The following is a 142,607-nucleotide window of genomic DNA, read 5'->3' on the forward strand; positions in this document are numbered from 1 at the left end:
GATAGTACTTGTATCTGCCGCAAAGACCCTTGAAAGGGTTAAATAGGATTTAAACATGCAAAGTGTTCAGCAAGCTGCCAGACCACCTGTAAATTGGAGCTGCAGTGTTAAGGCAAAGTGGGAAATTGTGACTGGTGATTTATCTCAAACTCAACACAGAACAGATGTGGCCCTAAAATTACACTCTCCTGATGGAATGGGCTTCCAAACTGCTATAAACAAAATGAAGGGAGAAGTGAACCAAATGGCTTTTGGTATTACATCCCTTTCTGGACACAGCTCCAGACTTTTATTAAGGTCTTCAGTGCTAATAATTTTGGAGCAAAGGAAAATGTAGAAGAAAACAATTCTCATAAATCTTATTCAAGCATTTCCATGTGCCATTACTACACATATGACAGTAATCATATTAAAATAGCAACTGTAAACAGCATGCTTAAGAAAAGTACCAGGTGACTGCTGTCCTCACCTTGCTTATGGCTAATGCAGTTCTTCTAATATTTGATTTTTATATCAATGTTTTTTAAAGACTAGATTCCTGCCCCCTCAGTTATTAAGTAATACATATCTTACTGGATTACAGTTTATATGACTTAGAATGTACAAGTCTTTGTAATTGCCTTTGGTGCAAAATAATCACTCTCAACAGTTTGGTGTTATGTATCTCTGTAGTTTTTTTGGGAGTATGTACAATCAAATAAACAAGGATGGAATCATACTATAATGCTACCCTCAACCTTTTTTTTAAACTCAATGATGTATATCCTAAGGCATCTTTACATGACAGAACAGATAAGAGCCCCTTATTGTTTTTAATGGCTGCATATTTCATTTTATAGGTGCATCATGACTACTTATGTATCCAATACTCTATTGAAAATGTCTGAATTATTTCCAGGTGTGTGTGTATGTGTTCCAATATTCAACAATACTTCAAGCTGAGGTGCTGAATCAAAAAGAATGAACACTTAACAATATAATACATTTTTAAAAAGACAAAACAACCTCAATAACTACTAAACTGCCTTCTCTAAAAAGTCGTACCTTGTAATCATCTTCTTTTAATGTCAACGTTGCATTTTGATTAAAGCTCTATTTTTGAACCCATTATGTTATACTTCATGTATAATTTACTTCTAAATCCTTTGGAAAGTGTTCTCCCTGGTATGTTAAAAAACAAAACCCTTAACCATCATACAGCACTAAAGGGAAATGATTTAGAAGCCAGGGTTTTAACTGATTGTCTGTGCTCCCCCTGCTGGTACTGATGAAATAGGCACCACAGTGAATTGGTTTCTATCACAATGTTTCCACAATTAAAAAAAAAATAGAACATATTTGTTAGAAACAAACCTTTGATCTTGATATGAATCACTGTGGCTTGCTTTATTTTTGACACGTCTCTGAGTCTATAACAGAAGTTCCAACCCAAACACCTAGAATCTGATTTAAGAGTTTCAATTAAAAAACAAAACCCCAAAACACTCTTTTGACTTCAGGACTATTCTTTTATCTATCTATGGAGTACGTTTTCTTGGGTATGTGAAATATGGTACTTAACTTTGTCCATAAGTTAGATTTCCAGTGAACAGATGCTCAAGAGTTATAATTTAACTCAAACATTTTAATTACCTTTTAACCCATAAAAGCCAAAATGAAAATTCTCTAGTCAATCAAGTTTCACTGCAAAGCTCCAGTTTTAATACCATTTGAAATTTAGTTCTGCTCCTATATGCATTCCCTTTGCCCTTGGCAGCACAATACAAACAATCTGGGTGGCAAGATACTCAGTTAAAACTTGCCTCTTGGGCTTCCCTCGTGGTCCAGTGGCTAAGAATCTGGCTGTCAATGCAGAGGACACCAGTTTGATCCCTGGTCCAGAAGATGCCACATACCACAGGGCAACTAAACCTGTGCTCTGTAACAAGAAAAGCCACTGCAATGAGAAGCCCATGCAGCGCGAGAGTAGCCCCCACTTGCTGCAACTAGGGAAAGCCCATGCAGCAATGAAGACCCAGTGCAGGCAAAAACAAATTAAAAAAACAAAACAATCTTTCCAGGCTCCCTTGTCACTGGAGACCAAGACACAAGTGCAAGTCTGGGCAGGATTTCTGGGAAGGTAAGTAAGGTGGCACTCAGCTGCTACGCTCCTTCAGCCCTCATGCTCTCCTCTCTTCCTTCAGCCAAGCTGAGATGCGGGAGCATCGAGAGACTATGAGGATGAGAGCCACGTGCAAAGAAGAGTGGAGCAGGACAGGAAGAGCCTGGGCCCTCCACAACATCTTTAAATGGCCACCCCATCTGGGACTACTTCCAGATTTTAAAAAACAGGGACTTCCCAGTGTTTTAGCAGCTAAGACTCCGAGCTCCCAATGCAGGGGCCCTGGGTTCGATCCCTGGTCAGGAAACTAGATCCTACATGCTACAACTAAGAGTTCGCATTCCACAACCAAGAGGTTCCACATGTTGCAACTATCCCACATGCAACTAAGACCCTGTGCTGCCAAACTATTGGCAATTGGCAATAACTAAGAACAAAACCAACAGAACCCCCAAGGCACTGTAAATTGGGTTTTCTGAGCTTGTGGCCAAATACAATTCCAACATAATACCAAAACAACTGCCTCTTAAAGTAAAAATCTAACACATAAAGGTACAACAAAGGTGAGTGAAAGTCACTCAGTCGTGTAAAACTCTGTGACCCCATGAACTATACAGTCCATGGAACTCTCTAGGCCAGAACACTGGAATGGGTAGCCTTTCCCTTCTCCAGGGGATCTTCCCAACCCAGTGGCAGTGCAGTAACTTTATGGCCAAAAGTCTTGAGGCACTTTCTAAAATACCTAATTTATAACCTTAACATACCTGGAAAACACATGGTCCCGTAAGTTTTTGGAAGGACTCATGTTTACTGTCAGCCTAACAATGAAAACCTCTTAAATGCTAAAGACTGGCCAAATGTAAAAAATGAATGCCACGTAAGGACAGAAAATAGCATGTAAAAATAAATCTATACATTTATGTTCTGTTGATCTTTGATGAGGGAGCCAATACAATTCAAAGAAGAAACGATAGTCTTTTCTAATAAATGGCACTGGAACCAATGGATAGTCATATGCAAAAGAAAAAAAGTTAGACCCCTACCTCACTTCATATACAAAAGTTAATTTAAAAAATGGATCAAAGACCTAAAATTTCTTGTTACTCTAAATTTGTTACAATGTGGGGAAAAAAAGTCCTCAATATAAGAACTAAAAGTACAAAATGCTTAGGAAACACAGGTGAAAACTGATACTTTGGGACAGGTAATGGTTTTTAAGTATGAACCAAAAACATAAGTGACCAAAGGAAAAATTGACAAATGAGCTTTAACTAAAATTAAATATATCTGTGCTTCAAAAGACACAACCAAGAAAGTTAAAAAAAACAAGGACCTACTATTATAGCACAGTGAACTTAACTCTATATCTTATAATAACCTATAATGGAAAAGAATCTGAAAAAGAATATAACAGAATATTGTAAATTAACTATGAAAGTGAAAGTCACTCAGTTGTGTCCGACTGTGACCCCATGGACTATACAGTCCATGGAATTCTCCGGGCCAGAATACTGGAGTGGGTAGCCTTTCTTTACCTTCTCCAGGGGATCTTCCCAACCCAGGGATTGAACCCAGGCCTTCCACATTGCAGGCGGATTCTTTACCAGCTGAGCTACAAGGGAAGCCCAAGAATACTAGAGTGGGTAGCCTATCCCTTCTTCAGCCGATCTTCCTGACCCAGGAATTGAACCGGGTTCTTCTGCATTGCAGGGAGATTCTTTACCAACTGAGCTATTAACTATACTTCAATTAAAAAGGAACAGTTCTTCATAGAAAATAAACATTTCCTTCAAGGTAAAAAAAGAAAAAAAAACACTATAGAATGGGAGAAATTATCTGCAAATCATGTATCTGATAAGGGCCTAGTATTTAGTATATATATTAAAAAAAAAAAACCCCTACAACAAACATAAATCAAACAAAAAACGAGCAACGGATTTGAACAAACATTTTTCAAAAAAAGATAGACAAATGGTCAATATCCACATGAAAAGCTGTTCAGTATCATTAGCATAAGGGAAATATAAATCAAAATCACCAAATGAGATACTTCACACCCACCAGGGTATCTATAAACAAATAACAACTGTTGGTGAGGATGTGGGGAAATCAGAACCTTCATGCTTTGCTGGTAGGAATGTAAGACAGTACAGCTGGTGCAGCCTCTGGGGAAAAAAGTCCCGAAGTTCTTCAGAAAGCTACATATAGCTATCATATGACTCAGTAATTCCACTTCTAGGTATGTAACTGAGAGAAACGGAAACATATGTCCACACAAAAATTTGTACATGAATGTTCTCAGCAGCACTGCTTATTAACAGCCAAAAAAAAAAAAAATAGAAGCAACTCAGATGTCCATACGCTGATGAATGGACAAATAAAATGAGGTCTATCCACATAATCGAATATTACAGAGCCATTAAAGGGAATGAAGTACTGACACAGGCTACAACATACATGAACCTTAACAACTATGCTAAGAGAGGCCAGACACAAAAGGATACACATTATTTGATTTCGTATCTATGAGGTGCTAGGAAAAGGTAAATTCTGACACTGAAAGTAGATTAGAGGTGACCAGGAACTGGGAGTTACAGGTACCTGGGGTTTAATGGTTAGTGTTTCTGTTTAGGGTAACAAAAAAGTTCTGGAAGCACACAGTGGTGATGGTGGCACAACACTGTATGTACTTAATACCAGTGAATTATACACTTAAAAGTGGTTAAAACATAATAAATATTATACATTCAGTTCAGTCACTCAATTATGTTCAACTCTTTGCAACCCCAGACTGCAGCACGCCAGGCTTCCCCCTCCATCACCAACTCCCGGAGCTTGCTCAATCTCATGTCTATTGAGTCAGTGATGCCATTAAACCATCTCATCCTCTGTCGTCCCCTTCTCCTCTCACCTTCAATCTTTCCCAGCATCAGGGTCTTTTCCAACGAGTCAGTTCTTCACATCAGGTGGCCAAAGGATTGGCGTTTCAGCTTCATCATCAGTCCTTCCAATGAATATTTAGGACTGATTTCCTTCAGGATTGACTGGTTTGATCTCCCTGCAGTCCAAGGGACTCTCAAGAGTCTTCTCCAACACCACAGTTCAAAAGCATCAATTCTTCAGCTTTCTTTATAGTCCAACTCTCACATCCATACATGACTACTGGAAAAACCATAGCTTTGACTAGACGGACCTTTGTTGGCAAAGCAATGTCTCTGGCTTTTTAATATGCTGTCTAGTTTGGTCGTAGCTTTTCTTCCTAGGAGCAAGCATCTTTTAATTTCATGGCTGCAGTCACCTTTCTGCAGTGTTTTACCATAATTTTTTTTTTAAAAAAAGGAATGAGGTACTGATACACATTATAACATGGATGAACCTTGAAAACATTGTCCTAGGTCAAAGAAACAAGACAGGAAAGACCCCTGTTTTACAATTCCATTTATGTGAAATGTCCAGAAAAGGCAAATCCATAGAGACTGTGGGAGGAAGGGGTTGGAAAGTAATTTGGGGAGAATGATTGCTAAAGAGTACATCTTTTTAGGGTGGTGAAAATCTTCTGGAATTAGTGGTGATGAGAAAAACTCAGTGTATAAAAGGAAATCAACCATGAATATTCATTGGAAGGACTGATGCTGAAGCTCCAAAACTTTGGCCACCTGATTCAAAGAGCCGACTCATTGGAAAAGACCCTGAGGCTGGGAAAGATTGAGGGCAGGAGGAGAAGGGGGCGACAGAGGATGAGAAAGTTGGCTGGCATCACTGACTCAATGGATATGAATCTGAGCAAGCTTCAGGAGACAGTGAAGCCTGGCGTGCTGCAGTCCATGGGGTTGCAAAGAGATGGACATAACTTAGCGACTGAACAGCAACAACAATGTATTATCAACTGCTGAAGTGTACACTTGAAAAAGGTGAATACGGGCCCCCCAATTTTTATGTAAATGTCAAAGATAAACAATGGATTTCTTCTGACATGAAATGTTAGAAATTTCTTTATTACTATTTATTAAGCACCAGCTTAATACTGCAGACATTTCAAATCACCAGGCAACAACTCATTCTTCCCCACCCATCCCACCCCAAATTCTTGATAAAGAGCTCTTCAAGTACAGACACACGCTCTTCTCTCCTCTGTATAAAACTTTACGAAATAAAGGCAAAGAACTGTGTACATCTTGCTGCGAATGCTGCCCACGGCTGTGGAGCCAGGGTCCAGCCGAGGCTGCCTTTATTGTCCAGGTCCTGAAAGACTCTTGTTCATGAACTGTCTCTTCACAAAGCAAGTCCACCACTAACAAGGGGGGACAAAACAAGGAACAGTGGTGGTCAGATCACAGTGCAGGGTCAAGGTAAGGGCAGAATATGAATTTACTTAACAAGAAAACTAAATAGCGGTCTGGCAGCCCTTACATTATATAAGCTCTTTGAAGGTACATGTAAAATTTTCTTTTTTTCTTTCTTCCTTTCTTTCTCTTTCTTTTTTTTCCTGCAGTGACTCATAAGTCACTCAAAATTACAACAACAAAATAAATACATTAAAGCTGTCTCACACAACACCTGTTCTACGGGTTTATAACACCCCAATCTAAGAACATACAACCAAAATTTCTTATTACAGGTAATTCATTATTCTGTGTGACTCAGGGAACTCCTACCATGTATAAGGTACCAAAGTTAAGCAACACTGCAATGTGAAAACTAAATACCTTAGTGTGTTTAACAGTGGCTACAGGGTAAAAGGTGATTTATCAACTATATAGGCAATGAAAAGAGTTTTTACCTTGCTGGGTTTATCATTCTGAGGGTCAAAAACTTTCTCACAAAGTCTCAGTCCAGTCTCTTGCCTGAGTTGTTGTAAGTAGGCTCTCATCACCTCTAAAATCAAGAGCAGGTAAAATAAAAAATTATATTTGAGAAAGCATCCCAAATGTGCTAGCTGTTGATTTAGACACAGACCTTGGCAATATTCTTCAACATCTGAACAGGATAAGAAATAGAAACAGCAGTTCAAATGGTTTTAAGATTATACTCATTTTGGTCAAAAAGGTTCTCTACGTTTCATGCTTGTTGCCAAGGATCTTTTGTGACAGTGACTCTCACAAAGTAGGATAGTGCATGAGCTAACGATTCCACTCTCAATCTGTACAACAATCAAGTCAGAAAAGGAGGCAGGTAAACAGTCCAGTGGAGAAAACCACGTGCCATGCAGGAAGGGGGAGGAGACATTCTTACCATCTTCCTGTTTGTTCGCAGGTTTGGCGTAAATGGCATTAAGTGGAAAACCAGGCTCTCCAGGAATGGGAAAATTAGTGATTCCCAGTGTATACATTTCTTTCTCGCCTTGGCTTTTAGAATTGCACTTAAAAAAAAAAAAAATTATATACACAAACGTAGGGGAAAGGGATATAACATTTCAATTTGCAGTTTTTTAGTCTAAGTGGCTAGGTCTGGGGTTCTGTTTTTGTGCCCTTTTGTAATCTGGTGAAGCCTGTAGGCTTCTCCTCAAACTAACCTTTTAAATGAGTAAGATAAAACAGGACTACACAAGAATCCAATTATAATGAGATACAATAATTACAATATTTAAAAAAGCAAATGCATGACATAGCCACACATGTGCTCTTTAATGCACTAAATAACAAGACTCAGCAGTGGACCTAACACCTGAATTTTGAAGCAGTAATGAATGTAAATAAAATTTCAAAATATCTTCAATTATAAATGTAGTATGAAAATGCCGCAGAAAGTCACAGGTATTGCTAATGCTATTGTGGGCTGCTGCCTACGTTAATAATTAAAGTAAATGCTAGATTTCAGTTGGAGGTTAGTGAAAAAATGTAATCTTTTCTTCACTCAAGTTCATGCACCCCTGAATTCTATCCCCAGACCCTAGGTTAAGAACCCTTGAGCCGTGGGCTTAAAAAAGAATATTTTGGTCAAGATTTCTGTCTTGGAAAAATATATGGAAAGCATTAAAACACCATCATCCTTATCTTCTCATTAGTCAACTACTGTAAGTTTAGACATCTACATTCAGATTTTCTTCTCAGAGGAAATATTTTCTATTTCTCCTTAAAGTCTCAACAAGTCTAAACACCTATTGTGTTCCTGACAAATGATCACCCAGGCTTAGTTACCTTTTGGAGTTTCTTTAGACACTCAGAAATGTAGAGAGTTATATATATCAAGGTCCTATCGGCTTCATTCTATGGGAAGAAAACAAAACTTAAAAACAGTCCTGAGCAAAATGCAATAATTAATTATAATAAAAAAATTCAATCTTTGTCTTTTATTAACTGAAAACTGAGAGCACAGTTATCACACCATCAAAAATTCCCATTCTCCAAATGCAATCTTCTCAAGCCCTCTGTCTGCTCCTGGGGAGGCAGCCACCAGCTTCCTCCCTGAGCTGTGCAGCTGCCCCTGTTTTCCTCAGCTCCCCTTGCCCTGGGTTCCTGAGAAGTTGTACCAGTAACTTCTCCTTCTAGGAAGGAGAGCTAACAAAGCCGCCTGGAAAACCTGAGGTGAATCATACGGCTGGTTAATCTTTAAAAGCCCTTTCACTTAAGGATCTGTGCCGAGAATAGAAATATTTATGACTCTAAAGGAGGAAGCAATTATTTCACAACTGACCCATTCCTGAAGAGCTCCAAAAGTCCAACTCTTGACCTGACCCAAAGGAAAATGTGGAGAAGACAAATGGATGCAAATCAAATGTGGCACATACTTCAGGTCAAATTTTACATAGATTTATAATTTTAAATAAACAAACTACACTTTTCCCTATTTTTAAGAGTCTATGATATTCGAGAGAGAATGAAATGTGGTGGAATTTTAATACGAACACCACACTTAAGACCATGCATTAGATTAGAAACGTCCATAACATCACAGACTGTTTAGATCACAGCTTATTGTCCAAGAGTCTACAAATAAAGATTTCACACTCTGTTGGATTCCAAGAGATTAAAGTTTGGCAAGGAGTTGAAAGAAGCAAAAAGTAAAGGAGAAAAGGAAAGATATACCCATTTGAATGCAGAGTTCCAAAGAATAGCAAGGAGAGATAAGAAAGTTTTCCTCAGTGATCAGTGCAAAGAAATAGAGGAAAACAACAGAATGAGAAAGACTAGAGATCTCTTCAAGAAAATTAGAGATACTAAGGGGATATTTCCTACAAAGATGGGCTCAATAAAGGACAGAAATGGCATGGACCTAACAGAACCAGAAGATATTAAAAAGAGGTGTCAAGAATACACAGAAGAACTGTACAAAAAAGAACTTCACGACCCAGATAATCACGATGGTGTGATCACTCACCTAAAGCCAGACATCCTGGAATGTGAAGTCAAGAGGGCCTTAGGAAGCATCACTATGAACAAAGCTAGTGGAGGTGATGGAATTCCAGTTGAGCTATTTCAAATCCTAAAAGATGATACTATGAAAGTGCTACACTCAATATGCCAGCAAAATTTGGAAAAGTCAGCAGTGACCACAGGACTAGAAAAAGTCAGTTTTCATTCCAATCCCAAAGAAAGGCAATGCCAAAGAATGCTCAAACTACTGCACAATTGCACTCATCTCACACTAGTAAAGTAATGTTCAAAACTCCCCAAGCTAGGCTTCAGCAATATATGAACTGTGAACTTCCAGATGTTCAAGCTGGTTTTAGAAAAGGCAGAGGAACCAGAGATCAAATTGCCAACATCTGCTGGATCATCAAAAAAGCAAAAGAGTTCCAGAAAAACATCTATTTCTGCTTTACTGACTATGCCAAAGCCTTTGACTGTGTGGATCACAATAAACTGGAAAATTCTGAAAGAGATGGGCATACCAGACCACCTGACCTGCCTCTTGAGAAATCTGCATGCAGGTCAGGAAGCAACAGTTAGAACTGGATATGGAACAACAGACTGGTTCCAAATAGGAAGAGGAGTACATCAAGGCTGTATACTGTCACCCTGCTTATTTAACTTATATGCAGAGGATATCATGAGAAACGCTGGGCTGGATGAAGCACAAGCTGGAATCAAGATTGCAGGGAGAAATATCAATAACCTCAGATATACAGATGACACCACCCTTATGGCAGAAAGTGAAGAACTAAAGACCCTCTTGATGAAAGTGAAAGAGGAGAGTGAAAAAGTTGGCTTAAAGCTCAACATTGAGAAAACTAACATCATGGCATCCGTTCCCATCATTTCATGGCAAACAGATGGGGAAACAGCGGAAACAGTGGCAGACTTTATTTTCTCCGGCTCCAAAATCACTGCAGATGGTGACTGCAGCCATGAAATTAAAAAACGCTTACTCCTTGGAAGAAAAGTTATGACCAACCTAGACAGCATATTAAAAAGCAGAGACATTACTTTACCAACAAAAGTCCGTCTAGTCAAGGCTATGGTTTTTCCAGTAATCATATATGGATGTGAGAGTTGGACTATAAAGAAAGCTGAGCACCAAAGAATTGATGCTTTTAAACTGTGGTGTTGGAGAAGACTCCTGAGAGTCCCTTGGACTGCAGGGATATCAAACCAGTCAATCCTAAAGGAAATCAGTCCTAAATATTCATTGGAAGGACTGATGATGAAGCTGAAATGCCAATCCTTTGGCCACCTGATGCGAAGAACTGACTCATTTGAAAAGACCTTGATGCTGGCAAAGATTGAAGGCTTAAGGAGAAGATGACGACAGAGGATGAGATGGTTGAGCTGGCATCACCGACTCAATGGACATGAGTTTGGGTAAACTCTGGGAGTTGGTGATGGAGGGGGAAGCCTGGTGTGCTGCAGTCCATGGGGTCACAAAGAGTCAGACACGACTGGGCGACTTAACTGAACTGAAATTCCATAATCTAGAACATTATTAAGAAGATTTATTGACATTCTTTGTAACTTGCTCACAGAAGCATCTCAGAGAACTTCTTTCCATTTCTCCCTTTCCTTTTCTACCCACTTCCACTTCTCCCTTCCTCCTGAGATCACAAGAACTATGAGGTTGAGGGAAGGGTCTAGGACACAGAAGTATGTAAAAAACCACATGCAAATTTTGGTTTTGGACTCGTACAAAATAGGTGCTTAATACTGCTAAGTAAATAAATACAAAAAAGTGTCTATACAAGGGTAAATCTCCTCAGTACAGAACCAAAGAATATTTTAAACTCTGTGAGCCACAGCCTGTCACAACTACTCAACTCAGCTGTTGTGGCATGAAAGCACCCATAGGTGATGTGTAAACAAATGCAAATGGCTATGTTCCAGTAAAATTTACAAAAAGATGTGGTAGGCCAGATTTGGCCCTCAGACAGTGTCTGCAAAACCATGGTGAACTAAGACTAACATAGAATTCGGCACTGTTCTGGATTTTAAAAATCACACAATCTAATTTCATTGTACTTATTCCTCACATTAACTCTGACTGCCAAGTACATACTATCCCCATCAGAAAACTAAAGAGCAAAAGTTTTGTACTTTACCTTAATTTCATAGTTTTTGAAGAAGACATTGGCCTTAAAGTAATAGATAGCTTCATCCACAATATCTGTATCTTTTGCTAAGCAGGGCAGGATGGGAGAAAGGCAGAGGATGTTAGCCAAATGTAAAACATAACATTTAAAAAGCCATAAAGAAAAAAAAAAAAATTAAAGCTCAACAGTCAATGGCTTTGGAATTGAATAACATAGAATCAGGCTACTGAAACAAAGTCTTAAAAAAAATTTCTAGAAAAATAAGCACATGGTTTATTCAGACAGCTTTATTGTCTTTATAAAAATTATACATGCTCATTAGAGAAACAAATGAATCAACACAGGAAAAAAAAAGTAATTGTCACCCTAATCTCACTACCCAGAAATAACCACTCTCAGCATTTGGTGAACATCACTCCAGACGTTTCTCAATGCATTTACAAAAACAGACTGAGACACAGACTAAATTTCATAAATTGCTTTCTTAAAAATATTTGGATGGCTAAAAAGTTCATTCGGGCTTTTCCAAAAGATGTTACAGAAAACCCCAACGAACTTTTTGGCCAACCCAATACAAAGAATTCCATACAATTTTATTTGAACTTACATACTATAGCTTTAGGGGAAAAAACTCTCAGCTGTTCATTTAGGAATGTACTGGGATTCACATATACATCTTTCTTTTTACAAAAACTGTGAGTTCAAATATGTACAATCTGTTCAAGGTGGCTAGAGACTGAGAAAAACCAGAAGTATTGCTGTAACAAAGACAGATCTCATTACAAAATTTCTTTGGCTTTTTTTGGGTTTTCCTTTTTTTATTTTAAAAAGGTCACAATCCCAGGGTCTCGATATCCGGCAGCTGGTTTTAGCAATGCAGAAACGGTTATTTTCATTCTGCAACCCTGACTGCTATCCCTCTCACACAGCAGAAATGCAGAAGCTTTCGTACTCTAATCCAGTTGTCTTTATCTTTGCCCATTCCCCTGCTGGAGAATTTTAACAGAACTCTTTTCTTTCCCCTCCTTTAAAAAAATTTTTTTGGACATGTGGGATCTTAGTTCCCCATCCAAGAGTCGAACTGACACCCCCTGTAGTAGAAGTGTGCAGTCTTAACCACTGGACCACCACAGAAGTCCCCAAAAGAATTCTAACTCTAGGCTTATGTTCCCTGTGATCTAGTCTCTTATTTGCAAAAAAGAAACTTCCTTCTATGATCCCACAGTGCTTACAAAAACCAGCTAGCTCTAGTGTCATGTTGCAGAGGAAGGGAAAGAGGCTAGCTGATAGGATTCACGCCAGTTGATAGGATTCAGAACAGAGAAGAGCATTTGGTATATATAAGGTGTTCAAAAGATATCTGTTGAATGTAAATACCTAGATTAATGCTAACAGTTACTTAGTCCATAGCACAGGCTTATATTTCTCCATAATTCCAAGTCAGTCCTATTCCAGCCCTCTAGGGAAGAGTAACAAGTCACTTTTAACTATAGAAATCATGAAGTTCCAGTTTCCTGCAGTCCCATTCTTTCTCAAGGGCCCAAGAATTGCAAAGGTGGTAATTAAATTTACTTCATCCTTGGTCAATTATGTCTTCTGATATACTATATGGTATTTTGTCACAATCTGGGAAGTAATCTGGTCAAACACTGATCCTTATTCTTCCTCTGCAAAAGAATAATGTCATTCTTTTACATTATTTTTCCTGTTTTTGGTGGCTTTTTTTTTCCCATTTCAGAACAAGAGTGTGGTGACTCACCAAATTTATTAAGTTTACTGAGCGTTAAACTGGTATTGAAAACAAAACCAAATTAAGAGGAAGTCAAGTCAAATAAACTGGCCAGAAGAATGGAGACAGGGTCAGTACAAAATTAGTAATCTAAACTATGGTCTTGGAAACCACAAATGGAACTCAGTGCAGACCCTTCCTGGCTGCAGGGAAACCATGTCTAATATAACACAAATTGCACTGTTGGCAGAACATCTCAGAATGTCGTCAGAAGAGTCTCAGATAGTATCTGAAAAGAATGAGGCATTCTGAACAGAGGAAAAAAAAAAAAAAAGCTCCAAAAAAAAAAAAAAGTGAGTGCCTAGAAAGAAAGCAAAAGATACAAAATTCAGAAAAGCAAGAGAAGAAATGAATAATGTTATACAGGACACTTAAGACTGAGATACTGGTAAAAACTGGGATCCTGAAGAATGGACAAAGGAAGTAGATTTAGATAAAGAAAGAGGTTAAAACATGCTTTGTTTTTTCCAGCTTGATGACACAGAAAGGATGGGGACACGATGTTCTATAGAAGCAGCAGCATTAGATTAGTAAGAACTGACTGATGATAGGAAGAGTGTTGAGAATTAAGCACATTTCCTCTTCCCTCTCAACAAAATATCCCAGAAAAACTGGCAGCAGTAATACAGTTTCCTATTAAATGCAACATCTACCCAAGATCTGAGAAGGTGGAAAGCACAATATCCATCAAGCAAATAGAAAATACAAGAGCAATCTGAGAAAGTATTTCCCTGATGTGCTAACATCAGAGGGTTTCATACCAAAATGTGAAAATAATGGAAAGGGGTTTTGACTTACTCTCTCTAGGGGCAGGTCCTTTGAACTGACTTCTGATTGGCAATAGTGCCATGTTTCCAATGAGTTTGGTGTCAGGGTCCATGAGGGAAGAGTGGTAAGCCTGTAGGGACAAGCCAGGTAGAACACAGAAGCAGAAAGAGAGCAAATGTCACTGGGGCAAACAAGTACCTTTCCTTAAGGAAAAAAAAGAATAACTCATCCAAGATAAACTGGCTCATGAAAACTACCAAAGTTTGAGTAATTCTGAGAAAATTTGAGGCAAGCTGGTTGTTGAACACAGCCATTATTAAAAATAAAATTATGTAAATTTTCTATTAAATAAATTATATTAAAAACAAAGGTAATAAATATTTAACACTTTCATTATTTCCTATTTTAAAATTATTTTACCAATGTCTGTGATCTTAAGGTTAGTTATGTCTTTTGCACCTACGGTGGAAACACTTAATGATAAGGTGCTACTGTGCTTCCCTTCCAATTTCACATTTGGTGACAGAACATTGGTAACTGGTGGGGTACTCACACTATAGAAATAGGCAAACACTATATAAATCAAAGGTACCCAGCAACCTAGCTGTTGGTCCAAGCACTGGCTCTTCAGCTCTGCCACTTCCTGGCTTTATGCCTCTTGACTAAGACATCACTTTTCTTCTCTTAACCTATTTCCACATTTGTAAAATAAAAACATATATACTTGTTTTCAATGGGTGGATGTGAGTTAGAGGAGGGAGGAAAAAAATCACATTTATGAGAACAATTTATAGGCCAACTTCTAGTTCGGCATTTTACAAGATGTCTGGCTTTTTCTAAGACAACATGGGCCCCAGTCATTTATTCATTCATTCATCAAAAGATTACTAAGTACCTTCTGTGTGCAAGGCATGTGGAAATACTGACATGCAAGACCAGCCCTGGCTCTGTCGGGTGAATAGAGGAGACAGATAATAAGTAAGTGATCACGGGGGAAGTCAAGGGTGCTCTTTGTGCACCTGGAATGATGAGTACAAGGCATCAGGGTTCTGGCTTAAAATCTGGCTTTATCAAGATTTACTAGTGTGCTTACGTATTTAAGGGCTTCCCTGGTGGCCCAAATGGTAAAGAATCTGCCTGCAATGCAGGAGACCTGGGTTCAATCCCTGGGTTGGGAAGATCCTCTGGAGGAGGAAATGGCAACCCACTTCAGTATTCTTGCCTAGAGGAGGAGCCCAGGATTCTTGCCTAGGACAGAGGAGCCTAGTAGGACCCATGGGATCCCAAAGAGTCAGACTCAACTGAATGACTTTCACTTTATGTGAAAATCGATTTAAAATGGATAACCAACTACGACCTACTGTACAGCACATGGAACTCTGCCCATTGTAATGTGGCAGCCTGAATGGGAGGGGAGTGTGGGGAAGAATAGATAATGTATAGGTATGGCTGAGTCCCTTTGCTGTTCACCTTAAACTATCACAACATTGTTAATCTACTACACCCCAACACACACACAACACACACACACATACTGGTGTGTTGCACACACTAGTGTGCACCTTTAGGCAAGTTACTTAACTTCTCTGAGCCTCAACTTCCTCCTCTGCAACATGAAAAACCACTAACATATCTACTTCATAATCATTGAAGACTAATTAGGGAATAATTGATACAAACTCCTGACATGCATCAGGAGTCAAACGGTGGCTATGGGATTTACGAAACATATAACTATGATTTGCTCCTTTTTATTACAGATACGCTTCATCTAACGCAGCCCTATCCTCCCCTGCACTAGCTATACTGTCTTGTTACCCACTTATTACCTTCATGGCATTTGTCACTATCTGAAACAATCCCCCTTATTTTATTTACATTTACAGATTTATTATGTCTCCTCATTAGAATGTAAACTTCTTAAGAATAGGGATTTGTTGGCCTTATTCACTGCTATAATAGTGCTTTGGCATGCAGCAGATGCTAAACATCACGTTACTCAACATGCTTTTTCCTCATCTGCAAAATGGAGACCAAGATGGTGATAAATCTACCCCTGCGGCTGTCAGAAATTAACAACAACCAAACCACCATCAATTTTAACTCCTACTCTGATGCACATGAAAACAAACATTTGGAAACTAGGCGCGGACCTTGCACCTGCTCGGAGAGCCCTAAACCCAGCGGCTCAGGGGTGGCAGCCACTGCCGGGGCGACAGGAGAGGAGGAGTCAGGGAAGTGGGGTCGGACAGGCGACAGGCAGCATAAGGGACCCGCCTCCAGAGGCGAAGGAGGAAGTGGGTCTACAGGGGAAAAAAAAAGAAGCCGGGCCCTAGCTGTGATATGAGAAATTAAAAGGGCACCCCTTGCCTTCGCGGCTCTAGTGAGGCTTTGGGAACCCCGCTGGAATCGGGGGGATGGGGAAAGGCACAAAAAGCGATAAAAAGGATCAAGCTTGGACAGGAGAGAGCAGACTTGTGGCGGTCTCCTGAGCACGCCCCGGGTCTCTGGCCCACTCTGCCATGCCCTGTTCCTCCACGGCCGGCCGACATCCCCGAGCCGCCCTAATCCCACAGAGGCCGGCCCCTCTCCTCTTGCCTTTCCCCTTCTCAGGCCCCTGCTTTCTCTCTGCCCTCCTCGGCCCGCTTTTCTCAGCGCACGCAAGACTTCTCGCGACTCTCTCAAATCCCCGCCGTCTCCCGACACCCCCACTCTGGCCCATTTACCGGCATCTTGGAGGCGCCCGGGTCTCCACCCCAACGAAAAGAATCTGGTTAGAGCTCGGCGGTTCCGGTCTGGCAGCCGGGGCGGGGTAGGCGGAAGTGAGCCGGAAGGGGAGGGCGAGGGCAGGACGCCGCGCTTCCGGCCTCGCAGTATGTAGCTAGCCGCTGCAGCTGAGCGGATCCGACAGGGCACCAGGGGGCGCTCGAGCCCTAGGCAGGGGCTCTGAGAATCGCGCCTGCGTGAAGAGTGCGCGAGAATGAGGTTGATTTCGGGGTTACAGAATCCTAGATATATCACCTCTTTTGTTTTTTCTCAAAGATCACCTTTTCAGTAGCATTCCCTGGGTCATCCTAAATTCAGTCCCACTTCATTCCCCTTTCCCTCAGTTCTTATGATTCTTTTATGTTTTACTTTTGGGTTTTGTCTCCGTCCATTCGTATGAACGTCAAAAATGCAAGGATTGTCTGTTGTGTTCACTGCTTATATCCCTATACCTGTAATAGGACGGTACAAGATAAGCATCAATAATATGTGTTGAGTGAAAGAATGAACTCAATCCACTGATTTTAAAAAGGAAAAAACGATCACAGAAGGGATTTGTGTATTTGTGTATTACTCTTGTGTGATTACGTACTGCGATTCTTTGTGTAATGGTTGAGAAAAACTGGGTTTGAATTCAGCTCCAACATTTATTGGCTGTGTCACCTTGGTCAAGTTAACCTCCATGCCTCAGTTTCCTCATCTGAAAATGGAGATAAGTGATTACATCAGTTTTGTGAGGATGAAATGAATTGCATGGAATGTGCTTAGAACTTACATGCCTGGAACATACTAAAAGCTAAGGAATTCTTAACCTTTACTGGAAAGCACCTCAGGTTAAAAGCCAAGTTCTGGCCAAAGTGCACCTTTTAGGAGGAGACTTCCTTGGTGGTCCCAGATGGTAAAGATAGTCTTCTCTGGTGGCTCAGATGGTAAAGAATCTGCCTGCAATGCAGGAGACCGGGGTTCAAGGTTCTCCAGGAAGAACCCCTGGAGAAGGGCATGACAACCCACTCCAGTATTCTTGCCTGGAGAATTCCATGGACAGCGGAGCCTGGTGGGCTACAGTCCATGGAGTCACAGAGAGTTGGACACGACTGAGTGACTAATAACAAGAGGAGGCTTCTTTGATGGGAGCAAAGTAGCCCCACAATCACGCTCCTTTTCATTATTTTTTTCTTCTTCACATTCCTTATTAGAGGTTTCCTTGTTTATAATTAGTCTTAAGGGCCCAGCAGATCAGACTAAGGTCCTTTTTGGCCTCAGCGTTCCTATTCTTTCCTGTACCTGGCACCCACTCATAAATTTGTCTAAAGAATCATGTCAGGCTCTCCTATAAGGCACTGAAATCTTTCAGGACTAGAATTGTCATATTCATCTTTTAAACCCCCGTGTCCAGAGGGGAAGGAAATGGAATCTGGCCCTTCACTTTTTCCCCACAGGCACACACCAAACTCCCCATAAGGCTAAATGAGGGAGGTATAGCTCAAGCAGGATGAGGAGGGCAAATGAAAAGCTGTCTTATCTTCCTTCCTCTCTCAGGTGACAGTAACATTTCTAAAATCTAGCAACACTGAGATCAGGGTGTTTTTGCCCTTTGCATACTCGAGTGCCACAGAAAAAAGAAAAAGCAAGAGAGTTCCAAAAAAACATCTACTTCTGCTTTATTGACTATCCCAAAGCCTTTGACTGTTTGAATCACAACAAACTGTGGAAAATTCTTAAGGAGATGGGAACACCAGACCACCTGATCTGCCTCCTGAGAAATCTGTATGCAGATTACCATAACTGTAAGCAACAGTTAGAACTGGGAATGAAACAACAGACTGGTTCCAAATAGGGAAAGGAGTATGTCAAGGCTGCTTATTTATTGTCACTCTGCTTATTTAATGTATATGCAGAGTACACCATGAGAAACGCTGGGCTGGATGAAGCACAAGCTGGAATCAAGATTGCAGGGAGAAATATCAATAACCTCAGATATGCAGATGACACCACCCTTATGGCAGAAAGCAAAGAACTAAAGAACCTCTTGATGAAAGTGAAAGAGGAGAGTGAAAAAGTTGACTTAAAGCTCAACATTCAGAAAACTAACATCATGGCATCTGGTCCTATCACTTCATGGCAAATGAAAACAGTGGAAACAGTGACAGACTTTATTTTTGGGGGGTTTCAAAATCACTGGAGGTGGTGACTGCAGCCATGAAATTAAAAGATGCTTGCTCCTTGGAAGAAAAGTTATGATCAACCTAGACAGCGTATTAAAAAGCAGAGACATTACTTTGCCAACAAAGGTCCATCTAGTCAAGGCTATGGTTTTTCCAGTAGTCACATATGGATGTGAGAGTTGGACTCTAAAGAAAGCTGAGCACCGAAGAATTGATGCTTTTGAACTGTGGTGTTGGAGAAGACTCTTGAGAGTCCCTTGGACTGCAGGGAGATCCAACCAGTCCATCCTAAAGGACATCAGTCCTGAGTGTTCACTGGAAGGACTGATGGCTGAAGTTGAAACTCCAATACTTTGGCCACCTGATGCGAAAAGCTGGAAAAGACCCTGATGGTGGGAAAGACTGAAGGCAGGAGGAGCAGGGAATGACAGAGGATGAGATGGTTGGATGGCATCACCGACTCAGGGGACATGAGTTTGAGTAAACTCCAGGAGGCCTGGTGTGCTGCAGTCCATGGGGTTGCAAAGAGTCGGAGACGACTGAGCGACTGAACTGAACTGGGCCACAGAAGAAGTCCCTAAGAAGCCCAGTCTGTCCTCACGTTGTCTACTACTCATGTTCTCCTAAGTGCCCCTGTGAGAGTTAGCTCACACCAGCAGATTATGGTGCAAATACCCAACTCTTGCCCCCAGCCTGGGCCCCCAGGCACATTGCTATCAGTTACTCCTGATAGCTATGGCCCCTCACACTTTACATCTTTAATGAAAATGGATCAAATTTGACACTGTAGGTGTACTTCTGCTATCTAGGCCCAAGAATGATTAAAAATTTAACCTGAGTTGCAGGTTTTCTACAGGGACTTGATCTGCATCAGTAGGAAGATCCAACACCAATGGAACTTGGACCTGCTGTGAGGATTAAATGAAAGAGATTCTGCTTTCTGTTAGCAGGGTCTGGGTTATTAGCGGGTGCTGGAGAAGTATCTGTTGACTGATTAGCCATTCCCCAGTACCTATCACAAATGAACTTAGAAATACTGAAAATAAACCACTCAATGTGGCAAGAAGGTAAAAAGAAAAAATTATGTCTTTTGCATTTTTGTGTGCATTTGTTATTAAAGCAAAGTATCCATTTTTCAAGTGCTCAGAGACTATAAACCACATTTTAAAAAACAAAGTCACTGCCTACATTTTGACACTTGGGGAAATTTACTCATTCAAAAATTTGCCTTAGTTGAGTATTTCAAACTCTGATTGGAAAACAAAAGTGTGATGAAAAGTTAGTGCTATATTTCTTTTATTTATATATATCTTAAGACACAGTTACTTTTTTCATTTTTTAATTACACAAATAATAAATACATTTTCAGTGTAGGAAAACTAGAAGCTACTAATAAGCAATGGTCTTATCTCTATCCTTCCAGATTTTATTTCTCTGAACATATAATGTATATTTTGTTACAATAATTCCTGTCCCTCCAAAAAAACTTCAAAAATAACAAAGATCAACAGTGAAACTAAAAGTAGACTGGTCTTAACTGTACCCCAGGTCCTAATTTATATTATATATACAAATCTATGTACATTCAACTTTGACTTTTAAAATCTAAATTGATGCTGTTAAAATAATACCAAACGATGCCACGTTTAACAGAAGCACTTTCAGAATACCTAAGAACTTGATTCAGGCATGTTGATGATTGCTGATAAAGAGTCAAGTATTATTTTTTTCATTAAATAAGTAGCTTTCTCTAGCATTCCATCTTCCTAAGAGAAGAAGGTTCTGCCAGTTCAGCCATAAGCTCCTCACACATATAGTTACTTTATAAATAAACTCTTCATTCATTCTGGTGTTCTTGAAAATATTCGTCAAACATAGAAGAAGACTCATCTTCATGTTCCTGACACCAAGGAAACACAAGATACAAAATACATTTAATTCAGAACTTCCCTGATGGTCCAGTGGCTAAGAATCTGCACTCCAAATGCAGGGGGCCCAGGTTCGACCCTTGGTCAAGGAACTAGATACCACATGCTGCAATTAAGAGTTCACATGCCACAACTAAAAACGATCCTGCATGCAGCACAGCCAAATAAATAAAATTTTAAAAAAAAGAAGAAAATACATTCATTTCTCCTCAGTTAGACCTAATATGTGCTTACTATTTTTAGGCAATGCTCTGTAAAGAGCTAAGGCCCAGCACCAGCTCTGGGTGTTGTTCACAGTAATCAATAATAACAAAAGGAATGATGGATAGATGTTTCCAGATATGTGATAAATTAAAAGGCTTATGGGGAGTCCCTGGTGGCTCAGACGGTAAAGAATCCTCCTGGAATGCGGGAGACCTGGGTTCAATCCCTGGGATGGGAAGATTCCTTGGAGGAGGGCATGGCAACCCACTCTACTATTCTTGCCTGGAGACTCCCATGGACAGAGGAGCCTGGCAGGCTACAGTCCACAGGGTCGCAGAGAGTTGGACCTGACTGAGCAATTAAGCACAGCACAGCAAAAGGTTTATGTCCCATTAAAAGTAAACTCTTACTTGAGTTTACATTCATGTCAATTCTCAGCTAATGTGCTGGGAGAGGGCCCCACTGACATTTGTGAGGGCAGCCCAAGGCCAGTTGAACTTCACCTCCTCTTTGCATATATGCCCATGCTCTGAGTACAAAGAATTCAACTCAGTAATATGTATTAACTCAATGAAAGGCAGAGTAAAACTGGTATTGCTTGTTTAGCACAGGTGTCAATTTCAAAGATTACCTAGAACAGCCTAGCCTACTGCCACCATGAAGACAAAATTTAGACTTGCTGGGATTATGCAGGAGGCCAGAGTGCTGGTAAACACTCTTACATATAGGCAGTAACACCCCAAACCAGAAATTACCTTTGGTTCTTTAAATTCCAAGTCTTCTCCATACTGGATGGCAAAATCAATATGCTGTAATACAATGTTCATGCTTTCTTCATCTGACTGATCATAAGGCAAAAATCGAACCATGCTGTAGTCATCAATCTACAAGTTGAGGATTTCAGAAAAGGTCATTCTGAGGTATACAATACTTAATTTTCAAATTATATTTGAGTTTTGTAACCATTTACAACTTCTGATTAAAATCAGCTGTGTGTGTGCTGTGGAGAGGAGAGACAGAGACATAACAACAGCAAATCTATACTGATTTTTCTGACCTCTGACCAACTACAACACTTAACTAGACATTGTTTCATTGGCATTTACCTGAATTCAAAAACCACTGGAAATTTCATAAGGGCAAAGACAGTTCTGAACTCCCAAAACAGCTTAGAATAATAGGTATGTCATTTTATTTATTGGCTATTGCCAGTGATTGCTTCTAAATTCAACTGCTGACCAGCCAGTCCACAGACTCCCACCCTCCCACCTTTGCAAGGGAATAGGGTTGGCCTGTGCTTTCCAAAACAGTGGCCACTGAATGGATGCTGATAAACACCTGACAAGGCCATTAAAAACAAAACTCAACAACTTCAAAAGCTTACCAGTCCACATATAGCGTTAGTCAATTTTTTGAATTTTTTGCTTCTTAAGTCACTTGTAGAGTCATCTAATAAAGAATACATGTCTGGATCTAGAAACCTTTAAAAGTGAGAAAGAAGACAGATAAATAAAATAAGAATAAATCAGGAAACTAGTTTTATAGCTTCACATTTAAATGAAGCTTAGAGGGTTCATCTCAGCAACAGAGATGTGATGATAACGGAAATGAACTCACTTCTCAATTTCCTTTTTAGCTTTCTTACTCAGCAGATCCATTTTCGTCATGATGTTAACTTGAGGAATTTCTAGAGAGATCATAGCACTCAGAGCTGCCAAAATGCCAGAAATAAACTGAAGGAGGAAACAGAAAAGGGAAGATGAATTAACTTTGTATGAAGAAAGTTCCCTGGTCTCTTTGCACAAAAGAGAGGTTTCTGCTCCTCTCTGAGCAAAACTGGCCTAAGTAAAAGAAGGGCTAATTCTAAAGACAGGACATTTCACTAATCAGATGGTTGACTCCTGGTTTCCCAGGGTGAGGAAGAGATGGGAAAAGGTAGACATAAACAACAGTGATCACAATTCTCAATTTAGATGATATCTTTAATCATTCCTATCAAATATTCCTTCAGTTCATTTCAGTCGCTCAGTTGTGTTCGACTCTTTGTGACCCCATGAATCACAGCATGCCAGGCCTCCCTGTCCATCACCAACTCCCAGAGTTCACCCAAACTCATGTGCATCGACTCGGTGACGCCATCCAGCCATCTCATCCTCTGTCGTCCCCTTCTCCCCAGCCCCCAATCCCTCCCAGCATCAGGGTCTTTTCCAATGTGTCAGCTCTTTGCATGAGGTGGCCAAAGTATTGAAGTTTCAGCCTCAGCATCAGTCCTTCCAATGAACGCCCAGGACTGGTCTCCTTTAGGATGGACTGGTTGGATCTCCTTGCAGTCCAAGGGACTCTCAAGAGTCTTCTCCAACACCACAGTTCAAAAGCATCAATTCCTTGACACTCAGCTTTCTTCACAGTCCAACTCTCACATCCATACATGACCACTGGAAAAACCATAGCCTTGACTAGATGGACCTTTGTTGGCAAAGTAATGTCTCTGCTTTTTAATATGCTATCTAGGTTGGTCATAACTTTCCTTCCAAGGAGTAAGTGTCTTTTAATTTCATGGCTGCAATCACCATCTGCAGTGATTTGGGAGCCCCCAAAAATACAGTCTGACACTGTTTCCACTGTTTCCCCATCTATTTCCCATTAAACGATGGGACCAGAAGCCATGATCTTAGTTTTCTGAATGTTGAGCTTTAAGCCAATCTTTTCACTCTCCTCTTTCAAAAGGCTTTTTAGTTCCTCTTCACTTTCTGCTATAAGGGTGGTATCATCTGCATATCTGAGGTTATTGATATTTCTCCCTTGTTTCCAGCCTGTGCTTCTTCCAGCCCAGCATTTCTCATGATGTACTCTGCATATATGTTAAATAAGCAGGGTGACAATATACAGCCTTGATGTACTCCTTTTCCTATTTGGAACCAGTCTGTTGTTCCATGTCCAGTTCTAACTGTTGCTTCCTGACCTGTATATAGGTTTCTCAAGAGGCAGGTCAGGTGGTTTGGGATTCCTTAGGGGCTACTAATGAGAAGTAAAGTTTGTTTTAGATAGTTCATAAACTAGACAAACCATTATCAGAAAAACAGACGTATATATGCACACATCTGCCTAATTTTTCTTCATAGTAGTACTCTCAAATCTGTATAGTATAATTTACCATATAAATGTTAAAAATACATTATTATAGCAACTTCCTTGGCGGTCCAGTGGTTAAGACTCAGTGCTTCCACTTCAGGAGGCACAGTTCAAAAGATCCTGCATGCCACAAAGCATGGCCAAAAAAAATTATTATAATAATTTAATAATAAGGGATATTAAATAACTCTGGAGTATAGTTTGGGAAATATTCAGAATCAAAAAACAATTAAAGGAGATTGTCATCTGCCTGTACCCATGACTAAAGAATTGACAACAGATATATTCTCAAACCTTGAATGACTCCACCATGAACTGAGAATCAACAAGAAAAACTCCACAGACTCGAAACTCCCACTGTTCCAGCTGCTGGACCAGCTGTTTCATCACAGGCAGGTGAGTGTACAACTCAATCTGACCTACATGGAGAACATTACAAGACTGTTACAATCAGGACACAAGGTAAATTATCAAAGTACAGAAAAAAATTTTGCCATAAGACAGCTGAGAAAATGAAAAAAAAGGAAGTCAACCTCTGGTGGTAATTTGTTCAACTTTTAAGGGATCTTACAGGCTCTTAAAGCAATCACAATACCAAGAGAATCCCAAGGAAACTATTCAGTTTTATGTAGAAAGTGATGTTCTTCACACTTCTGTTTTAGCTAATCAAAAGCAAGTACTATGAAGGTGTGTTAGGTTTGGGAATATTCATCAAGTTGTACACTTATGATATCTGCACTTTTCTGTGGATGTGTGTGTTCAATCAAAAACAAAGGGGAAACCAACACAATATTGTAAAGCAATTTCCCAATTAAAATAAAGAAAAAAAAGGGAAAAATATAAGAGTCACAAATGATCAAAACTAGGTTAGGCTCAAGTCTAAAATTCATGATTTGGCTTGAGAAGTCGGTGTGATCATTTGTCCCCTACCAGTCTCACCTCAGGACACTTCCCTTTGTTTACTGGGCACCTCAAACCCACCTGGCTCCTGCCTCAAGGTCTTCAGCCCATGCTTTCTGCCTGGAGAACAGTCTCCTTTGTCTCACCCTATGGCCTGGCTCACACACTACTTGGTCAGAAACCCCCCACCTCCCTGCTGCGTGCTGGTCTGTGCTGAAGCCTGTCACGAATATTAAATAATCATTAAATAATCATTTGGGTGATTTCTGATTTATACTGCCTAACATTCCCACTTTCCTATGAGCTCCATGAGGGCAGACACCATGGCCACTTTGATCTTTAGGTATTTCCAGTGAACAAGATAAGCACTCAGCAAACTCAGTGAATGAATAAGAGACGATGAATGAGCAAATGGCACCGTACTGCGGCAGGGTTTAGAGCTACAAATGCTAACTCCACTGTCTCCACTGAGGACTGAAAGAGCGTGATCTTAAGTAAAATGACACATTCAAATTGCTGACTTACCTGGACAATCAAAAAGGATGTAGTCATCCTCTACATGGCCAAGACAGTTCTCCAGCCAGTCAAAATTATTGGCAAAGTACTCCATGCAAAATACCAATCCTCCATTGGGACCAAACTGCAGAGTACTGTCCTCCATCACGTCATCCACCTCAATCAGTTCTCGGATGTCTGAAAACAACAGACAGGCCCAGAACACAAGAGCATCATCCTCACTGGTGATAATTAACAATTATATAGCAACTCACATGTATGAAATTATTTCTGTCCGTGGCTATTCACTGTAGTAGTATCCATGGAAACAAATTAAATGCATTTTTTATAGCCAGACAATGGAATCCTGTGCAGCAACAAAAAAAGTTCTTTAAGTACTGATGTGATATGATCTCCCAGGTATACTGTTAAGTGAAAAGTGCAAAACTCTGTGTTAGAATGCCATCATTTGTGTTAAAAAAAAAAAAAAAGACAAAAATTTACTATGTATACATATATACATATACATTTTCTTTTACATGCATAGACTATGGAAAGATACCCTAGAAATTAGCAACACTGGCTGCCTCGAAAGAGGGAAGCCACCTTCCAGGACCCAGAGATAGGAGGAAGACATTTTCCTGCATACTTACTCTTTGTGCCTTTTGCAGTTTGAACAATGTGAATATACATTCAGTTCAGTTCAGTAGCTCAGTCCTGTCTGACTCTTTGCAACCCCATGAATCACAGCACCAGACCTCCCTGTCCATCACCAACTCCCGGAGTTCACTCAGACTCACGTCCATCGAGTCAGTGATGCCATCCAGCCATCTCATCTTCTGTTGTCCCCTTCTCCTCGTGTCCCCAATCCCTCCCAGCATGAGAGTCTTTTCCAATGAGTCAACTCTTCGCATGAGGTGGCGAAAGTATAGGAGTTTCAGCTTTAGCATCATTCCTTCCAAAGAAATCCCAGGGCTGATCTCCTTCAGAAAGGACTGGTTGGATCTCCTTGCAGTCCAAGGAACTCTCAAGAGTCTTCTCCAACACCACAGTTCAAAAGCATCAATTCTTCAGCGCTCAGCTTTCTTCACAGTCCAACTCTCACATCCATACATGACCACTGGAAAAACCATAGCTTTGACTAGATGGACTTTTGTTGGCAAAGTAATGTCTCTGCTTTTAAATATGCTATCTAGGTTGGTCATAATTTTCCTTCCAAGGAGTAAGCGTCTTTTAATTTCATGGCTGCAGTCACCATCTGCAGTGATTTTGAAGCCCCCCAAAATAAAGTCTGACACTGTTCCCACTGTTTCCCCATCTATTTGCCATGAAGTGATGGGACCAGAAGCCATGATCTTAGTTTTCTGAATGTTGAGCTTTAAGCCAATTTTTTCACTCTCCTCTTTCAAAAGGCTTTTTAGTTCCTCTTCACTTTTTGCCATAAGGGCGGTGTCATCTGCATATCTGAGGTTAGATATTTCTCCTGGCAATCTTGATTCCAGCTTGTGCTTCTTCCAGCCCAGCATTTCTATTCTTAAACTTATGGACAGAGGTTCGTGACATTGTATAGGAGGCAGTAATCAAGACCATCCCCAAGAAAAAGAAATGCAAAAAGGCAAAATGGTAGTCTGAGGAGGCCTTACAAATAGTTGAGAAAAGAAGAGAAGCAAAAGGCAACGAAGAAAAGGAAAGATATAAGCATCTGAATGCAGAGTTCCAAAGAATAGCAAGGAGAAATAAGAAAGGATTCCTCAGTGAACAACGCAAAGAAATACAGGAAAAAAACAGAATAGGAAAGACTAGAGATCTCTGCAAGAAAATTAGAGACATCAAGGAAACATTTCATGCAAAGATGGGCACAATAAAGGACAGCAATGGTATGGACCTAACAGAAGCAGAAGATATTAAGAAGACGTGGCAAGAATACACAGAACTATACAGAAAAGATCTTAATGACCCAGATAACCACAATGGTGCAATCACTCACCTAGAGCCAGATATCCTGGAGTGCGAAATCAAGTGGGCCTTAGGAAGCATCACTACGAACAAAGCTAGTGGAGGTGATGGAATGTGAGTTGAGCTATTTCAAATCCTGAAAGATGATGCTGTGAAAGTGCTGCACTCAGTATGCCAGCAAATTTGGAAAACTCAGCAGTGGCCACAGGACTGGAAAAGGTCAGTTGTCATTCCAATCCCAAAGAAAGGCAATGCCAAAAAATGCTCAAACTACCACACAATTGCACTCATCTCACACGCTAGTAAAGTAATGCTCAAAATTCTCCAAGCCAGGCTTCAGGAATACATGATCCATGAACTTCCAGATGTTCAAGCTGGTTTTAGAAAAGGCAGAGGAACCAGAGATCGAATTGCCAACATCCTCTGGATCATCAAAAAAGCAAGAGAGTTCCAGAAAAACATCTATCTCTGCTTTATTGACTATGCCAAAGCCTTTGTGTGAATCACAACAAACTGTGGAAAAATTCTTAAAGAGATGGGAATACCAGACCACCTTACTCGCCTCCTGAGAAATCTGTATGCAGGTCAGGAAGCAACAGTTTTAACTGATTATGGAACAAGGGACTGGTTCCAAATCGGGGAAGAAGTACGCCAAGGCTGTATATTGTCACCCTGCTTATTTAACGTATATGCAGAGTACATCATGCAAAATGCCAGGCTGGATGAAGCAAAAGCTGGAATCAAGAGTGCCTGGAGAAATATTGATAACCTCAGATATGCAGATGACACCATCCTTATGGCAGAAAGTGAAGAGGAACTAAAAACCCTCTTGATGAAAGTTAAAGAGGAGAGTGAAAAAGTTGGCTTAAAGCTCAACATTCAGAAAACTAAGATCATGGCATCTGGTCCCATCACTTCATGGCAAATAGATGGGGAAACAATGGAAACAGTGTCAGACTTTATTTTCTTGGGCTCCAAAATCACTGCAGATGGCGACTGCAGCCATGAAATTAAAAAACACTTGCTCCTTGGAAGAAAAGCTATGACAAACCTCAGTCAGTTCAGTTTGTCACTCAGTCGTGTCCAACTCTTTGCAACCCCATGAATCGCAGCATGCCAGGCCTCCCTGTCCATCACCAACTCCCAGAGTTTACTCAAACTCATGTCCATACAGTCAGTGATGTCATCCAGCTATCTCATCCTCTGTCGTCCCCTTCTCCTCCTGCCCTTAATCCCTCCCAGCATCAGGGTCTTTTCCAATAAGACAACTCTTCGCGTGAGGTGGCCAAAGTGATTGGAGCTTCAGCATCAGTCCTTCCAATGAACACCCAGGACTGGTCTCCTTTAGGATGGACTGGCTGGATCTCCTTGCAGTCCAAGGGACTCTCAGGAGTCTTCTCCAACACCACAGTTCGAAAGTATCAATTCTTCAGCGCTCAGCTTTCTTTAAGTCCAACTCTCACATCCATACATGACCACTGGAAAAACCATAGCCTTGACTAGACAGACCTTTGTTGGCAAAGTTGTATCTCTGCTTTTCAATATGCTATCTGGGTTGGTCATAACTTTCCTTCTAAGGAGTAAACGTCTTTTAATTTCATGGCTGCAATCACCATCTACTGTGATTTTGCAGCCCCAAAAAACAAAATATGACACTGTTTCCACTCTTTCCCCATCTATTTCCCATGAAGTGATGGGACCGGATGCCATCATCTTAGTTTTCTGAATGTTGAGCTTTAAGCCAACTTTTTCACTCTCTGCTTTCACTTTCATCAAGAGGCTTCTGAGTTCCTCTTCACTTTCTGCCATAAGGGTGGTGTCATCTGCATATCTGAGGTTATTGATATTTCTCCCGGCAATCTTGATTCCAGCTTATGCCTTTTCCAGCCCAGCGTTTCTCATGATGTACTCTGCATAGAAGTTAAAGAAGCAGAGTGACAATATATAGCCTTGACATACTCCTTTTCCTATTTGGAACCAGTTTGTTGTTCCATGTCCAGTTCTAACTGTTGCTTCCTGACCTGCGTATAAGCTTCTCAAGAGGCAAGTCAGGTGGTCTGGTATGCCCCTCTCTTTCAGAATTTTCCACAGTTTATTGTGATCCACACAGTCAAAGGCTTTGGCATAGTCAATAAAGCAGAAGTAGATATTTTTCTGGAACTCTCTTGCTTTTTCGATGATCCAGCGGATGTTGGCAATTTGATTTCTGGTTCCTCTATCTTTTCTAAAACCAGCTTGAACACCTGGAAGTTCATGGTTCACATATTGCTGAAGTCTGGCTTGGAGAATGTTGAGCATCACTTCACTAGCATGTGAGATGAGTGCAATTGTGCGGTAGGGCTTCCGTGGTGGCTCAGAGGTTTAAGCGTCTGCCTGGAATGCAGGAGACCCAGGTTCGATCCCTGGGTCGGGAAGATCCCCTGGAGAAGGAAATGGCAACCCACTCCAGTACTCTTGCCTGGAGAATCCCATGGAGGGAAGAGCCTGGTAGGCTACAGTCCATGGGCTCGCAAAGAGTCGGACACGACTGAGCAACTTTCCTTCCTTTCCTTTGAGCATTTTTTGGCATGGCCTTTCTTTGGGATAGGAATGAAAACTGACCTTTTCCAGTCCTGTGGCCACTGCTGAGTTTTCCAAATTTGCTGGCATATTGAGTGCAGCACTTACACAGCATCATCTTTCAGGATTTCAAATAGCTCAACTCGAATTCCATCACCTCCACTAGCTTTGTTCGTAGTGATGCTTTCTAAGGCCCACTTGACTTCACATTCCAGGATGTCTGGCTCTAGGTGAGTGATCACACCATCGTGATTATCTGGGTCATGAAGCTCTTTTTTGTACAGTTCTTCTGTGTATTCTTGCTACCTCTTCTTAATATCTTCTGCTTCTGTTAGGTCTATACCATCCCAAGTCCAAGGTAAGAGAAACCCAAGTAAGACTGTAGGTGTTGCAAGAGAGCATCAGAGGGCAGACACACTGAAACCATAATCACAGAAAACTAGCCAATCTGATCACACGGACCACAGCCTTGTCTAACTCAATGAAACTAAGCCATGCCGTTTGGGGCCACGCAAGACGGACGGGTCATGCTGGAGAGGTCTGACAGAATGTGGTCCACTGGAGAAGGGAATTGCAAACCACTTCAGTATTCTTGCCTTGAGAACCCCATGAACAGTATGAAAAGGCAAAATGATAGGACACTGAAAGGGAAACTCCCCGGGTAGGTAGGTGCCCAATATGCTACTGGAGATCAGTGGAGAAGTAACTCCAGAAAGAATGAAGGGATGGAGCCAAAGCAAAAAAAATACCCAGTTGTGGATGTGACTGGTGATAGAAGCAAGGTGCGATGCTGTACAGAGCAATATTGCACAGGAACCTGGAATGTCAGGTCCATGAATCAAGGCAAATGGGAAGTGTCAAACAGGAGATGGCAAGAGTGAATGTCGACATTCTAGGGAATCAGCGAACTAAAATGGACTGGAATGGGTCAATTTAACTCAGATGACCATTATATCTACTACTGCAGGCAGGAATCCCTTAGAAGAAATGGAGTAGCCATCATGGTGAACAAGAGAGTCCGAAATATAGTACTTGGATGCAATCTCAAAAATGACAGAATGATCTCTGTTCATTTCCAAGGCAAACCATTCAATATCACAGTAATCCAAGCCTATGTATGCCCCAACCAGTAACATTGAAGAAGCTGAAGTTGAACGGTTCTATGAAGACCTACAAGACATTTTAGAACTAACACCCAAAAAAGATGTCCTTTTCATTATAGGGGACTGGAATGCAAAAGTAGGAAGTCAAGAAACACCTGGGGTAACAGGCAAATTTGGCCTTGGAGCACAGAATAAAGCAGGGCAAAGGCTAATACAGTTTTGCGAAGAGAACGCACTGGTCATAGCAAACACCCTCTTCCAATAACACAAGAGAAGACTCTATACGTGGACATCACCAGATGGTCAACACCGAAATCAGATTGATTATATTCTTTGCAGCCAAAGATGAAGAAGCTCTATACAGTCAGCAAAAACAAGACCGGGAGCAGACTGTGGCTCAGATCATGAACTCCTTATTGCTAAATTCAGACTTAAATTGAAGAAAGTGGGGAAAACCACTAGACCATTCAGGTATGACCTAAATTAAATCCCTTATTATACAATGGAAGTGAGAAATAGATTTAAGGGACTAGATCTGATAGACAGAGTGCCTGATGAACTATGGATGGAGGTTCATGACATTGTACAGGAGACAGGGATCAAGACCATCCCCATGGAAAAGAAATACAAAAAAGCAAAATGGCTGTCTGGGGAGGTCTTACAAATAGCTGTGAAAAGAAGAGAAGCGAAAAGCTAAGGAGAAAAGGAAAGATACAAGCATCCGAATGCAGAGTTCCAAAGAATAGCAAGGAGAGATAAGAAAGCCTTCCTCACCGATCAATGCAAAGAAATAGAGGAAAACAACAGAATGGGAAGACTAGAGATCTCTTCAAGAAAATTAGAGATACCAAGGGTACATTTCATGCAAAGATGGGCTCGATGACAAACCTAGACAGCATATTAAAAAGCAGAGACATCACTTTGCTAACAAAGGTCCATCTAGTCAGAGCTATGGTTTTTCCAGTAGTCATGTATGGATGTGAGAGCTGGACTATAAAGTAAGCTGAGTGCCAAACAATTGATGCTTTTGAACTCTGGTGTTGGAGAAGATTCTTGAGAGAGTCCCTTGGGCTGCAAGGAGATCAACCCAGTCAATCCTAAAGGAAATCAGTCCTGAATATTCATTGAAAGAACTGATGTTGAAGCAGAAACTCCAATAGTTTGGCCACCTGATGGGAAGAACTGATTCATTGGAAAAGATCCTGATGCTGGGAAAGACTGAAGGCAGGAAGAGAAGGGGATGACAGAGGATGAGATGATTGGATGGCATCACCAACTCAATGGACATGAATTTGAGCAAGCTCCAGGAGCTGGTGATGGACAGGGAAACCTGGCGTGCTGCAGTCCATGAGGCTGCAAAGAGTCAGACATGACTGAGCAACAGAATTGAACTGAACTGATAAACAAGTAAAACAAAATCAAACAAAGAAAACCAATTCCATTTCTTAATTTGATGGCCCGGGGTTCCCCTGGTGAAGCAATAGCTAAGAATCCACCTGCCAATGTAGGGGACACGAGTTCGATCCCTGTTCCAAGAAGATCCCACATGGAGCAACTACTGAGTCCAGACGGCCAAAGCCTGTGCTCCACAACAAAGAAATCACCACAATGAGAAGCCCAAGCACCACAATGAAGAGTAGCCCCTACTTGCTGCAACTAGAGAAAGCTCTCACAAAGCAACAAAGATCCAATGCAACCAAAATAAACATCTTTAAATATATATATATATATATATATATATATATATATATATATATAAAATGATCCTACACTGACTTGTCTTCCTCCCCAGTAAACAGGATCATGCAGTCAACAGCTCAAGTCAGAAACCTAACAGTGACTCTTGATCCCTCCCTTTCTTCCAACCTTTTTAGTTCAATCTCCCACAAAATGTGCTAATTCTATTTGCAAAATATATACCTGTCTGCAGCCATGAAATTAAAAGATGCTTACTCCTTGGAAGGAAAGTTATGACCAACCTAGACAGCATATTCAAAAGAAGAGACATTACTTTGCCAACAAAGGTCCATCTAGTCAAGGCTATGGTTTTTCCAGTAGTCATGTATGGATGTGAGAGTTGGACTGTGAAGCTGAGCACCAAAGAATAGATGCTTTTGAACTGTGGTGTTGGAGAAGACTCTTGAGAGTCCCTTGGACTGCAAGGAGATCCAACCAGTCCATTCTAAAGGAGATCAGTCCTGGGTGTTCATTGGAAGGACTGATGCTGAGGCTGAAACTCCAATACTTTGGCCACCTCATGCGAAGAGTTGACTCATTGGAAAAGACCCTGATGCTGGGAGGGATTGGGGGCAGGAGAAGGGGACGACAGAAGATGAGATGGCTGGATGGCATCACTGACTGGATGGACATGAGTTTGAGTAAACTCTGGGAGTTGGTGATGGACAGGGAGGCCTGGCGTGCTGCGATTCATGGGATCGCAAAGAGTCGGAACGACTGAGCGACTGAATTGAACTGATACCTGTCTGCACCTTTGTATCTCCACCACGACCACCCCAGTCCCCCTTCTAGTCTTGACTCTCTCGAGTCCATTTTTCATCTGAGAGCCAGAGATATTTTTAAAAACATAAATCAGATGTCAGTTCTCTCCCCTGCTGGAAACCCTCAAATGGCATTTCACAATTGAAAGGTGCTATGAATTGAGGGGGTTTTTTTGATTTGCTTTTTTTTTTTTTTTTGCTCTGCTGTACGCAGCCTGCAGGGGGTCTAATCCATGGCCCTGCAATGGCAATATGGAGTCCTACTGGACTGCCATGGAATTCCTTTATGAGTATTTGTGTCCCTCTAAAACTCATGCTGAAAACCTAATGCCCAGCGTGATGATATTAATTAGTGGGACTTTGGGAAGATGAATGAGATCAGTGCTCTCATAAAAGAGGTCCCAAGAGATCCCTCGCCCACTTCCATCATATGAGGACACAGTGAGAAGTCGTCAGTCTAGAAGTGGAAAAGGGCCTTCACCAGAACCTGACCATGCTGGCAGCACCCTAATCTTGAGCTTCCAGGCCCCAAAACTGTGAGAAATCCATTTCTTTTGTTTAGAAGCCACCCAGTCTGTAGTGTTTTGTTACAGCATCCCAAACAGACTAACAGGGTGAAAAAAAACAGGATAAAAGCCATACTTCTCTTGTCCTACTAGCTGCTACCCATCTCCTTCCTTCACTTCTTATGCCCCAGCTCATCAACACCTTTGCTTTGTCTGGAACACACCAAACCCTTTCCCATCTTTCGGCTATATAGTGACCTTGATGTTTCTTCATCTTGGAAAGCCTTTTGCCAGCTTGGTGAGCATGTTACCATCTTCAGGTCTAGGCCCTAATAGCCCCTCCTCAGAGATGTCATCCCTGACTATGCTACCTAAAGCATTCTTCCCTAGTTATTTCTTCACATCAGCCTATAGCAGCACTTATCACAATCTGCAACCCATTTTATCATTTTGCTTATGTCCCTTGCTAAAAGGCCCACAAAGGCAGGGAGAATATCTGTGTTCTTCTCTGTTACGACTCTGGTGTCCAGCATAAAGCAAGTGCTCAGTAGACATCTGAATAAATTAAAAGATTAAAAAACATAACAAAATATTTAAAGGTTGCTCACTTATAGTATAGTACGATCAGCAGTAAAACAGATTTACCAAACAGGATCAAACACGAAAAAAACAGAAGGGAAGGGTGGTGAGGGAGCGTGTACTCACTTTTCATTCCTACATCAGAAACTAAGAAAGGATACTGTCACACACATCAACATGAGCTGATGTCACCACATGACATTCAGCCTCATGATGTTCACCATGAAAGCAGGGGACCAGGCTGCATTAATTTTCAGCTTTTGTGTGCAGCAGCCAGCACTCACTGCCTCCCCACTCTCCTATTTTTCCTGAAGGAGGGGGAAGGCTCTGCTCAGGACTTACCAGCCATCACGGAATAGTTGAAATGTTCTGCTGCAGGATCTAGGTTCACAACTTGGACAGATCGATTGAGGGCTTCACAGTGCTGCACCATGGTGGCACAGTAAGTGCTCTGTAATGTCACAAGCACGAGGGGTTAGAACAAAGCTCAGTATAGTGCTTACCCCTCCACCTCCAGAAGGACTCTCCACCCACCTTGGGCAGAGTCTACTAAGGCCAAAACTATTCCTTCATTGACCAAGAAGCTAAAAGGCATTAGGCTGGGGGTTAGGACACCTGACTGGGCTGTGGATCCAGACCTGGCTCAGACTCATGGGGAGGTGCTTTTGCATTCTCTCCCTAAATTTTCTTGTCTCTAAATGTGATGTCTTCCATGATCACTAAGGCTCCTTACTGCTCTCATCTGCAACAAGCAGAATTTAAAGGGAAAATTTCTGATTACACTGTGCAGCATCTAACACATGATGTATCCACTAGGATTGGTACAGTCCAAACAAAGCTTTAGGTAGGCTGGTTAGGGATGATGTATCTGAGAAGAGAGTATCTGAGCTGAGGGACAGCAATGAGCTTGCCAGGCCAGCGGAATAACAATCCAAGATGAGAGAACATTAGGCCAATAAAACAGCCTGGCAATACGCTTTCAGTTTACACCTTCTGGTTTACAGAATTCTTCATCCCTCATATACTACATTAAGGCTACTTGTCTGTCTCTCCCTCCCTCTATTTAAAGGCAGGGATGTGTTAGGAATTCCCTGGCAATCTAGTGGTTAGGACTTGGTGCTTTCACTGCTGGGGCAGGGTTTGATCCCTGGTCTGGGAACTAAGATCCTACAAGCTGCCTGACACAACCAATAAATAAAGAAAGGCAGGGATGTGTCTTATTCAGTTTTATAAGCCTAGGGGCCATAACATACTTCCCAGGTGGCTCTGTGGTAAAGAATCTGCCTGCCAGTGCAGGAGACGTGGGTTTGATCAATGGGTCTGGAAGATCCAATGGAAGAGGAAATGGCAACCCACTCCAGTATTCTTGCCTGAAAAATCCCAGGAAGAGAGGAGTCTGGTGGGCTACAATCCATGGAGTTTCAAAGAACTGGCCATGACTGAGCAACTGAGATGCACGCAGGAGCTATAACAGTACCTGGTACATAATAAGTACTTAATAATTATTTCTAATTGATTAATATGTTTGAATAAACTCCATCAGGGCAGAGGATTTTTGTGTGTGTATTTTAGTCACAACACAATCCCCCAGAGTATTTCTGATAGTAGGCATCAAAAGTTTATAGAAAGATACTTATTTAACACAGTGTGAAAGTTAATCTAGAATATAAAAATAACCTCTATCATGCTTTTATCTTTCTCCTCAGTGACTTGACACACACTGTTCTCTCTGCCTAGGAGCCCTCTCTAAATATCACATTACATTTTAATCGACCAGTCACCTATAAGTGTGATAGCAGTCTACTATTCACTCCAGTATTCTTGCCTGGAGAATCCCATGGACAGAGGAGCCTGGTGGGCTACCATCCATGGGGTCGCAAAGAGTCGGACATGACTGAGCAACTAACACACACATACACATCCCAAATAGACTACTGGCTCCAGGAAAGCAAGGATCACACCATTGTCACCTGTGTATCTCCTGCATCCAGAATAAGCCAAGAATCAGAGGAATGAGTTTGTCAACTGAAAAACTGAAGCCACAAAACACTTTCACAGACTCGTGTTTCCCACACTCCTGTTATTTGATCAATATACTCACAATTTCTACCATATTTAAGAGCCTCTAATAGGATTTCCTTAATAGTTGCTTACAAGAAAAAATTGTATCTCTAACCAGAAAAGCAGCTATGCTTATCATAACGTGAAGATAACCATAAAAGATAACACAACTTTAAAACTCTTTTAGTTCTAGGTAAATATAATTGCCTGTCAAAAGCTCTGAGTCTAAGATCTGCTCTTGAAAAAGAGGAGAATTAAAGACGTGTTGAAGACACAAAGAAAGGTAATCCCAAAGAATGCTCAAACTACCGCACAATTGCACTCATCTCACACGCTGCTGCTGCTGCTGCTGCTAAATCGCTTTAGTTGTGTCTGACTCTGTACGACCCCATAGATGGGCAGCCCACCAGGCTCCCCCGTCCCTGGGATTCTCCAGCCAAGAACACTGGAGTGGGTTGCCATTTCCTTCTCCAATGCATGAAAGTGAAAAGTGAAAGTGAAATTGCTCAGTTGTGTCCGACTCCTAGCGACCCATGGACTGCAGCCCACCAGGCCCCTCCATCCATGGGATTTTCCAGGCAAGAGTACTGGAGTGGGTTGCCATTGCCTTCTCTGTCTCACACGCTAGTAATGCTCAAAATTCTCCAAGCCAGGCTTCAGCAATATGTGAACCGTGAACTTCCTGATGTTCAAGCTGGTTTTAGAAAAGGCAGAGGAACCAGAGATCAAATTGCCAACATGCGCTGGATCATTGAAAAAGCAAGAGAGTTCCAGAAAAACATCTACTTCTGCTTTATTGACTATGCCAAAGCCTTTGACTGTGTGGATCACAATAAACTGTGGAAAATTCTGAAAGAGATGAGAATACCAGACCACCTGACCTGCTTCTTGAGAAACCTGTATACAGGTCAGGAAGCAACAGTTAGAACTGGACATGGAACAACAGACTGGTTCCAAATAGGAAAAGGAGTATGTCAAGGCTGTATATTGTCACCCTGCTTATTTAATGTATATGCAGAGTACCTCATGCAAAATTCCGGGCTGGATGAAGCACAAGCTGGAATCAAGATTGCCGGGAGAAATATCAATAACCTCAGATATGCAGATGACACCACCCTTATGGCAGAAAGTGAGGAAGAACTAAAGAGTTTCTTGATGAAAGTGAAAGAGGAGAGTGAAAAAGTTGGCTTAAAGCTCAACATTCAGAAAACTAAGATCATGGCATCCAGTCCCATCACTTCATGGCAAATAGATGGGAAAACTGGAAACAGTGGCTGACTTTATTTTTCTGGGCTCCAAAATCACTGTGGATGGTGATTGCAGCCATGAAATTAAAAGATGCTTGCTCCTTGGAAGCAAAGTTATGACCAACCTAGACAGCATATTAAAAAGCAGAGACATTACTTTGCCAACAAAGGTCTGTCTAGTCAAGGCTATGGTTTTTCCAGTAGTCATGTATGGATGTGAAGAGTTGGACTTAAAGAAAGCTGAGCACAGAAGAATTGATGCTTTTGAACTGTGGTGTTGGAGAAGACTCTTGAGAGTCCCTTGGACTGCAAGGAGATCCAACCAGTCCATCCTAAAGGAGACCAGTCCTGGGTGTTCATTGGAGGGACTGATGTTGAAGCTGCTGCTGCTGCTGCTAAGTCGCTTCAGTCCTGTCCGACTCTGTGCGACCCCATAGACGGCAGCCCACCAGGCTCCCCCGTCCCTGGGATTCGCCAGCCAAGAACACTGGAGTGGGTTGCCATTTCCTTCTCCAATGCATGCAAGTGAAAAGTGAAAGTGAAGTCGCTCAGTCGTGTCCGACTCTTAGTGACCCCATGGACTGCAGCCCACCAGGCTCCTCCATCCATTGGATTTTCCAGGCAAGAGTACTGGAGTGGGGTGCCATTGCCTTCTCCGGATGTTGCAGCTGAAACTCCAATAATTTGGCCACCTGATGAGGAGAGCTAACTCATTTGAAAAAACCCTGATGCTGGGAAAGATTGAGGGCCGGAGGAGAAAGGGACGACAGAGGATGAGATGGCTGGATGGCATCACCGACTCGATGGACATGGGTTTGGGCGGACTCCGGGAGTTGGTGATGGACAGGAAGGCCTGGCGTGCTGCGGTTCATGGGATCGCGAAGAGTCGGACATGACTGAGCAACTGAACTGAACTGAAGACACACTAGCACCAAACTGATGATTTCATCTCAATGCAAACTGAAAGAAAACTGAAAAGGGAGCGGCTTTCTCAATATACGATTCAATGTTCATTAATGTCAGGCCCATGTATTTCCTAAGTACACCGCAAGTCCACACCTCAAGTTCTGAGAAACAGTGATTAACGAGACCCCACCTTAAATTAACCTCCCGGGTTAAAGACACGGGCAGATTCTGGAGTTACACAAAACTGGATTCAAATTCCAGCCGTCACTTACTAGCTGTGCGATCTTGAGCAAAAACTTAAGTCTCATTTTCCTTACCGGCAAAGTAGGATAACAGGACTTAACTCACGGGGTTGTTGTGGAAACAAGTTTAAGCGCAGTATCTTGGGCTTAATTATGCGATAAAAACTAGCAACTATCACTAATTTCCTTTCAAAAGAACAACAAAAAGGACAGTGAAGCCCAGGCTGCAGAAGCGAGCTGCCCAGGTCTCAGGGTCCCCAATACAACCGCCAGCCCTTCCCTCAGGACCCGAACCTCCCTACCTCCCACAAACATTTCCCTCCTTCGCCTGCCAAATCCTCACCTTCCCGCTGCCGGCGGGGCCCATAACCAGCTGAGCATACCGAGGCATGGTAGCTCCCCCAGTTCCTGACGCCTCCAGTCGCACAGACTTAGAATCTGATCACCACGCTCCCTTCAGCCTTCGCGCTACGCCCACTAAGTTCCGGGAACACGAAGTAGAAACCAATCGCAACCCAACTTCCTTGGCGTCTTCTGTTCTGCCACGCCTCCGACTACGGAGCGTCCTGAAGGCCAAATCCCAAGAGAAACGCGTTTTGCCAAAAGGCCCGGGATATTTTGCGCGTGCGCAGAAGTAGTTGGCGGAAATCAACCGTTGGGATTCTGGCAAGGTCTGGTTGCCTTGGTAATAACGGACAACCGACAACGCTCCTCATCCCTCAGCGAGGTGCTTCGGTCCCTGGTTTGTGTACTGCTGTTTGACTTATATGGTGACCCTCAAGATTTGCAAATTTGCAGAGGGTCTGGATACTGAGGTGAAAGGCACCTTTCGTTTTAGAGGGAAAGTATACTTCCTTTCTGCGACGCATCCCTTTTACAAAAAGACGCAAATGAACAAACGCGCAATCAACTAATGAACTCCCACCCCTCCCCCAACTTAATTCCAGGATCTTGGGTCTACCCTCCCCGCTTCTCCGAAGCTATTCGGGCAGTGTCCGGACTTCATCGGAGGGGGCTAGAATCCGGCGTCTGCCTCTTCACCCCCAATATCTCCCGGCCTGACGCACGCGTGCTGACAGGGGAGGGGAGAGGGGAAAGCGTCTCTCGCAGAGAGCTCGCGGTCAGGGCACCCGAGAGGAGATGCCCAACCAGGGTCCAGTGTCCGACTGGACGGAATGCAGTTCTTCCACAGAGCCGCCTGCAGTGGCCAGGGCCGAGGGTGGCGGCGGCGGGTGAGGCTGCGGGGCCCTGAGGGTTTTGGGAGGATGGCCGTCAGCCCTTGGTCGTGATCCCGGGGTAGACGAGGGGGTGGGAGCTGGCTGCTCCTGTGGACTGGTCCCTAGTGTACTGAAGTGAGAGGAAGGGAGAACCTTTGTTGTGGCCGACTCAGTTTAGGGGACGGGCTTCTGAGGAAAGCTGAGGACAAGGGTTGGTGCAATGACTGACTAAACGCAGTGACTGCGACGGTCGTCTGGGTGCTTCTTGTGCCCCAGGGGGCGCTGCGAAATCTGCTTGAACGTTTGCCGTCTGGCCACTGTATTTCTACAAAAAGGGGTTGGCAGGCTGGGCGTGGGGGGTTAGGGAGGCACCAAGGGAATAGACGCTCAAAGGAGCGCTTCCAAGTCAACAAATCATTTCCCTGTGTGACATTAGTCATCTTTATGTCAAATTGAGATTCAAAATCTGTAATGAGACAAGTTTTAGAGGCACCTTGAATTTGGCATTTTCTTCACTCAATAGTTCCTTTTTCATAAACCCTTTTGAGCAGGTTTTTACTTTTTTTTTTTAACTGCTTAGTGGAAACTTTTGTATTTTAATTTTTAATTGAAGAACAATTACTTTACAATATTGTAATGGTTTCTGCCATTGGGTTTTTACTATTATTTCCTGGACGCTGAAGATAGTTGGTGAAATTGCTGTTGGAGGCAGTACCTCATCCCTTGCATCAGTTATTCCCTAAAAGTGAGAACTGCCGGATGTTCCTCTCAAGCCCATAGTCATGGCTCCTGCTGCACCCATGGCCATCTTTAAAAATATATTTATGTGTTTGGTGCATTGATGACTTCTAAAGATGGGATGGTGCTATGTTCCTCTTTTCTGCTCTTCAGAGTGTTTAGCAAAGTTCTGGATCCTAGTATATCAGAGCATCAATGAATTCTTGGACATTGAAAAAATTGTAGGAAGAGGAAAAGGGGAGTGTTTTGTCTTAATTTGAGAACCGAAAAAATGAACTGTACAAACATTCTAGACCAACTTAGTTCCAGTTCACCTTAAATTACATATAATAATTTTATTAAGAATAAAGGAAGAAAATACCATGGATAGCACAGAAGCCCAATTACTTCATTGAGCTCAGTGTAGGAATTAGATTCTGAGGCTGTAAAATTAAGGCCAAATCTGGCTTAAAGTAAATACTTTATATATAGTATGGTAAAAATCTCTGATAATTCACTTTGAAAAAGCCTGGAGTCATTAGGATATAACCAGAATTATAGGAGAAGGCTTTGCAAGACATTATATCTGATGGAAATGGAGAGTAAAAAGCATATGTAATACTGTCCGTATTTTTCATTTAAAATACTTTATTTAATGTTTATACAACTGTCAGTTGTTACATATTATATACATCCTTTTTTTCTTAGGTCAGCTGGACATTCTTATTACCAGAATTCCAAAGGTACTGGTGAGTAGAGTATATAAAGCAGATAATACGCATCAATAATATGGCTAAGAGAAATAAATTTTGCTATAAATACTAACACAATGGAATTTTTAAAAGTCTTTATTAGCATCTTTGGTAAACTCAGTTTTTAAGATTTTCAGAGAACAATCCAGCAGGTTCTGTCTCCTGCTAAGATATCTCACATCAGGGACTTCCCTGGTGGTTCAGTGGCTAGAACTCTGTGCTCTCAGTTCAGGGGGCCCAAGTTTGATCTCTGGGCAAAGAACTAGATCACATATGCTGCAACTAAGACCCGGAGCACCCAAATAAAATACCGTACATCAAAAGAGTACTTCAAAATTGCAGTGAATCTGAAAAGAACTGTTTATAACTGATGTTGGTTGAAAGGACAGAACATAACCTGGGGTTTATATTAATATTAATACAAAGATTGAAGGAAAACATTCTCAATTGTACAACTTCAAAGAACATAAAATATTTTTCAGTGCTGTTGTTTTCCTCTCACTTGACATTAAGGATATAGCTGCTGGAGGTAAGAGGTTAAGACAGGCCCCCAAAGACCTCTCACTAACTTTTTGTGGGTGAGCAATTTCAATTCAAATGATGTATAAAACTTGAATTCACTTTGCTTTTTATTGGAAAATTTATAGTCCTTACAGTTACCTAGGAAAAACACACATATTTGTGTGTGTATGCATATATCCACATAACTTTATTATATATACATGTGGTTGTTTTAAAATGGAATTGCTGAATCACATGGCAATTCTGTTTTATTTTTTGAGGAACTGCCATTACTGTTTCCTCAGCAGCTGCACCAGTTTGTGTTCCCAGCAGCAACACACAGAGGTCCAGTTTCTCCACATCCTAGCTAACACTTGTTTTCATTTTTTGATGAGAAGGAAATGGCAACCCACTCCAGTATTCTTGCCTGAGAATCCCATGGATGGAGGAGCCTGGCAGGCTACAGTCCATGGGGTCAAAAAGAGTTGGACACCACTGAGCGACTTCACTTTCACTTTCTCTCACTTCCATACTTATGGATATGAAGTGATATCCCATTGTGATTTTGATTGCGTTTCCCTAATGATTAGTGATAGTGAACATCTGTTCATGTGTTCATTAACCACAGGTATATCTTCTTTGAAGACATCTAAAGTCTATTTAAGTCCATAGCCCATTTTTAGCTGGGTTGTTTGTTGTGTTTAACTATTGTTTTTAAAGATTTCATTTTCTGTAAAGAAATGCTAAGCTTCTGAGGAATTAAATTTTAGTCCAGTTCTAATATGCACCTCAGAACTGTTAACAAGGACACACAAAATATATTCTTAGATAATTACTCCACACTTATGATATGAAAAGGCTTAAAAAATAAACTTTCAGTATGTTGAATTGGTGTTCATTTTATTATTACAGATTCCAAATTATGTTTTAAGGATCATAATAATGTAATTTCTGGATGATTTTATATTTGTTGGTAAATCAGCTAGTCCTTTAGTATGCAAATGTAGTTCTTAGTTATCTGCACTAACCATCCAATTTCCCAAAATCTTGAAGAAGTAATTAAATTTAAGGTTTAATATGTAAAATTACAGTGGCTTTGTTATCAATAATAACGGAAACAAAACTGTGCTTATTTAGTTTACCTCGTACAGATTTTTAACTTGGAATTTGTTCTGCCAGCTTTGTTTGTAATAGCCCCAAACTGGAAACAACCCAGATTTCCATCAAGAAGTGGATGGATAATCAAATTCTGGTATATACATGCAATGGAATAAAACCCAAGAATAAAAAGGCACTATCTATTGTTACACATTACATAAATAGATCTCAAAATAATTATGTTGAGCGAAAGAAGTCAGACAAAACCAGAATATATACTGTATGTTTCCATTTATAACAAACTCAAGAAATTAAGCTATAGTGATAGAAAATGCATCAGTGGTTGCTTGGAGAGAGGAAGTGTATGGGGAGGATCGGAATGTAAAAAAGTTATTTTCTGATTAAACTTTGCCAGGCACTGTTTTTCCCCAAACTGCTAGTAATCCTGAGTTACCTTAACATATGTGAGGCTAAAAACTACTTTCCATTCTTCTGCAAAAACATCTCAACTTTTATTTTTATTAAAGGCAATTACTTTAATGTACCCACATCCATATTTGAAACAATGAAATAACTGAAATTATGTAAAAATAAGTTTTAATTAATTTCTGCAAAGCTCTTCATTTTAACACTGCCTTATTAAAGGGACAAAATGTGTGTTATTCTATGTTGCATCTAATATAAAGTTTTGAAACTACATCCTGAAGTCAAATGAATGATAAAATATTTTTGAAAATCTTTTAAAAGCACAAGTCCTGCATGTATATTCCTGTTTAGTGTGGTCTGACATACAATGAACTAAAGAAGTATACTGTCAACAGTTTGCATCTCAATTCAGTTCAGTCGCTCAGTCGTGTCCGACTCTGCGACCCCATGAATCGAAGCACGCCAGGCCTCCCTGTCCATCACCAACTCCCGGAGTTCACTCAGACTCACGTCCATCGAGTCAGTGATGCCATCCAGCCTTCTCATCCTCTGTTGTCCCCTTCTCCTCCTGCCCCCAATCCCTCCCAGCATCAGAGTCTTTTCCAATGAGTCAACTCTTCGCATGAGGTGGCCAAAGTACTGGAGTTTCAGCTTTAGCATCAGTCCTTTGCATCTCAGCTGAGTTCAAAATAATTTTGTCCAGATGTAATGATTATATATAGTAAATATTTATAAATGTCTTTGATTTTTTGTGTGCTCTAAAACCACATGGCAAAAAATAAATAAATAAATAAAACCACATGGCAATCATAAAGTCTCTTCAAATTTAACAGTTTGACTAAAACTAGTACTCCAGAATAATCACTGACACATGTAAACAGATAGATCTTAGTAATTGTTAAACCAATCTTTGCTCATAAGAGTCACATTATAATGTCCTTGCCTACAGACAGAATCAAAGATGGACACAAAGTGAACTCGCCTAGAGCCAAGCTGCAAGAGTTACGGAAAATGCCTCAAACAGTTCACACCCCTAAGTCAATGACAGAGCCTTCCTTTCTAAAGGTATGCTAACTAAGTACCAATATTTTATTTAAATGCTAATAGTCTTTGTATTCAGAGTTGAACTTTTTATTGAATCTAGTTCAGAGAGTAAAGCACTGTAGAACACAAGTATACCCAGCACACTGTCTTAGTGAAGTCGCTCAGTCGTGTCCGACTCTGCAACCCATGGACCGTAACCTACCAGGCTCTTCTGTCCATGGGATTTTCCAGGCAAGAGTACTGGAGTGGGTTGCTATTTCCTTCTCCAGGGGATCTTCCCAACCCAGCGATGGAACCCGGGTCTCCCGCATTGCAGGCAGACGCTTTACTGTCTGAGCCACCAGGGAGGAGTCCATAAATATCTGCTGGGTAAACTCAAGAATCAGTGCAAGAATTTTATCATTATAGATTCCCTTTCATAGGAATATTTTCATGCTTTGTGATACTTTGGCTTTAATGTACATCTTCACTCTGGAAGCTTAGTGCCCCAAGCACAAAGATGTCTGAGGAAAGTTCCACTCTAGAGATAGAAACCCAACCTTGTAAAGATTTTGCTCAAGGACTCTAAAATTAAAAGCAAGCAAGAAAATGGCAACAAGTATTTCATGACTGTTGATCTGTATTACCTATTAAAGATCATAGCTGCCAGAACTAACCTCTCTATAGCAATGTAAATTAGGGTTATTAAAGAGGTGTGCAAATTGGTAATTTTTGAGCCAGATTAATATAGTTGAATTTGCATAAGTAAAATGTACAGATGGTACGACACTCCTGAACATTTCATCCTTTCAGATATGGAATATTGCCAACGTCTGTTCTACAATGCAGCTATACATCTTTTGTCTTTTAGCATCCAGACCTCACCTTAGTCGAGAAGCGCTACCTGTGTAGCGTTGCTAAGATCTATAATGCAAACTATCTGAGGACTTTAATGAAGAGGCACTACATGCATGTGATCCAGCGCAGCTCCCAAAAACCAGGCAGGTGTACCTCCAGGTAGTTTCTCAATAGTTCTCACAAGAAACAAGAGAGCATTCTAACACAGGTGATTTGTGTACAGGTGTCCTCACTCATCACAGGGGCCACCTCAGTTCTCGTTACTCACAGAAGCAGCATTACCCCTGTACTACATGGCGACACCAGCTGGAGAGAGAGGACTTGGGGCCTCCTAACACTGCAGCTGCATCTGCACCTGAGATGATACAACATTCGCTTTGGCGACCAGTGAGAAACAAAGAAGGGTCTGTTTCCTTTTGTTTCAGAGAAAAAATGTACCCCCAACTTTACCTGAAGGGTAGCTAAATGATGTTATATCTCATGCTCCTTGTAAGTTCGCTTTAAGTTCAGAATAGGTTGGACAAAGGCACAAAAAAGTGCTATCTTATGGCCTCTTTATTGAGCTAACTGGGATATGCTACTTTTTTTTATATATATATATATATGTAATTTTATTTATTTATTTTTGGCTGCACTGGGTCTTTGTTGCTTTGCATGGACTTTTCTCCAGCTGCAGCGAGCGGGGGCTACTCTTTGATGAAGTGCACTGGCTTCTCACTGAGGTGGTTTCTCTTGTTGAGCACAGACCCTTGGTGCACAGGCTTCAGCAGATGCAGCAGGCCGGCTCCCGTAGTTGTGGCTCAGGGGCTGAAGAGGGTGGGCTCAGTAGTTGTGGCTTGTGGAATCTTCCTGGACCAGGGATCGGATCCACGTCCCCTGCATTGGCAGGCCGATTCTTAGCCACTCTGCCACAAGTCCTGCTACTGCTTTTAGAATTTTGTGGAATTGTAAAAATTTCTATCAGCTAGAGCCCTTTTAAATGATTCCCACTTAAATTCAAAATAATACAAACTCTTCCAAAAGGAGTAGTATACGGTGGCTTCTGCACAGGGGAATACTATAAACCAAAAAGGAAAAAAGAGATTAAGATGCCTGATTATTCAACCTATGCTACAACTGATAGCTTTGCATCTCAGGGTTAATAAGTCATGTGAGAATTCAGGGGCTAAGAGAGTCTCTTTGGTGATGCCGGCAGCTTAATAAAAATTTGTATGGTCTTCCACATATACTAGACAACTGTGCACTTTGCTAGTTCCAATTAAGATGCTTCTCTTTCTTACAGTTTAAAAACTGGATATGCATCTAAAACAAGATGTAAATCACTGAAGATTTTTAGAAAACCAGGCAGACCGTTCATGCAATCAGGTAAATGTGGAATTTTTAATATATGTTTTAAAAAATGTTATGCTTTGAAAATATTAAACCCAATATAGCTCCATTTCTATTAGAAAAGACATTAAAAATTTTGAAGTGTGATTTGCTTACATTGCTCCAAACAAAACATGAAATCGATTTCTGTTTCCACATAAAAGAACATGTCAGGGAAGTTAACATTCAGTGTATTTCTAAGTAAAGATATTATAGTGAAGGCCAGAGACTTAACAATGAAATTTGTCAGAACTCAGAGCCATAAACATGACCTTTTCATGCCACAGCAGTTCTTTTATGAGATAGTGTAATTTTCTGACAGATAGCATTGAAAACTTTTGGCTACTTGTGCAGCATGAGATCTTAGTTCCCTGACCAGGGATCAAATCTGTGCCCCCTGCAGTGGAAGCAGTCTTAACCACTGAACCACCAGGGAAATACCCTAATAGCAAATTTTGTATGAGTCAAATAGTTAACAAAGGGCTATATCACCTATTCCATTTTGTTAAATATTCAACAAACCAGAGGAAGCAAACCAATTATTATTAGCAAAATTTTGCAGAGCTACTCAGATAAATCATTTAGGAAGGACTGGCTTAAAGGATCCTTCTACTCCAAGTATGACAAAATGAAAAAGGCAAAAGAGGAAGGAAGACTGAATGCTCAGAAGTATTTCTCAGAATTGATTAAGTGGAAACGATTAAGTGGAAAGGATTAAGTGGAAGTTAAACAGTTACCTAGTTACTACCACAGTAGGAGGGAAGTGGGTAGGAAGTAGGGAAGTTAGGCCTTCTGAACCCCTATCCCACTGCTGTGTGACAGCACTGCCCAGCTCTGCTGTAAATAACATAACTATGCCTACCCAAGAAATGAGGGAAAGGGCAGGGTAGAACCTAAGTATGGTTCCAAAAAGAACACCTGAAGGAAACCACAGACAGAGGAAAAGTCCCTGTGATGCCAAGAGAAAAGAAACAAGAAAAAACTTAAGGAATGGAGAATACTAAAACTATAACTTCCCCCAGTGAAAAGATTTTTGCAAAGCAATGGGAAAACAGGACTTAGTAGCAAAGAATTTGCTATAATATAACCTGATTTGAATACAGTATTAGGCAACTTACTTTTAAAAAGTGAGATATTTAGGGGGAGGGGGAAGTCATGAAATTTTGAAAATTACAGGAAGTTTATGGCAAACGCTTATTAGTAAGGTAGGTCATTTTGAAGCTTGTTCTTAAATACAAATCTCAATTTTCAGGATGAAATACTTTATTTCCAAAACAGACATTATAGATTCTTATTTTCCCTTCAGTTTCTGCAAATGATTCTGAATCATACATGAATGAAGAAAAAAAGGAAGAAGATTTACTAAATAAGTGTATGCAATCAATGTCAATTGAAGAACAGGGAGAACATCTGATGTTAACTTGACAACCTGAGTATTGATGATGTGCCAAAGGTGGGGGAAGGGATTGTGAATTGTGTCCTCTCTCTACATTTAGGACAGACAGTATTGTTATTCAAGTAATTCTGGTTTGTTCAGAAACTTTTACCACAATATAAAAAGTATGATGTACTTTCATGCACTACTGATATTTATGTAATAAAATTTATGTGTAATACATGCTTGTATTCCTAGATACAATTAAAATTTATTGTCACCTAAAATCTGAATTTTCTTTAAAGCTGACAAATGCATTGTATAATTCTGTTTACAAGTCCTAAAATAGCAACATTAGAATATCCTAGAAGTATTTCCTTCAGGCTGAGGAAAACTCTGAATATGCTGATATAGAACAGCCTTTGATAGAGATAATACCCTGCCTTGTAGAGAAGGTGCTCAATAAGTATTAACTTCTTGAACTTAGAAATATCAATCCTTGGAAGAAAAGTTATGACCAACCTAGATAGCATATTGAAAAGCAGAAACATTACTTTGCCAACAAAAATCTGTCTAGTCAAGGCTGTGGTTTTTCCAGTAGTCATGTATGGATGTGAGAGTTGGACTGTGAAGAAAGCTGAGCGCCAAAGAATTGATGCTTTTGAACTGTGGTGTTGGAGAAGACTCTTGAGAGTCCCTTGGACTGCAAGGAGATCCAACCAGTCCATCCTGAAGGAGATAGGTCCTGGGTGTTTCACTCTATAGTGTTCTTGCCTTCTAAACATCAGTGTTTAAAAAAAATTTTTTTTTTTAATTTTTTGAGGTATAGTTGATATACAATATTATGTAAGTTTTAGGTATACAACATAGTGATGCACAATTTTTAAAGGTTATACTCCATTTATAGTTATAAAATATTGGCTATATTCCCTATGTTATACAATATATCCTTGTAGCTTATTTATTTATATTTTAAGTTTGTACCTCTTGATCCCCTTATTCCTATCTTGCCTCTCCCCCTGTAACCACTAGTTTGTTCTCTATATCCATGTTTCCTTTTTGTTATATTCACTAGTTTAGTTTTTAGACCCCACAACAAGTGATATCTACAGTAATCTGTCTTTCCCTGACTTTATTTAGCATAATACCCTCCAAGTCTATCCATGTTGCTGCAGATGGCAAAATTTCACTTTTTAATGGCGAGTAATATTCACCACATCTTCATCCATTCATCTGTTGATGAATCCTTAGGTTCTTTCCATATCTTAGCAATTGTAAATAATACTGCTATGAACACTGGGGTGCATGTATCTTCCTGAATTAAACATTAATGTTTGCAAAATTTTGTTTAAACTTAAAAGAACAGGGCATTTAACACAGTCTGAAAAATCACTGGATTTACTATGTCAAATACTATTTAGAAAATAAAACCTGAGTCCAACATTATGATCTAGAACAGTTGTTAAGGCATGAGCTCTGAAAAGCCATCTACCTTATCACTGTAACACTTGTCTGCAGTTTCATTTGGCCTCTTATTTTCATGATTTTTAAAAATTAAAACACAGTTTAACCAACAAAGTATAAATGAAAGGTAACTGTTTATTACTGGAGAAGAGAAAAATGTATACAAGAAAGTCTAGGTTCTTCCTCTTCATGCACTACTTTGGTAATAAAGTTCCAAATATCAACTATGAAGATATTTACAAGGATAAATTTTTCTTAACGTGTGACCATTTACTGTGTGGTAAACATTTTTTCATAGAAATCATACACTTAAACTAAATATAATCTTACAGTTTACAAGAAGCTCCAACACTGTATTAACAGAAGATGATATATTTTACTGCAAAATATTATAAAAGTGATACAATTTTGTGGCTCTTAAATGTTTAATTACTTGAGTTGAACAGGGGAATGGGAAAAAAAAAAAAAAAAAGCCCAGCAGAAAAATCAACAGGACAGGCCTGGCTTTAAGATTTTTTGTATTCAATTCGTTCTACTTTCACATCATCTCCAATTAGCTGATACACATAAGTGACAACTGTAGAAGCCTGGATATCCATCAACACAAATGAAGGAATAATGTTTCTGGAAGAAAATATAAATAATGTCATTGTTTTGTATTAAAAAGCCATAGCATTATAAATTTCAACTTAGGATGACAATTGGGATTCAAGGAGAAATCTGGTTGTTAGACATATTAAAGATAATCACCAATAGAATACTGCCACAGAGGCTGTAATTATTTAAATAATCACATTTATCTTTTACGAAATGTCACATGTTCAATTATTAACTTTTTAAAACCCCAAAATTGCATACTACTCACGTTTCCAAGGCATTATATGCTCCAGTGGCAGAACCTGGATTAATGTAGAATTTATTTTCATGCTCAAATGCTTCAAATTTATGTGTATGTCCTGAAATAAGAATGTCCACATCAAACTGCCTCTGCAATAGGGCTAGGCTGGCCATATCTCCCCATGGAATAACTTGATGTCCATGGATCAAACCAATTTTGAACTGCCCAACAGTCACAACTTTCTGCTCTGGATAATTCAGATTCTAAAATACGAAATAGACATAAAAAATACTTTAGAGATACTGATGTTTATAAATAGCTTTTAAATATTAAATCTCATATGGGTGTTTTGAAACAGTGCTCCACAACCAACAAATCTGTTCAATATCTGATTTCTTCGCAATCTAAGGCTGTAACTGCTCAAAACATAACTTCCTTCAGGAGAACTGGAATTTATCACACAATCTCTTTATTGAGTTTATTTTTATAGACTATGAGTTCTTTACAGAGTAATTCCCCCAAATTTGTGTTTCCTCTAAGAATCCAAGGAATATGACCTGTAAGCTAGGATGTGTTGAAATTACATCCCAGGCTTTAATAGTTAATGGCTTAGAATAGTAATGATAGTTAACACTTACGTAGCACTTAGTATGAACCAGGCACTCTTCTAAGAGGTTATAAATGTCAACCTATGTAATACTTACAAACAACCCTGAGAGGTAGGTTTCATTTTGACCTCCACTTTATGGATGAGGAAAATAAGGCACAGAGAGGTTAACATAGCTTGCCTAAGGTCACAGTTGATTAACTGTTTAAGCCAAGATCTAAACCCTGGAAATATGGCTCCAGGGTTGGTGAATTTATTATCATATTAGAAGCAAAAAAAAATTTAATTCTTGCTGCTGAAACTAGCATATCACAAACAGAACTCCTAATATATTTTTAATAATCCAAACCTATACTCTGTTGACAAGATGTCTGCCCTTTCCTATTTCATCACCCCCAACTCTCATCCTACCTTCATGCCAACTCTAGTTTATTCAAACTTAACTGCAAAAAAAGGAGCACCAGTGAAGTTAAATAATTTATGAAAAATCTTCTATTTCCAGAAATACAAAATAAAAATTTCACACTAGAGTCAAGTTTACTAAGCTTGATCATACAGTGTTAACTCTGGCAGGGGTCTTAAAAATCATCTATTCCAATCTTATTTACATAGTAGGGAAATAAGAGGATATAGCTTGCCTAAAATCTCAGTATTAATTAATAGGCAAAGTTGGAACTTTAGAACTCCTTATTTTTTCTCTAAGGCAAGATTTATGGAGATATAACTTCCATACAGGAAAATTACTCTTTCTGGTATACAACTCAAGGAGTTTTGACAAATACATATAGTGGTGCTGCCACAATCAAGATACAAAACAGTCTACCCGCTCCTCACAACTCCTTCATGCCTCTTTATAGTTAACCCTTGAGACTGGGAACCATGGTAGGATTTTTAGCAGAGAAGTGATGTGATCTTACTTCACCTATAAAAGGTCACTCTGGCTGCTACTTGGAGAACAAACTATGGAGGAAGCAATCAAACTACGGAGGTAGAATCAGGAAGTTGGACACAGTAAAGTGATATCGTGGCCTAGAATGGGTAGCGGAGGTGGTGGCAGTTAAATTCCTAACAAAACCTTTGCATTCTAAATGATAACACTACAAAAAATAGTAACAAAACCGTTATCAATTCAGTTAGAACAAGTATGTAACGTTTAATAAGCAGTCTAAAATCAGCCATTTTCAAACTCTGCATACTTTTTCACTGGAACACTAGGGGAAAAAAAAGACCTTAACAGTTGAGCAACTCTGGTCTAAAAAATAAAGCTTATGCATATATAAGAATCAAGAAAAGGAAATATTTCATGAATATATAGTCAACGCAACAGAAAAAAAAAGAAAAAGGAAGTATTTGGGAAGGCAAAGCGAAGTACATCACCTCATCGAAGTCTCCTCTCACAATATGGACATCGCCAGCCAGAGTCTTGAGATAGTCATAACTCTCTTTGGTGCAAAGGTTTCCAGTGCAGAGAATGTGCTGAATCTTCCCTGGCACCAGCAGCTTTTTGAACTTAGCTGGCAAACTGTTGCACCGATGTGGGATGTGCAGGTCTCCTAATACCAACACCAACTTTAAAGTGTCAAGGTGAGAAAAGGTGTAATGTTAAACATGATTTCAAAATAAGATATTCTCCTCCCATAATTCCTCTTTTAAATTAATCAGAGACTTCAGAACCCCAAAGAGCAGAACTTATTCACACAGTTCCTATCATGAACATTTTAACAATACATGTGATTCTAAATCAATCTTAGTTTATTTTGGTCATAAATAGGTGTGCACACAATACAAGTAACCATTCTACTTACTGAGAATAAAACCAAGCTTTCTAATTCATTTAGAGACCTATAAAATTAAAACTCCATAAAAAAACTGAAAAATGAAAAATACACTACTGAGCCCTATGGAATCTGATATGGTAATTCATATTTCTGCAGTTTTAAATGTAAAACATATTGATTCCAGGGACATTAATAAAAAGAATGGTTAAAATTATGATAGAGAAAAAAGTTAATTCTATAATTTACTATGTTGACAACTATTTGGAGGAAGAGTAGCCAAAATTTACAGTATTTGTTACTTAAAATATTAACAATACATTACAGAAAAATAAAAACAGCCTATGCCTCAAAGAGTTTCAGTAGGACAAACGTGCTTTTGAATTGTAATCTTTGCTATCCTCTCTTTCTTTCATTGTTAGAAATCCTGTCATATTTTTGTCTGGATTAAACTGCCTATATATCCTCAGTTTAGTTCCCAAACTTAAAATGACAAATCACAATTTTCATGTACATTAGAGCATTAAAAAAAGAAAGGAAGATCAACCAAATAAATGATAATTCAGCAGGAGGTGGTTTAGAGTTGGAACACAATCTCAGATGATAAAAACAAATTCTGCACATAAATACAAAAGAATTAACCTCAATTCTGTGAATTTTTAATTTTAAAATTTCAAGATTCGACATGTATACATCATTTAACAGAATATTGTCAAAAAGGTCATATAAAAATAGTTATCTGCCCTCCAAAGGGAGGGCAACAGAATCAATTTCTCCACGTGGATTAGTATAAGCACCTTCAGATGAGATCAGGGTGGTATGGCCATAGACAGTATAGGCACCTTCTTTCTACAACAGGATGTCTTCCCACACAGACGTCCCATCCATAAATGTAGAAGCCCTTTGACTGGTTTCAAAGAAGGTATGACTATTCCTTGATGTTACCAAAGAAAATATTAACTGTCTTAAACAAGATAAACAGAAAAGTTTGGCCACCACAGACTTTGTAAATTAAAATTAATCGAAAGGTGTGAAGTTAAAATTATTACCACAATAAGCTTGATTCATCTTGCAACAAGTATCAAAATGATCACAAACAAAAGGAAATGTCAACAGAACATACAGTAACCAAAGTAACACAAGGTAACAAAACCTGTGCACTTTAAAAGAAATTATTAAATAAGCTTCTTTACAAAGAGTAGTTTCAGCTGGTATTTGCTCAATGACTTATATTGTTTCAATCCAGATCTCAGTGGACAAAACGTCTATAGAACTAAAAACCACCACATAGCTTCCACCCTCAGTGGTAATCAATACAAAAGTACCTGCAGATAGAACAATCTTCATCTTTAGAGGGGGATCCCTTCAGATATGGATTGAAGTGCATAGTTAATGTGGGAAGCTGGCATTTAAGAAAAAGGTAAAAAAACAAATTTCTATATTAAAAGGAAAAAAAAGAACCTCAAACTCATAAATTAAGGGTATATGACTGTAACAGGTTGAAAATGTTTGGGACTAATCATGAATGAGCTGTTCAATCTGAGTGTGGCTGAACGAACATTCATAAAATGTGATACTTTATAATGATCAATAACCTGAATCATATAATGTACTGTAGATTATGCCCAAGTGTACCTACACTATTAGCAGTTTAAAGATGTAACAATGAAAGGCCACAAAGAAATTATCTCAGATTAATAAGGATCCTTACTAGGACTCTGGTTTCCTGCAGCTAATGAAGTTATATGGGGAAAAGTATCACATAACAAATGTCATACTTTGAGCAGCGTCTTTGCCCAAATTCCACACTTTGACAGTGCAGGTTAGACATAGATTACATAGAGTCTTTTAAGATGGCAAAAGATTCTGGAAATGGCAGTCTTGTTAAATTCAAATAAAGAACCAATCTAATCAAAGCACAGAAAATTTGGTTACTTGCTATTTGATAGACTGTAAAAGGGTGAAATCCCAGTAATCAGCCACCCCACCACCACTGTTAGTAGGAGCTAAGAGAAGAAACTTACTCTGTGCCCAGCCTTAGTGGAATGAAGAAGTTGATTGCAGACAGGGGAATGAAAAAAAAAAAGGGTGAAACATGACCAATGTTAAAAGAAAGCAACGAAAAGAAACAAACCAAAAAAGAACAAAAAACTCATCAAATGAATAAGCAAACAATTGTTAATGATTTCTGAGTGTTATGAAAGAAAATGTTAAAAATCAGCTTTGCTCAAAACAATACCAAAAGAACCATTTGCTGTACTATTAAATACCACACACACACACACATTTACAATCTTTTCTAATTTTCTTAATCTCACTCTCCACTTTGACGCCTATCCCTTTTGTTTTGTTGCTCTGTTTAGAATTTTACAAAACAATTTGGAAAATTCACCAACGATAAGCTTAAATGAAAGCTAACATTTTCTGGATTCTTTAGGCTTAATTATTCTTTAAATACATTGATTTTAATTCTCATGTTTAAAATTCTAGTAGTTGAAAATTATGCTGCAGCTAGGTCATTATTTTGTACAGAAGATCTAACACAGCACTATGAATACATCATCAAGTCACCAGATACTGGATGATAGAAGCAAACACCCTCCTCCAGCTAAAACTGGACTTTTCCCCACACCTAAATTTGTCACCCACAGACTCTGGATACTGCTGAATATTAAACATTTTTAGTCTCTTTACCAAATAAAATGCTTTTAATTGTAAAAGAATCCATCAATGCTCTAAACCTTGCCCAGTTCTATTTCACATGAAAAGTGATACTTCAGTACAACTACCCTGAAAATCTACCTAAAAAAACCTCAGAAACATGAATACTTAAATCATATCAGGAAATTTCATCTTCTCCCTGCGATAAGATGTCTCAAAATTAATGCTAACTGGACTACTCTAATCTGGAGTCTGTTTAGAAGCAAAAATCGTGAGATTAGAGTCTCTAACATATACAAAGAACTAAAGAACCACAGACCACGAATGTCACGTTTATAAGGCACCTTAAAGGTTGCTTGTTATAGAATCATGATTTATCTTAAAAATGCACTGGATGTTCATCACAGAGAGGAGTCCCTTTTTATCAACAAAAACCAAGATCATCAGAGCTCCTTTTCAAACCGTTCTTAACTTTTCAGAAAATCAAGGGCACTTTGAAAATCTGATTACAGCTATTAGGCCTCTCCAGCAGCAGCTCCCAAGTTTTCACGTAGGAAGGTCTTAGGGGTACCGACTTATTGGGGGTATGGGGGTGATGGGCCGGTCCGGGGCAATCCGATGGACAATGAGGTAAAGCTTCCCAAACTCCTCTTGACCGCCAATAATGGCCCTTTAACTAGAAGAACATACGTACTCACAAAATCAGTTCGAAAACCACTAAGGAATTCTACTCTAAAGGGTCGCAGTCTCCTGAAGAAGCAAGTAGTTCCAGCAATTCTAAAAGCCAAATCCAGTCCTTTGAGGGTACACCGCCACATTTCAATGGCAGCTCACGTTATTTCAAGGGAGAAAGGAGACTTATTATCCCCTTTCCCCAGACAGCAAATTAAAATGGGTAGAGAATTCTACTCGCTTCTTCCCGTTTTGCATCCGAGAAGCCAGTTTTCGCCACATGGGGGTGGTAACCAGTGGGTTACCAAGCAGCGGGAGGTACTTTTTGCGGGAAAAGAGCTAGGAAACGTCTGGAAACGGAGGGGATCCCGTGGCTCCTTTCTCGGGGATTCTCAAGGCACAGGCCCAAAGCCTCCTTCCCCGGCTCGGGCGTGCGGGTCTCGTGACAGAAGCAGCAGCTGAGAGTGGCCCTTTCCGCCTTCGGACGTCCTCTGGCCCCTGGGGTTGGGATGCAAGGCCCCGGCTGGCCGCACCCAGAGGTGGCCGCTCTCTTTCCTCCTTTGCCTTTGCCCAGGCACCAGCCCAGGCCGCAGTCGCGCCCGTCACGGCCTCCAGGATCACCCAAGCCCTCGCCCAGTGACTCCCAGCGGCTCCCAACAACGCAGAACCTCAGCCGAGAGGCAGGCCTCGGTGGTCGCAACTGCGGTACTCACCATCCTGTCACTGGGCTCCGCTCAGTCACCACAATCGCCGCCGCCTTCTCTTCCTCACACTTCTCGGCGACCCGCCCACCTCGTTCAACACCAATGAAAAGAGAGGTCGGCAAGAGACTGTTCTACGGAGGCCCGCGCGGGCCCTTCTCCGCCGTAAAGCGAAGTTGTTCTTTGGCAAATGGGGTGGGGGCAAAATCGCGAAGTTTCGAAGCGCGGGCAACATCCGGGCAACATCTGGGGCCCTCGCTCTGAGGCGTGCCATGTGACGTTACTTTTTGGGAATTGCAGCCATGCTGAAATGCGTGATGAGCGGCAGTCAGGTGAAAGGTGCAGAGGCCTTTCTTGCCTTCCTGTGTGAAAAAGGGAAAGCTTAGGGTTTGTGGGCGTGGGGACGTTTCCACCGTCGTCTCATTTCTTGACCTTTGCCTTTATGGCTAAGGGACAGAAGGCCTGGCCATAGCCAGCATCCACTCACCCAGGGTCCTGTTAACTTCTGAGGTGCAAATGAAGGCTCATCTGCTTTTATTTATGCGTATTATTTATATTCATAGATGTCCATTAAATGAAGTTGCACCACCGGGACAGGTAGTGGAAGGGTAGGCCTTAAACTCGGGGTGAGAAAGACTGTGTGGGAAATTGGGAAAAATAACGCTTGGACAGTTAAAAGTATTTTAAAGCGATGAGAAAAGCATAAACCTCGTTTTTATTCCAAATTCTACCATTTTTAAAAGTATGACCTGGGACAAGCCATTGAATCCCTTCAGGGCTCAGTTTCCTCATCTGTGAAGTGAGAATAATAACAGCATCTTCATTATAGTATTTGTTGTAGGAATGAAATGCGGGTAAAGAGCTCAGTAACAAATGGTAATGTAAAAGAACTAATCCTTATTATAAATGGTACTTTAAACATGTAAGTTACTCCAGAAAGTCTCTGTTTCGAAAAGTAACGGTTTTCTACAGATCATAATCTGAAAATGATCGTTGAAAGGCATCTTGTGTCGCAGCTGGCTCCCGCAGTGTTGAGGGCATCTATGGACCAGTATTAATGAACAGGAAAGGAAAGAAAAAGATCCCCATTGTTGCATGTTTTCAGAGTTCTAGAAAGTTCTTTTTTGCAGTGTGTACCTTAGTTCTCAGTAAGTGATAATTTGTATGATTGTTTAATTTTGTTTTTTCTCCAGAACCTAAGCACTGTGAGGGTGGGAACTGTAAACCTGCCTTGTTCATTGCTATACCCCCATTGCCTTGGCGTATACTCTTGGAACCTGCTAGGGGCTCAGTGAATATTAACTGAATGAACAAAAGGTCTTCATTAGCTAGCTCCAGGAAAAAGTGGTGAATGTGAAGTGTTAAAAAAGGGCCACTTTCTTTTTTTTCCCTAGTCGTCCTATGTTCTCAGCTTGAGGCCGGCACCTCCAGCTCTGATTCTTTTCTTCCCCCCTCTCTTTATTAGCATGCCATGTGGTTTGTGGGATCTTAGTGCAGAGTCCTAACCACTGGACCAATCATAGTATGATGCTCCCAACTCTGATTTTTAAGCATAATATGACTTTACATTCTAGAATTATTTTTCCTTTTTTTCTACTTTTCCATGGATTGATATAGCCATCCTTTTTTATTGAAGCATAGTATCCCATATCTGTTTGCTATATATATATTTTTTACTTATTCGTAATTTTTAAGAACACTAACAGTGTCATACCAAATCAGACTAGTATTTCATCCAGGTCTAGCTATTCTTTATGACAGGGCATCTAACTGTGTTTTCTGGCAAGATCTGGCACGATCCATGCTCAAGCATCAGAGATATATCTTGAATGCCTCTAATTTCTCTCTTATAACTTGTTTTGACTTTGCCACCTGTGAAGTTATTAAAACCCTTTGAACCATTTTCTGTATGCTCTGTTTTCACACTTTTTTTTTTTTGCAGTAAGGGGTATACATTTAAACCAAGTTTAAAAATGCTTTAGTATGGAAATTAGCTTACCACAGTAGTTCCATGCAACATTTTTAACATCTAGAAAGAAAGGATTTTGTTGCATTTTATTATTTCACACACCCAATCTGTGAATTTATTGAGCACTTATTATGTGTCTGGAATTTTGCCAAGGCCATTATACTGTATTTCTTAAAGCAGTTTGTAGCATTAGTCTATAAAACACTGTTCTTTGTGAATTTATCTCAAGTCCTGTGAATGCTGAAGTAGTTCTATGGTTTATTTTTATTGCTTGAAAGAATGTAAACAGCATCTTTCTTTTTCTCCATAGTATTTGGGAAAGCAATCCAAGCTCTCTCGCGAGTTAGTGATGAGCTGTGGCTAGACCCCTCTGAAAAAGGTGTAAGTAAGAAATTTAGTTCATAGACCATCAAGTAAGGACAAAAGATGATGTTTAAAGATCCCAGTCCAGATTGAATGTTAACTAGGAAATCCAGAAATTGTAATTATCCCTTTCACTGTTGATCTGTATTTTACATATCTGAATACATTTAGAGCATGGTAAACTTAAAAAAATCATACAAAATTGATTTAAGCCAGAATCACAAACTGGTGGTCAAGAGGCTAGATACGATTTGCAGAAATGTTTTGTGGGGCCTGCACTGTTTTTTTAAAAATTGAAATATAACATAGGGAGTGCGATTTGGTGCTCTCTGATGACCTAGAGGAGTGAGATGGGGGAGTGGGAGGGAGGCCAAGAAGGAAGGGAATATGTGTACTTACAGCTGATTCACATTGTTATACAGCAGAAACTAATACGATATTGTAATGCAGTTATCCTCCAATTTTAAAAAATTGAAATAATTTTCTAACAGTAGTTGAGAGAGTCCACATAAAAATCTGAATTTCTTGCTTCTCTTGAAAACTCAGAAGATCTCTAGTTTGGGGCCTGCATTCCCAAGTGGAAGTATTAATGGTTGACTGACTAACAATTTCTTACCTTAGACAAAGTTAAGACTGCCATTTTGTTGCAGTCTTTTTACTACCTTTCGTATTATTGCCTTTGATCACTTTGTCCTTTGAAGTTAAGGTACCTGTGAGCATTTACATTTTTGCAATTAAAAATATGTTCTTGTTACCAAAACAAACAAAAAATACAAATTCAACACGCAGGATTTTAGACCTAAAACCTATAGGTGTAGTATAGATATGGACACATATGCGTATACATATGCAAATTACAAACACATTCTAAAGGGGCTTCTCTGGCGGCTCAGTGGTAAACAAATCCACCTGCCAATGCGGGAGACACCAGTTTGATCCCTGACCCAGGAAGATCCCAAATGCGGTGGAGCAACTAAGCCCCTGTGCTGTAACTATTGAGCCTGTGCCCTGAGGCCCGGAGGCCACAACTGCTGAGTCCACATGCTACAACTGCTGAAGCCCATGTTCCCTACAGCCCATGCTCCGCAACAAGAGAAGCCACCACATTAAGAAGTCCACACACTGCAACTAGAGAGTAGCCCCCACTTGACCCAGCTCGAGAGTAGCCCCCGCTTGCCGCAACTAGAGAAAAGCCCATGCAGCAGTGAAGACCCAGCACAGCCAAAAAAATAAATAATTTTTTAAAAAACACTGTATAATGCAGTTCATATTATATCAATATTATAATTCATATGTATCAGTCAGTTCAGTTCAGTCGCTCAGTCGTGTCCAGCTCTTTGCGACCCCATGAATCGCAGCACACCAGGCCTCCCTGTCCATCACCGACTCCTGGAGTTCACTCAGACTCATGTCCATCGAGTCAGTGATGCCATCCAGCCATCTCATCCTCTGTCATCCCCTTCTCCTCCTGCCCCCAATCCCTCCCAGAGTCTTTTCCAATGAGTCAACTCTTCGAATGAGGTGGCCAAAGTACTGGAGTTTCACCTTTAGCATCATTCCCTCCAAAGAAATCCCAGGGCTGATCTCCTTCAGAATGGACTGGTTGGATCTCCTTGCAGTGTAAGGGACTCTCAAGAGTCTTCTCCAACACCACAGTTCAAAAGCATCAATTCTTCGGCGCTCAGCCTTCTTCACAGTCCCAACTCTCACATTCATACGTATAATGTGGTCCATATACTGCAGTTAACATCCCATAGTTTACTTGAATGCATTTCAATGATATGCTAAACATATTAGAATTTTTTTTTAATTAACCATTAAAGAAAGCTGATTTCTTTTCCTATATGGCTGTTATTTTATTTTTCTAGCTTGCTTTAAGATCTGTGAATTCTTGTCGGTCAGCATATGGATGTGTCCTCTTCTCTCCTGTGTTTTTTCAACATTATCAATGGTCAGCCTCAGTGAAAATGAATGATACTGACATAATATTGAATTTAAATTGCAGATTGGGAATGAAGGTAAGTGTAAGAGGGCCTGATTTCCTCTGGTGTTGTAGAAATGCTCAATATATAGGGTGTAACACCTATCCTGTTCTTAATACTTGGTTTAAATTACGTGCAAGACAGGTCTGTTCATTTAAGAATATGAGGAAACCAGAATTGAAAGAGACATGTGTACCCCAATGTTCATCGCAGCACTGTTTATAATAGCCAGGACATGGAAGCAACCTAGATGTCCATCAGCAGATGAATGGATAAGAAAGCTATGGTACATATACACAATGGAGTATTACTCAGCCATTAAAAAGAATACATTTGAATCAGTTCTAATGAGGTGGATGAAACTGGAGCCTATTATACAGAGTGAAGTAAGCCAGAAAGAAAAACACCAATACAGTATACTAACGCATATATATGGAATTTAGAAAGATGGTAACAATAACCCTGTATACGAGACAGCAAAAGAGACACTGATGTATAGAACAGTCTTTTGGACTCTGTGGGAGAGGGAGAGGGTGTGATGATTTGGGAGAGTGGCATTGAAATACGTATAATATCATATATGAAACGAGTCGCCAGTCCAGGTTCGATGCACGATACTGGATGCTTGGGGCTGGTACACTGGGACGACCCAGAGGGATAGTATGGGGAGGGAGGAGGGTTCAGGATGGGGAACACATGTATACATGTGGCGGATTCATTTCGATATTTGGCAGAACCAATACAATATTGTAAAGTTTAAAAATAAAATTAAAAAAAAAGAATATAAATACTCTTGTTAGATTTTTAAAAAGTAATTAAGCAACCATGTTAAGTATATGCTGTTCTCTAATGTGTTTGCATTACAGTCAATTCTGCCCATCTTTAGATGTCTGAATTCCCTAGAGAAAAATGTGGAGAAGTGCAAAATATTTACCAGATCTGATAAGTGCAAAGTAGTTATTCAATTCTTCTGCAGACATGGTAGGTATAGTTAAATCTAGTTTAAAGTATGTGCATTTTTTGTTAATATTGTTCACGTTTAGAATATTCAGACTGCAATATTGCTTAGAATTTGTGTAGTCTATGGTAGGGAGGTTGTAAATATTCTTGTACTTTTCTTTGTAGAAGTATTGTGAGATGACTGGTATTAATTCTTTCTTTTTTTGGCTTATCAGTGGCACAGGCTATGCCTACGTACAGACCAGTTGGGCTTTTTTTTTTTTTTTGCCATATAGGATCTTATTTCCCCAACCAAGGATCAAACCCATGCCCCCTGCATTGGGAGCATGGAGTCTTAACCACTGGATTACCAGTGAAGTCCCCAGACCAATTTTTTAAATGTTCATCTGAACTCTAACAATTGATTATTCTGAAATTAACTAACTGCTGGATGATATTCTGTAAGTGTGCCTTGGTAACAGTGTTCCTTGCCAAGAACAGAAAAAGAATAATGCCTACTTGTATTAGAAGTGCTCTGAGTCCAGTCCCTCAATTATAGGAGCCAAGACCTTCATTCATTCTCTCTGATACATCAAGTTGTAAAAGAGATTTCCTGCCTCCCAGCCTTGCAAGATAGATACTCAAATGTTGTAGTCATATAGGATTTTCAGTTCAGTTCAGTTCAGTTCAGTCCCTCAGTCGTGTCCAACTCTTTGCAACCCCATGAATCGCAGCGCTCCAGGCCTCCCTGTCCATCACCAACTCCCAGAGTTCACCCAAACTCGCGTGCACTGAGTCGGTGATGCCATCCAGCCATCTCATCCTCTGTCGTCCCCTTCTCCTCCTGCCCCCAATCCCTCCCAACATCAGGGTCTTTTCCAATGAGTCAACTCTTCACATGAGGTCCAAAGTATTGGAGTTTCAGCCTCAGCATCAGTCCTTCCAGTGAACACCCAGGACTGATCTCCTTTAGGATGGACTGGTTGGATCTCCTTGCAGTCCAAGAGACTCTCAAGAGTCTTCTCCAACATCACAGTTCAAAAGCATCAATTCTTCAGCTTTCTTTACAGTCCAACTCTCACATCCATACATGACCACTGGAAAAACCATAGCCTTGACTAGACAGACCTTTGTTGGCAAAGTAATATCTCTGCTTTTGAATATGCTATCTAGGTTGGTCATAACTTTCCTTCTAAGGAGTAAGCGTCTTTTAATTTCATGGCTGCAATCACCATCTACAGTGATTTTGGAGCCCCCCAAAATAAAGTCTGACACTGTTTCCCCATCTATTTCCCATGAAGTGATGGGACCAGATTCCATGATCTTAGTTTTCTGAATGTTGAGAAAAAAAGCTTTAAGCCAACTTTTTCACTTTCCTCTCTCACTTTCATTAAGAGGGTTTTTAGTTCCTCTTCACTTTCTGCCATAAGGGTGGTGTAATCTGCATATAGGATTTTGCATGGTTAAACATATATAGCATGATAATAAAGAGCATGGACTCTGGAGGCCCCAAGGTCTGGGGTAGAAACCTGCACTGCTGCTTCCTTGCTGAGACACTGGGCAAATTATTTTACTTTGTGCCTCAGTTTCCTTTATGTAAAATGGGGACAATAGTAATACAAGCCTCTAGGGTTTTTGTGAAGATTCAGTGAGTTATAGGAAGTTATAGCTCTGCAATGTTTAAAGAAATACCTGGCATAGTTTCAAATAGGTATCACCAGTACTAAGTTTTCAGTTTCTTAAGTATGTCTCAAGTGACTTGATTAATGTCCAATACATATTTGTGATTGGTAGATTTTTAATAGCTTTTGTTGGGAAATTGTATGAGTTAGGATGCTCTAAGTTACAAGTAACAGAAAGAAAGGAAAAACACCCAGAAAATCCAACTCAAACTGATTTAAAACGGTAAAGAGGAATTTTGGCTCATATAAGCTAAAAGTTCAAAATTAGATCAGAGGGGTGGTTTGGTCCAGGCTGCAGCAGCTGCTTCTCCTTCTCCTTCCTTTTAAAATTCTCTCAGCTCTACATTCCTCCATGTGATTTATACTAAGTCCAGCTTCTCTTATAAACTTTTAATAATAAGGTGACTTCTAGCAGCAGCTGTTGGGGCCACATGCTTGCTCTTTCATATAAGAGGAGTGAGAGTTATACCTCATACATGCATTGAGCAAAAGTACTTGGCTTGGCTCTGGTTGGACCAACCTAAACTAATCCTGGGGGACCACAGGAATTCCATTCTCTAATTGCCTTGGCTTATTGCCATATCTGGACCAAATTCAATCACAAGGGAGATAAGATTACATCAATTGATTTATACCAGTGAGGGCCCACAAGAGATGCTTGAAGTGAAGTTGGTGCCTCCCAAACCTCATGGCGGCTACACAACAGGGACGGATGGCTCAGGAAGGAAGGGGAACAGAGGCGATAGATGCTAGTATAGTAATTGGGGTAAATATTAATACTTATATTTTCCCAAACTGTATGTACTCAGGAAATTATGCTTGTAATTTTATTTATGTAATCTGGCAGGAAAACAGTGTTCAAATTTAGTTGAGAAAAATCACCTGGGCAGAGATATCCAATAAATTGCTAGAAATACATATTTGGAATTTGGGAAGAAATGAAGGACAGTGAAGTGAATTTGGCTCTCTTCAATGATAGAAAACAGTTGTGAAAATATGAGCCACTAAAAAAGACCAATTTCTCTGACTCTAACCAGAAGTAGTTCCCAGAATGGTGATTTCTTAGAGTATTTAGCATCTATTAATGGAAAAAAGTTGATTTATATCATCAAGAACCAAGATTCATATGAAATATTCACCTGCCTAATAATAATTCTATCAACTCTCTGTATTTTCATTTGCACAAGTCCCTGAGTAGCTAAAAATGAGTTAGTGAGTTGTCCCTGAAGAACATGCTCTGCTGATCCAAAGCGCCTGCTACTAAGTTCTGTTCTGATCAAGAAAACAGGTCTCCAACAGAGAGGGGATTCCCTAAGAGGAGGGCACTGGCTATTTGAGTGAAGATAAAACCCTGATTTGTACATGTATATTAATGATGTGGTGTCAAGAGGGCAGGATTCCCACTTCAGGGTTTTAAGATTTTTTGACAGGGCATTTACAGATCTACTCATGACTAAACTTTGGTAACAGTAAATATAAAGGAATTAGGAGCATTGGCCGACTTGTAAGATTTTTGAGCTATCACTAACCTCTGAAATTCCAAACTCCACAAATGGAACATCAAAATAATGCTTATTCCTTAGCTGTGCCTCTTCAGGTCTGAGAGAGTTCTCTGGAGCCACTGAAGGAAGTTGCAGATTGAGTTATGAAATGGCAAGCAGGATTCTATCATAGCATCAGGTACTCCATTGCTGGGGGCAGATGGTACAGACCAGTGCCTTCAAGCGGTCCACGGACTGGTGGCTGGACCTCAGACTGTTTGTTGCTGGTCTGTGAGAAGATAAGGAACTTATGCCAGAATTTAAGTCAACACTGCTAAGCCTTCTATTTAGTTCAGCTGTTTTGTTTTCATTGTTGTTTCAATAATAAGACTTTCTTAAGGAAGGAAGAAATTCTGGTGAAAATTCCTTGTCTCATTATAGTCCAGTACTTTGTGCAGCACTAGAAAAAGTCAGTAAATGACACAAAGTAAACAGGACTTTAAATTTTTATCCCATTTGCATTCTGTCACGGAAAATTATTAAACTAGGAGGCTAGAAAAAAAATGCAATGAAGAAGTACATCAGGCCAAGTTACTTTATTTTTTTAAAGATTGATTTATTTGTTTTTGGCCACGCTGGGTCTTCATTGCTGCATGGGTTTTCTCTAACTGCAGCGAGCAGGGGCTACTCTCTGGTTGTGGTGCTTCTCATAGTGATGGCTTCTTTTGTTGCAGAGCGTAGGCTCTAGGTGTGTGGGCTTCAGTAGTCGCAGCACGAGGGCTCAGTTGCAGCTCAAGGGCTCTAGACAGAGCACAGGCTCAGCAGTTGTGGAGCACTGGCTTAGCTATCCCGCGGCATGTGGGATCTTCCTGACCAGGGATTGAACCCGTGTCCCCTGCATTGGCAGGCAGGTTCTTCGCCACTGGACCACCGGGGAAGCCCCCAACCAAGTTGGTTTTAAAAGGGTACAATGGATGTACTTGGGAGAGAAAAGGTGAAGAGGAAAGGAAGGTCTTGCAGGTGCTGGCCCCACATCTGGGTACATTTCCAATGGTCAGAAATGGGAGGGCATTCTACTATGAGGAAGCAGTGTGATCAAAGGCCTAAACTGAAAGTGTCTTGTTTGTGTTAACGAAAAAGGGGAAGGAAGCAAGCAGCAAGAGAAAGAGCCTCAGGGATGACAAAGAAATAAGGCATTACTTGGACATCCTTGGTAATACCAATACAATATTCACCTGAGTCAGATATTTGTTACAGAGGTATCATTGTGCTTGTATATGCATGGACTGTTCCTGGAGAATACCTGAGAAACCGGTGACAGTAGTTACTCTGAAAAGGGTGCTAGGGTGGCAGGAGTCAGAGGTGGAGGGTGACTAACTTTCATTGTCTATTTTTGGTAGTTTTTAAATGTTATGCCTTGCGCATCTATTGTATCCTATTATGTATCCATCTAAAAGTAACTTGAAAATATTTTTTTAAATAAGATATGCCAACTTGTGAGCTTCATATCTTTCCAAAATAGCAGCCACAATACTACCTTTAAAATAGGTCAGATTATGTCACTCCAGCTCAAAACTCTCAAAAAGCTCACCATTGTACCAAAGTAGAAGCTGAAGATTTTACAACAGCCTATGAGGTCCCACATGATCCAGGAGTCCCAGGCATGCTTTTTCCTCAAGGGCTGGGCTGCTGTCCCCTCTGCCTAGCAAGCTCCCTCTCCAAACAGCGCGTGGTTTGATCTTTTGAAGACCTCCTTCAGTCTTTGCTCAAATGGCATTTTTTCCATGAGGTCTTTCTTGAACTCCCTATTTAAAATTCTACCCTCACCACTGGCACTCCCCAGCTCCCTTTCTGCCATTTTTTTTGTATTCCTGTGTACTTACTACTTTGTGACATGTGTGCATGAGTGCTAAATTGCTTCAGTCGTGTCTGACTCTGTGCGACCCTATGGATTGTAGCCCGCCAGGCTCCTCTGTGCATGGAATTTTCCAGAGAAAAATATTGGAGTGGGTTGCCATGACTTCCTCCAAGGGATCTTCCCGACCCAGGGATCGAACCCATGTCTCTCTCCTGCATTGGCAGGCAGGTTCTTTACCGCCAGCACCACCTGGGAAGCCCACTATGTGATACACCAATTGTTTCATTAATACTTGTTTTCTTAGTGTGTACCTCTCTTTACTAGAATGTAAGGTTTGTGAGGTCTAAGATTTTTGTCCAAGTTGTTCACTGGTCCATAGCTCCCAAATCTTTCTTGTGTGGTAGATTACAAAAAAAAAAAAAAAAAAAACCCTCATAAATTATCTGCAGGCCTTCCCTTCAAAAGCTGAAGTCTGTTTCCCCACTTCAGATCTCAGCTGGCCTTGGACTTGCTTTGATATCAGTAGAATGCACTAGAATTGATGTGTGAGTTCCAAGCCTAGGCCTCAAGAGGCCCGTCAGCTTCCACTGTTAAACTAAGAACATTTCCATCAACACGAGAATAAGCATAGCCTGTGTAGACACCTGGAAGATTGGAGACCATGTGATGTGAGGCCCCAGCCATCCAAACTGTCCCAGTGTCCCAACTGTGAGGCCTCAGATATGAACGTGAGGCCATTCAAAACGATCCAGCCACAGTGAAGCCAGCCCAAACCAGAGGAGCCACTTAACTGAAATGTGAAAAATAACAAACACTTGTTATTTTGAGTCACTGTATTTTTGATGATCATTAAAAACTAATTGATCAGCCTGGCAGACGGTAAGTGCTCAGTAAATATTTATGAAAATAATAAATATTGCTGTTATTAATTCAGTTAAAAAAATAAGTTAAGAAATGCTATTTATAGTGAATCATTTTGATTCTCATTGTAACATTATTATGCTGTAGAAAGTTGTAGCCTACCTGGATTTTATTATATGGGCTCTATGTTCAAACTTAGATTCAGAAAAAAAGAAAAAGATAAAGTCTGACTGTACTTATTAAAACAGCTTAGCCTTGAAGTCATTTAACCAAGCTCAAGCTATAGCTTCCTCTTCTGAGATTAAGTGCCTACCCCATAGAGATATTGAGAGGATCAGAGATAATGTCTGTGCAACGAATACTGTAGTTGTGGCTACAGTGGATGATAGCTATCACTGCTCCACACTCCTCTCATCCTCTCAGGGAAAGAACATACAGATTCAATGCTCAGGTTTTATGTTCAAAGGTCCCATCCAGAAATACCAGCTTTGGTTGAAAAATTCTGAAAGAGAGTCATAGATATATGATTGGTAGTGGGCCATTACCATTTTACACACAATTTAAGAAGTTACCCATATTTCAAAAGAATGTGGGAACTCTGCTGCCTGTTTGGAGGGTGTGACGTGTTACATGGTGTCCACTAGGGAGCGATAAACACATTCATTTAGGATTAGTGTTTCTTGTAACCTATGTGCACCTGCTAGATAGTAAATATTACTTTAATTTTATCATTGTAATCTGAACTTAAAAGTGTAAAAGTGTTTAAAAATTTTGATTTTGCACTTAAAATTATTAATGGATTGCTTTATTATTTTTAAGGTATTAAAAAGATTCATAATGTGTGTTTTCAAGAAAGTCGGCCTTTGCAAGTTATTTTTCAAAAGAATATGTGTGCTAATACACTAGTGATTCAGCCAAGGTAATGAGTTCTCTGTTGTTTTTTTCCTGAATATAGTATGGTCACAGAGTAAAGAATTAATGCCCTAGAACTTTTAAATCAAGTACATTTTTTAAAGCTAACATTAGACTTGGAGAAATCACCTTATAGGATCAAGAGGAAACCTGAAGAAAGATAATAGTAGATAATAACTGCCTAATGGTAGAAATAATCATTTATTGGCCAAGAAAGTTCTAGAACTATCCCATCAGTGGCTTGCTACATCAAGTGGTATTAAGAGAAAAATATATTATTAGATAACACTTTGCATTCATATGATGCTTTCTATAAGACACTGTATGTCTCAAAACAGGCAGCATGAGCAAATTGTAACAGATTTTATGTGATTGATTTTATCCCTGTTTGTTGTTTTTTTCCTAGAAAATGAGTGAGATATATTTGTCAGTGAGGGGGAATTCAATTTTTCAATTAAACCGTAGCATTAAACATTAATTATTTTGTAAGCCAAAAGATATTTTACCCTTCAGTTCAGTTCAGTTCAGTTCAGTCACTCAGTCATGTCCAACTCTTTGTGACCCCATGAACCGCAGCACGCCAGGCCTCCCTGTCCATCACCAACTCCCGGAGTTCACTCAAACTCACATCCATCGAGTCGGTGATGCCATCCATCCATCTCATCTTCTGTCGTCCCCTTCTCCTCCTGCTCCCCATCCCTCCCAGCATCAGAGTCTTTTCCAGTGAGTCAACTCTTCGCATGAGGTGGCCAAAGTACTGGAGTTTCAGCTTTAGCATCATTCCTTCCAAAGAACACCCAGGGCTGATCTCCTTTAGAATGGACTGGTTGGGTGTCCTTGCAGTCCAAGGGACTCTCAAGAGTCTTCTCCAACACCACAGTTCAAAAGCATCACCCTTACTGTTTTTTAAATTACAAAAGAAATACATACTCCTTGCAGTGCATCTAAAATTTATAGAAAAGTGCAAAGATGTAAAATGAAAGTCTTTCTCTTCTACTTACCCCATTTATTGCACTTGGCAGGCGTAACATCTGTTAACAATTTGGTGTATATCTTTTTACATCTTCTATTTATAGTCAGTTTGTCTATAACTTTCCCTCTCCCTGTATCTATGGATACCTTTCTCTCTTTCAAAATTGTATCGCATACTTTGTCATTTAGTTGCTAAGCTGTGTCCAGTTCTTTTGCAACCCCATAGACTGTAGCCCACCAGGCTCCTCTGTCCATGGGATTTTCCAGGCAAGAATACTGCGATGGAGTGCCATTTCCTTCTCCAGTGGATCTTGCTGACCCAGGGATTGAACCCACATCTCTTGCACTAATAGGCAGATTCTTTACCACTGAGCCACTTGGGAAGCCGACAACACATATTGAGTCCTGGAAATGAAACTGCTGGGTCAAAGGCTTACACAAATTTTAAATTTGCATACATATGGACTAGCAAATTGCTATCAGAAAAGTTTGTGCCAATTTACATTCCTACCAAAAGTGTAGGAGAATCCTTTCAAGTAAAGGATTATGATTAATCTTCAAAAATTTTACCAACCTGTTTGGTAGAAAATGGCATTTTAGTTGTTCTTTACTATGTCTGTTTTATTACTAGGGAGCTTGAGCATCTTTTTACATTTATTAGAAGTTTGTATTTTTCTTTTTTGAATTGCACATTCATGTTGTCATTTTTTGTATTAGCTTGTTTGATATCTTGTACAAAACCTCTCCCTTAACGCTGGAAAAGTTCCCAGATTAATTTGGTAGGTGTTCCTGACATTTTGGCATTGAGAAACACTACTAATCTAAGGTGTAGCATCAGGTTAACACCAACATCACAGAAATTCTAAGAATCTCATTTTTATCTAACCTCACTTCGATTTAAAAAATAAACCAGAACTTTTAACTTTAAAACTTTTAGAACTTTTTAACTTTAAAAAGATTTTAGATTTTAAAAACTTTTAGAACTTTTTAACTTTAAAAAGATAAATAAAACTTTAAACTTTAAAAAGATTTTAGATTTTTAAAACTTTTAGAACTTTTTAACTTTAAAAACTTTAAAAAGATAAATAAAACTTTAAAACTTTAAAAAGATTTTAGATTTTAAAAACTTTTAGAACTTTTTAACTTTAAAAAGATAAAACTTTAAACTTTAAAAAGATTTTAGATTTTAAAAACTTTAAAACTTTAAAAAGATTTTAGATTTTAAAAACTTTTAGAACTTTTTAACTTTAAAAAGATAAATAACCTAACTAAAAAAAATGGGCAAAGGATTTGAATGGACATTTTTCCGAAGAATATACGCAAATGGCCAACAAGCACACGAAAATATGATCAACATCATTAGACCTTAGGGAAATGCAAACCATACAGCTTTAAATCTGTGAATTGTGTAGAATATGAATTGTATCTCAATGAAGGTGTTTTTAAAAAGGGAACCCAGGATGAAAGGGCATTTGGGATGTCAGGACAACCTGGACCAGGGATTGAACCCAGGCCCCAGCAGTAAAAGCATGAGTCCTAACCACTGGAACACCCTGGAATTTCCAATGGTGTAGTTTTAAGATATACGAAAAATATAGCACGTCACGTGGAAGAATAGAGATAAGTCTTTTGGGTAGATTTTTCTAAATTCAGGACAGTTCAACTATTTATTTCCAGATTAAAGATTTGAGTTCCATTTCATAAGATAATTTATTTCTGTTCTTCAAATAGTGTAATATTGTTCATTGCATTTTATAGGGTACTTGCTGAGGCAATTGTTCTTTTTACATCGAGTCAAGAGGAAGTTACTCTTGCTGTTACTCCACTGAAGGTTTGCATTAAGAGTTCTAATGAGGAATCAATGGGTAAGGATTATATCTGTCACTGTGCTTTGATGGAATATTACTTCCTGGCTTTCCTGATTACTCTATGGTTATACAGTAAATATTACTGGCATAATATTTATTCTTTACTAAAAGGCAGTAAAAGTAAAACATAGAAAGATCATCAAAATTTTCAAGAGACCAAAGAATTTTGTCAACCAGTAATTAAAATACTTGGCTGTGAAATTCAAATTGTTTTAAAATTAGAATGGTTACTGAAAAAAATATTTTTTCAGTTAAAATTTTAAGGTCTATTTCTTATCCTTTGTATTTAGCATAAAGGAAGGGAAGAGGCCAGCCATCTAATTGAGATGATATTTGACCACATAAAAAGGAAAACTAAGTTAGAAATGTAAGATATTCCAGATGGCAAATATATAGGGCAGAAAATGTGAATATTTCTTTAGTTCACTCTTCCAAGAGTTATCCAGATGGAATGGAGACACTATGGCATGATTAAATCTGGAGTTTTGCTGTTAAGGAAATTTACTAGGGTATTTTTGGCATAAGCTGTTTGAGATTCTTTGACCTTGGATAATATTTGCGGGATGATAGCAGTAAAGAGTCCGACACGACTGGAGGACTTCACTTTCACTTTTCACTTTCATGCGTTGGAGAAGGAAATGGCAACCCACTCCAGTGTTCTTGCCTGGAGAGTCCCAGGGACGGCCTGGCGGGCTGCCATCTATGGGGTTGCACAGAGTGGGACATGACTGAAGCGACTTAGCAGCAGCAGCAGCAGCAAAGAAAGAATATAAAGGTAGAAACAATATTTGAAAGGTGGCGGATTCATGTTGATGTATGGCAAAACCAATACAATGTTGTAAAGTAATTAACCTCCAATTAAGATAAATAAATTTATATTAAAAAAAGTAAAAAAAAATAAACACTGAAAAAAAAAAGAAAGTGAAAAACCAGTATAACTAGTGCTTAAGGTGGGTCAGGTAACTTTGTAGTGTTTAGTTTTTGCCAGATGCTGTTCTAAATGGTTTACATTTGTGAAGCCATTTGATCTTTGTAACAACTCTGTGATGTAGCTACTATTAGTATCCTCATTTTCCATATGAACAATATGAAGCACAGAGAAACTAAGTGACTTGCTGCTGTCTCACAGCTAATAAGTGGTGGATTATGATCTGAATAGAGGCTGTCAGGTTCCAGGGCTTAGGCTCATTACCACCGTGCTCTTGTTGCTTCTCTCAAGTCTCATCTAGTATTCTTTTTTGGCACTTAGAAGTGCATGATCTGGAAAGTATATGCGTGGCTAGTGAGAGGGTCTGTTTTATATTCATAATGTCATCTCTGAATAAAGATGGCCATTTAGTAACCAGGAGATGCTATCCCTTGTGAGCAGCTTTCTAATGAGTAGTTATAGTTATGCTTGACTGGGGACCCAGTTGTTTAATTTTATTATTGCACCTACTCTATTGTCAGCCCTCTGGGAGTGACATGAGCTTTCTTTTCTCAATTTATTTTTTAAAATATTCTTTTTTTGTATTCTTTTCCATCATGGTTTATTATAGGATATTGAATACAGTTACCTGTGCTATACAGTAAGACATGCTTATCCACTTTACATCTAATAGTTTGATCGGCTAATCCCAAACTCCCAGTCCAACCCTCCCTTGCCCTCCCCCTCCCCCATGGCAACCACAAGTCGTGACCTTCTTGATTGAGATGAAGGTATTTGTAAGGTATTGTTTGGTCCTTTAAAAATATAAATACTATTTCTCCTTTGTTCTTATGCTTAAATAATTCATGTTCATTGAAGAAAATTAAGAACACACAAACAGCACATAAAGTCACCTGGAATCCTCCTACCTGGAGAAAAGCACTTAATATAGAAAAGCACTTTTCTATATCTTATATCTGAGAACAGGAGATTGGTTTAATTGGTGAAATACAATGAAGCTATTATTAAAAGTAGTCTTGGGAGTTCCCTGGTGGCCTAGCAGGATTCTAGGCCTTTACTGCCATGGGCCTGGGTTTAGTCCCTGGTTGGAGAACTAAGATCCTGCAAGCCATGCTGCACAGCCCCTCCCAAAAAATAGTAGTCTTGTTTGTGTGTATGTATACATTTCTTTCTCTCTGGGATGTATATCAAAGATGTTATTGAAGTTAATAATTGTAGTGGAAAACACAAAACACCAACACACACAAATAATTTGGAAAAGGTACTTATTGACATAAGGGACTGAGCTTCCCTCATAGCTCAGTTGGTAAAGAATCCGCCTGCAATGCAGGAGACTCCAGTTTGATTCCTGAGTTGGGAAGATCCCCTGAAGAAGGGAAAGGCTACCCACTCCAGTATTCTGGCCTGGAGAATTCCATGGACTGTACAGTCTATGGGGTCTCAAAAGAGTTGGACACAACTGAGCAACTTTCAGTTATTGACGTGGAAATATAGCCAGGATATATTATTGAATAGATTATAAAATGGTATGCATAGTATGATTGTATTTTCATTTTTAAAATGCACATGAAATTTTAATAAAAGAGAACAAAATTCACCTGTTATTGTCTGTCTTTTGGATTATAGCCATCCTAGTGACTTCACTTTCACTTTTCACTTTCATGCATTGGAGAAGGAAATGGCAACCCACTCCAGTGTTCTTGCCTGGAGAATCCCAGGGATGGGGGAGCCTGGTGGGCTGCCGTCTGTGGGGTCGCACAGAGTTGGACACGACTGAAGTGACTTAGCAGCAGCAGCAGCAGTGGGTATAAAGTGTTGTCTCATTGTGCTTTTGATTTTCATTCGTCTAGTAACTAATGATTTGAGTATCTTTTTGTGTGTGCTTATTGTTTATTTGTATGTTTTCTTGGAGAAATGTCTGTTCATATCCCTTGTTTATTTTTCACTTGAGTTATTTATCTTTATTGTTCTGAATACTAGCCCCTTATCATATGTGCCGTGCTGTGCTAAGTCACTTCAGTCAACTCTGTACGACCCAATGGACCATAGCCTGCCAGGCTCCTCTGTCCGTGGGATTCTCCCAGCAAGAATACTGGAGTGGATTGCTATGCCCTCCTCCAGGGGATCTTCCCAAGCTAGGGATTGAACCTGTGTCTCTTACGTCTCCTGCATTGGTGGGCGGGTTCTTTACCACTAGCACCACCTGGGAAGCCCCCCTTATCATACATATATTATTTCAAATATTTTCTCCCATTCTGTGAAGTTGATTTTTACTTTCCATTTTTTTCTTTTTTGGCCACCCCTCCCAGCTTGTGGGATAGAGAAAGTGGAGGTGGCAGTCTCTTAATGCCTGGGCCCAGACCAGAAACTAGCACTAGATGACTCCATCATATACTATTAGTGAGAGTAGACAGAAAGCCCACTCACCCCAAGGGGAAGAGACACAGGTATAGACCCTACCACTCAATGAAGAAATGTCAAAGAACTTGTGGCTATTTTTAACCTACAATTTATGGTTATATTTACTTTTCTTTTTTAAAAAATACTTACTTATTTGGCTGCACTGAGTCTTAATTGCAGGATCTTCCGTTTTTGTTGAGCTGTGTGGGATCTTTAGTTGCAGCAGGGAAACTCTCAGTTACGAAATGTGGGATCTAGTTCCCTGACCAGGTTTTGAACCCCAGCCCCCTGCATTAGGAGTAAGGAGTCTTAGCCACTGGACCACCAGGGAAGTCCCTGACTATATTTTCTTATTAAAATTTCACAAATACCTACAGAATTGATGTTATTCTTTATTTTCCTATAATATTGAACAGACCTGACCGATTCTGTATACAGTGAGATGTTTGTTGGTCCAGATGAGTTTGACTTCTTTCAAATTGGAATTGACACTGAAATAACATTTTGCTTCAAAGAACTGAAGGTAAAACCAAAAGTAGTGTCCAGTTAGAATTATCGGTGGCAGTTTTTAATAAAGATTTCACATTTTCCCCCTTCTTTTCTTTTCAGGGAGTGCTGACATTTTCAGAAGCTATACATGCTCCTATAGCCATTCATTTTGACTTTCCTGGGAAGTAGGTCTTTGGGACATTTCTGAGTTTATTTTTTTTTCTTTTGTCGTATACTAATAAATAAAACCCTTTGGGTCACGTTGAAATTAATTCACACCTCAGGAATTCCTTAACTTTACTAGCAACACTTATCAAACTAAAATTTTGAAAGATGTTGTAACCTAGTGTTCTTTTGATTGGTGACTTGATTTAGAAAAATACATTATTTTGCAGAGCAAAAACATTTATAAACTTGATATACTGAATAAATTGCCTAATTAGAAAATTATATATGCCTTAAACAAGTTAAATCTCTATGAAACTATGGTATGTTATATTTCAGAACTAAAATTTCAAAGAGATTGGGTTAGGATGTGGTAATTTTTAAGGGCTCTTTTAAGTCTAAGGACTATCTCAATTTGTGAAAAAACGATTAAGACTTCTACTTTTACTGTTTCTTTTTACTCCAAAATCAGGTATCATTTTCTAATGTTTTCCCAGTGTCCATCAGAAAATGAGTGTGGTTTTTGCTCTGGTTTTGCCTTTTTTAGACCCATGGCTTTAAGTATTGACGATATGTTATTGGAAGCCAACTTTATTTTGGCTACATTAGCTGATGAGCCAAGTAGAGCGTCTTCTCTACAAACACTGTATCTTTCACAAAAACAAAGAAGGTAAGCCTGTGTTTTTAATGTCTTTATTGGTTTGGATAAAGCTACTGCAATCTTATTCTGCAATAATTCAATGGCATTCATTTAGGAAACAACTGAGAAGGAAAACATTAAAAGATCTGAAATTTTAACTGAATCAGGAAGAGCTCCAGGAAGACCTAACTGTAACATAGAAATATCACCCATCTTTCACAGATACTTGCTTTTTTCTCTTATGATCACAGTTTAACAGAACTGTCTGGTTTATCTTTGTCATTACCTAAAACTCATTTGTGATTTCAGTGGCTGTTTTTTAGGAGTGATATAGTGTTAAGTTTCACAGGAAGGTTTGTATTCATTACCCAGAGCTCTCTTTCTTAGACATATGGACAGGCAGCCATTGTTTTTCTTTCTTTCTTTCTTTTTTTCCCTTTTGTGTCTCTCTCGTTTGTTTTTTTTTTTTTTTTTTTTTAAATTTTGGCTGCATTGCATGGCTTGCAGGATCTCAGTTCCCTGTCCAGGGATTGAACCTAGGCCACAGCAGTGAAAGTGTAATGTCCTCACCACTGGAGTGCCAGGGAACTCCCCCTTTTGCCTCTTAACTTTTTTTTTTTTTGGTGGAGGCTACTTCATAGTAAAAAATAACAAATTTCTATGGGAAATTAGGAAAATGCAGTAAAGTACAAAGAATAAAATGAAAAACACTCACAATTTTACCACCTAATGGTAGCCACTGTTAATGTTTGACACACTGTGTTTTCTTTCAGACTTTTAATTTTGCATATATTTGCATTTTAAAACAAGATTGGCTCATATAGCATAGGTAGTTTTGTATCCTGTTTTTTTCCCACAAAATATTATATTGTGAACATTTTCTAATATTGCTGATAATGACTTAGAAACATGCTTTTTAATGATTCTATACAATTTTATCATACAGATGTATTGTAATTTGACTTTTTTTTTTCCTACCTATGCCCTTCTACTGTGTCATAAGATTGTCTCCTGCACACTTGGGTTGCTTTACTGAAAAATTTGAATCTGCAAGAGAATTTCTAAATAATCGTATATGTGAATCTTAACTTTCAAACAATTAGTTTGATGTTTTTTCAATATATTCCCTAAACTGGTGTTATCATTGTCATTTCATGTTGCTCTTTTAGTTATATACAAATATATATTTCAAAGTAAACAGTTCATTCATTTAATCTCTATTATTAATACCTCAGGTCAGAGCCGATACATTCAAATTCAAAGGCTGGTAAAAATGTAACCAGCAAGGTCCCAGAGTATATCTCAAGAAAAGTAGAACCCAAAAGGCTATATTCTAATGAGACTCCCACGAACATTTCTACATTGGAAAATTGTGGCAGCCCTTTAATGAAAAGAGCAAACAAAGACATTACTGAAGTACCCGAAAGCGATGGAAACCTGAGTGAAGTACCAGAAAGCAGTGTCAGCGACACGGAAGACGTGCCAGGGTCTCCATGTCTCAGGAAGGTAAAGGAACAACAACACTGAGACATAAGTAAGCCGAGGTCAGGCATCCTTGCTGTCCATCTCCCTTGTCAATCTCCCTGCCTCAGCCCACCCCCAATATCCTGCAAATTAATTTCATTAGTTTTTGATGGGGAGAGCTGAAGCCAGTCTGAGATGGAGAAAAGGCTGATTTATACAATGTCAGTACAAAACAAATTGTTCATTGAGTAATTCTAACAAAGTATGTTTAGAGATTTGATCACTTGTTTTAAAGAACAAATTGTGATTGTTTATAGCATATTATCTTTGCATACAAATATTGATAATATGCTAAAGTCATATACTTTGTTTTCTAAAATAAGTGTCCTAATTTTCTTTTTCAAGTTTGGTCAAGAAACCTCTTATTCATGGTAGCACAGATACAAATTTCATCACAAGAAACATCACAAATTTCTTCGTAGTAGAGTCCCAGTTAATAACATTATTGTAATACCAATATTTTGCTATTATAGATGGATGATAAATTCTACAAAATGCTATAATGTTAAACCTTATGTCATCTATTGAACTGAAGATAAACATAATTTATTAGAAGTATCTTAAATAATGATAGTACACATTTTACATGTTTACATTAATGTTTTATTCAAGCTTGTTTTGCTGTTGTTATTATTGGTTTGGAAATATGAGTTTCTTAGAAATTTGAAAGGAGAAATAATATTGCTAGAAGTTACTACTTACTTCTCACTAGTCCTTTTCAGAATTGATAGTAATTAGCAAAATGGACCAATTTAAGTTGCATTTCCAAAGTGTCATTAGGATGGCAGTCAGTTTTTTACTAAGAGAAAGAGCAGGGAGCTGACACTTGCCATGTTACATACCCCTGTGAATTTTACATTTTGACTTTATTTCATTTTTAAGTCACAATATCCACTGCTACTGGGCTTTCCTGGTGGCTCAGTGGTAAAGAATCTGCCTGCCAGTGTAGGAGATGCAGGTTTGATTCTTGGGTCAGGAAGATCCCCTGGAAAAGGAAATGGCAACCTACTCCAATATTCTTGCCTCAGAAATCCCATGGACAGAGGAACCTGGCCAGCTACAATCCACGGGGTTGCAAAGAGTCAAATACGACTGAGCAACTAAACAATGACAATGCTGTAATAAAGACTTCTAGGGTCGTAAAATTGGACAGTAAACTCCACTTATTATTCAGTTTGATCCCATAAGTGTTTATTGAATACCTGTTATATGCCCAGTACTTATGGCAATTTTCTCTTCTTGTTAATTACTAACTTGGCCATAAAAGAAAACTAAAATGTGTCTTTTCATTATGCAAAAACATTTTCCCCGTCCTGTTTTTTGGTCACACATATTGTGCTTACTTTTATTTTTTTTACAGACAACAACAGGAACACATTTCCCTGCTGCTTCATCTCCCTGAAATTCACTAAGATTGCCAATTTCCTCACTAGGGAAAGTGACATTTAGAGCTGTAAGCTCCACGAGTTTCATTACAGCACTCTTTTCTTTTCTGTCATGTCACTTACATCCTAAATTCTAAAAAGAAAACTCTACTTTGGAAGGGAAGTTTTGCCTTAACTCCTGCAGAAATGAGATTACATTATGGGTAAATGATTTAGACCCTTATCATCTATCTGAACTACGGGGAGCCTTCTGATTGGCCTCCATACCTCCATTCTTCTCCATTCTTGTTTTCCTCCACACTGTACTAAAAGATTCTGTTTGGACCTTACAGTGAGGTATAGGGCTCCTGGGTTGGAGCCTCTGCCTTGCCACTTGTGTGACTTGGGCAAGTTACGTATCTTTGCTTCAGTTTTCTTTCTGTTGGTAAAATGAGGATAATAATGATGAATTGTTGTGAAATTGAATTGTTGTGAATTAATTGAGCTAATAGCTGGAGCTGGCAGATGGTCAGTGCTCAGCATCACTCTCCTGCTTTTAAATCTCTTGGATTGTCCACTTTTCCCATGGAATTTCACTTAAACTCCTTGAAGTGGCATTAGGGGACTTTGCCTAGAGTATTTAATATAATCTCATTTCCTCCTCTGAGGTCCAGTTCTAGTCCTTCAGATTAGGTTTTAATGTCTGGTAGATTTAGTATCCCTTTGTAGATTCTGTCAGTTTTTTTCCTGGTTATTCCTGAGTATGTATTTTTTATTTGAACTTTAATATCAATGTATCCAACTCCATAAAAAAAATCTATTGGTGTTTTTTTTTAATTAGGATTTCCTTAAATTTCTGTTAACTTGAGGCTGTTAAGTGACATCTTTATGATGTTGAGTCAATCTGTCTGTGAACACAGGCAATGTATTTCCCTTTATTCTGGTCCACTTTTGTGTCTTTCAGCAGTGTTTTAAAATGTTTCTCATACATTTACACATTTATTATTAAGCTTATTCCTAAATAATTAACCTGTTATATTGCTATTGTGGATGGATGTTATGTTTTCTGTTTTCTCACTGCCTTTTATGTATATGAAGGCTATTGTTTTTTGTGTTACTTTTATATCATACTACCCTGCTGACTTATGTTATTTCCATTCCTTTTATCACTGATTCTCTCAGGGTTTTTAGACATACTTACTATATGTCACTTTTTTATATACCAATAGTTTCATTTCTTCTTTAATGCCTCCAACTGACTTTCGTTCAGTTGCATTAGCACATAACCTCTAGTACCACATTTAGAGTGGAGAGAATGGGCCTGCTTGCTTAGTTCCTGATCTTAATGGAAACATTGTGCATATACTTTTGTGTTCTACTTTTGCTCATATTATTGCACCTACATTTCAGGGTAGTAGTATTCCTCTTTTCACTGTTCAAACTCCTACCCACCTTCAAAGCCCAACTCAAATGATACATCTCCTTCTGAAGTCTTCTCATTCTACTCATTATTACTGTCACATAATAACTTGGTAGATATGCTTGTTACTCCACTAGGTAGATTGTGAGTTCATCAAGGGCAGACCTGAGTCTTATTCATCTCTGTATTCTTAGTGCATAAGCCAGTAGTTGGCAGACCTCCAGACCTGGTTTGGGATAGCCTGAGAAAATTTTAAAAATCCCTCCAATAGTATCACAAAATTCCAAAATGAAACCGATTTTTAAATTCACCGTATTAAAAAAATAAATATATGGTAGTATTCTACTTTGGGGAAGGGGGTTTTCAAAATTAAACTATTGTAGAGGAGTATTGGGCTTCTCTGATAGCTCAGCTGGTAAAGAATCTGGCTGCAATGCAGGAGACCCTGGTTTGATCCCTGGGTTGGGAAGATCCTCTGGAGGAGGGCATGGCAACCAATTCAAGTATTCTTGCCCAGAGAAGTCCATGGACAGCAGAGCCTGGCAGGCTACAGTCCATAGGGTTGCAAAGAGTCAAACATTACTGAGTGACTAAGCACAGCACAGAGAAATATTACTGTATTCTAAATAATGACCAATATTTTTTCCATTGTGGATTTTCAATAAGTTTAATCAAGAAGTTATACACACATACACACACACAAGAAGTTATACACAGCTCTCAGGGACACCAAAATGAGGAAAAATATCTAGAATTGTTACCTTTTTTTACTGATGATTGACCTACAACACTATGTAAATTCTATGTGCATAACATAATGATTCAGTATTTCCACACATTACAAAATGATCACAATAACAGAAATTTAGAGTGGTTTTCAAAGACCAAAGTCTCATAAAAGTTATGATAATATTGTTGACTATTTCTTCATGCTGTACGTTTCATCCACATTACTCATTTATGTTGTAACTGGAATTTGTACCTCTTAATCTCCCTCACCTGGTTCATTCATCCCCCCCGACACCTCCCCGCTCTGGCAGCCACCTGTTTGTTCTCTGTATCTATGAGTCTGTTTCTGTTTCCTTATGTTTGTTCACTTGTTTTGCTTTTTAGATTCCATATATAAGTGAAATCTTATAGTGTTTGTCTTTCTGTGACTTATTTCCCTTAGTATAACAACACCTTGTAAGTTCATTGATTTTGTTATAAATGGCAAGACTTTTATTCTTTTTCGTGGCTGAGTAATATTCCTTTGTATATATGCACCGCATCTTCTTTATCCATTCATCTATTGATGGACACAGGTCACTTCTATATCTTGCTATTATAAATAATGCTGCAAAGAATATAGGGGCTCAGATACTTTTTGCGTTAGTGTTTTTATTTTTTTCAGAAAAACAGCAGGAGTGGAATTGCTGGATTGTATGGCAGTTCTATTTTTAAGAAAACATGTATACTGTTAAATTTTTCTATAACAATGCACCTTCTTACTCAATTCATACAGAACTTGGACTCATTCCAAGTTACATAGCTATTCACAGACTTTCTGCATTAGAAGACTATTAGATACTAGGGAAGGGCTTGATCATCCAGCCATGAACGATTTAGAGGCTGAAGAGTAGGGGGGGACAAGCGGGGAGTAGCAAATGACATTTGACCTTAAGTCAATGGCAAATTCAGGGCAGCTCTCAAAGACCATAGTAAACTAAGATTTTTAGCTTACCAGTGTATTAGTTTCTTATTGCTGCTATAGCAAATTACCACAAGCTCAGTGGCTTAAGACAACACAAATTATCTTTCAGTTCAGAAATCAAAAATGGGTCTCATTGAGCTAAAATCAAAGCATTGGCAATGCCGTGTTCCTTTGTGGAGACTAGGGAAGAATCTGCTTTCTTTCTTTTCCTTTCTTCTTGAGATCATCTGCATTCTTTAATCATGGTTACCCGTCAGCTTTAAACCAGCAATGGTTGGTGGAGTCCATTTCACATTTCCTCACTCTGATGCTGATTTCCACATTTAAGGGTCATTGTGATTTCCCATTGGGCCTACCTGGATAGCAGCCTTATTCCACTTGCTCTTTTAATTCCCCTTTGCCTTGTGATATATTCACAGGGTCCTGGGATTAAGACGTGGAGATCTTTGGGGGTGAGGGCAGACCTCATTCTGGCTACCACAGGCAATATCACAGCTAATTTGGGGTGTTTCATCTGAAGCCCAGGTTCAGCAACTGCTGTCTGAAGTGCCCCATGTGGAGGGCATCTTCAGTTTCTGATTTGTAAGGATGAGCCAAGAATAGGGATCGTTTGTTTATTCATGCTTGATACCTACCATATGACTCCCACCAGTGTTTGTTGAGGGCCTTGCACCATAGATGTGGGGTATACAATGGTGTGCAAAATAAACAAGAAAGGTTCCTACACTTGATTATAGACTGGGGATGGGGGGGTGGGGAGGTAGACATTAAACAAATAATCATATGACTAAACATATGATCATTTAAAAAAACTAACCTGTGATAAAGGAAAAGTTCAGGGTGCTTTGAGAGGATTTAAAGTGTGAGCTGACCTAATCCAGGAGGTCAGAAAGTCTTTGAAACTGGTGTTTGGAGCTGAGCTGGAAAGGATAAGATAGTAGGGGGAAGCTGAGTGGATGTGGCATGTGCAAAGGCCCCTGTCATGGAGGGAGTGTGGTAGTTTTAAGGACCTGGAGGAAGACCAGTGCGGCCAGAGGGCAGATAGACGGGGGAAACAATGGCACAGGGTGAATGAAACTGGAGCAGTGAGTGAGTTCCAACTCATGTTGGGTGTAAATGGCCAATATCAGGTACTGTGGCATTGAAAGTATTTGAAGGGTTTTAACAGGGAAAGCTGCCCACAGTGCAGTGAAGCAAGACTGGAAACTCAGTTGTGTCTGAAAGATGGTGATTCAGTAGCAAATGGAGAGAAGTAGCCAAAGTAAACAGCTAATTGAAGAAATAAAACAGCAGGACTTTGTGATGGATCGGTCATGGAGCTTAAGGGAAAGGGAGGTATCAAGGTTGGAGAAACAGGTTCAGTGCTAAGATCATGAATTCTATTTTGCATGTAAGTTGCAGAAATCAAGTAGGATATAGGAAGCTCAAATTCTAACTGTGAGACTCCCTGGCATATACACAGTAATTTCTGCCAGCAGTGTGAATGTGAGTTCTAGAGAGAGGGTATGGCAGAGAAGACTGCCACCACTTAGAGCAGTGGCTCTTAACCACAGCCAGGGGACACAGAGTCATCAATGTCTGCAGACACTTCCGGATGTCACAGTTCAGGAAAGCGGGCTGCCACTGGCATCTCGGGTAGAGGCCAGGGGTGCTGCTCCGTGTCGTCCCAGGAGCAGGACAGCCCGCACAGCAAAGAAACTTAAGTCCTCCAATGTCAGCACTGCTAAGGTTGAGAAACCCTGATTCAAAGTGTGGGTAGAAGAGGGTAAACATTCATCTTTGTTTCATTTAAAGATAAATTTAATAATAATAAAAGGCAAGCCAACTGAAAAGAGCAACCAGAAGAACATAGCATGGGGAAGGTATGAGAAGAAAGTGTCAGAGTGAGTATCTAGTGGGGTGGAGACTGAAATGGCCATTAGTTTAGGGAATCTGGCAATTTTTGGTGACCATTATAAGGACAATTTCTGTATGAGGGTCAGGAGCTTTTTTAGATAGGACCTAAGAGTAGAATGAGAAAATAGAGAAAGCACCTGTAGACAGTTCCACAGCAGAGATTAAGTTGGAGGGAGGACGTGGATGAGGCTATATATTTTAATGAGACATCTGATTATTTTAAAATGCTGATATTCCTATCCAGTAGAGGGGAGGCATGGGAGAGGCTGGGAGTCAGAGACAGGGAGGGAAGGACTGACTCTGGTCAGGAGTAGCTTCTGTCACAGCAAGAGGGAAAGGGGAGAGGATGGGTGAAGTGGAGGAAGATAGCCAGCAGTCTCCATCTGTCCCCCACAGCCCTGGTGTTGGTTTCAGTGGCTCGGGCAGGGTAGTCCAAAGCAGATCCCTGATCCCAAACTGTGTGCCTCTGGAGTCCAGGGAAGGGTTTTACTTTAGGATGTTTTGGGCCACTCATGAAGGTTCTGGGTATCTCATGAACCATCAGCTAATGTGAGACCACAGTGGCTGAGTTTCTGAAAAGGGGCATTTGATAAGCACTAACTTGCTTTGAATAAACAACAGTTATTCTCCCCCCCACCCCCCACAGTTCTCCTGCATGTTCTTTGGAGCAGCTTCTTCTGACCAACAAGAACCTTTCAGCCTCCCTTTCCAGAGTCTGGCAACAGCAAGTGGCAGTGAAGAAGACATGAATAATGGCAGTTTCTCCACATTCTAACAGTGATGGCTGAGCTCACCCGCCCCGTCAATTTACTGGTTCACTTGTACCACAAACACATTTTCACATTTAAATCTGTGAAGATACTGTCTTGGGCTTCCTGGAGAATGGGCTACTGGTTATCTACACATCATCTTGTACAACCACCATATCTAGAAATAACTGCTTGTCAATAAATGTAACTTGCTTTAAAACCATTATGCTATGTGGGAGGCAGAAAAGTTTTTTGTGTAGGGAAAAAGCTCATTAGAATTTTCTTCAGTTCAGGGAATTCCCTGGCAGTCCAGTGGTTAGGACTCTGAGTTTCCATTCAAGGGGCAAGCGTTTGATCTCTGATTAGATCACAGATTCCGTCTCTGGGACCTAAGATTCAACAAGCTGCATGGCGTGGCCAAAAAAAAAAAAAAAAAAAAGAATTCTTCAATGTATTGTTTTTTTACAATAGTTTTTAGCATTTTCTTTGCAGTTTTATAGTTATTTAAACTTCCTGTAGCAGCCATTTCAAGTGCATCAGAATGGCTTGTAAAGTTCAGGTATCTTTTGTATTTGATTGCAAGTATTTGAGTTTTGATGCTTTCTGACAGATGAAAACGTCCTGCAGTCTTTTCTCATGTAAGATCATAACTTTGACACAGCAGGGGAAGAAGAGTGAGGTGAATGGAGAAAGCAGCATCAACATGTAGCACCATCAGGTGTAAGATGGATCGCTGATGAGACGTTGCTGTACAGCAAGCACAGGAGCCCAGTCTTGCGCTCTGTGATGGCCTGGAGGGACTGGATGAGGGAGCCCCAGAGGGAAGGGATGTATGATTATGGCTGATTCACATTGTTTTATGGCAGAAACCAACCCAACATTACAAAAATTAAAATAAATAAAAGGCAAAAAACCCAACTTTTTCTCCATTGCTTATATTAAGAATTTAAGTTAAATAATGTGACTTAAAAATTTTGCAGTGTGATGCAGCAAAGAATGGAAGGGATGCCAAAAAATTATTTCTGTATTAGCTGACATAGAACAGCAGCCTCCACTGCCAAGAGAGCCTGGGTCTGGAGTGGAATGAGGGGGAAGATTAATGTCTCTGTTCTTTGCCTCTTTAAGAATTAGCTTCTTACCTGCACAAGCTAAACAATCTGACACAATAACATTGTTATGTAACATCTTATGATGCATGCCTCTCCCTCCCCTAAACCTGTTTCTAGTCAGTTATAACCTGACAAACGACTTCTGTAACACCTTATTGTTAAGTCTGTGAAACCATCAAATCACAAGGAAATATTAACTGGCAAGCAATTGTGCTTTAGATTTTGTGAGGATTAACTAAACAAAGGTGGCTGAGTGGATTAGTAAACTTTAGAACTGTGAACAGAGTTCTGACTAAAACCAGAATGGGTCTAGCTTGGTGATGAGTCAGAACTACCCACAATAACCTAATAAAAACTCAAGTTCATCCCGAAATGTTCCTCAGTGAATGAAAATGGGCTTTCACCAAGCTTTTTGTGGAAATCAGCAATGCCCACATAATTCCACACTGTAGGCTAAAGATTTATGTATCTTTTGTTTACACTGATGATTAGCAATGAATTACACATATTCCTAACAAATGCATATGACTACCCAGAGGATATTATATCCAAGAATAAGTGTATGTCTCCTCACTGAGGATGAAGTTTCTGATTCACTCACTGAAATGGGCCAGGGTGGTTTAGCCTGTGAAGGCACCATCATCAGTGATCACCTAGATTCAGCACTGGTCTGTAAGATAGTTACACTGTCAAGTTGTATATAGTTTGGATTTTAGAATTTGGATACAGAATGCTAAATTTAAATGACACCAGATTTGTGTGTGACCTCACATATCATTTAAAAGATGCTAAAATTTCCCCAGCTGGGAGAACAGCTACAGCCATGAAATTAAAAGACGCTTACTCCTTGGAAGGAAAGTTATGACTAACCTAGATAGCATATTCAAAAGCAGAGACATTACTTTGCCAACAAAGGTCCATCTAGTCAAGGCTATGGTTTTTCCAGTGGTCATGTATGGATGAGACTTGGACTGTGAAGAAAGCTGAGCACCAAAGAATTGATGCTTTTGAACTGTGGTGTTGGAGAAGCCTCTTGAGAGTCCCTTGGACTGCAAGGACACCCAACCAGTCCATTCAGAAGGAGATCAGCCCTGGGATTTCTTTGGAAGGAATGATGCTGAAGCTGAAACTCCAGTACTTTGGCCACCTCATGCGAAAAGACTGGAAAAGACTCTGATGCTGGGAGGGATTGGGGGCAGGAGAAGAAGGGGACGACAGAGGATGAAATGGCTGGATGGCATCACTGACTCGATGGACATGAGTCTGAGTGAACTCCGAGAGTTGGTGACGGACAGGGAGGCCTGGCGTGCTGCAGTTCATGGGGTCACAAAGAGTCGGACATGATTGAGTGACTGAACTGAAACTGATGTAGTAAATCAGCTGGTGAAAAAGAGCTTTAGCGATAAACTAGTGAAAGACAGAAATGATAGCCACAAAGTATGGAGTCACTGCTAGACTGAGACGCTTAGAAATGAGGACTTGATAGAGACCAACAAACTCAATGTCAAGGACAGTGTCTTGTTACTACTCAAATTAAATGGAGTACACAGATTAGTATAAATACTATATTTATTAAATATTTTTACAGTTTATTTAAATGTATTTACACAACTATTCCTGCATAAGTTATACTTCAGACATCCAATTCAGGTCATTGCCTCTTGGGTAATAAGACAAATAATGATAGTCTCAACAGAAAAAAGCAGCTTATTAGCATACACAAATTCAAACTTGCTTCATTGTTTAGCCATCTTTGCCATAAACTACCTGCTTACAGTTAAAATTTTGACATGGACAACTGCTGATTTTTAACTAAGAAGACCAATTTTGCAAATAATTTTTTTTTTAACAAGTGGAATCCAAATGTTTTCTGTTCCAAATGTTGTTTTATAAGCAGATTTTGGGTTTTTTGCTATTGCAAAATTTGTTAAATGCACAAATGTGATAGTTTCCAGGAAAATTGGATGCTGTAGCTTCTACCAAAGATAGCTGGTATAAGGTGACAAGGAACCATGAACTTAATCAAAAGTACAAACATTTACAGTTCTAGCCAATCTTGTTTACAATCTCCAAAATGCTCAAAACTGACTCAGTGAATTCCCACAATTCCTGCCTTGTTACTTGATGTGGTACGTTGGTGGTACTGAAGGTGGTACTGAAGGCCACTGTTCTACCCAGAACAAATGCAACTGATGGGGTAAGATACCTGCCCACCATGCAAAGCTTGAAGTCTATTTTCTAAATCTAGTCACAGCCCAACCCTCAGACATGCACAACTGGAATGGATTCTTTTGTGATTTAGTACCCATCAACCATGTCAAGCCAGTACAGTAATTCAGGACAAAGAACTTGTTCTCCCAACCTCATTTCTTCTTTCAGTTTTAAGAGTCTATGGACTCTACTGCATATCCATTTGGTAATTTTTTTTTTTTTTTTTTGTGCGCAGGCAGCCTAAGTTCACAGGAAGAAATAAGGTTCTGATATGTTTAGAGTGCACACTTTAAAACAGAACAAAATAAAAATTTCAAGCATGTGATAAAAATATTGACTTTTATAATACAGTATTGCTTTATAAATATAGATGGAAAAGCTATAAACTTTACTGGTCTTTGGTGCATCCAGAGAGGGATAAATAATTTGCCATTTGTAAATTAGAAATCCAAATTCTCTTTTGTTATAAAAGTCCACTACACGAGGCAAATGTGTGTGTTTATACTGCTTGATTTAAAGTACAATTAACACATCAAGTTTAGAATTAGACCCACCAAGTGGTACATGTCAGGCACACCCCACAGACTTGGGTCCTGTGGCCTGGAAAATTCCAGTATGGGTACCTACACAGCCTCTGACCATTGAGAGTAGGAGAGTTGTTAAACAGCACTCCAATAGACCCCCAAAGTCATAAAATTAAGTGCATAACACAAAAAGGGCAGGGGGGAAAAACAGAAAATATTTTGCGTCCCTAATCTACAGGCCAGGTCCAAAGTCAATTCCCCTGTGAAACTCAATTCTTGTCCCACTGTTTTCAACATCACTGAAACACGTCGTCAATTTCTAACGATCATTTCTCAAAAAATACTAAGTTGATTAAATGAGTTGTGTAAAATACCATCAATCTACCTTTATGAAGACAGTGTTTGATGAGTTTAGATGAGTGCAGAGAAAAGCCAGTGACTTGACCAGCACTGCTCTTACCAGGAATTAAATGTATGCAATGGAAAATTAATACAAAATATACCTGGATCATAAGGCTCCATGCCTCTGACCAGAAATAATTAAAAACCCAACAAAAGAAGTTGTCAACTTCTGAACAACAACTGAAGTTGTCAGTCCAAGTGTAAATGTATTCCTTCCAACAAAACCTTTCTGGATGCAACTTTCCTCACTTTTTAAATACAGAAAGACTGCAAATAGTTTGTGCAAAATAAATACCCTGCCACTTGCCACTCACTCGTCTGTGTATTATCACAGCACGATGGGTTCTCATTATTTGAACAGTCTCTCTCCACTCCCTACCCCACCCCCCCGATCTCCTTTACCAAATTGTGTTTTGTCAAGTTAGGGTAGTTAAGGCATTCTGACAAGTAATTAAAGGTGATTCAAAATAGGTATCTAAACATTATGCCAATTTAGGAATAGTAGATAAATTACTGAACGGCTTACAAATGAATAACTCATTCTTATTATAAATGAAATGCCTGTTACAAGCATGATGCATTGAAATATAGTAATGACATGTACATGGTACATGTTAAACAATTTTAAATAAAACAAGCTTGACAGTTACTCAAATATACAGTACAAATTCACAAAACAAAATCTTTTTAAAACAAGTTGAGGTAACCTCAAACATAAGTTTTAATGCAATAAACCAGGGAGTAAGTATCTCCTTTAGAGAAAGACACTTTCTATGTTCTCCTCAAGTAGATTCTCATCAGGTTTAATTGCATTCTTATCTATACACCAATGTTACCTGACTTATATATAAAACATGGCTTTAATTTAAGGATTTCTAAGTATATATATTTTTCTACCACCAAGTTAATGAAGGAAAAAACTGACCCCAAAATATATATCTTTACAGCAGTCGACTTGTACACAAACCTTAAAAATAACTTTGAGCTTGCAGATAATGGAAAAACTGAACATGGGGTAATTTTATAGGAAAACTATACACTGCAAGATGGCTATTTGGAAACTGTAAACATTAAGCTTGATTTGGAAACCCCTAAATTTCTGTGGAGGGCAAATGCAAATGTCAGGTCATCACTAGACATCTTCCTCGTGGACTCTTGTGCCACTCCCATGGTGCTTTCACATGGACTCCCTGGATTTGGTACATGCTCTACAGAAAGCAAGGCTACTAACAAGAGGTCTAAGACACGAGGGGTAGCATGACCTGATAGGCCAACAAAATTCAAAGTTAGAGCTGTCCATTCTCAACCCTTCAGGCCTGTGGGCCTAGAGCTCTCACATGGGGGAATCATACCAGACAGCTGGGAGGAATTTCAGCTGCAACATTAAATACCTAGGCCTTGAGGAATTTTATAACCTTGAATAATATTCCATTAAAAAATTCTGGTAAGGAGTCTCCCCAACCCCTCCTGCAGATAAGCCACCAGCCTGTGATATGCACTAAAATGCTGAAACTTTCATCACAGGAGCACAATTAAGCATCTTTTAAAAACCATGAAACATTTGCATCCATAGAACTAAACTGAATTTCTTTCCAACCTGCAAAAAAAAAAAAAAAGCTCCCAGGATCAAGATTTTATAATCCAGAGCAATGTTTTAGAGCAAAATTATAAGCCCCTGAAAAATAGGAGTTTATAATGAAAACATAAAGCCACACTCGATCATAACACAGACTGTATAGTACACGTGTAACGCATCGTTTGATGAGTATGTTTCTAGTAGATGTATCATAACATACAATTTGTGTCAGACTTTTAAAATCCCTTTTACACACTGTAATTTTGAATTCACTTTACCAATATTACTCATTTTCAATACTTCAACCGTTTTCAAAAAGTAATAGTCATTTTGGCTTTGAAAACATCCATCCCATCATGGAAAGGACAATGTGAAGGCCAATCTTCAGATCTTGATTTTCTTCAAATGTTGCTGGCAGATATGAGCAGTAGAATGACAGTAGTGGTTCTCAACAAGGATCTCAAAGAGACAGGCAAAAAAGGTTTACATCACTGGCCATTGAGATCAGTGGCAAAGAGACGTGGTCCTGCCAGCAGGATCAGCACACACGGCAGGGCAGAATCTGGGATGATGAAGGGGAGGCGGGAGCCGACACCTAGGCGAGTCAGTCTGTATACTCAGCCACTATTGAGAGAAGGACGGTGATGTCATCTGGCTTTCCACCTACAATGAAAATGAAAATGTATTCATACATTCTAAAAGGAAAAATCAAGAAAAAATATAAGCCTAAATAAGTAAGTACTAGGAAAAAAATAGGTTTGTCAATATACTCTAGTAGAAAAAAAGGGGGAAAAATCGATAAAATAGTTAAAACACACCAAGAAATTACATCTAATTTAATTGAACCTTTAAAAAAAAATCCTCTCTGCTCCTTTACAATAGGAGCTTTGTTAAAATGGCCACCACCACATGCTCTGTATAGCAATCACAATAAAGACAAAATGTTACTAAGATTGATTCTGCCTGACAGGAAAGTTCTATGTTCCACCCCCTGTAATCCTAATTTGGACAAACAGATCCAATGTTTTGAAACTAGTTGATAGTCTTGTAGTCTAATCTGGCAAACAGCTATGGCATGTGCTTTTTTCCTATTTAATATTTCCCAGACAGCTAAGAAATGCTTTACGTGTCCTAATATTATACCTGCAAGAAACTGACCAACTCTACAAGTGCTAATATGATTGCACCAACATGTTATCCAAGCTCAAAGCTGAGCTATTGGCCCGCTCCCAAAGTTACACATTGCTCAGTAGGTAGGAAGACTCTAGGCAAGGAGAGTCTTCCCTTTTCAAAACATCCTATAGAGGCAGGTGGGATGAATTGGGAGACTAGGACTGACATATACACACTGCTATGCATAAAACAGATAACTAATGAGAACCTACTGCACAGCACAGGGGAACTCTACTCAGCGCTCTGTGGTGACCTAAATAGGAAGGAAATCCAAAAAAGGGGACATATGGCTGATTCACTTTCCTGTACGACAGAAACTAACACAACACTGTAAAGCAATTAATTACAATTAATAAAAATTAATAAAAAACAAAAAACTCGCTATAGCAATTTGGTAGGCAAATACTGTGAATGAGTCCCACAAAGCCAGAGGAAGGGAGAAGTGAAATGTCAGACTTGTGAAGGGCAGAATGTTTAAACCATTAGCAATGTCCAGGCCCTCCAGGCAGAACTCGGAGGTTTTCTGGGCTCGGGTCCAAGCAGAGCATTGGCGGCGATAAAGGGCTTCAGGTTCCACCTGCCCCTGCAGCCAATGAAGTGCAGTTCTGAAGGGCACCTCTGTAGGGAACACATGCACTTGCTGTCCTCCAGTGATCGGGCCTGCTGACCTTGTTCAGAGTCACCGGCTCACAGCTGGGGGAGGACCCCTGAGCAGTCTCACCCCAGTGCAGCAGCCGGCCTCACACACAGCCCAGAATGCTCCCATCCCCTAAGTCCCCAATTAGTCCTTACGAAGGTCCCAAAGAATGCTTACCTCTCACATTCAATCCGTTGTCACATGCAAACTGTGCAAAAGGTGACATATAATTTGGGTCATAGGCCAGCTCATGAGCTTGCTCAGCAATGCTTCTTGCTGTCTGTTGTATACTCTCATAATTTGAATTCTAATACAAAAATATGAGGGAGATATTTTTACCAAAATGCCTCACATGATTTCTACACGTAAGTAAACATCACTTGCAAACATCACTTTTTAAGACAGTAATATTTATCTAATCATAGTTTCCATCATTTAAGTTTTATTCCAGTTAGAGAAGACAGTGGAACATAATACCTCGACTAAAATGAACAAGATCACCAGTGCTGCCTGCATAGGACATCAATGAGAAAGTTCTTTGTGAGGATGGCCTTGGGTCCTGAAGTTTGGATTTTCGTATCTCCCCCGCCCCCCTTGAAATTCTTAAGGCATTCTTGCTAAAATGGGATGGGATTGAAGGGGCGGATTTTGATAGCATTTTAGGATGACCTCGAAATTCTCCCTGCTTGGGAACGCACGCCTGGCCAAGCTTAGTGTGCTTGCTCTCCAAGTAAATGCTGCCAGATGCCCCACTGAAAAGCCCTCTCTATTCTCTATTTCTTCTCCATGCTTTATTTTTCTTTTTATTTAGCAACAACACTATTTCTATTCTTTCTTTCTCTGTATTCTCTGTCTTCCTCCACTAGAATGTAAGCCCCGTAAGGTCAGGGAATGTGTGATTTCTGCCTCTCCTTCTGTTACATACGTGGCACAGTGCCAGCAAGTGTCAGCACCTGGCCTTTCCTAAGCTCCACAGACAAAGCATGGTGTTAAGGATTTCTAGTGCATGGTCTTGGTTCATCCTCACCACGGCCCTACAAAACAGGGTCTTTGAACCATCCCACCCCTATTTTACAGGTGAGAAAAACACTGCTAAGAAAGTTTAGAAAACTCAAGGTCATACTGGTTAGTAGTAAAAACATGAGAAAAGATCAATCCCCCCAAGTCAGTACTTCACAAAGCCAGCAGAACATGCAGACTGGCTTTCACTTCCTTCCACTCACTGTATGGGCCAAGTCTGACCTGTTTCGTTACTGGTGACAGCTCAGATCACATCAAGGCCCTAGCTGCCTGCTACCCTTGGCTGGCTCTGGTATGATGATTTCCTATCTTTCCCAGCCTCAACACCTGCTGGGTTTGTTACGAGACTGAAAAATGAAAAAGATAACCAGCAACCAACACCATTAAATACCATTAAAATACAATTAAAAACACAAACAAGAAATCTCTCATTGGAGTTTTTCCTACCTTTATCACCCTACTAAAGAGAGGCTTGGATGAGAAGCCTCTTTTTTCCTCAGGTTTTCCAACTGTGAATATTTCTGTCTACAATTGTTTAGAACAAGATCAGAACCATTTTCATTTTCCTAAATTCACAAAGTAGTCCTTTCCAAAACTACAAAAAGAGCTTATGCAACTGAATTAATAAAAAAACCTCGGCTGCCCAGGGACGGTCACTGTTTCTAAAGGCCCACCTTTGAGTTAATTACCTTTAACTTTTTTAGCTCCTGAAGGATCATATAGTCAGGCATGTTGTCAAAGAGTCCATCTGTCGCTGTCAGGATAATGTCCCCTAACTGGACATCAAAAGATGTGCTATCAGCAGCGTCTGGGCTGTAACAAGGACAGGGTGGGGGCAAAGTTAGCAGAGCCCTTTAGAGATACTGTTAAAAGTTTCCAATGGGGACGATGCTAGAATATAACAAGGCTTTAAGGAAAACTAATTTATAGTAGCAGTCAATAATAAAAACCACTATTCTGAAATCCCTAACCTTGAAAAAAATTAACTGAAAACTCTGATATAAATCTTTCAAAAGCTTAACAAAAACTATCAAGTAAAACTGAGTTTGATGATTAGTCACATGTGCTTTAAAAGGCAGAAGGGTTCTTTTCTGAGTCAGACACTAAAATGCCTCTAGAATCCTAGTGGAAATGAGTCTTTGTTTCCTGATTCTTTAGTGCCAAATTCCATCCTCCCTTACTCACTTTCCACTCATCAGTTTCCCTGCAGGCTTAAATTTGGAGGCTGTGTTCTAGTGGAATAAATGAGCACTGTGGAGGAGCCCATGCAAGTCCTATAAGAATTAATTCATGTGAAATATCTACAATGGTATTTCTTTCTATAATACTAGTAATTACTGGTGTATTATTTGTAACACCAAATCAATATTAATAAATCACCCTTACTCTGGCAGAGTAAAGACTGTCTCTCTCAGGGCTTACAAAGTTCCCATCAAGCACAGGTTACTTATGTATAAGGGTTCCTGGCACACAATACATCTTCAAGAAATAGTTAATGAATGAAGAATCACAGTAACTAACCCTCCAATTTGGGTAAAGACTCAATATTGTTAATGAAAAGAACAAGGTAGTGTGTGTGTGAGAAAGAAAGATCTATATATACAGGCGCTTCTCTATGGAGAGAATAAATCCGGTAGGATTCAAAGAAACGTAACGGGCTGCCTCTGAGGACAGGTGGTAGATTTTTCATTACATCTGTGTAAAACTTTTTTAAAAAGATAGAGGGGAGACTTACATGAAGAAAACAGAAGCCCAGGTGGGGAGAAAAAGAGAAGATAATATATTCAAAGAGTTCATGGCCCCCTTGGAGACTGGTTCTCAGCCATTTTGAAAGGCCAGCTCTGCCACTTCCAGGCCTCCAAGGTGAGGGAAAGGTGAGGTATCTGATAATCTGCCTTAATGTGTAATTAGGGAACAAGAGCCAGGAAAAAATTCATACACTGACCCAGAAGGCAGGGGCCAGAACCAAAGCACCTTAAGCCTCACCAAAAAAAAAAAACTAAATTGTTTAAGTGATGTATTATAAAATTTGTAAAGGGAAAACATAAAAACAAACAGCCTACCCATGGCTGCTGGGGATTTACACTAAGAAAATTTCTAGTTTGTCTTCTGTTGACTGAGAAAAGCAGCACCACACCTGAAAGTTCTGTAATGGGCTTCTGACAAGGAACAAACTAGCTTTCACTTATACATTTATACAATAACATAGCTGCTTTAACAACAATAGCTGTTGTCAAAACAGCTATTAAAGGAAATTTGTAAGTTAAGGTTAAAATAATATTTTATAGATAAGAGAGACTGATAACAAAGGATAACAAGCAGCCAAGAGAAAAAAAAAAAGACACTAAAACAGACTGTAAATTGGTAGAAACCAGGTTGATTTCTTCCATGGAATAGAGAGAAACAATACAAGACATTTCACATTTGCTCAGTCTTTGGAAGTGAATCAGACTCTAGAAGTTTAGATTAATGACCAGGTTGGCACTGAAGCTCTATTTTATGCTGAGGTTTTTCTTTCCCCAGGAGTGTCTTTTGCTATGCTGCCTGTGAGAGACTCGCTGCCATTGGACAGTTCGTCCTCTTCTCCCAACACTCCCACCCATGAGCTTGGTGTTCCGCCAGCTGCAGTTTTGCCCATTTTGATTGAACATACTGTGCTGCTGGAAACTTTTGACTGCACTGAAACACGAGCTGCAATCACATGCTAGCAAACTGTCTCTGGGCTCCAGGGGAAGCAACCTCCACCTCACTGGCAGGACAGGCCAAGTGCTGCCCTGACCAAACTGTCCCAAAGATAGTGTGTGAGGTACCGCAGGGCCGCTCTAGCACTGGGAAGCCAAAACAACAAGGATCAAATAAAGGAAAATTGAAAACACTGTTTCTCCAAAAACTGTTAGCTTAACTTGACATTTACCAAGGTCTTGGGGTTCTGAGTTTGCCTCACTCCAATGTGACTAATATCGACGTGCTACTACAGCCAACTGAAGAAGGGCCTATAATCAAATTTTCTTCCTATTATGGTAATCTGCCTTACTCTGAAAGTAAAAAAAAAAATGCTTCCCTCTCTGTAGGAGTCAGCAATAGACTTTCGATGGGTAATATGGAGCACTTATATAATATGCTCATTCTAGTTAAAGATGGCAGTAATCATCATTTTACCTTCGTCTGGACCTAAGGTTTGGCCTAATAAGAACTATTAAGTAGAGACAATCTGCGTTTGCTAGGATGCTTCTACTTTTACAACAGGTTCATTACCCAGTTTACCACATTTATGAATTGCCAACAATGTTTGTGTCAAACCCTATAAGGTTGTTAAAGGCAGTGAAATCTGAGACTGTCTTAGTATTACTCTGTACTCTGATCTGAGAAAAGGTAAACTATAAAAGTTGATTGAAAAAAGTACTGATTGTCCTGGAAAGGTCTTGACAGTTTAAAATGAACTGAGAAGGTGTTGGAAGAAAAAAAAAGCACACATCTAAGAGAACCATCAGAGAACATTCCCAAGACCACCTTTAAGTCCATTTCCTGCAAGTTAACTTTGCCTGACAAGTTCTGCAAGGACTGAAAGTTCCATTTGATGCACATTATAGGCAGCTCTGAGAATCAGGAAGTTATTCTGATAAATAAAGCAGATGTCCATTTGAATTCTTCCCTAATAACATATGCAAAACCTTGTATATGGCACGGCACACATGAACAATGACTCATTTATCCAGCACTACTTAAAAAATACAACTGTATGTATCATGTGGTCTTGGTATGAAAAACTGATATTCTATAAGCTTGAAATAGTATTTTCACGGTCAGGTCAAATTACTAGGTGTTTATCAGAATTCAACTTGGCTGGAAATCAAGTTCAAGCAGAATATCTTTCGATGTCAGACTAAAAGGTCTTCAATGTGTCTTCTCTTCTCACGTGAGAATGGAAAATGCCCATCTCTAACAGCCTAGTTAAGGGGAATGGAAGGGAACCTGTTGGTGAGAGAGGGGAGATTACCTGTCACTCAAGACAACTCCCTCGGCTTCGGGGGGCGCGATTGAGAGCTGGAATGGAGTGTTGAAGTAATGCTGCTGCTCATCTGATCGGTGCACAACTTCCCCACCCCTGACAACCAGAAAGCCTGAATCACCCAGGTTTGCTGTGTGTAAGCGGTGGCTAGTTCTGTCCAGCACCACGATGCACGCAGTACTGCTACCTAGAAACAAAAACAATGTCCATTTATTTTCTCTTCCCAGACTGTCTCTGCATACACATTTTTATCATATCATCCTGAGGAGCAACATACCGTAACGTGAACCTCCTTTGCCTAAATAGGTCCTTTCTTAGTTACAGCTCCATACCCATGTCAGTAGTAACCTGATCATGATCAACACAATGGGGAGAGAAAAAGGGATTTATACTACACATACAAAGTGGGCCACTGATGAAGAAATAATAAAAATGGCTGGTATTTAACCACATTATTTCATTTCAATAGTGCTATAATCTATGCCAAATTTTCAAAAGGATGTTATTGAGATATTAAGTTTTAATACTTAAATGCCAAAATGAGAATGTCACGTTTCCATGACACTTTTCATTAGTCACTGGCAGAAAGCCTTCCCTGTGAAATTCACTAACATTTAAGACAGGGCACATAACTTCAATTTTTAACGGGATTTCCATCTGGTGAGGTCATGAAAAAATTTTATTGCAGACTCACTATGGAGTAACAAGACCAAGTTTCATGGGTGGGGAATCAACCTGTTCACTTTACAGAGACTACTAACATTTAAAGGGAACATTCCAAGCAGAAGCTTCTGTGTGCCTTTGTAGCACACAGCTCACAGGACCTTTCTCAGCCTGAAGTTGGTAATACAGTTAGTGAGATTGCTTTCAAATACTAAAATTTCAACCTATACCTACAGAAAATGGCAAAATTGAAAAAATAAGCAGTTCAACAACCATGTAAATGGTCTGTAAATAAATATATTTTTTTAATGATCACTGCACTAGTATAGGGAACGTGGTCACTCTCATTCCATGGTGATAAGAGTAAAACTTAAATAAATCTTTCTAAAGGACAATACTGCCCTGAAAAATGTACATATCCTTTGACCTAGCAATTCCATTTGTGAGGATTTATTATAAGAAAATAGAAATGCAAACAAGACTCAAGTACAAAACACTGTATAAGATCACAAAGAACTGGAAACAACCTCAACATCTAAAATTAAGGGGTTGGTTATATAAATTACAGCTCATCCATACAATGGAAGGCTATGCACTATCACATAATACTTAGGAATACAGACTCTAGAGACAGCCTGCCTGCATCTTAACACTAGCTCTGCCACTTACTAGCTGTGCGACCTGGGACAAATTATGTAACCTGTCTGTGCCTTAGTTTCCCCATCTATAAAAACAGGGATAACAGTAACTACCTCAGAGAGCTGTTTGTAAGATAAAATTAGTTAAATCATGTCAAAGACTTACAATAAATAATGTGTTCGCTGGCTATTTGACAGCAACTAAAACTGTGTGAGAGAAATATATTTGAAAACAAAAGATAAGTGAAACAAGTAGATTATAAGCTCGTATTAAAGTTACCTTTAAAAAGTGATACCAAAAAAAAAAAAAAGTGATACCAAATATAACGAACTGTACATCAGAAACATCGATATTGTAATCTTTTTTTAAAAAGCACAATATGTAGGCAAAAGCTAACCTGCTAAAATGACAGTTAAAGGGCAAAAAGAAGAAAATAAACAGGCTGTGGAACCAGCTGTGTTAAATCCCAGTGCTCTATCACCTTCTAGCCATGTGATATGGCCGTGGGCAAACCACTTATTCTCTCTAGGCCTCAGTTTCTTCCTAACAAAATGGGGAATAAAAGCACCTACAAATCTACGTCATTGGGGCTACTGTGAGCACACAGTAAATTCAATTCCTGTTACTATTATGCTATGCCCAAAGAAAAAAGGTCAGGAGGCATAATCACTAAAAAATTAATAGTTTTCTTAATAGATTATAAGTAATTTAAATTTTTGTTACTGTTTCCTTAATGAAAATGTGTAACTTAATTAAAAAACACTTAAATATAAGCATTTGTGTCACTGTAATGTTCAGAAATTGTTTCCTTGTTATCTACAGTATATGCACGGGTACAAATCTGACAGGTTAATACTAAATTATCTAGTCCCTACCCATTAAATGTCAAAGAAAAGAAAAACAGTATTTTTTGTATTGTATTGTATTTTGTATTGTAACTAACTGGTCATGCTGTCTGAGAACCTATTCTATAGCTTACATTAGAGCTAAAGTCACCAATTACCCTTCCTTCCTAACCCAATGCACAAAAAATCTAATCATTTACATCATTAACAGAACCACCACACAAAAGATCTTTTGAAAGCTGATGGGATTAATTCAACTGAGAACAAAAAAATGACAGATGAGAAGCACAGTCCTGAAGATGCTGCTGCAGGAAGGACTCATGTTGACTCATTATTACTCACTGACAAACCTAGGCTATCACTTTGCTACCCCTGTGGCAGTCACCCGCTGTGTTAGAATCAAAATGGTCCTCCTGAGTGATAGACAGAGCTTTAACATGCAAAGCAGTGCCAAACAGGGGAAGCTCACCCTTACACAATCATCTGGGCCTCTTCAAATTACTGATGAGTACAGCGGCTCAGGCCCTGACAGTCTAACATGGGGAGAAGAGTTCACCCTTAAATGTTTGATGAAGAACAAACAAGCAAAGAAGAAAGAAAAGAGTGCTAAGAACCATGTTGAATACTCAGATGAGCAATCCAGACAGGTCCCCAAGCATATCCCTCATGATAAAATGGCCCTTACTCTGTAAACTACAGTTAAGCATTTTCAGCAGCAAAGGAAAAAAGGGATAACCTTACAAGGATTAATTCCTCAAATTCTTAAGATATGTTGGTTTCATAAGACCTAAATCCATTTAAGGGTTTCTGAAGAAATAATATATGTAAACAATTAGCCTGTGATGCCAATTCAGATCTAAAAGCAGCTAGAAATTCTCAAGAAATAAGTGGTTACAGCTATCAGCTCACCCTTTATACTTGAATTATGCTTTTTCAAAGTTGTAAGATTTTTTAAAAAAAGATTACCTAATCTTATAAAGTTATTATTTATAATTACAGCTGAGGTTCAATAAAACTTAGCAGCCTGCCTTTGCCAAAATATACTTGGGTTTTTGTTACAAACAGCTTAGAGATATGTAGATAAGGTAAGAGAGAAGTATGTATGTTGTCAAACATATTTCCAAGTGTCTTTTAGGAGAAAGCGGTTAGTTATAACATTCAATGTAAAAGAACCTCTTTTATGTCCTTAAACTTATTCTACTAAGTCTCCAGTTACATGAAGGTGAATAGGGGAAAAAGCAGTTATAAGGAAGAAACTCAGCAAAAAAACAAAGCTTTCAAAGCACAAAATGAGGATAGTTGTTATAGGCTGTAATGGTTTATTCCAAGTCATAATAATTTAGTCACATAATTTAGTAACAGGGTTGGGGTTGGAGTAGTATTGGCAGAAGACTCACAGGAATGCATAGGAGTCAGGCCCCTTGTATTGTGTCTACAGACTCTCTGTCAGATGGTACCCTGCAATGTGTCTTCTTTTCCCTTAAGATGTTTCTGAGTACTATAAGAAGCTTTAAGTCACTGCTTTTCACAAAAATGGATTTATCTAGTTAACATGAAATAAGGGGGTCAGAGGTTAGGTGGTTTGCCTAAAGTCATATGGCAAGTTGACAGAGAGGTGCTAGAAATAGAGTCTAGGATATTTCAAGATACCAGGGAAGTTCAAGATTGCAAGCCTAAAATAGCAGATTAAGACAAAGTAGTATATTGAAACCTCAAGACAAGATTTCTCTTCAGTTAGAAGGAGAACCAGCAGGTTAATCACAGCACAGAGAAGACAGAAGCATGATGGAAACAACCCCTTCTCACAAAGGTTTCAAATTGAAGGTAAAATTCTACAAAAATGGAAATCTCCATTTACACTGAAAAGAGAAGGCTGATTTTAAATGTGCCTGCTGACTGGGAGGGGGCCTTCTAGTAACCAGAAAGATGCTGGCAATTAGCAGAAACTTAATAACACCCTTTCTGAGAGCCTGCTTAGAAGGCTGGGTAAGTGCCCAAGAAACCATTTAACAAACAAATGGAGCAGCTTGGCCAAAGAACGCTTCACTGGCATGCCATATAAACAAACACTACATATTTGTATATTTTCTAATACAAGATTAACAGGGATCTATACAGACTAATGTAACTGCTAACTGCAAGCAATTGGGCAGTCTATCTGCAACCTGAACTCCCGCAAGTAATCAACTGAGCATTACACGTGGGACCTCAATCCCCTTTCTTCCTCCCTGGGAGAGAATCACTAACCCAATTATACAACCACTTGCTTTTCTTCTTTTATATTTTAGGACCCCTAAATGATACAGCTTTATGTTTCTGAAACGGAAATTTATGGACTCAGACTGGTGGGTGGTATTCTGCAAAGTCATCTTTCTCCTCAACAACATGCTCCTGAGTACTGCATGCAACCTTAACGCATTCTATTTAAAAATGCATTTTCCTCCTATAAATGACTTTAAGGTTGTTCCCAGTTTTCTGCTATTATAAATGAGGTTACTATGAACATTCTTGTACCATCTCTTGATGTGCAAGAGCTTCTCTAGTTCAAGGTAAAGGACCCAGAAGCTGAACTTTTGGGGCATATTATCTATTCATGTTTAACTTTATTCTTTAATTCTAAACTGTTTTCCAAAGTGGCTGTATTTATCTCACGCAGTATTAAGTATTCTGGTGTAGCCTATGGCTTCTCCATCAAACTGTTTAACAGGAAGAGCCTCGGATAAACAGCTGGGCCGGTGATTTTCTTGGTTTTGTTGTTAACCACCTCCTGGGCTTCTTTAAATGTTAGTCGCTCGGTTGTGTCTGACTCTTTGCAAGCCCACCAAGCTTCTGTGTCCATGGGATTCTCCGGCAAGAATACTGGAGTGGACAGCCATTGCCTTCTCCAGGGGATCTTCCAAACCCAGGGATCAAATCTGGGTCTCCAGCATTGCAGGCAGATTCTTTACTGTCTGAACCACCGGAGGGTGGGGAGAGTCGGGGGTGGGTGGGGGGGTGTTTAGAGAGGAAAACACATGGGATATGTACTTACCAAGCAAAGGTACTTTATTTTGCAGCAACTCACAGTAGCTTGTGGTGAGGATACCAATAGGATTACTCGGGACAAACCGTCCTTCTTTTACTAACCGTTCACATGTTCGCATTAAAGTCCCTGAGAACTGAGAAGGATCAACACCATAGTCTCTCCATCCTCCTACACCATCTGCAACTCCTAAAAAATAAAAATAAAAATTTTACATTCAAAAGATAGTCCTAATCAGTGTCTCAGGAATTCTTACCCCGTCTTCCTATTACTAATTTTACTACACACTAGTACATAAATTTACTGTGAAATTCAGAATAAAAAGCAGTCAGGTTTAATGTATTATACACTAATACTACTAAGCCACATTCTCTACTTAGAATCTGATCTGTCATATATTGATGAATAAACACGTGAGCTACCACAGGGTGGCATTGCCTCCCAACCAAAAGGTTGTTTTCAGCAGGATTTTCATCTTTGCACATAACTATTTGTGTTATTAATCTTTGTTGTATTTTATAAGAATGAAAACTGATTTTCTTAAAAAGTGCTGATGCTCCATTTACCATTGCAATGAAAAGAATAAAATACTTAGGAATATATCTACCTAAAGAAACTAAAGACCTATATATAGAAAACTATAAAACACTGGTGAAAGAAATCAGAGAGGACACTAATAGATGGAGAAATATACCATGTTCATGGATTGGAAGAATCAATATAGTGAAAATGAGTATACTACCCAAAGCAATTTATAGATTCAATGCGATCCCTATCAAGCTACCAACGGTATTCTTCACAGAGCAGAATAAATAATTTCACAATTTGTACGGAAATACAAAAAACCTCGAACAGCCAAAGCTATCTTGAGAAAGAAGAATGGAACTGGAGGAAATCAACCTGCCTGACTTCAGGCTCTACTACAAAGCCACAGTCATCAAGACAGTATGGTACTGGCACAAAGACAGAAATATAGATCAAGAGAACAAAATAGAAAGCCCAGAGATAAATCCACGCACATATGGACACCTTATCTTTGACAAAGGAGGCAAGAATATACAATGGATTAAAGACAATCTCTTTAACAAGTGGTGCTGGGAAAACTGGTCAACCACTTGTAAATGAATAAAACTAGAGCACTTTCTAACACCATACACAAAAATAAATTCAAAATGGATTAAAGATCTAAACGTAAGACCAGAAACTATAAAACTCCTAGAGGAGAACATAGGCAAAACACTCTCCGACATACATCACAGCAGGATCCTATATGACCCACCTCCCAGAATACTGGAAATAAAAGCAAAAATAAACAAATGGGACCTAATTAAACTTAAAAGTTCTGCACAACAAAGGAAACTATAAGCAAGGTGAAAAGACAGCCTTCAGAATGGGAGAAAATAATAGCAAATGAAGCAACTGACAAACTACTAATCTCAAAAATATACAAGCAACTCCTACAGCTCAATTCCAGAAAAATAAATGACCCAATCAAAAAATGGGCCAAAGAACTAAATAGACATTTATATATAAATAAATAAATAAATAAAAAGTGCTGATGCTAGTGAGAATACAACTGAGCCAGTTGGCCATCATGAAGAATACCAAAGGCAGCAAACTTTTAACTTCAAATATTGGTCAATAATTGTTAAAGAGAAAACAAAATTAAGAATATATCTTACCCTCTTTGCTCCTCCCTCAGAGACAACCACCATCCTGTACACGGCCACACTGCCCAGCAATAAGTGCCACCACCGTGTGTGGCTAGGAAGCACTAGATATGGGCCTGACTGATGCAAACTGAGAAATGCTCTAAGTATAAAACACACACTGGACTTTTTGAAAACTTATTAGTAAGAAAAAAGGGGTAAAATATCTCATTAATTGACACCAGCAAGGACCCATGAATGATTTCTCTCCTGCTGCTGCTGCTGCTGCTGCTAAGTCACTTCAGTCGTGTCCGACTCTGTGTGACCCCATAGACGGCAGCCTCTGTCCCTGGCATTCTCTAGGCAAGAACACTGGAGTGGGTTGCCATTTCCTTCTCCAATGCATGAAAATTCTTAGGATTTGCTCTTTTATCTTTTAACACCTTTCATATATAACATATAGAAGTGTTAATTATATTTATCATATAATTTAAATTGTATACTACATTCCTGCTGCTGCTAAGTCGCTTCTGTTGTGTCTGACCCTGTGCGACCCCACAGATGACAGCCCACCAGGCTCCCCCATCCCTGGGATTCTCCAGGCAAGAACATTGGAGTGGGTTGCTATTTCCTTCTCCAATGCATGAAAGTGCAAAGTGAAAGGGAAGTTGCTCAGTCGTGTCTGACTCTTAGCGACCCCATGGATTGCAGCCTACCAGGCTCCTCCTATTTAATGTAACTGGAAGTTTGTACCTTCTGATTGCCTTCATTCAATTACCCCTCACCCATTCCTGCCTCTGGTATCCACAAACCTGATTTCTTTTTCTATGAGCTTGTTTCTGAAGTGTAAATTGTATACTACATTCCTGCTGCTGCTAAGTCATTTCAGTCATGTCCGACTCTGTGCAACTCCATAGACGGCAGCCCACCAGGCTTCCCTGTCCCTGGGATTCTCTAGGCAAGAACACTGGAGTGGCTTGTCATTTCCTTCTCCAATGCATGAAAGTGAAAAGTGAAAGTGAAGTCACTCAGTCGTGTCCGACTCTTAGCGACCCCATGGACTACAGCCTACGAGGCTCCTCCTATTTAATATAACTGGAAGTTTGTACCTTCTGATTGCCTTCATTCAATTACCCCTCACCCATTCCTGCCTCTGGTATCCACAAACCTGATTTCTTTTTCTATGAGCTTGTTTCTGAAGTGTAAATGGGCTATATGTATATTTTTTGTACATTCAACTTACACACTTCAAAGAATATATCTGGTACAAAAGTAGCAAGGTGCTTATATATGCATCTCTGAAAAACTGACAACATAAAATGAACACATTACATGTTTCTCTGGTAATGGCACTTAATAAACAGAAGTGGAACACATCTTGAAAAAATAAGAGGAAACAGAGCTGGAAGACAGTAAAGAGGTTGACAAATAACGTATCACTTTGTGGCAGAAACCTTCCCATCTCTTATGACCAACCAACAGGCAAATTTCATGTTTTTTCCCTCCCGCTTTGGCCATGCTTTGTGGTAAGCTTCCCAACCAGGGATTGAACTCATGCCCCCTGCAGTGGAAGCATGAAGCCTTAACCACTAGCTGACAGGGAAGTCACAAGGCAAAATTTCACTTTAGGGCAAAATACAAATTAGTTGATTAGATATATCTGTGATTTGTTTCAAATTATTAGTGGGGTGTGTGTGTGTGTGTGACAGAAGAGTAGATGAAATAAGGCTGGCCATGAATGGATAACTGAAGTTGAATGAGAGATACATTCATCCTTCTATTTTGATATATACTTGAAATTTTCCATTATGTAAAATTTAAACAGTAATAACGATAAGAAAAAAGATCCTTCTGCCTGCCACGTGGAGAGCAAAAGCAGTGAAGGCGTGAGTCTGGAGACAGTCTCAGTGGTTCCGTTAGGAAACAGTGGCAGTGCAGTAAGAGTGCAGGATTTGGGATCCAGTGCAACAAAAGGACTCACAGGTAGACTGATGGGGTGCAGAGAGGCAGGCAGAAAGAGAAGCTTCAGGGATGGCTGAAGTCTACCCTCCCAGTGAGAAGTATCGCTGTTTTTCAGGCAGTTGGAAGGCTATCTAGAAATTCTTACGAAAGTTTAGTGGGAGCTTCTTTTGAGGAATTTTTACTTCACCAGCGGTAAGATTTTTACCACGATTTAAATGCAATAATTTGTGTTAAAACACAGAATGCAATTATAGTCCTTACAACTGCATCTGATGAATCATTCGTTCTTTTCAAACTACTGTTTGCTCAAGGAAAGAATTTCTTTTTAACCAGTCTCTGATCTGAGAGCCACAATTAACTTTAAATACAAACTGGTTTCATCTACAAATGTCCTTCAGAAGAAAACCATTAAAACCTGAGATAATGTTGAGAGTTGATCCTGGCACTCACTAAACAATCTGTCAACGGGTTACAGAGTCTGACCTGGCATAGCCCCTCAACATTAATCAGATATCTCCCAGAATAGAGCATAACCTTTCAGGCACCTGTTTGCTTTTATATGGGAAAAAGAACCCAGGCAAAACTCCATTTGCAAATCTTGTTAGGGGAAAAGGGGATTCAAGAAGCATGTAAACTTTTCAATAAATCTTTGGGGGGAAAAGTCTTAGTACACATACAAAGTTTACTTACACAGAACAAGTTATGTAACAGAAAGAGTTGCATTTGGGATTAGAACCAGGCTAAAACCAGAGTAACCTACATTTGAAACCTAGTTTATTCATATTAGGCAGTTATTTCTACAAGAAAACGAGTATTTCCTCTCTTGCATAAGCAAAAGCTTCAATCCACAATGAGAGCACACTTCCAATTAAATAGTGGAACTGATCCATATATAAAAGGAAATTTCATTGCAGTAAACAACTGTTAAAAGAGAAATAGCATTAGATCTCGAAGACATCAAGCAACAAAGGATAAGAATATCCCTAGGAGCAAACGCTACAATGAACGGTAGGAAACAGAGGTTGAGGCAGGTGCACCCTGCCTCTGGGAAGCTCACCTTCTAGTGGGTAGCTAGACCACTCACTCACAGAACTAGACAAACGGCTCCCACAAACGCTGCTACTGAAGAGTCAAAAGCAAGTGGTTAATGCTCACGGAGCACTGTGAGAGTGGAGCAAGCTTTTACTAGGAAGTGGCATTCAGATCTGGCCCTGGAAGGTAAGTCAGATTCCCACAGGCAGGGAAGGGTAATTAAAGGAAAAGAACAGCAAATTAGGTGCTGCTGGGGCCTGGGTGAGTGGCAGAGAAGTTGAAGTATGCAGTGCAGGAACTAAAGTTGTGGTGGGCCCAAAACTGCAGTCCAAGAACTTTAAGCTTTATGGTATAGACCTGTGCTGTCCAATATGGGCGCCACCATCCATATGTGGTCATTTAGTTTGAAATGTAGCTAGTTTGGTTTGAGATGAGCTGTTAAACATAAAATACACTCTGGAGTCCAAAAACCTAGTACCCCTCAAACTGTAAAATGTCTTAATTTCATGCTGAACATATATTTCAGATATATTGGGTTAAATAAAACATAGTAATTGAAATTAACATCATCCATTTCATTTTTTTTTAATGTGGCTACTAGAAAATTTAAGATTACATATATAGTTTACAGTGTATTTCTACTGAAGAAGACTGCTCTTGACAATAGAAAATATCTAAAGTTTTTGGGTAGAAGTGTAAAATCCAATCTATATTTTAGAAAATGAATCTTGAGAGCAGTGGACAGAACAGATTAAGAGAGGTAAGAAGTCAGGCATCAGCTGTGAGATTTTAGGTTAAAGGTAATGGGAAAAGTAGAATACACAATCACTGGAAATACAAAGAACACAAAGACAACAGGGCTCTACAGCAATACGTTTTGTATCAATTAGTATGAGTGTTGATTTCTGGATTTCAGGAATGAGTATTGATTAGATGATACCCCAATTAGGAGGGGGTAAAAATGCCTTTAGAAGATACTGACTTCTGTCTCAAGAATGCTGATTCTCAGGCACCAGTGGGGTATTTTTGTGGACATGCTCTATATGAAGTTGGGACCTTAGATTCTGCAGCTAGGAAGGCAATCAGGGCCAGATCTTTGACAAAGGTCTAGTACTGACCCCATGGATGCTCAGGGTGAAGAGAGCAAAAAGGTTAAGGAGTTAAGGGGAATTTTATCTTAGGAATAAGAAATGAAATGAAATGTTAGTCACTCAGTCATGTCAGATTCTTTGCCCACTGTCATGGAATTCTCCAGGCAAGAATACTGGAGTGGGTAGCCATTCCCTTCTCCAGGGATCGAATCCAGGTCTCCTGCATTGCAAGCAATTTTTTTTTTTTTTTACCATCTGAGCGGCCAGGGAAGCCCTAGGAATAAGAATTCTTGGCCAAATAGTTCATTTGTGAATTGCATTCTTATTCTAGGCATCAAATTACAAAATCAGATACAACTGATTAAGTTTAAGGAACAGCTAAGAAACCCAATTTGTCAGAATGATATACCAATAATTTCTTTAGAGATGAAGAGAAGTCAAGCTGAAAAGGTGGACAGAAAGGCTTTGAATGCCAAGATAAAGAATGTGCACTGAATACAGAAGCTATTTCCTTTAACTCACTGTAATCATCTTATGTCTCCATTAATAACATTCTGTCAGCCCATGTCTAGTTGAAGTGTTTGCTTTAACCTAAGATCCAATTAAAACCATTATTAGATTAAGATAATGGTTCCATATCTGAAAGAGCTGAGCAAAAGGCTGAGAGCAAACAGCTACAGGACACAGAACATTCCTTTAGTTGTACCAGTTACAATGGGAAATGTCAAGTTTTATGAAGTGGGAAATAGGCAACTAGAGAATATTTATATTTATGATTTTTATAAAATATTTTGCTAAGTTTTCCATAGACTGCTTTTCTACAGTAGGCTTAAAAGAAAGGAGATATACCTCCCATTATTTAAATGTATCTTTTTACAGGAAGAAAATTCTTAAAGTAACACAATTTTCACTTTTTTTAACTGAACACATTTTTGTCTTTGCCTATGGTTATAACCACATAAAAACAAAACTTTGCTGTACTTGAAAAATAAATCACTTAGCTTTTTATTAACTCAAAATTTTACCTTTATTCTAAGCCAAAAGTACAAGGGAAAAAAAGATCTGGTAAGTAAGCTAAAACTGTGGAAGCTTAAAAATCCTCTTTCCAACTGCATATGGCCACCTAACTGTGTAGTTGTAAAAGGCTCACCTTGAACAAGATTTTGAACTAAGTGACCACCACCAGCCTGAGTTTCTCCACCATTCTCCATTATCAGCAAGCAGCACGAGGCTGCCATTCTTCTTAAACTCTTCCTACTATACTCATCTTCAGATCGACATGCGATCAGTTATAAGACATTTTCTAGAACAAAGTGATGCCCCCAAAATAAATACTAAGTTTCAATTTTAATATAAAAATCAGTGAAGAAAAAATGGTCATTTGTTTTTATCCAACAATAGCTCTGACAGAATTTCAAATACTAAGTAGTACCCAAAGGTAATAAGAGTTTTATTCCTTGCATCTTTGATGATCTCAAGGCCTTTTACATTGAACCTCATACTCTCTAATGAAGCAAGACGGTTCTACAGGGATTGTTTCCTTCTACAGGGATTGTTTCTCCACCAGTGAAACACACCTCCTATCTACTAGAATGGGTACTTGATAGTGAACTGAAACTCTAGAGGAGAAACTAAGTATCTGGCTGGATCACAAGAGTTGAATAATAAAAGCAGCAGGAGACCCTCTGTACCCAACAGATAAGGATATCTGGTTTTACCCTTTCTGCAGTGAGTGCTCATTTAATGAGGAACTGGTTAGGCAGTATCTATTGCAGTGCTACAGCTGGCTTCTTTTCAGATGTTGAGGGTCTTCTTCAAATACGAGATCTAGTGCTCTCAGAGCCAACACTATTTGTGGAGAGACATCACAACCTGAAGCATTATAACTAGAGAAAAATGAGAACAGAGTACAAACTCACTTTCTAGCAAATGTAACAGATCACACTTGTATCAACAATCCTGAAGCCTCAACTATTTGGGCATTAAGAACACTCCCCTGTGATTCAGGACTGTGAAATGTATCTGCAAATAATTATCCCAAAGGGAACAAAAAGAAGAATTACTGGAAAAATGTATTTAAGAGTTGATTTATTCAAAGAAGTACAATTTGCTTTGACTAAAACTCCTTTCAGTTCTCTAGAGGTGAAATTACATAGATTATGACATCCTTCCTGCTTTAACAAGCAAGTGATATATTCCCTTTGCAAGGTTTCTCCAAAGTAACCACTATGCATCAGTCACGATGAAACATGCATCTTCGAATTCTCCAGATACCAAGTCTACGTCAAGAACTCAAGATCTCTAAGTAAAACAGCTAACTCAAAGCTGAGGTAATAAAGCTGAAAGGATGGAAGAATGGTTCAAACCCTATGATAAAATGTGTGAAAAGGGAACCTGTCAGCAAAACTCAAATTTTGCTAAAGAAATAGTACTGTCTAGAACAGTTAACAAAGCTCAAAAATGGACTCAAAGGAGGAATAAATGATCTATTTTATGTTTTAGAATTCTAAAGAAAATAGCTATTCCTTTCTAGCTCAGCAAACATGAAATTACTCAATAATTAATCAAATTAAAATGCACACACATACATATATACATTTACACCTGCTGTCCAGAATAATTCATTAGTTAGAGATTGTAATCTCCAGATGATTAGGAAATGACAGCATGAAGGCAAAGAAACTCAAAGTCAACTTTTTTAAAAGAAAAAATGTTCTTTTCTCTAACTTCCTTTACCTCTTCTGTTTAAATACCAAATATTTAATGTGGAATCATGTGTTTGGACTTAACTGTGGCTGAGGACCTTGGGTATCTTAAAAGTTGAGGGTGAAGTCACAGATAAAGGTCACTTCACTCTTTTCTGAGCTGCAATAGTATCTTAATCAAATGCTAAATGCTGTTGGCAATGCTTTTTGGACAGGAAGAAGCAACAGACAAATCATCTGGGTGTGGGGGGTCACACTGATTTTAAGTTATGAACAGTAGACACAGGGCCCTTAGTGTGTTACAGAATTAATGGCTTCTATTAAAGCAAAAAGGCAAAATGGCTGTCTGGGGAGGCCTTACAAATAGCTGTGAAACGAAGAGAAGCGAAAAGCAAAGGAGAAAAGGAAAGATATAAACATCTGAATGCAGAGTTCCAAAGAATAGCAAGAAGAGATAAGAAAGCCTTCCTCAGCAATCAATGCAAAGAAATAGAGGAAAACAACAGAATGGGAAAGACTAGGGATCTCTTCAAGAAAATCAGAGATACCAAAGGAACATTTCATGCAAAGATGAGCTCAATAAAGGACAGAAATGGTATGGACCTAACAGAAGCAGAAGATATTAAGAAGAGATGGCAAGAATACACAGAAGAACTGTACAAAAAAGATCTTCACGACACAGATAATCACGATAGTGTGATCACTGACCTGGAGCCAGACATCCTGGAATGTGAAGTCAAGTGGGCCTTAGAAAGCAGCACTACAAACAAAGCTAGTGGAGGTGATGGAATTCCAGTTGAGCTATTCCAAATCCTGAAAGATGATGCTGTGAAAGTGCTGCACTCAGTATCTCAGCAAATTTGGAAAACTCAGCAGTGGCCATAGGACTGGAAAAGGTCAGTTTTCATTCCAATCCCAAAGAAAGGCAATGCCAAAGAATGCTCAAACTACCGCACAATTGCACTCATCTCACACGCTAGTAAAGTAATGCTCAAAATTCTCCAAGCCAGGCTTCAGCAATATGTGAACCGCGAACTTCCTGATGTTCAAGCTAGTTTTAGAAAAGGCAGAGGAACCAGAGATCAAATTGCCAACATCCGCTGGATCATAGAAAAAGCAAGAGAGTTCCAGAAAAACATCTATTTCTGCTTTATTGACTATGCCAAAGCCTTTGACTGTGTGGATCACAATAAACTGTGGAAAATTCTTCAAGAGATGGGAATACCAGACCACCTGATCTGCCTCTTGAGAAATCTGTATGCAGGTCAGGAAGCAACAGTTAGAACTGGACATGGAACAGACTGGTTCCAAATAGGAAAAGGAGTTCGTCAAGGCTGTATATTGTCACCCTGTTTATTTAACTTATACGCAGAGTACATCCTGAGAAACGCTGGACTGGAAGAAACACAAGCTGGAATCAAGATTGCCGGGAGAAATATCAATAACCTCAGATATGCAGATGACACCACCCTTATGGCAGAAAGTGAAGAGGAACTCAAAAGCCTCTTGATGAAAGTGAAAGTGGAGAGTGAAAAAGTTGGCTTAAAGCTCAACATTCAGAAAACGAAGATCATGGCATCCGGTCCCATCACTTCATGGGAAATAGATGGGGAAACAGTGGCTGACTTTATTTTTCTGGGCTCCAAAATCACTAGAGATGGTGACTGCAGCCATGAAATTAAAAGACGCTTACTCCTTGGAAGGAAAGTTATGACCAACCTAGATAGCATATTCAAAAGCAGAGACATTACTTTGCCAACAAAGGTTCGTCTAGTCAAGGCTATGGTTTTTCCTGTGGTCATGTATGGATGTAAGAGTTGGACTGTGAAGAAGGCTGAGCGCCGAAGAATTGATGCTTTTGAACTGTGGTGTTGGAAAAGACTCTTGAGAGTCCCTTGGACTGCAAGGAGATCCAACCAGTCCATTCTGAAGGAGATCAGCCCTGGGATTTCTTTGGAAGGAATGATGCTGAAGCTGAAACTCCAGTACTTCGGCCACCTCATGCAAAGAGTTGACTCATTGGAAAAGACTCTGATGCTGGGAGGGATTGGGGGCAGGAGGAGAAGGGGACGACAGAGGATGAGATGGCTGGATGGCATCACTGACTCAATGTATGTGAGTCTCAGTGAACTCCGGGAGTCGGTGATAGACAGGGAGGCCTGGCGTGCTGCGATTCATGGGGTCGCAAAGAGTCGGACATGACTGAGCGACTGATCTGATCTGATTAAAGCTGAGGATTTTCCGTTTCTAGATATTAGGAAATGTTACACAATGCCTAATAAATTAACGTTTAAGTAAAAAAATAACAGCAATGAAAGTCCAGCCATCTGATGTGTGCCTTGTACTGGCCCTTTAAGTTAACAGAAAAATTTTCCTTCTATTTATAAGATTAGATCTAGAATTTTGGTCTTAAAGGTTAACCTAATATTCATAACAATTAAGCCATAGACTTCTCTGGTGGCTCAGTGATAAAGAATGTGTCTGCCAATGCAGGAGACGGGCGGGGAGCAGGGGAGTGTTCAATCCCTGGGTTAGGAAGATTCCCTGGAGAAAGAAGTGGCAACCCACTCCACTGTTCTTGCCTGGGAAATCCCACGGACAGAGAAGCCTGCGGGCTACAGTCCAAGGGGTTGCAAAGATTCAGACATGACTTAGGAACTAAACGACACCCAAAGAGGATACTATTTTACCCCCTACTTTCTTCACCCCTCTATAAAAATAACAGCTGTTTTTTACTAAAATACCACCCTCTGGGAGAGGTCAAGTCACATGCAACCCTGGCAATAAATGCCTTTTTTTTTTTTTAATTAACAAGTGAAAACAATTCTTTTGATTAAGGCTGCCAAATGAGGAACTGACCCTTAATTTCTGAATGCTAATTATGTTTTCAATATATTGTTGAAAACAATATATTGTTCAATTAAGTAATGACCTTCAGGTGGCAAAACAAGTAATTTTTTTCTTCTTTTTATTTTCCATACTTTCTCATTTTTTCAGTAATGAGTACATGTTACCTTTAAGGGAGAAATGATAAACTATACAAATTCAGTGAGAACTGCATTTTACACTTACATTAAATAGTAAAGCTATTCAACATTTTATTGAGTATTTCCTATATGTAAAACATTGTGGTGAAAGGGAGCCAAAGGGATTTACATATACTAAAAGATTTCCTGCCCAGAGGAACTTAAAATCAAGTGCTGTGATGGGGGGAGTAGGGTTGAGAGGCTTAAGATAACCGGCTATAAAAAAAAATAAAAATAAAAAATAAATATGCACCACTAAAACCAAAACTAAAGAAGATCAGATTACATCCGGCTGAAGAAATCAGCAAAGTATTCACGGAGAGGTGTCTGATTTGAGCCTGCAAAGATGAAAATACAAGTTGTGCAAGAGGAGGCTGAGGAGAGAGGCATTTCAGACAGCTCCCTGTGATTTTTACTAATAAGAATAAAGTACAAGTAATAAAGGTGAGAGAGCAGAGAAATCTCGCCTTCGGGTAAACACCTATCATCCCCCTACCACGAACTTCTAACCTGCAATTAGCCAAACAATGCACTGTGGGAGTTAAGGCATCTGGGAGGTCCCTCAGAAGCAAAGGGCTGGCCTGAGGCCACCAAAGTTCCAGAGGCCCACTGACAGTTCAGCAAGGCTCACTGAGGTCTTTCTCTGTTTTAATCAGGGGGCTTTTCTCAATTATTAGCCTAGAAATAGTTATAACTAACTGATGCTTTCGAACTGTGGCGCTGGAGAAGACTTTTGAAAGTTCCTAAGACAGCAAGAAGATCAAACAAGTCAATCTTAAAGGAAATCAACCTTGAATATTCACTGGAGACTGATGCTGAAGCTCCAATACTTTGGCCACCTGATGCAAAGAGCCAACTCATTGGAAAAGACTCAGATGCTGGGAAAGACTGAGAGCAGGAAAAGGGGGCGACAGGGGATGAGTCGGATGGATGGTATCATCCACTCAGTGGATCTGAGTTTGAGCAAACTCCCAGAGATGGTGAAAGTCAGGGAAGCCTGGCATGCTGCAGTCCATGGGGTCACAGAGAGTTGGACATGACTGAGCAACTTAACAATAAAGGGCTTCCCTTCTGGCTCAGCTGGTAAAGAATCTGCCGGCAATGTGGGAGACCTGAGTTTGATCCCTGGGTTGGGAAGAGCCCCTGCAGAAGGCAAAGGCTACCCACTCCAGTATTCTGGCCTGGAGAATTCCACGGAGTGTATAGTTCATGGGATCGCTAAGAGTCAGAAACGACTGGGTGACTTTCAAAAAAAAATAGTACTTAGACCCAACAAAGATTATCTCAGTAAAACATGTGTCTGACTCTTTGCAACCCCACGGACTGTAGCCTACCAGGCTCCTCTGTCCATGGAATTTTCCAGGCAAGAGCTGGAGTGGGTTGCCAATCTCCCTCTCCAGGGGATCTTCCTGACCCAGGGATCGAACCTGGGTCTCCGGCATTGCAGGCAGACGCTTTACCATCTGAGCCACCAGGGAATCCCTTAAAGTTTTAAGTGATCATTTCTGGCTTCAAAGTCATTATAAACACACTGGGCAAGGGCACAGGCTTCAGAGTCAGATCTGGGTTCAAATTCCAGATGAGGTGTACTAAGGGCACCCTGGGTAGCACTTTGAGCCTCATTATCTTCACCTATAAATGGGAATCAACTCATGAACATCAAGTCCTGGTGTGAGGGAACAGGGATAATGGTGTAAAGATTGCCTCATTACAGTGCTCAGCTCATGGCCAATACGCAGTAAATGAGTGTTATGCCTCTCTTTAAAAAGGCCAAGTTATAGACTCTGTATATAGACTCTGCAGCCATCAGAAGAAAAAAGAGTTCTTTGGTCAGTGTCGGCTGCAAGTTTGACAAACACTGGACTATGATTTCAATCAAAAGACAATTCCCACTCATGAATAACATCTAAAAGATGAGTGGTCCATTCAGCTTTCCCAGCCACACATCCACCACCATTCAATATTCCATTAAACATTTAACAGCAACATTTTCAAGCACCAAGGAACAAATCTGTATTTGTCTCCAAAAAATACACAAAGATTCACCTGCATCTTGAGGAAATAAACTAGCTTTCTTTTTCCAGAAATGACTCTTAAGTTTTAACAAATCTCTCTTAAGCACCTGCTGCCTAAATGTTTCAAGGTTCACACCTCGAAATTTATCATTTTAAATGGGGAATCTTATAACAACTACTAACACATAGATGTTAGTGGACCTAATGATCTCCTGAGCCTATCATGGTAACAGCAACGACTCTATCGTAACTTTCCTCTCCTTATTGTGACCCCCTTCAGGGCTGAGACTTTCTCATACTGGTAACATCTTTCATTCCCGAGTGCTAGCGGGGTTCCCGGCACAACAGTTCTGAATTCCTGCTGCACACTGAGATGACCTGTGGAACCCAAGCCCCACCTATGGAACCAGTAGGCCCAGGGTAAGCCTGGGCCTTGTAACAAAGTATAAAAATCCAAACCCCCAAGAGATTCTAACAAGACTCAGCTTCTTCCTCACACTAAGGACTCCATAAAGACCAGATGGACACATGCATGCCCAAGCCAAATGACTGTGCCTCTGAAATGCCTCTTCTACCAATCAATTCCGTTTTCAATTTCCAAAGTCAACTCTTTTCTTGCATTTCCTAACCCAATTACAGGCAGCCAAACCCAGCCACACTTCCAGGCTTGAAACCTTAAAGAAACTTCTAGAAGGTAACACCTCAAAATCAACTCCAATTTCTCTTTCTCCTTCACCCTCTTTGTCCAATTATCATTAAGTCCTGTTGATTCTATGTCTGCATTGTGCCTGAAGCCCAGCTACTTCCCAGTGTCCCTAGTTAAACCCCATTCTAGTTCAGACCATTTCAGGAGCTTCCTAATTGGGCTTTTGCCTTCTGAGCTCTCATTATATCCTCTATACCTTTTTTTTAAACAAGACTGCTATGTCCATATTATATTTCTTGTCAAATACCTTCCATGTATATATACTTATTTACTTGTTTTTCTAAGAACATTCTCTAGAAGAATATATAAGAAACTGATATCACTGGTTTCTTCTGGGAGAGGAACTTCTGCAGCTAGGAGACAAGGAAGGGTGAGAGGGAAACTTTACTGTATGCATACTTTTGAATTTTTAATATCTTCTGCATTTTGTACCATCCAAATGTGTTGTTTCTTCAAAAACAATCAAACTAAACCCAAATCAACAAAAGCAAAAACATCTACAGCTTTCTACCAACACCGAAAAACAAGACGACACCCAACATGGCAACTGTGACCTTTGACAACTTGGTCTTAATCTGCTTTTTAACATCAATTCTCAGTCATCTCCACCTTGCCAGCACAAACTACTCTCTAGGCTCAAAACAGCTGTGTTTGGGAAGTCTTCTGTGCCTCTGCTGATCACTCAATCTGGAGAGCCTTACCAATCCCCTCACTTTGCTCAATTTATTGAAAAACCGATCTCTGGAACCCCGACTCCATGCTTCCACATCTCCTAACGTGTATGCATTCTTTCATATGTGCATATGTGAACTTCTCCAAGGGGCTATGAAACTTCAGAGCCGAAACCTGTTTTGTTCTTGGGTCTTTTCCACAGCATCTGTCAGGGACTAACAGCAAACAACCAGTAAACAATGAATTCAGTTGACTGTACTGGTAAGTTAGAATATTGAAATTCTTGTATACCAACTTTCACCTGAGCACTTCAAAGAGAGAATTAATCCACTGGGGGTGGGGGAGAGGGATAAACTGGGAGACTGGGATTGACATATACACACTACTAAAATAGATAACTAATAAGAACTTAATAAGAACTTACTGTATAGCACAGGGAACTCTACTCAATACTTTGTAATGGCCTGTATGAGAAAAGAATCTAAAGAAAGAGTGTGTATATATATAAAAGTGATACACTTTGCTGTACACCTAAAACTACATTGTAAATCAACTTTATTCCAAGGAAAATTTTAAAAAGAGAGAGGAAATGAGCGCATTACCTCATCCTACAGCTGCACAAGGTGTCGTGCCCTCCTCTCACAGAACCTTAAACTGAGCCTGAATGGAAAGACACGTGAAAAGGAGTCTTGCAGATGACACAGCTCCCAGCATTCTTTGCCACTAATTGGCTGTAGGACACTGACCAAATAACTTCTCTAAACTTTCGTTTTCTCAACTGTGAAATAAAGGGCAGGAGGACAAATTCTCTGCAGAGTTCCTTTTTCTAAGATTCTAAGTCACAATGTGCGGATCACAATACACTGTGGAAAATTGTGAGAGAGATGGGAATACCAGACCACCTGACCTGCCTCTTGAGAAATCTGTATGCAGGTCAGGAAGCAACAGTTAGAACTGGACATGGAACAACAGACTGGTTCCAAATAGGAAAAGGAGTACATCAAGGCTGTATATTGTCACCCTGCTTATTTAACTTCTATGCAGAGTACATGATGAGAAACGCTGGGCTGGAGGAAGCACAAGCTGGAATCAAGATTGCCGGGAGAAATATCAATAACCTCAGATATGCAGATGACACCACCCTTATGGCAGAAAGTGAAGAGGAACTCAAAAGCCTCTTGATGAAAGTGAAAGTGGAGAGTGAAAAAGTTGGCTTAAAGCTCAACATTCAGAAAATGAAGATCATGGCATCCGGTCCCATCACTTCATGGGAAATAGATGGGGAAACAGTGGCTGACTTTATTTTTCTGGGCTCCAAAATCACTGCAGATAGTGACTGCAGCCATGAAATTAAAAGATGCTTACTCCTTGAAAGAAAACTCATGACCAACCTAGATAGCATATTGAAAAGCAGAGACATTACTTTGCTAACAAAGGTCCGTCTAGTCAAGGCTATGGTTTTTCCAGTGGTCATGTATGGATGTGAGAGTTGGACTGTGAAGAAAGCTGAGCACCAAAGAATTGATGGTTCTGAACTGTGGTGTTGGAGAAGACTCTTGAGAGTCCCTTGGACTGCAAGGAGATCCAACCAGTCCATCCTAAAGGAGACCAGTCCTGGGTGTTCATTGGAAGGACTGACGTTGAAGAGGAAACTTCAATACTTTGGACACATGATGCGAAGAGCTGACTCATTTGAAAAGACCCTAATGTTGGGAAAGACTGAGGGCAGGAGGAGAAGGGGACGACAGAGGATGAGATGGTTGGATGGCATCACTGACTCGATGGACATGGGTTTGGGTGGACTCCAGGAGTTGGTGATGGACAGGGAGGCCTGGCGTGCTGCAGTTCATGGGGTCGCAAAGAGTCAGACATGACTGAGCAACTGAACTGAACTGAAGTCACAATGCAAGACAAGGGAGCCTGTTTTAGAAACTCTATAAAATAAAAGTTAACAGGCACATACTAAGTCACTTTAGCCAAGTCCAATTCTTTGCAACCCTATAGATGGTAGCCCGCCAGACTCCTCTGTCCACAGGATTCTCCAGGCAAGAATACCAGAGTGGGCTGCCATGTCCTTCTCCACGGTATCTTCCTGACCCAGGGATAGAACTCATATCTCTTATGTCTCCTGAAATGGCAGGTGGGTTCTTTACCACTAGCGCCACCTGGAAAGAATATTACATTTACTGTATGAACTAGTTTTGAAGCAAACATTCCATTGCAGGCTTCTCAATTTATCCTTTCCCATTAGTATACCACCTCATGTATGTTTTCAGAGAATTACAATAATGATTTAGAAAAACAATGTCCCATGTCCTTTTACTTCAGTTTTAACCACCTGACTAGAATGTTGAGGAAGTTTTTTTCTCCTTTAAGCCACTGACAAAAATGAAGGCCAACTATTTTTCAATTTGAAATTCTGATAAAATAAAAGATAGCTATAGATTAACTAGCTTCACTGAATTCAGACAATCTGTAAATTATTTAATATATATGTGTAGAATTTATTCATAAAACACACCAAAGACCATTAATTGTTCAGTGAATTCAGTGTACATGAACAAGAAAACTAAAATGAATGTGGCTTCTCAAGAATTAAGAAGTGGATTTTTAAAAACAATACATGCAAAAGACATCTCTGTTTATACTTTCTCATTTCATAGCAACACTGATGACCATACTGCCAATTAGCATTCAACCTAGAGGCCATGAACCGTTTTCTTGTGTAAATAGTTTAAATCTATTTTCTAATCCAAAACTGCTACCCAAACACTGATGTCAAAACAGAAGCACTCCTTGTTTGCTTCATTCAGCATAGCTAACCTTTTGCATCTACCTCAAATGACAGCACAGACTACTGTGATAAGTCAGAAACCTACTGGAGACAGCATCCTTGAAAGATCAAAATGTACAGTCACAGTAGTACAAAACGAAAGAAGTTCCCTCACCATGAAGGAACAAGCAAAAAGAAATGAGTAAAAGAAAAATCAGTGCAAAAATGTGTTGGAACTGGCTTGAGTCAAAATAGTACTCAGTCGCTAAACAGAAAGCACTCTTTGTAGTAAGTCACTTTTGTAGTCTCTGGCAAAGTTTTTGCAGTCATTTTGTAGTCCGTGGGATTCATACCAACAATTCAATCAATTCTAGAACTATTCACCAGCTACAAACTTATTCACCTCAAAAATAACTGTTTAAGAACCTAGCAAATTCATAAATTTTTAAATGTGACAGGCTCAAGGTCAACAATAAGCTTATATACATTTTAATTTTTACTTATTTATTTTTGTTGCTCTGGGTCTTCTTTGCTTTGCACGGGTTTTCTCTAGTCGCTGTGAGCGGGGGCTACTCTAGTTGCAGTGCACAGGCTTCTCGTGTTGCAGAGCACGGGCTCTAGGCACTCGGGCTTCAGCAGTTTTGACCCAAGGGCTTGGTAATTGTAGTTTGAGGGCTCTAGAGCTCAAGCTCAGTGGCTGTGGCGCAGGGGCTTAGTGCTCCACAGCACATGGTATCTTCCTAGACCAGGGATCGAACCTGTGTTCCTTGTACTGGCAGACAAATTCCCATCCACTGCACCACCAGGGAGGTTCCAACAATAAGCTTACTAATAAGAGTAATTTCATAACCACTGGAAAGGTATGAATTTGTATAACTTTTTTGGAGGGACCTACACTACTATTTAAATCAGAAGCCTTTCAAAAGTTCACAGCCTTAGACTCAGGAACTCCTCTTCAAGGCATTTATCCTAAGGAAATATTCAAATGTAGAGATATTTACTCTAGTGTTACTTGTAACAGAAAATTGGAAATAATCTAAATAACTAAAAATAGAAGACTTCATGGGCTATATATGCAGTAAAATATACCTACGATTATTAGTATGGAAATATGTTCATGTTACATTACTTATTAATAACATTACAGAGCAGAATATATAGTAACCTGATTTTATTTGTTAATTTGTATACATACAAGTGTATATACACAAAAGTTAGAGGAAACCACACTGACTGTAACTGAGTTATAAGTTACAAGTACTTCATACTGTGTTTTTGAGAACATGTGTTGCTTTTTATAAGCACAAAACAAAATCATTTATTTAAAAGCACTAGATTCAAAAGAGAAAACTTAGGTTCAAGTCCCAGCTCTGATACTAGCTGTACTAACCTTACGGATGAGTCAACTTTATAGATGAGTAAACAGACACAGATTAAGCAGAGATAAGAGCAACTATCTCATAGTTTAAAAGATTAAATAAGATAAAACATAAAAAATTTTATTGGAAAGAGAAGTGACACATTTGGAGAAGTTGAAGTAGGTCTTTAAAATATGATCCAAGTGAAAATTATATTGAGAATACTTTTTCTTTTTTCTCTCATTTTCTTTTATTCTGTTAAAAATTCTAGTTTGATAGTGAAAAAGAATCGGACTATGAGCTATTTTAAAGAATTAAGGAAGAATTGGTATTGATTATATAGTATTTAAGGACAAATTATATATTTTGCTGTTTATGGTAGTAACTCACTGAATAAAATAAGTAATTGGCCAACATTAAGTATATTTCCAACACAGAAGGGTTCAAAACATTGCATTATAAACTCTTTTGGGAAATGTATCTAAAGGGTTTTTTTTTTTTTAAGTTCTGTTCTTATTCTACTTTTTGTTTGGCTGTATTTTTATTTTCAGATAGATTAATAAATCTGGCAGCTGATTTCTGCAAAAAAAAAAAAAAAATACACTGTAAAATCTAAAGCACTGAATAAAGCACTGGTAAGTTGAATCATACTTTGTGTCAGATATTGAACAATTAGGAGAAAACAGAATGAAGTATCTTCACTCTTTAAAGAAAAGTTTCTGCTCCTTCACTGCCCCACCCCCACCACCACAGCATTCCCCTAAAATCCAGTTTGGGATCCCATTCAAAAGTGTTTAGCATCTTTAAAATTTTAAACTGGAAGATAGGTGCCACTTGTCAACTCAAGTTTAAATGCGTAAGTGTGTGTTATCAGCCCAATGCCTTCTGCAGTGTGTCAGTTTCTGCAAAAAATGCGTTGATTTATGATGAACTGTGTGAACGGTTTAATAACAGGAAACAAATGCTTTTAGATCTCAGAGAGATAGAAAACAGATTTTAAAAATATTTGACAACTCTCAAACAAGACAGATAACTGAATTTAATACAAATGACAAAAATTAGGATATGGGTAACCAGTTCTTAAAATGAGACCAAAAGTTAACACTAGCTTTGAAAGGCAAACTTAGAAAGCACACCATTCTTCAACTGACAGAAAAGTAAAACTTCTTTAGACAGAACAAACTGGCAACTTACTTTTCCAAAGCATTTTCCTGAAAATTCTGACTTAAAGTCCCAGTTAAGGCCTCTCTAAAAGGCACAGAGACCTTTATAAAATGAATTTGACATTTAGTTTGAACTTGACATAAGCGTTTATTCAAAGGACATGGTTGTAGGTCAAATACTCTGACCTGGTGTAGTGGTTCTTGAGTCACAGGAGTACAAACTCCGTTTGGACACTGTTGCAACCATTCAGGTCATGTATTGGCCAGTTTCAGAAAGCAGGGCTAAAGTTCAGGAACAGCCTCCTCTAATCCAGGTTCCCTCAACTCCTCTCCCCCCAAAACACCCACAGCACAGCCAGCTAATATCTACCTCTTACCTTCTGCTACAATTTAAAACCTTTTAACAAAAGTATATTTTCTAAAAAGTATTAAGTCATGCATTTAAAATGCAACTACTTGCTCTATTAAAAAAAAAAAAAATTCATCCAGATTCCTTTAAGGAGATTATTAACAAATTGAGAGAGAAGCTGGTAAGTTAGGAAAATTTAAAACCTAAGCTTGAGAATTCCTAGATTAGAGACTGACTAAAAGAAAAGTAGCTCTCTCAGACAGTGTAACAAATGAGAAAACGACTTTAAAAATACACCTTATACCTTATGAAAAGTACAATATACCTATGTAGCAAAATGAGAAAAATATCAGTGAACAGGATTTAAGAAACAAACAGCAAAATTCCTCTGTTAACCCTGTAATCTATTACAGAATGAGAGAATACCATGAAGAGTCGAAGACCAACTAATCAGTGGCTATTTTTTCGTCTGCAGCTTCTTAAACCCTGCTGTTTTTACGAGTCCTGGAAGGCTCTTTTACTGAGCCAACAATTCTCATACTTCCTTAACATTCCACAATTTTCTCTCGAAAGCAAATAGATTATTATGAAATCTAGCATATTTAAAGTACTGATTGATCTCAGAACATATATATCTGATTGCTGACATTTAAAAAATATTCCCCCTCTAGTAATAATTATATTAGAACTATATAAAATAGATATATAAAGACAACTATATTGCTCACAGTTACAGAGTTGTAATATGACTAGCAATTTCATTTCTTGGTATATACCCAAGAGAACAGAAAATATGTTTACAAAAAAACTTATACATAAATGTGTCATAGCAGCTGTATTCACAACAGCCCAAAAGTGGAAACAACACAGGGTCCATTAACAGATTTTTTTAAATGTGGCATACCCATATCAGAATATTCGGCCATAAAAAGGAATATACACTACAGTGTAAGTAAATCTTCTAGTACTGCTTCTGTTTTATATTTTGGGGTTTTTTTGGCCATGAAGCATGTGGGATCTTGGCTCCCTGACCAGGGCCTGAACTGGCATCTTCTGCATTGGAAGGCAAAGTCCTAACCACTGGACTGCCAGGAAATCCCAATATGGGTAAATTTTAAAAATTTTATGCTGAGTGAAAAACGTAAGACACCAAAGACCACGTACTACATGATTTCATTCACCTGAAATGCCCAAAATAGACCCTTCTGTAAGAGTGTCAGAATCTACTTTCTGTTGCCAGGGGCCGAGGGAGGGGAGCTGGGAAGTGACTAATCGTTAGGGGTTTTCTTGTAGGGTGATGAATACGTTCTGGAACTAGTTAGTGGCAGTGGTTGCACAACCTTATGAATGTTGTGTTACTGAACTTTTCACTTTAAACAGTGCATGTCATGGCAGGTGAACTGTATATTAAAAAAAAAATTCAGTCAGGGTCATGTTGGCTGAATGTTGACAGTTAGGTCAGGTTGAATTCTGACTGTCAGAAAATTATGACTATATAAATGATGAGACTGGTTTCCTGACACAGCTTGAAATCTAGATAAGGGAAATTCAAAAGAGGGCTTCTTGAAAGGCTGAAATTAGCACTCCTCCAAGGTGACTAGTACTTTGTTAAAAAGGCAACTCACTTTCAGATATAGAACTTTTTGATCAAGTATATCAAAATTACTATGACTGTTGGAAAACATCATTCTACCTAAATAAAACTTTTATCTTTATATTGTTCAAGTAATCCTCATTCTTTAAGACAACTACTTTTTATTTTAAAAAAATAATTTTTTTTTTGGTCATCCTGAGTGATTCACAGGATCCTAGTTCCCTGACCAGGTATCAGATTTTGTGCCCTGTGCAATGGAAGAGTGGAGGCCTAACCACTGGACTGCCAGGAAGTCCCAAGACAAACTACTTTTAAGACTGGCACAACTCACAGAAACATTTCAAATTCCTGGTCACAATCAAAATTTTATCTAGAGGCTAGATTTTATTTCTGTTTAAGGTTTCAAGTTCAGTTCAGTCAGTCACTCAGTCGTGTCTGACTCTTTGCAACCCCATGAATCGCACCACGCCAGGCCTCCCTGTCCATCACCAACTCCCGGAGTTCACCCAAACTCATGTGCATCGAGTCGGTAATGCCATCCAGCCATCTCATCCTCTGTCATCCCCTTCTCCTGCTCCCAATCTCTCCCAGCTTCAGGGTCTTTTCCAATGAGTCAACTCTTCACATGAGGTGGCCAAAGTACTGGAGTTTCAGCCTCAGCATCAGTCCTTCCAATGAACACCCAGGACTGGGTCTCCTTCAGAATGGACTGGTTGGATCTCCTTGCAGTCCAAGGGACTCTCAAGAGTCTTCTCCAGCACTACAGTTCAAAAGCATCAATTCTTCGGCGCTCAGCTTTCTTTACAGTCCAACTCTCATATCCATACGTGACCACTGGAAAAACCATAGCCTTGACTAGACGGACCTTTGTTGGCAAAGTAACATCTTTTTAATATTGAATAAAAGATTTAAAATATCTTTTAACAATATATTTTAATATTAAAAATAGCTTTTTAATATGCTATCTAGGTTGGTCATAACTTTCCTTCCAAGGAGCAAGCGTCTTTTAATTTCATGGCTGCAATCACTATCTGCAGTGATTTTGGAGCCCCCCAAAAATAAAGTCAGCCACCGTTTCCACTGTTTCCCCATCTATTTCCCATGAAGTGATGCGACCAGATGCCATGATCTTAGCCTTTTCTGAATGTTGAGCTTTAAGCCAACTTTTTCACTCTCCACTTTCACTTTCATCAAGAGGCTTCTGAGTTTCTCTTCACTTTCTGCCATAAGGGTGGTGTCATCTGCATATCTGAGGTTATTGATATTTCTCCCGGCAATCTTGATTCCAGCTTGTGCTTCCTCCAGCCCAGCGTTTCTCATCATGTACTCTGCATAGAAGTTAAATAAGTAGGGTGACAATATACAGCCTTGACGAACTCCTTTTCCTATTTGGAACCAATCTGTTGTTCCATGTCCAGTTCTAACTGTTGCTTCCTGACCTGCATATAGGTTTCTCAAGAGGCAGGTCAGGTGGTCTGGTATTCCCATCTCTTTCAGAATATTCCACAGTTTGTTGTGATCCACACAGTCAAGGCTTTGGCATAGTCAATAAAGCAGAAATAGATGTTTTTCTGGAACTCTCTTGCTTTTTCTATGATCCAGTGGATGTTGGCAATTTGATCTCTGGTTCCTCTGCCTTTCCTAAAACCAGCTTGAACATCTGGAAGTTCACGGTTCACATATTGCTGAAGCCTGGCTTGGAGAATTTTGAGCATTACTTTACTAGCGTGTGAGATGAGTGCAATTGTGCAGTAGTTTGAGCATTCTTTGGCATTGCCTTTCTTTGGGATTAGAATGACAACTGACCTTTTCCAGTCCTGTGGCCGCTGCTGAGTTTTCCAAATTTGCTGGCATATTGAGTGCAGCACTTTCACAGCATCATCTTTCAGGATTTGAAATAGCTCAACTGGAATTCCATCCCCTCCCCTAGCTTTGTTTGTAGTGCTGCTTTCTAAGGCCCACTTGACTTCACATTCCAGGATGTCTGGCTCTAGGTGAGTGATCAAACCATCGTGATAATATCTGAGTCGTGAAGACCTTTTTTGTACAGTTCTTCTGCGTATTCTTGCCACCTCTTCTTAATATCTTCTGCTTCTGCTAGGTCCATACCATTTCTGTCCTTTATCTAGCCCATCTTTGCATGAAATGTTCCCTTGGTATTTCTAATTTTCTTGAAGAGATCTCTAGTCTTTCCCATTCTGTTGTTTTCCTCTATTTCTTTGCACTGATTGCTGAGGAAGGCTTTCTTATCTCTCCTTGCTATTCTTTGGAACTCTGCATTCAAATGTTTATATCTTTCCTTTTCTCCTTTGTTTTTTGCTTCTCTTCTTTTCACAGCTATTTGTAAGGCCTCCTCAGACAGCCGTTTTCGTTTTTTGCATTTCTTTTCCATGGGGATGGTCCTGATCCCTGTCTCCTGTACAATGTCACGAACCTCCATCCACAGTTCATCAGGTACTCTGTCTATCAGATCTAGTCCCTTAAATCTATTTCTCACTTCCACTGTATAATCATAAGGGATTTGATTTAGGTCATACCTGAATGGTCTAGTGATTTTCCCTACTTTCTTAAATTTAAGTCTCTTAAAGTTTCAAGTTAATCAAGCTTAAATAAACATCGTCCAGTTTTACAAGAATTACTTTTCTGAAGGAGATCAGCCCTGGGATTTCTTTGGAAGGAATGATGCTAAAGCTGCAACTCCAGTACTTTGGCCACCTCATGCGAAGAGTTGACTCATTGGAAAAGACTCTGATACTGGGAGGGATTGGGGGCAGGAGAAGGGGATGACAGAGAATGAGATGGCTGGATGACATCACTGACTCGATGGACGTGAGTCTGAGTGAACTCCGGGAATTGGTGATGGACGGGGAGGCCTGGTGTGCTGCGATTCATGGGGTCGCAAAGAGTCAGACACAACTGAGCAACTGAACTTAACTGAACTTTACAACTCAATACAACTCAAAGCCAGAACTTAGATGGCCTACACCATGCTATCTTTTTTTCAATAAACTGTGGTTTAGTATACAGAGGAGTTTTTGCTACATTTTAATTATGAGTCACACAATGAATAAAGGAGTACATACACACCCTTAAGTGAGAAAAGCATTACCAGAATGATTTAACGGTACCAGAAGACAGACCAGTTCTGAACTCACCTATCTTGTCAAGAACACTTAACCAGTGGTGTAACAGAAAGAGGACTGGAACAGGGAATCTTGGTGCTAGTCCTAATTCTGCCATTAACCTTGGCAAAGTAACCTTGTGGGGTTACTCCTAATGGAGTAACCTTGGTAAAGTCATTTGACCCTCTGCAGACTTCTGTCTTCTCTTCAGTAAAATGAAAGAATTGGATTCCAAGGTTTCTAAATCTCACAACCCTCAACAGTCTTTGATTCTATTGTTAAGTAGCTTAGGGCTGTGAGAGGCCCAGCAATTACACACTAGGCAGCTCCCATATTTTTATGTACTTAGGCAACCACACCGCATAGAGTAACAAGAGAACCCACTATTAGTCACAGGGAAGAAGGAAAAAGAAAAGTGCACACAGCTCCTGCCGGTACTGGTTTACTCCTGTTGGACCTAATCAAGAGAAAGCACCTCTGCCAACTTTCCAGGGGATAGGAGTGGTTCCTATGTCTCACCACACCCACCATAGTTGGTTTTTCCTAAAAGAAATCCAGTGGGACTCTACAAAAATGTTGTAAAGCAGCAAGTACTTTTAGTCACTGCATGACCAACAGGACAGATCAATTCTAAATTACAGAAATAAAACTGCTTTGTCTTTCTAATACAAAAAGAAATAAACAGCTTTCATTCCAAACAGTCCTAGATGACCACAGTGAGTTGCACAGATAACTTAGCAATAAATAGTGTCAACCCAAAGAAAACTAATTATCTATAGAACTAGAAGGTTCAAAGCACTGGGGTTCAACGTAACATTATTCAACACAGCCTCTTTTTTTTTGGCTGCTCCATGTAGCTTGTGGGATCTCAGTTCCCTTGTGGTGTGTGTGTTAGTCGCTCAGTCATGTCTGACTCTTTGGGACCCCATGGACTGTAGCCCTCCAGGCTCCTCTGTCCATGGAATTCTCCAGGCAAGAATACTGAAGTGGGTTGCCATTTTCTTCTCCAGGGGATCTTCCCAACCCAGGGATCAAACCCATGTCTCCCACACTGCAGGCAGATTCTTTACTGACTCAGCCGCCATCAAACCTGGGCCTCAGCAGTGAAAGCACTGAGTCCTAACCACTAGGCCACCAGGGAACGCCCTCAACATAGTCTTTGATGCAATTCAGCTTACAACTCCAACTTCCAGAGTAAAAAGCAGTATTAAAAACTCACTGAGACTCATTACGTCTTCCACAGCAAGAGCTAACCAGATCTGCCTATAATGGGATGGTGTCACTAAAATAGAGAAGTCACCATCATATGAATTGGTTTGTGGAAACCAAAGATCAAATGAGGCCAACTCAGAAGCTGTATCAGGTGGCTCTCAAGATGGCTTTCTGGAAGAACTCGTCCAACACAGGACAGTCCTAGAGAACCTGTATTCCCTGATTTGCATACAATTCTCTCTCAAAACAGCTCTTTGTCAAATACGGCCAAAGACCATCCCTAGTTCACATAAGCCATCATTTGTCTGGTTAAGTCTAGGAACATTCCTTTCAAGAGGGGCTACAGAGCTGTAGTTCTTAATCTGGCACCACCCAAGGACCTCTAGATGGACCTCTAGGTGGCCCATAGGTGGATTCTATGTACTTCATGGGGTCTCTGAAGTCCCCAAAGGCCTATGCAAAATTCTGTCTCTATGCACATTTCTGGAGGGAGAAAGCCTTTGCAGTGAACCAAGCAAAGTTAAGAACCACTGGTTTCAGCGCCAGATATAAAACAACGTATCTACTGAAGGTGACCATGTGAATAGAATGGGAAGTAATGTCCACTATTTGAGATGAAAAATAACAAAGAGTGCTATCTTTTCAAAACAAAAAGAAAATATATGATAGAAGTTTCTGAGGATCAGGTATGAGCTGAGTGGCTCTTGCCCAAAACCACAGATCACAGAGTGGTAAAGCTGAGGACCAAACCAGGCTGGGTTTCTGCCAGGATGGTATGTTTATACATTTTTCAAAATGGGTTTGACCAAAGTTTCACATATCCTTATGAATACCCCACTCCATTAAGATGGTAGCCTTCAAAAAACTTCAAGTCAAATTTCAGCATAGGCATCTGACACATTAAACTATCCCCTGAATCATTAATCAAATCACAGATCTTTCACATAAGCCAGCACATGCAGATTTTTAAGGGGGAACCTTAGTGGCTCAATATCCTCTATCCTATTGCACTACACCAGCAACTTGAACACCCCACTCCAGTACTCTTGCCTGGAAAATCCCATGGGCGGAGGAGCCCGGTAGGCTGCAGTCCATGGGGTCGCCAAGAGTCAGACACTACTGAGAGACTTCCCTTTCACTTTTCACTTTCATGCATTGGGGAAGGAAATGGCAACCCACTCCAGTGTTTTTACCTGGAGAATCCCAGGGACGGGGGAGCCTGGTGGGCTGCCGTCTATGGGGTCACACAGAGTCGGACACGACTGAAGTGACTTAGCAGCAGCAGCTGCAACTTGAAAAAGCAGAACAGGTCACAAGCTTTTAACTGTGAAGTGCCTCGATTGTAATGAAAACACACGGTGGTCCAGTGGTTAAGAATCTGCCTGCCAATGCAGAAAACATGGGCTCAGTCCTTCGTTCAGGAAGATCCCACATGCCACAGAGCAACTAAGCCTCTGCATCACAACTACCAAGCCCATGTGCCTCAACTACTGAAGCCAGTATGCCCAGAGTACATGCTCAACAAGAGAAGCCCCTGCCTGCGGCAACTAGAGAAAGCCTGCGTGAAGCAAGGAAAACCCAGTACAGTCAAAAATAAATTAAATAAAGAAATAAACCTTTAGTCAGGGTGACTTTAGAGTGGATTTGTATGACTTCAATTTTCAAGTTCCCCCAGGGAACTCTACTCAGTACTCTGTAATGACCTATATGGGAAAAGAATCTAAAAACCAGTGGATATATGTATATGTGCATCTGATTCACTTTTGTACAGCAGAAACTAACAGAACATTGTACATCGACTATAATCTAATAATAATTTTTTTTTAACTTGCAAGTTCCCTTCTAAGGAGTCTTTGCCTAAACACTAAATGATTTTTTCAACCTACCTAATGGAGTCTTTCATAAATTAAACTGAAAACAACTTTTCTAGTGCTATCTTCATACACAGTACATGAGTAAAAGCAAAGATAATAGACTTATTCTGAGACCAAGTTAAAAAGTAATTATCATCATAAAATTACAGGACCTTGTGTTCCAATGTCAAGCTTTGGCTCAGTATATGCAATTTAAAGTAGTCAAAATGCTCAATCTCACCTGAGAAGTGAAAACAAAGCGACATTTGAACTTGAGTTCAATGACAACGTGTCCTTCAATTTCACAGGAAGTGCTCTATTTATTAAGAGAGATCTAAATGGCATAGGAGTCTATGGCATACACACTGCCTCCAAAGACATGCATGATGATAAAGTTTCTGATCGCTTCTGAATTCTATTTAGCCATTTCTGCAAGTTCTAACTCTAGACTCCCAAACCCTAAGATATAACTGGACTAGGCCCTCCGAAGCACCTGTGGCCTGAAATGGCTTTAACCAATTCTCAAGGCTTTCTTGGCCGCAGTGGAGAAGAGGGTTTGACCATTCTATTTTGGGTCAAGGAGACTCTCTTCCACCCTAAGTGACCTCAAGTGGCCAAGATCAGTTGGAAGAATGCACTGCGAGTGATTTTTTACCAGGCCAGCGGCCTCTATTGCGAGACTCCGACAAGGATAGAGATCTGGTCTTGGATCGAGGCGACGAAAGAATGCGGCTGAGCTGTGTGGGGCTTACGACAGCCAGTCTGCTCGGGAGCCCGCAACCCATAGCCGGGCCGAGGCGTCAGGAGCTCGAAGAAGCAGGGATCCCCAGGGGACGCAGAGGGAGGAGGAAGGGAGCGAGGGAATGAGCGAGGTTCGGAGCCTGCAGGTGTCGCCGGGGAAGGGGACGAGGTCGTCTGGGGCTGGCACTGACAAGTGACTAACAGTGCGGTTCCGGACTCGGACAAACTGGTCACATTCTCAGGGTGTGTGACCTTGAGCATGTGGCTCCACCGCTCAGCACCTCAGTTTCCTCATCTCTAAAATGGGGTTGATCAAGTGGAAAACGCACCTTCAAGCGCTTGGCACGGCGCCTGGCACCTAGTAAGCGCTCCGTACAAATGAACTACTACTGGCTCACTGGCTCCTCTTACCGCCTGGAGGAGCTAGAAAAGCCCCGAGCAGGGGAGTCCCCAGGAGGCGGATCCGGGGCTGGGGAGAGGGGACCCGGCCGAGCACTCACCGAGCACGTCTGCTGAGCGGTGCCGGGCTACGAAGCACGCGTCGTCCCCATAGCAAGCGCCCTTCTTGAGGAGGCCCTTACGGAAGTCCTTGCCGAAGCCGCAGCCGGCCGTCACTAGCCCGTAGTCACCGCCACCGCCGCCGCCACCGCCTCCGGCCCTGGGGTCAGTCTGCGAGAGGCCGCCGAGCACGGCGCGGGCCACCAGTCGCCCGTACGAGAGGACCGAGAACATCGCCGCCGCCGCCCCCCCGAGGAGGCGGGGGGCCCGGGGAACAGGAGGACGCGGAGGCCCGGAGCCGGCTCTCTCCTCAGCCGCAGCCGAGCCGCCGCCGGGACGCTCCTCAAGGCGGCGCGCAGTTACCGCCGCCGCCCTTGCCCGACGCGCGGGGCCTTGCACACGCTCCGCCGCGCGCACTGGAGCCAGAGCGAGGTCAGAACCGGCGGCTCCTCCGCCTCAGCCCGACTAGGGTCCCGGCTGCAGCCACCGCTGCCGCCGCCATCTTCCGCTCCACTAGCGTGTTCCGGGCCGCGCCGGCAGCACCGCCCCCCTTATGACCACGCCTATAGCCCCGCCCACGGCCCACGGCTTAGGACCAAGCCTCCTCCTCCTCGGCTCGGTGCCCTATGCAGTCACAGAGGTCGAGCTTGCGCAGAGGATGTGGTCACAATATCTCCTGGGAGTTGTAGTCCGGAGGCTGTAGTCGCTTCTTTTACTTCACTGCCTAGCTTCAAGGACCTAGGAGGAGTTCCCAGACGCGAGACAGAAGTTAAAAAGCGGAGAATTACAAGTGGGTTGTTTGAAAGTTTTCTCCCCTGCTTTCATTGAAGAGAAAACGCCACTATTCCTTTAAAAAAAAAACCTGGAAAAAATTAATCGGGTCACGTATGATTTTTCTGTAACACATATATTAAACTGAAGTACACAAATCTAGTGACACCTCTAGCATTTGTATATTGGAAGGGTTTAGGGACGGGTTTAGTCCACTAACTGGACTGTAGCCATGTTCACAGGTGCCTCAAGGCCTTTGCTTTTGCTCTGCCTTCCACCCACTATATTTATTTTTATTATATATATATATATTTTTTTTTGGGGGGGGGCTGCTGCACTAAACAGTGAATAGGACCTTAGCTCCTCCACCAGGGATTGAACCCACACCCCCTGCAGTGGAAGCATGGAGTCCTAACCACTGGACCACCATGGGAAGTCCCCTTCCATCCACTTGAATCTAATTCCATTTCTTGAGTGACCTGTGCTCTTTCTTAAGTGTATCCCCAGAACATATGGGCACATGATAAACACTTTAATAAATGAATGAATGCCTATTTCACTAGATCCTAAGCACCCTAAAGGCAAGGATCATTTGCCACTATATTATTACAACTGATACAATTTCTATAAATATTGAACAAAAGAAGGGATAACTGAATAGGAACCATAAATATTAATAATAAAATATAGCATTTGTCAAATAAAGGAATGATTAAATGAATGGATTCAGAAATGAAAACAGATTTGAGGCAAATGATCTAATCTGAAATAGTTTTTGCTATCACCCAGAAGCATTGGGGTTTTCCAGCTTTTTGACAGAATTATAGTTCCTCTGGAGATTCCTGTGTCAATCTACAAATAAATCTCTTTTACACCTTTTTAAGTATATCTAAAGACTGCCAACCATCCACTCAAAGCACATTCCATTATCCCAATTACTGTCATCATTAAATACTTTTGTGGTTCATGGTGTTCTAAGTACTCTATATGTTTCTGTCCTTAAGGGTTTTCATCAAAATTGGACTGAACAAACCACTTCACACAATGAGTGGTCTTTTGTCAAATGTGTAGACAAAAAAAGATTCATTTACCGAATAAAAGATAGAGGGATTCTAGGCATGCAGTCACACCTTGCTATTTTTTTATGGCCCACAAGAATTAGAGAGTGCCCAGAAGAAGGGGGTGGAACCTTGTGGATCCTCAGCTTGGCATTTATGTCTGTGCCAGCCATGCTAAAGGTTGTTCTTTTAAGCACATACCACTACCAAATCCCAGCCAGGATGTCAGGTAATTCTACCCCAAGGACAAACTTTTTAAAATAGCATGTCAACCCTTATTCCTTGCCTCGTCAGACTCCCACAGACTGCTACTACCTTTTCATTTTCAGGACATATATTTCCTCATTTCCATGTCACAGGAACCAGTTGGATGAGATAAGCAGGAACATAAGATGTGACTCTGATGCTGGGTAACCTCTGCTCTGTTGGGGCTACTGTTTTCACAGTTAAATGACACCAGTGCCTTGAGTTTCCTGCAAATGAGTTTTCTGCAAATGAGTTGCTTTTTGGAGCACAATGTGAACAGAATCCTTTCTCAAAGCTCCTTTGCTCTTTTTGGAAAGAAGAGACAAGGCCTCAGGTTTCCTTGAATCATTTATTCCAGAGCCAGTTCTGAAAAGTCTCACTATAGTGGGGAAGCCAGGAGAGGGTACTTGGAAAAAAAAATACACCTTCCCCTGCCCTCCCCCGGAGCACAGTTCACTTGTGACATTTTGCTAGACTTTAAAAGCCCTAAGAGTTTTCTTCCTTAACAGAGTTACATTCCTAGCACTTCAAGGATTCCTGGGAGGTCAGTTGTCACTCTCAGAAGCGAGCAAGTGGTGAAAATACCATCTGTGTTCCCAGGGCACCTCTATGGCATTAGGAAAGAGCTTTGCACTGGAGTCACCCCCAGCTCCTAAAAAAAGAAAGAAAGAAAAAAAAGACATGAATTCCCTAATGAGATTTTCTGCCAGACTGGTACACTGATCTCTGATTTCTTTTTACTAACCTGTTCAAAAAGAGAATTAATTAGTTTATGGCAAGATTTCTCAGCCTTGGTACTATTGACATTTGGGAACCACGTAATTCTTTGTGGGAGGGGGTGGTCCTACACATTGAAGGGTGTTTAGCAGCATCCCTGATCTGAACCTACTAGATGCTAATAGCACACTCACCCCCTAGTTGGGGCAACCAAAAATGTCTCCAGACGTTGGCAAATGCCCCTAGGGGGCAAAATTGCCTTTAGTTCAGAACTACTGAGTTATATCAATGCCTTGCAAGTGAACAAATATTTGGGAAGCACTTGTTAAGTCTGAGGCTCTGTGTTAAGATTAAAAAACACTGATGCCTTCATAGCAGTTATAGTATTGACAAAGAGGGTTAAAATTAAGTAAATGTATAGAGAAAATAAGCACCATCAGTTGAAATAAAGGCATGTAAGGAGGAGAAAGAGGACCCACTGGGATGGAAGAATAGTCAGGGCACGTGAGAGGCCAGCATGGACAGGGACTTCCCAGGTGGCTCAGTGGTAAAGAATCTGCCTGCAATGCAGGAGACACAGGAGACACAGGTTCGGAAGATCCCCTGGAGGAGGAAATAGCAATCCACTCCAGTATTCTTGCTTGGAAAATCCCATAGACAGAGGAGCCTGGTGGGTTACAGTCCATGGGGTGCAAAGAGTCAGACACGACTTAGCAACTGAGCACAAGCCAGAGCAAGAGCATGGACAGAGGTCTGAGGAGATATAATCATTCCAAGAAAAAGAAATGGGAAATCAGCAAACGCAGAGTGTGATTGAAGAAGAGCAAGTAGTCCAGTGCAGCTCAACCTTAGGGTTTGTATGAGGAATAATGAGAAATGGAACTAGGAAAATAGTTTAGAAACTACTTTGCATAAAAAGGAATGAAGTACTGATACATGCTTCAACATAGAGGAACCTTGAAAACATTATACTAAGTTAAAGAAACCAGTCCCCAAAGACCACACATTGTATGATGCTATTTATATGAAATGTCCAGAACAGAAAAACCCACAGAGACAGAACCCAGATTAGTAGTTGCCAGAGACTGGGAGGAAGGGGAAAGGGAAATGATTGCTAATGGGTTTGGGGTTCCTTTTTGGGGGTAATGAAAATGTTCTGGAATTACTAGTAATGGTTGCGTAACCTTTTATAGGTACTAAAAAACAATGAACTGGACACTTTAAAAGAGTGAATGTTATGGTATGTGAGTATCTCTACTAAAAAAAAAATGTAGTTTAGGACTTACAGCAGAGGGTCTTGTATGCTAAGCTGAGGGTGCTTAATGCTGGCGACAACAAGGGGGGGTCACTAAATGCTCTAAATATGCCAATAATAATAAAATAACAATAAATAATAAGATAATGAAGCAAGAATAGTGATGAGAATGAGAGCAATAGATAACATGGATTAAGAACTTCCCATGTGCATTACCTGCATGACCTGCACTGACGACCTATTTAAGCATGAAAACACCCAACAGTCCTGTCTGTTTCACGTGGGACTCATTTATTGTTTATTGTCTGTCTCCTCCCTGACTAAAATGTAAGTTCCATAAGAGTAGGGGATTTTTGTGTATTTTATCCTTGATCTCAAGTGTCTGGAACACTGCCTAGCATATAATAGGTAATAAATAAACACCTAAGAAGTGAATGCTGTTGATTAAGAGAATCTTAGAGGTCATACGCAGAGTCGGACAGGACTGAAGTGACTTAGCAGCAGTAGCAGTAGAGGTCATATAGAGCAAGCAACTCGTTTCACAACTGAGAAAGGAGAAGGGTAAGTAACAGGTTACTCCCATAGGAATTTTATCGGTGGAGCTAGGTTAACTGGAGAGCCCTCCGGTAAAGTCTTGGTCCCTGCCCTGCAAAGCCTTTTTGAAGGTTCTAGCCACAAGCTACTCTTTCCACTGAGCTTTGCATTGTGTGTGATGGTCATGTTTTCTCTCATCTAGAATCCATTGCCTTCCAGTCTCTGATAACAGTATTTTGACTCCTCGGGAAATAATCTATGTCGGTTTATGTGGTTTGGAAGGAACTAGATTTCAGGAGGGCACATGATCCAGGTCTGACCAATCAGTGCATTGCATTCTCTTGGCCACAGTGATTGGTCCAATAGGAAGGCACATGACCCAAGCTAGACCAATGAAACTCCACTATGGGATTTTGCTGAAAGCATTAAGGAGAAATTCTCACTAGCGTTTTCTAAACCCATCAGATGCAAACTTAGAACTGCTGATGGCCATTTTTGCCACTGCTTGGGAAAAGCCAGCCGAAGAATGAAGGGAATTTAGAGAGAAGCAGAGCCTAGAGATGGTGAACAACAAGAGAATTTGTGATATCGATTAAACCCCTGAATCCAGCTTTGCCTGAAGTCATCAGTCATCAGTCCCTGAAGTCATATTAATTCCCTCAAGCAACTTTGAATTTGACTTGCAATGAAGTGAATCCTGACAGATCCTGATACCATGACTACAAATATCGAATCAGGAATAAGTTACCAAACCAAAGGCAGTTTTTAGAAGGGAACTTCTCTGTCAGTTTACATAGAGGAGAGGGAACTGCTACGCCTCAGTAGAAAAATTACTGAAATAAAACATCTGATTTCTTTCTTTACTACTTCCATGAGAGGAGAATTGGCCCTGACTAGTGGGTTCAGAAAAAGATGCTGATGTCACTGAACTCAACTCATTGCCTGATGCTCAGTAAAGTCAGTCTACTGAAACCAGGTTGTGGTAAAGAAAAGTACAGGGCACCAAGCAAGGAGAACAGACAGCTAGTACTCAAAAGAATAAAAAAATTTCCTGATGGCTTTCAGGCCAGGGTTTTTAAAGGCGACATTGAGAGTGAGAGTTGCAGGGTGCATGATCAGGTCATGAACATTTTTCTGATTGGTTAGGGGTGAGGTAACAGGGTGATGTTTCGTAAATCTTCATTAGCCTTCTGGTTCCAGCCAGTCTGGGGTCTATGTGTTTGTGGTCAGAATGTTGTCACCGTTCTCCACCTGGGTGCAAGGCAGGGTGGTGGGTGGTGGTGGGGCAGTGGGGAGTCTTAATTTCTGCAGAACACTCAGATATATGTCAGATTATTGTCTATATCCCTTCAGGAAGAACTCAGAATCCTGAGACCCTACTGTTATAATCATTAACTGCCAGAGTCTGCTCTTTGGAACTTGGGAAAGATCAAACAGGAAGTGGGGAACACTGAGGGGCTTGTACCCAGAAAGGCCCCCCAGGGTCCTGCTCAGTTTCATTCCGCTTTTTCTTTGGTGTTCCTCAGTCCTGAGGGGAACAGGAGTGGGACAAGAAAGGAATAAAGTTTTGGATAGAGAGGTTAATTATAAAAGAGGCAGGGACCACTGTTTGAGGGTAACTTGGTCTCAATGAGCATGTCTCCAGTCCTTTCTCTTTTTTCTTTTTTGCTGTGGTCTGTCCTTCAGATACTCGTGTTTCCTCCTCTGCCATGGGGAGCCTGTTCTTCTGAAGGAGGCCTGCAGTCTGTGACCAAGTAAATCAGTGTAATTTAGATGGGAATTGTGGGCACAATGAAACGGTGTACTCCAATCAGCCTCCTTGTTCCTCTGGCTGCCTGATTCATGCATTGACATCTCAGTGGGTTTAGAATTTGGAAGGGCCAAGAAGGGGGCAATTAATTATCACCCCATAAACTCCCAACATGTTATTTTCTCATCAGAAAACTTCGGAGGCGGGCAGGAAAGCTGACATGTGGGGGCTAAAATAACACATGGAGATCAGGTTTCTGGTGTAGTCAGGACTTTAGGCTGAAAGGTAATTGTAGGTCAAGTGGATTCTTGACCTGGGCAGTTAGGGTTGTAGTGGGGACCTGAGTACGAGAGCCTCTGGGACAGGCAGGCCTTGACCTAACCCCTGTGAGTATAGCTTTGACCTCAGTGGGTGGCTGGGACAGGGATTACGTTACTGGGAAAAAACCCTGTCTGTTCCAGGGAAGGCTTACTTTAAAGAGGGCAGAGCTTTAGCTTTGCTCTGTTGGGTAGACGATTTTTGCTTCTTGTATTATGTCTTTCGGCAAAACTTCGGGCTGGATTTTAAATAGCAAAGGCTATGAAATTCTACAGAGTCAAGGGAGCTCTTGTTGGTGGGATTGTAGCCTTTTTACAGCGTGAACCCAGGGAGTAGGTGGAATCTGCGAAGCTGTTCTTCTGTAGGTCACTTTGAACTTCATTCAGGGTCATGAGCAGAACCTGTGAAGGAGTGAAGGGACTCATCTCTTGACTCCATTTGGTACATGCTGGTAAGGTTCACCCCACTCCTGGGAGCCCATGTTTGTTCTGATTTGTCTACTGCATAAGCCTTGATCATGGCTTTGGATTGGGGAGCCCAGGCTGAGTTGCCCTGCAGAATGGGGGTGCACTTTATTAGAGAAAACAAATGAATAGAACAGCACCCTTATACAGGAGATATGCTTCTTTGTGGGTTGAGGTAGAGAAAACTAATGAAAATCCAAAAGCTAAGAAGGCAGCTCAAGAAGCTTATGCCCAGAGACTTTGTCTCTGGGAAACAGGTTTGCTCAGGGAATCAAGGAAGAATGAGGTTGTTTTCAAAAATATGATTCCATCATACATATTTGACAGTTGCTGAGAGTGGACCTTAAAACCCCTCATCACAAGAAACTTTTTTTTGGTAAGCGTGTGTGATGCTGGGTGTTAACTAGACTTATTGTAGTGATCATTTTGCAATATATACAAATAGCAAGTTATTTTGAAATTAATATGTGAAATATACCTCCAATATACCAATTTTTAAAAATTTATTTATTTATTTGGCTGCACCAGGTCTTAGCTGCAATACTCAGGATCCAGTTCCCTGACCAGGGTGTGAACCCAGGCTCCTTGCTTTGGGAGCATGGAGTCCTAGCCACTGGACCACCAGGGAAGTCCCCAATATATCACTTTAAAAAAAAAAAAAGCTTCTGTCGTGCTACCAGAACAGAACTAGTAGAAGAGTAGAAGACAAGTAAAGGAAGACTGGCTGACTAAATTGAGGAAGGCGGGGATTTAAAAAAAAAAAACAGGATTTTTAATCACACTAAAGAGAAACAGACTCATAGATGTGGAAGTGAGACAGGCAGAAGTAACGGCAGATTTCTGTCTTCTCCCATCTGTTGCCCACTCTGGGCCATGAAATCCTTGGTCCCAGAAGAAGAATTGGCAGGAGTGGGGGGGATGTTTGCACTCGTTAAACTGCTTGTTTTTGTTGGGAATTTTCTTTCAATGCTGGTATAATTGACTTCACCCAGGTTTCCTGTGCCCCGTGAGATCTTTTCTCTGTGGGCTCAGCTGTCTTCTCTTCTACCTTGCTCCCCTCTTCACCCTGATTACTCTCCCCAAAGAGCAGAGATTTATAAAAGCTAACAGTATGATTTTAGTAGACAGACCAGACAGATATGAAAGGGAAATGAGTTTTAAAAGAATTTTAACTCTCCCGCCTCTACTTTGGCTGTGCCTTGCGGCTTTCAGGATCTTATTTCCCCAACTCCCTGACCAGGGACTGAACTTGGGTCCCCAGTAGTGGAACCGTGGAGTCCTAACCATTGGATCAGCAGAGTATTCATAGGAAATGATATTTTGAAGGCTCATCTAATTAGAAATTGAGAGGGTGAATAGACTCATGCCTATGTGCCATCTTGAGAGGGAATGGAGGTAATATTACAGATTTGTGGGAAGAAATTATTTTTAAATGGTGGAAGGACATTGATAATCCCTCTGGGAAAAAAAAATTAAATTGGATCCCTCTCACACCGTATACAAGAGTAAATTCTAGAAGCCAAAAGCAAGGGCACGTATTTAAAACTTTTAGAAGAAAATATAGAATATTTTGATAAGAAATGATGGCACAAGCTATTAGGGAAAATTTTAACGGATTTGACTACATTAAAAGTTGAAACTCTCTCACAATGGATCAAAGACCTAAACATGAGAGTTAGAACTTTAAGACTCCTAGAAGAAAACATAGGTGAAAGCTTCATTTTATTGGATTTGACTTCCTATATAGACTTCTAAAAGGACAGGCAACAAAAGAAAAACATAGATATACTAGACTACATCAACATTTAAAACTTCTGTTCCTCAAAGAATATCATCAACAGGCTGAAAAGGCAGCCCATGGAATGGGAGGAAATATACACAAATGATGTATCTGATAAGGGGCATACATCCAGAATATATAGGCTTTCCTGTTGACGCTAGTGGTAAAAGAATCTGCCTGCCAATGCAAGAGAGGCAGGAGACAAGAGTTTGATCCCTGGGTCAGGAAGATCCCCTGAAGGAGGAAATGGCAACCTGCTCCAATATTCTTGACTGGTAAATTCTATGGGGTCACAAATAGTTGGCTATGACTCAGCACACATGCATCCAGAATATATAAAGAATTCCTATAACTCAGTTCAGCTCAATTCAGTTGCTCAGTGTTGTCTGACTGTTTGAGACCCCATGGACTGCAGCACGCCAGGCCTCCCTGTCCATCACCAACTCCCAGAGTTTACTCAAACTCGTGTCCATTGAGCCAGTGATGCCATCCAACCGTCTCATCTGTCATCCCCTTCTCCTCCCACCTTCAATCTTTCCCAGCATCAGGGTCTTTTCAAAAGAGTCAGCTCTCTGCATCAGGTGGCCAAAATATTGGAGTTTCAGCTTCAGCATCAGTCCTTCCAATGAATACTCAGAAGTGATTTCCTTTAGGATGGACTGGTTGGATCTCCTTGCAGTCCAAGGGACTCTCAAGAGTCTTCTCCAACACCACAGTTCAAAAGCATCAATTCTTCAGTGTCAACTTTCTTTATAGTCCAACTCTCTCATCCATACATGACTACTGG

At 40.0% G+C, this 142,607-nt stretch overlaps 6 protein-coding genes across 12 annotated transcripts; 2 read left to right on the forward strand and 4 right to left on the reverse strand.

Annotated features, from left to right (window-relative positions):
• Positions 1-6,075: 6,075 nt before the first annotated feature.
• ARPC3 (actin related protein 2/3 complex subunit 3) lies at positions 6,076-16,980 on the reverse strand. Its single transcript, XM_019977829.2, has 7 exons — positions 16,848-16,980; positions 14,152-14,251; positions 11,574-11,650; positions 8,239-8,307; positions 7,334-7,460; positions 6,882-6,976; positions 6,076-6,392 (listed from the first exon to the last, which is right to left on the reverse strand). Exons 1-7 carry the CDS (start codon positions 16,851-16,853, stop codon positions 6,330-6,332), a joined length of 537 nt encoding a protein of 178 aa, XP_019833388.1. The 5' UTR covers positions 16,854-16,980; the 3' UTR covers positions 6,076-6,329.
• A 193-nt stretch (positions 16,981-17,173) lies between these two features.
• Positions 17,174-39,869, reverse strand: GPN3 (GPN-loop GTPase 3). Of its 4 annotated transcripts, XR_011561171.1 has the most exons (9): positions 39,712-39,869; positions 35,255-35,363; positions 25,742-25,909; positions 24,611-24,735; positions 22,802-22,917; positions 22,569-22,665; positions 21,940-22,068; positions 17,480-17,587; positions 17,174-17,339 (listed from the first exon to the last, which is right to left on the reverse strand). XR_011561171.1 is itself a non-coding variant. In XM_070769538.1 (8 exons), the coding sequence occupies exons 1-8, from the start codon at positions 39,757-39,759 to the stop codon at positions 17,561-17,563; spliced, it is 819 nt and encodes a 272-aa protein (XP_070625639.1). In that variant the 5' UTR covers positions 39,760-39,869; the 3' UTR covers positions 17,442-17,560. The 4 variants fall into 4 exon arrangements, 3 of the variants coding, with proteins under 3 accessions (XP_070625639.1, XP_019833389.1, XP_019833390.1); XM_070769538.1 differs by lacking the exon at positions 17,174-17,339 and having other exon boundaries at positions 17,442-17,587; XM_019977830.2 differs by lacking the exons at positions 17,174-17,339; positions 17,480-17,587 and adding an exon at positions 20,332-20,952.
• Positions 39,870-40,189: 320 nt separating this feature from the next.
• On the forward strand, positions 40,190-50,398 carry FAM216A (family with sequence similarity 216 member A). 2 transcript variants are annotated; one of them, XM_019977832.2, is made up of 7 exons: positions 40,190-40,600; positions 42,011-42,051; positions 45,029-45,144; positions 45,974-46,103; positions 46,184-46,364; positions 47,243-47,325; positions 48,635-50,398. In XM_019977832.2, the coding sequence occupies exons 1-7, from the start codon at positions 40,509-40,511 to the stop codon at positions 48,751-48,753; spliced, it is 762 nt and encodes a 253-aa protein (XP_019833391.2). In that variant the 5' UTR covers positions 40,190-40,508; the 3' UTR covers positions 48,754-50,398. The 2 variants fall into 2 exon arrangements, with proteins under 2 accessions (XP_019833391.2, XP_019833392.2); XM_019977833.2 differs by having other exon boundaries at positions 42,011-42,045.
• On the reverse strand, positions 50,283-57,564 carry VPS29 (VPS29 retromer complex component). Of its 2 annotated transcripts, XM_019977783.2 has the most exons (5): positions 56,780-57,377; positions 55,412-55,423; positions 52,990-53,181; positions 51,033-51,268; positions 50,283-50,791 (listed from the first exon to the last, which is right to left on the reverse strand). In XM_019977783.2, the coding sequence occupies exons 1-5, from the start codon at positions 56,864-56,866 to the stop codon at positions 50,674-50,676; spliced, it is 645 nt and encodes a 214-aa protein (XP_019833342.1). In that variant the 5' UTR covers positions 56,867-57,377; the 3' UTR covers positions 50,283-50,673. The 2 variants fall into 2 exon arrangements, with proteins under 2 accessions (XP_019833342.1, XP_019833341.1); XM_019977782.2 differs by lacking the exons at positions 55,412-55,423; positions 56,780-57,377 and adding an exon at positions 57,434-57,564.
• Positions 57,565-57,576: 12 nt separating this feature from the next.
• On the forward strand, positions 57,577-86,494 carry RAD9B (RAD9 checkpoint clamp component B). Of its 2 annotated transcripts, none has more exons than XM_019977778.2 (11): positions 57,577-57,760; positions 59,701-59,771; positions 61,622-61,771; positions 62,602-62,716; positions 69,376-69,475; positions 72,199-72,305; positions 76,053-76,159; positions 76,246-76,310; positions 76,838-76,960; positions 78,166-78,436; positions 85,474-86,494. In XM_019977778.2, exons 1-11 carry the CDS (start codon positions 57,724-57,726, stop codon positions 85,600-85,602), a joined length of 1,275 nt encoding a protein of 424 aa, XP_019833337.2. In that variant the 5' UTR covers positions 57,577-57,723; the 3' UTR covers positions 85,603-86,494. The 2 variants fall into 2 exon arrangements, with proteins under 2 accessions (XP_019833337.2, XP_070625638.1); XM_070769537.1 differs by lacking the exon at positions 57,577-57,760 and adding an exon at positions 57,836-58,026 and having other exon boundaries at positions 59,699-59,771.
• A 1,742-nt stretch (positions 86,495-88,236) lies between these two features.
• On the reverse strand, positions 88,237-133,510 carry PPTC7 (protein phosphatase targeting COQ7). The gene is made up of 6 exons (XM_019977422.2): positions 132,930-133,510; positions 103,416-103,595; positions 98,226-98,424; positions 94,918-95,041; positions 93,386-93,515; positions 88,237-92,061 (listed from the first exon to the last, which is right to left on the reverse strand). Exons 1-6 carry the CDS (start codon positions 133,159-133,161, stop codon positions 92,003-92,005), a joined length of 924 nt encoding a protein of 307 aa, XP_019832981.2. The 5' UTR covers positions 133,162-133,510; the 3' UTR covers positions 88,237-92,002.
• Between the last annotated feature and the right edge of the window lie 9,097 nt (positions 133,511-142,607).

The sequence above is a fragment of the Bos indicus genome, chromosome 17 (genome assembly GCF_029378745.1).
Source record: "Bos indicus isolate NIAB-ARS_2022 breed Sahiwal x Tharparkar chromosome 17, NIAB-ARS_B.indTharparkar_mat_pri_1.0, whole genome shotgun sequence".
In the NCBI taxonomy this organism is placed as follows: Eukaryota; Metazoa; Chordata; class Mammalia; order Artiodactyla; family Bovidae; genus Bos; species Bos indicus.

Excerpts from the sequence above, each read along its gene's own strand:
- RAD9B (XM_070769537.1), top strand. The coding sequence starts at position 57,938 with ATGAAGGCTCATCTGCTTTTATTTATGCGTATTATTTATATTCATAGA. Across the intron at positions 59,772-61,621 it reads TAGACCCCTCTGAAAAAGGT|CTTGCTTTAAGATCTGTGAA; the intron begins GTAAGTAAGAAA and ends TTATTTTTCTAG. Across the intron at positions 62,717-69,375 it reads TCAATTCTTCTGCAGACATG|GTATTAAAAAGATTCATAAT; the intron begins GTAGGTATAGTT and ends ATTATTTTTAAG.
- PPTC7 (XM_019977422.2), bottom strand. The coding sequence starts at position 133,161 with ATGTTCTCGGTCCTCTCGTACGGGCGACTGGTGGCCCGCGCCGTGCTC. Across the intron at positions 98,425-103,415 it reads AAATAAAGTACCTTTGCTTG|GTAGCAGTACTGCGTGCATC; the intron begins GTAAGTACATAT and ends TTTTGTTTCTAG. Across the intron at positions 92,062-93,385 it reads CAACGGATTGAATGTGAGAG|GTGGAAAGCCAGATGACATC; the intron begins GTAAGCATTCTT and ends TTTTCATTGTAG.
- FAM216A (XM_019977832.2), top strand. The coding sequence starts at position 40,509 with ATGCCCAACCAGGGTCCAGTGTCCGACTGGACGGAATGCAGTTCTTCC. Across the intron at positions 40,601-42,010 it reads GCCGAGGGTGGCGGCGGCGG|GTCAGCTGGACATTCTTATT; the intron begins GTGAGGCTGCGG and ends TTTTTTTCTTAG. Across the intron at positions 46,365-47,242 it reads CCAGTGAGAAACAAAGAAGG|TTTAAAAACTGGATATGCAT; the intron begins GTCTGTTTCCTT and ends TCTTTCTTACAG.
- VPS29 (XM_019977783.2), bottom strand. The coding sequence starts at position 56,866 with ATGTGGCGGTGTACCCTCAAAGGACTGGATTTGGCTTTTAGAATTGCT. Across the intron at positions 51,269-52,989 it reads TGAGAGGAGACTTCGATGAG|AATCTGAATTATCCAGAGCA; the intron begins GTGATGTACTTC and ends TTCGTATTTTAG. Across the intron at positions 50,792-51,032 it reads GCATATAATGCCTTGGAAAC|AAACATTATTCCTTCATTTG; the intron begins GTGAGTAGTATG and ends ATTTTCTTCCAG.
- ARPC3 (XM_019977829.2), bottom strand. Across the intron at positions 7,461-8,238 it reads GTCTAAAGAAACTCCAAAAG|TGCAATTCTAAAAGCCAAGG; the intron begins GTAACTAAGCCT and ends TTTTTTTTTAAG. Across the intron at positions 6,393-6,881 it reads AGAATGATAAACCCAGCAAG|TGGTGGACTTGCTTTGTGAA; the intron begins GTAAAAACTCTT and ends CCCCCTTGTTAG.
- GPN3 (XM_019977830.2), bottom strand. The coding sequence starts at position 39,759 with ATGCCTCGGTATGCTCAGCTGGTTATGGGCCCCGCCGGCAGCGGGAAG. Across the intron at positions 35,364-39,711 it reads GCCCCGCCGGCAGCGGGAAG|AGCACTTACTGTGCCACCAT; the intron begins GTGAGGATTTGG and ends GTGACATTACAG. Across the intron at positions 22,069-22,568 it reads CTAACGCTATATGTGGACTG|ATTGATGACTACAGCATGGT; the intron begins GTAAGCTTTTGA and ends CTCAACTTGTAG.